This window comes from Staurois parvus, unplaced genomic scaffold, assembly GCF_062004578.1.
Source record: "Staurois parvus isolate SC_StPar_1 unplaced genomic scaffold, SC_StPar_1.0 ptg000154l, whole genome shotgun sequence".
Taxonomy (NCBI): domain Eukaryota; kingdom Metazoa; phylum Chordata; class Amphibia; order Anura; family Ranidae; genus Staurois; species Staurois parvus.
This window is the reverse complement of record NW_028317950.1, coordinates 2,941,565-3,085,743: the sequence shown is the minus strand read 5'-3', so window position 1 is coordinate 3,085,743 and position 144,179 is coordinate 2,941,565. Positions and strand designations below refer to the sequence as shown.

At 43.3% G+C, this 144,179-nt stretch overlaps 1 protein-coding gene across 1 annotated transcript; it reads right to left on the bottom strand.

Moving 5' to 3' along the window:
• Window positions 1-35,270: 35,270 nt before the first annotated feature.
• ECM2 (extracellular matrix protein 2) lies at window positions 35,271-115,984 on the bottom strand. Its single transcript, XM_089674921.1, has 10 exons — window positions 115,339-115,984; window positions 109,462-109,653; window positions 106,103-106,486; window positions 103,686-103,964; window positions 74,836-74,951; window positions 71,958-72,090; window positions 62,480-62,637; window positions 40,531-40,670; window positions 36,825-37,151; window positions 35,271-35,685 (listed from the first exon to the last, which is right to left on the bottom strand). The coding sequence occupies exons 1-10, from the start codon at window positions 115,568-115,570 to the stop codon at window positions 35,505-35,507; spliced, it is 2,142 nt and encodes a 713-aa protein (XP_089531047.1). The 5' UTR covers window positions 115,571-115,984; the 3' UTR covers window positions 35,271-35,504.
• Window positions 115,985-144,179: the final 28,195 nt, after the last annotated feature.

Sequence of the window (144,179 nt, the reverse complement as noted above, 5' to 3'; positions counted from 1 at the left end):
CAGACTCCAGATCAGGGATACTGAGCGCAGAATTCTAACTGGGTTTGCTGAGACCGTTCTCTTTCTGAAACAAACCCTTATAAGAAACCCTGGAAATGCTAGTCAATCTCTATGTTCCTAATAGTAACCAAATAAATTTTTTAGAAACATGCCAAGACAACCTCTAAGCTTTAGCTGAAGGAGCCCTCATAGTAGGTGGAGATTTGAGTGTCATGTTAGTTCTTCTCTGATGTTTCTCATAATGCCTCACATCTTTCATTTGTTCTTTTGCCACTTCAAGAGCTGTTGCATGCAGAACACTTGGCAGATATTTTTCACATTTTTCCCAACAACAAAGACTACATGTACTTATCAGCCACCCATCAATCCTACTGTAGGATTGCTTATTTCTTAGGCAATTAGATCTTAATCACGTTCATTCAGCCACAATTAAAACTTGCTTGCTTTCAGACAACTCCCCGGTCAAGACTGAGATTCTCCTGGAACTCACAAAACTTGGCAATGAAACTTAAATTAATCATTGCTTCAAGACGGACAAAATAAATCATATATAGAGTCTGAACTTACTACTTTTTTCCAATCATACCAATCTAACTGTCAACCCTACATTAAAGATCTGGGAGGTCCATAAATCGTTCATCAGAGGTATACTGATTTCACAGGCTGCCAGAGCTGAAAAACTACTATCTGAACAGATCCTTGAGCTTCTGACTCAGGCTCATGACTCAGAAACATTACTTATAAAGTTGACTCATTCTGTCTTGATCCAGTTACAAATCCTTAGGGAAAGACCAAACGCCTCCTATCACACAAAATGAAAGGGAACAACTTGGTAAAATATTGGCTAGAGCTTTGAGGGAGACTAAATTGAGGTTTTTTATCCTGAGCATAGATTCTGGCAAAGGTAGACTACTACACACATTCAAAAAGAGAGCGCTTTCTGAAATATCACAACTCCACCTTGCTATACAGCCGACTGGATAACAAAAAAAAAAGACAAAATCAACCAATTTCTAGCTGAATGCCACGCCTTGCACCACACCAGAAGAACGCCAAGCACTGGAGGCTTTGATAATAGGAGGGAACTTGATAATGATGTTCAATTCTAAATCACATAAAGCACTGGTTTTGCTGGCTTCGCTCTTTTCTACTACTAGAAGTTCCACCGCCTTCTTTCTTACTCCTTTGCTCGAGATTTCAATTAGATTCTTGTTCCTGAGTGTATTTAGCTACAGATTCACTCAGCGCCATTATTAGTCATTCTGAAGGTAGGGATCCGACTCAATGCTCCAGCATCAGGCAATCTCTCTTTTTCATGTAGACTTAGAACTGTTTACAAATTTACTTGCCGACAAACTGCACTCTCTGATCCAGTGGGTAATTCATAGTGACTAAGTTGGCTTTGTCACCAACAAGTAAGCAAAGGATAGTACAACAAGGATTATAAATTACATACATGTAACATACGTCCCCAAAACCCCTACATCCTTTTTCTTGACCAAAACTGAAAAAATATTTTATTAGGTAGATTGGACATTTATACAGTCTACCTTGCAACACTGAAATTGAGGAAAATCTGGGAAAATATATGTATTCTCATCCCTCTGCCACTGTGAAAATCAATGATCCAACCTCAGACCATTTTGAACTAAGAAATCGTAAACAACAGAGATGCCTCCTATCCCTCACCATCTTTATTTTAATGCTTAAATGCCTCTCTTTCATGCCAGATCTATCTCCAATATTAAGCCTAGTACACACAAAAAAGAAGACGAAAAGTACTGCTTTCGAAGCGATCTTCCGATAATCTAATTATTATACACAGCTTTCGAGAGCTGATTACAACAGTTCATACAAAATTATCCGAAAGGTAAAGCATGAGAATGTTTCTCATTTGATAACAAAACAAACCATTTTCATTTAGTACAGTATTTGTTCATAAAAAATCAAGTGACCAATACAGCGCATGCTCGGAAACAAAAGAGTACATTTTAATACAATACATTACATCACTTCCAAAGTTTTATTCTGTCTTACATGAATTTTCGTAACTTAACCTATTCATTTTCTATATGAAAATAGCATGCAAAAAAAAAAAGGCAACCTTTCAAAATATATTCCCATCTTGTGTACGAGTGTTTAAAGGTATAATGGCTTTTAATGTGACCGGATATTGTCAAGGTCCTACCTTTTCCCTGAGGTTATGTTACTCCATGTGCTGGCGTCCATCTTGGATTCTGCTGTGCATGGTGGGAATCCTTTTATGCCTTCAGGTCTCTGAGGTCCACCCCCCAGAGGGGCGTGGCTGATGACATATAAGCCTGTGGCCCGCACATGCTCTTTGCACTTGTGTCTTGTGTCTTTGTGTTGCTATTACTCTGTTCTGACTCTCGTGACTCTCCTGGTATCTGATTCGGCTTGTGACTTGACTATTCTTTGTATTCTCCTTTGATCTGACCCTCTGTTGCTGAACCCGGCTCGTGACCTGTGATTCTCGTCTGCTGTCCTGTACTGTTTTGTCCTGTTGTTGTTGACCCCGGCCTGTCTGACTACTCTTTTGTCTCTTCCACCAGCTACACGCCATTGGCGGCGGCCATTACCGCAGCTGAGGTGTCTCGGGGGCCGCGACCTGGTTCCTGGCTGCGTCAAGTCCATCCCCACCATCAGGGGCCCTGGTGAAGGGCAGCCTGGGACTTAGACTCCGCGCCCTGAGGGACTTCGGTCTGTGGGTGGTGGTTGTCGTCAGCCAGTGCGTTACATTGTTAGGCCTGCCTGTCCGTTCCTCGGCTCCTGCCCTGACAGATATGCAGATGATTAATTGTTCTATATTACTCAGCCAATCACCTCTCTCCCAAACCTCTTGGCAGAGTTTAAAGAGTACAGTGCCTTGTCCAACTTCAAGATAAAACTCCAAAAAGTTGGGGCCCTCAATATCCTGTTGCCACACACACCCAATGCCATCAAACCCAAATTTGCTTTTTAATAGGCTCAACTTCATTTAAAATATCTAGGCATATTTCTTACTCCATCTGCAGAGAGGATACTTGCAGCTAACTTCCTCTGTTCCTGACCCAAATTGGCAGAGACCTACAAAGGTGAAACTCTGAATCCTCTTCATGATTTGGGAGCAAAAATGTTAAGATGAATGTTCTCAGAAGATTACTATATGTAGTCTAAAACTTACCCATTAGAACCCAAAAGATGTTCCTCAAATAGAATAAAAGTGACGTCGTAGGTCCTAAAAGGTGAGATGTGCATTGGGTTAAGTTCCCCACCTCCGCAAATTATAGTGCTGTAAATTTCCCACAAAAGGGACATGTAATGGATGAATATTTTTCAAGTTGAATATTTTTGCATGTAGACATGTGATGCGGAGTCCCCATAATAGGGGCAGGCCAGGGACAGTCAAACTTAGGGAAAAGGGTTGTATGATGGTGGATGTTTTCCAGCCAGGAAATAAGGTGCTCTATGTGACTTGTTGCAACTTCTAATGGACATTCGGGGTCTAGCAACCTCCTAGATTAGTGTTGGTTGGTAGGTAAATTTAGTTTAGCTCCTCTGTAATCATTGGAGCAGGGATTGATTGTTCTGGCCTGCTCAGTGTTTTACATGCTGCTGCTCTGATTACTTCCCCCTGTATTCTAAAAGATTCTAGAATTATAGTGGGAGGAAGAACAGAATGAGCAGCCTTAATATTTATGGGAGCCCAGCCAATCCCTAGGGATCTGTGCCCAGTAGGTGGCCGGGAAGCCCATAAATGGTCAGAGGCCTAAGCAGAGACCAGAGTTTCTGGTTCCAGTCCTGCAAAAGGAGACCCTTTGCAGGGGCATTGCTCCGGTGCAGGATTATTGGAGGTTCTATCTAGAAGACATTGAGGTCCAAGCTGGAGCTTTAGCTTTGGGGCCTATTTGCAAAGCCTGTTCCTGGAGTTAGTTAAGGTCTGAATAATCACACTGGAGAGTACCAGGAGGAAGAAAGTCCAGCTGTCATATGGTGGTGTAAGTCTGTGGATATCGGAAGGAGGCAACTGGTGATCATTTAGCAATGTGAGTAGATGACCCAAGTGCTGGAAGATAGTGACTGTGTGTACCGCTTGGTCAATTGGAAGAAGTCATAGTCACCTGTCAGCATTAGATGGTCTGTGGGACAATTTGTACAAATCAGCAAGATAGAGAAGAATCCTCAAAGAGTTCAGTTCACCAGCTTTGGGGTATCCCGTGCTTCCTTCACCCCATCCAAGTTCACTGTTACATAAAACCTTAAAAAGACACCCCTAGATTGTTCAAGCCACTGAAAAACTGAAGAAAATGCTGTGTGCCTGGCTGGTTGTGTGTGCATTAATCTGGGGAACAGTGTCCATTTCACTAGCAGCTTCTCTGGGTGTGCTACATAAGATACCATAAAATCAGAGTAAGCAAATTCAGTACATGGGAGGAGACTGTACAGCTGTGCAAGATTAAAGGAAAGGTCAGAGTTTGGCTTTAAAGCTGAAAAAAAAAACTTAGAATAAAACAAGACAAGTGAGGACCGTCTTCGGTATAACATCTATCGGACAGAAAGCAAAGGAGAATCCCGCGACAACAATGAAACCCAGTGCGAAACCAGAAATCCCTTTTTTAGCTCATCAGACTTGAAACTGCTGAACCCCAGGCATTTATTTGGCAAGTACTTATTTACCTAAACGTATTTCTGTTATCTGTTTGCTGTGCTGTTGTGCTCTGTGTGTGTGTGTGTGTGTATATATATATATATATATATGTGTGTATGTGTATATATATGTATATGTATGTGTGTATATATATATATATATATGTATGTGTGTGTATATATATATATATATATATATATATATATATATACACATCTTCTGTCTGTAAATATTTTTACTGCACCCTTTCGACCTTTTGGTAATAAATCTTACTTTCTAAACATGCTGAACTGTTTCTATAGCTCCTGAATGTAACTTACGAGTCCTTGCCGCTGAAGAACACTACTATGAGTATTTAACCCTCTGTATAATCGGTCTGTATAGATAGCGGGATACTGATGGTTAACCAATCATCCTAGTGTATTGCTGAGTTTCCTCTTTCTCTGCATAAAAAGGAGGTGGTGGCAGTGTGAAGGGTTAATTGCGTAATTAACCTGACCCAGTAAGAATCGCATTCAGGCTGCCGGTACGTCGATCGTGGTTCAATTAGCTGGAACATCGGTGTGCAGGGTGCAGCTGGGTATGGCATTGTTACGCACGTGACAGCGCAGTTTTAGATTGGCTAGTCCTTCGGTCACGAGTTTGGTGAGAAGGACTGGGGTCTGACGCCGCGCTCGTCACATATTGACAAACCCAAATCTATGATATACTTTTTCTTTGAACTGTGGCTGGTTTACAAAACCTGAAAAAAACGGGCACTTACTGAATAGAATAAAACCCTCCATCGTTTGTTTGATGAAGACACATGTCATTAGGACTTTAATCATGGAAAGCGGTGGTGTTTACAGAATATACATCATACAGGAAAGGGTGGAGAGGCCTCGGAGCCTGGCCATCTCTTTTCTATGGTTGGGATCCATTTCATAGTCTCCTTTTCCCCACTCTATCTCATTTTAACGCTGCCCTAATTGGCAGAGATATAGACAGCTTTAAAGATTTCCTTCAGGGCCACTTCACCTGCTGTAAATATGACCGGGATATTCCGTAAACAGACACAGATCACACAAAAATGAAAGAAATGTCTTCCAGGCGTTCGCAAAAGAGCTCTGAGTCCGGAGGAGTGATCATAGATAGATCCGGTAGTCCAGAGGATATTTTTGTTATTTTGTTGTTTTTGTTCTTCCTTCCAGTACAAATTACTATGGAAAGAGCTTAAAGCTTAACTCCAGGTTGACGTAATTTTTTTCCATAAAATGTACTGTCCCTTGTACAGCAAAGTTGCCACAATTTAAAAAAAAAAAATGTATGGCATATCCATGAAAATAATTTATTAAATGCAACCTAATGTAAGGACCACACTTAATACATTATTCTTATGTTTGATTATACACCAATAAGTCATAACTTTACGACCACTGACAGGGTAATAAAATAACATTGATTAGCATGTTACAATGGCATCTGAAAGTGACTGCTTTATATTAGGCAGAAAGTGAACCTGTTGTCCCTGATGAGTTAAAACCAGAAAAAAATAGGCATCACAGTTTGTTGTGTGTGGGGCTGCATAACCACAGACTGGTCAGGGTGCCCCTGCTGACCTGTGTCCACATCCAAAAGCGCCTACAAGGCACAAGTGAACATCAGCACTTGACCACAGAGCAATGGAGGAAGGTGGCCCAGTCAGGCGAATCACATTTTCTTTTACATCATGTGGAAAGCTGGGTGCATTTGCTTGTCTGGGGAAGAGATGGCACTAGGATGCACTATGGAAAAAAGGCAAGCTGGAGAAGGACGTGTGATGCTTTGGGCAATGTTCTGTTGGGAAACCTTCATTTGGATGTTACTTTGTCACGTACCACTTACTTAAACATTGTTGCTGACCAAGTACACCCCTTCATGGCGATGGCAATGGCCTCCTTCAGCAAGATAATACACTCTGCCACACTGCAAAAATGGTTCAAAAATGGTTTGAGGAACACAACAATGAGTTTGAGATGTTGACTTGGCCTCCAAGTTCTCAAGATCTTAATCCAATCCAGCATCTGTGGGATGTGCCACAAAAACAAGTCCGATCCTGGACGCCCCACCTCACACCTTACAGAACTTAAAAATCTGCTACTGATAGCTTGGTGCCAGATACCACAGCATACCTTCAGAGTTTATGCCTCAACAAGTCAGGGCTGTATTGTCTTCAAAAGTGGAACCTACTCAATATTAGGTGGGTGATGGTAAAGTTATAGGTGATTGTTGTATATATGGTGGTATCTAGCTGAATAGCAGCTTGAGTGAATAAGATTGATGCACAGTTTTGAGTGGTAAATGTGACACCACTGAGAAGGAAGTATCTGTAGGTTATCATATCTCCGGTGCTCTAGGCACACCTAGCACTACAATTCCTGTTGACTTCTAGGTAATTTCGTCAGAGAAGTGTGTACTGCCAGGGGGATTTTTTGCTCCACTATCTCTGCCCATTTTTCTGGGGGAAAAGTAGTTACTATGCGATCTGCAGTGGCTGGCACAGGCTAGGAATACGGAATGGTATGGGAAGGATCTCCGTGTCCATTCATTACATACACACTGATGTATGGATGTCAGCATGAGCCTGAAAGGACTACAGAGGGGTGTCCAGCCAACCACCTTCCTCTGGATCAAGGGCCTTCAAACTTTGGCCCATGGGTCAAATCCAGCCATCTGCAAGATTTTATTTGGCCCACAGCAGAGTCAGTAGTCTCTCACACAGGGTTCACAAAGATCATTAGGTCAGCCTAATGTTTACTATTCTCGCCAACATTTACAACTCTCCCCTTCTGGTCATGTTACACCAGCTACGTTGTTATTGTACCATCATTGGTTGCTAGGACCGTTTTGTAGGCAGGTTGAAGCATGTTCTATTTAGGTGCTAGCCTGGATGGGAGGGTAAGGGTTAAAGTGGTTGTAAAGGCTCAAAGTTTTTTGCCTTCATGCATTCTATGCATGAAGGTAAAAAACCTTCTGTGTGCAGCAGTGCCCACAGCCCCATCACGATCCATCGATGTACACGACAGCCTCAGCTATCCCGGATCTCTGCCTCCTCATTGGCTGAGATAGAAAGCAGGAGCCATTGGCTCCCACTTTTTTCAATCAGTTAATGAAGTTAAGGCAGTTAATGAAGAGAGAGAAGGGACAGAGGCCAAGCTGCGGCTGTGAATGGACACACGGAGCAACAAGTGCCCCCATAGCAAGCTGCTTGCTGCTGGGGCATCCGACAGGAGGAGAGCCTGTGGGGGACTTGAGAAGAGGAGGATCCAGGCTGCTCTGTGCAAAACCACTGCACACAGTAGGTAAGTATAGCATGTTTGTTATGTAGCCTCCCTAGCGGTCTGATTATGTCAGTATTTCTGTGCTCAAAGCGGTACATTTTTGTTGCATGGAAATATGTATTTTTTTTATTGTAGGCCTGTAGTTTTTAGGAATAACTCACTGAAATCTGTCCGAACAAGAGTCTAGTAAACATCCCGGGTATGTTAAAATTTGAAACACAAAATCATAAATTATAATTTAATAAATAATCATAAAAAATATGAAAATTAATAAATTAAATTATATAATATAATCAAACCAAAAACACTGAAATTTGAAATATAGCACCAAGTTTGCACATCACTGAGCAAAGTCACACAATCGTTTTCAGTGTCTGACGAATTTCCCCACAAATCATTATCACTCAATTCTGCAAGTGGTTCTGATTTACTATCGCTGTTCTCTAGCTGGTCTAAATCGCTTTTGACCTAAAGGGACGCTTTTTGGACACCATGGACATTTCTCAGTTTCCAGGCAGAAACAACAGTAAAAGTGCAGGCAGGGCACAGAACAAAGCACTCGGGACAAAATGTATGTGAAATGATTTGATACAGTAATGTTGTACTGTGTGATTTTAGTGAATTTTGTGAATGTCACTTTTACAACTTTCAAATTTCCCGCCAGTTCCGTCCCCGTACGCCCCAACGTCGCAGGGAATGGAACCCAGAAGACAGATGCCGGCATCGGCCGGAGGACATTGCAGGGGACACTGCAGAAGGGAGGGACATCGCTGGAGCGAAGGACAAGGTAAGTGAAGAAGAGATCCCGGAGCAGCGCCGCATGGTAAGCCCGAGTGTAGCTCGGGGTTACCGCTTGTGGTACTGAAACTTTACCCCGAGCTACACTCGGGAATACCGCCAGGGAGGTTAAAAAAATGTTTTAAAAAATGAACCTTTCACTTCAATGCATTAACCAGTTTTTTAGTTTTGGCGGGTTATCTCTTGGTCTGAACCACTGATCCTGTGATATAAAAGGACAGTGGAGCCCTTGAAGACACCAGCTGCTGGAAAATGCCACTGATGGACCTTTTAGCACATGACCTCTACCTTTTGCAGGTATGCCGGGGCAGCACATAGCCTATGTTAGGAATAGGGGTGCAGGAATAATCCTGTTTTGCATGTTGGTCTCTGAGATGTTCATTTTGCACATTTCTAAGTAAAGGTTTGAAACTTAGTTCCTGCCTGGTCTGAGGTTGCTCAAAGGGGTATAATGCAAGTAACTGGCACCTATGGTTTTCGATTTGGGTCATAGAACACATTGGGGTATGAAGACAGCTCCGCAAGAGTTAACGCAGTATGAAGTTGCAAATGTGGCTGCCATAGGCAACAAAGGTACAGTCAGCAGGCAGCCTGTCAATAGCGTGTACCTGTTATATGTGGAACTGCCTCTAGTCAGACTATTGCCTACTCTGCTCACTTTTAGGTGATCTCTGAAAACCTATCTCTTCAGTGAAGCCTATCCTGCCCTCAGCTAATAATGGAATCTTCTACTCCTCCTACCAGTCCATCCCCCACAGTTATTACCTTTTGTACCACTAGCCCGTCTCTTAGATTGTAAGCTCCAAGGAGCAGGGCCCTCCTAACCCTCTTGTATTGAACTGTATTGTTGCTGTATTGTCTCCCTTTATATTGTAAAGCGCTGAGCAAACTGTTGGCTCTATGTAAATCCTGTATTATAATAATAATAATAATAGTCAGGATGGAGATGTTGTTGGCACTCCCTGTACCACATTCCGTCTCCCATAGCAACTAAGCGGATCTGCACCACAGAGGTCTCCATCCTGTACAGAGGTACAGAAGGTAAAGAGCAGGGTTAAATGCATGTGTGAAGCCCACTCAAGGTGGCAGGGCCCACTCCGTTAATGAGGAATGGTAGTGAAAAATGATGGACAGGTGGTTATGGACAAGGTTCAGCGTGTTTTTACTAATTTCAAGCTACAGCAAGAAGATGTACATTGTACACTTGCACCATTACTGTTCTCCAGTTAACTCCCAGGTCCTCGTGTAATAGTGTATGCTCATCTCTCAGAATAGAGGCCCGCCTTAAGGTTGACTACTCCCCCATGGCAACCTCAGCCTTGTCCCAAGGCATTGGTAAAAACGGCACAGAGTACAGATACCCCATGTGTATTGAAAATGATCCTGCTACAGGCACCTAGCATAGTCCAGAAGAACCAGCCCTGAGGCTAGTCCTTTTATGTGACACAGATTTGGTGTCCAAAGAGTTAATGGAGTATATGGAAGAAGGTCTGCCATCTCCTGCCTACACTATACCCGTGATGCCAACACATCGGAGTCCTAACAGCCAATTATGTGCTTGGCCCTGCATTCACACAGGACAACACTTCCTCCGTCAAGAACTGTTCCACATCTACCTGCTGCTACAACCAAGCTCCTGGGCTCTCCAGGCTCTCAGACACCGAGTGTGCAGTAAGAGTAGAATTTGTCTGGGAACTCTGATATAAGGGAGAGCTCTGATGGGGATTCTAAAGTAAGGGGGACTCTGATAGGGACTCTAATGTAGAGGGTACTCTGATAAGGACCCTGCTGTAGCGGGGACTCTGATGGGGTATTTCATGTAAGGGGGGCTTTGATGGGCTCACATTTATTTGGAATTTGTTTTACTGTAGATCTTTCTCTGTTGCTCTGAATCATTTCATGATGATTGCATAAAAGCTCCAACTTACAACTTATTCATTCATTTATAAAAGTGACTCTTTTTCGGCCCATTATATTAATAAAATATACAATGTGGCCCTGAAATGTTTGGAAACCCCTGCTCTGGATCAACTGAGGGTATAGGATTTTGGATTTGGAGGGTTTCTATTTATTCTATTGGTGGATCTAGATGGACATGAATGTGGAGAGTGCAGCAGTAACTGGTCTTGTGAACGGAAGACCGTTCAATGAAGCCCTGTAATGGACATCAATCAGAGCTCCATAGGCAGTTTGTATTGTTGGGAATAGCTTGTAATACAATGTTCCACCCAAGCCTTGAGATCTTGGCCCTTTTGTTAGGACAGACAGTGTGCAAGCACATCTAACTTACAATTGATAATGAGATCTGCCAGAAGTGTCAGGACAGTTGTGTATCACCCAGGATGAAGATTAACTACCCTGCCTCCTGGTAATGTGTAGGTTTACTGTCCTGTGCTCTCTTGCATGCTCATGCTCCCTGCCCCATGCTTCACTTGTTGCCCACCACCAGTCTAGAGCATGCCCCCCCCCCCCTTCTCCTGCACCCTAGTCCTGTTTGGCTGCACAAAACAGACCAGGTTAATTATGGTAAATATTACTTCCCAACCCCCTCTTTTAACGGTACATAGGGTAAAGCTAAGTAAGATTTTAGACAAGTAAAAAGGTAAGCAGCAGTAACAAATCTAAAGTCAATGTTCTCCCCACTTGGCTTTAAAAAAAAAGTGGAAATACACTTTATAGCGTATCTTTGGTCAAAATTTTATATATTTTTTTTCCACATTGAATTTCAATTACGGTATTTCTAACCTTCTCCTAATAATTTGAAGTTTGAAAACTTACTTTTCTGAGGATCCCCACACATTTACTTCCTTGAATTCTGTGACCCATAGTCACTCTGCCCTGTAAGTAGGCAGTGCTGTGTCACACATTTCACAGAGCATGCCTTCTGAACTACAGAGGTGCTGAGGCAAGGAGTTTCAGTAAGTGGAGTCAATACAAGAATAAAAGCTTTTTTGCAAACACCTAGAGGGCTTCTGTCTAGCCACTCTACCTTTAAAACTCAGATCAGTGGAGGGCTGCTGCGATGTTTTCCTTCTTTGTCCTATCACCACACAGGATCTCTTTAGCTCCGTTAGAGTGACTCAGGTTCTTGGTCACCTCTCTTACTTAAGGCCCTTATCCTCCAGTTGCTCAGTTTGGCCAGGCGACCAACTCTTGGAAGAGTCCTAGTTGTGCTAGACATCTACCATTTGAGAATTATAGAGGCTACTGTGCTCCTGGGTACGTTCAGTGCAGCAGAAATAATTTTTTAGCCTTCCCAAGAACTGTGCTTTGCTATAATCCTGTTTCTGAGCTCTGCAGGCAGTTTTTGATCGCATGGCTTTTGCTTTGATACAGTATGCATTGTCGGAATGTCTTTTATAGAGAGGTGTGTGCCTTTCCAAATCATGTCCAATCAATTTAATTTACCACAGGTGGCCTGAAACATCTGAATTATCAAGAGAAGTGGGAGGCACCCTGAGCTAGTGGTTTTGCAAAGGGTCTGAATACAAACAGTATGCCAATGTGATATCTGTTTTTTCTTTTAATAAACTTAAAGACATTTCTAAAATTCTTTGAAAATATATAGTGCTGGTAAAATGTATAAACATACAAGGTGCTTATCCCAGAATTGCAGAGCCATAAAAAACAAAACAAAAAAACAGAGAGAAGAAAAAGGGACTTTTTAAGCACCAAAACTATAAAAGAAAAAATGTTTTATATAAAAAGTACAAGTTTATTGAACAAAGTACATCAATGAAAAGACATATACACAATACATAAAACATAATTTCTGATACAAATGGCGATGATTGGGCTATATATCACCAAAGAAGAAAACCCCTTTGCATCGGAGATGTGTTGCTTGGCAACTCTGGGACACACACGTGTGCTGGCGCTGGTCACGCTGGACCGGAAGTGACGTTCCGATAAGGCGCACACGCCGTGAGTGATGTCTTGCCAGCCCGGATGTTGGTAGCGGACAGCTTTACTGAGGGGAGACTAGGTCTCCTATCCACTGAGTGTATAACTGATCACCTAATGAGCAGCTGGTGTGCTTTTTCATGTGGCTTCATTGATTTCTAATGGCTATATAAGCTGGGTTTCTTTTCTATTTCTAAAATTCTGTTTTCACTTTGTCATTATGGGGTAATGAGTGTAGATTGTTGAGAAAATTATACAACTGTAGTATTAGGCTGCAACATACCAAGATTGAAAAAAGTGAAGTGGGTCTGAATACTTTCTGAATGCATTGGAAACAGATCAGTGTGTGAGTGCAAATTGTGTGTCCTGATAACTGGCCAATAAATGAGACATGGCTGATAACTTCACAAAAAAAGCATACCCATACCCAATGAATCCATCAGTATTTTGTAGGGATCTCCACTTTACTGTTCCACTATTTTCTGCTGTAACATCTTGGGAAGCTTGCTGTCTCTTCTTGGTTCTTCTAGCTGGCCCCGTGATATGAGCAATGAAGCATCATCAGGGAGCCAGCTGCGAGAACCAAGAAGAGACAGCTGGCCTCCTGATAATGCACTCAATGCATGTGCTATATAGTACCCTGAGGGGCCTCCTGGGATGCGTGAAGTGAGTATCCCAGGAGGCTACAGGGAAATATAATATATATACACACATTAACTTCGGAAGTGTGAGGACGGCTATAAAAAGAGGCGGTCCCAACCTGGGTAAAGTAAATGGGAAATGAAAAAAAAAATGTAGCACAACCCTGACACCCCAGGCAGTATAGCAACTCCAAAGGTAGGGCAGGCTAGCATTTCACCCCAAGGCTCCATGGCTGAAATAGGGGACTGAGAATATTGAGTGCCACTTACTTTTGTCTTTTTCAGAGTTATATTGCAGAACAATTAAGGAGGTGAGGGTTAGGGGTCTCAGATACCATGCAAATCACTTACTCTCCAGATCAATATCCAGCCTCACAGTGTCAGAACATTTACACTGACTTAGGAACACTGTAAACACGTTCCCAAATTTTAGTTTGTCCTCCAAGTGAGTCAGCAGGCCCTTCTGAGAGCCTTCTTCCCATCTTTCTTTAGCAAGGGGCCTCCCCTGGATCTTCTCATTGGCACAGCTTCCTCCATACGAGGCTGTACAGCATCAGGACCACTTCAGCAAGCATCATAGCTTCACCCTACATCAGGCAGTACAGCTAAATTACCATTTCAAGCACAAGTTAGGCTCCACAAAGGCTATTGGGCCTAACAGCAGAGATTCATACAACAGCACCTCCCTAGGCTTCAGCCCAGGGGAAGAGAGCAAGCACATGGCCTATCCCAAAAATGGATACCCTCCCTCAGCATGCACCAGTGGCCTAAACCTCCTACTGGATTGGCTGAGGGAAATATAATAATAATCATTGTTGTTTCTGAAATCTCATATTATGGCCTGTAATACTAGTGACACCTTCAGGCTACAGTGAGAAATCACAACCCCACTGAATTTAGGGAAGACCAAATTAAGAACTACACAATTATTCTGGACTGCCTACCATCCAGCCAACATTTAAATGTATGCTAGTATACCCTGTTTAGGACAAGGGGGCTACAAAAAAATTAAATAGATGTCCATTTGTCAGAAAGGTGGGGGGGAGGCAGTGACAATAATGAAAGGGAGTGGGGAGGGTAAAGGTCCACTTTAAGGTAAAGTGAAGACTTTGCAATGAGGAACTAACAAATCCGCATGGATTTAGATTCAGGGATGACAGAATAGTCTTCCTGTCTATAAATTCTGTTAAAAAAGCATTCTGGTCATCTGTTTTACAGAAGAAGCTGCTGAAATTACGAAACATAAGCAATTTATACTTTCTCTTTTCTTGTAATGGGAGAGTAACATCTAAGCCCACTACATTGGTGTGACATCTTGACTACTCAGAGTAAACAATATACGAGGGGCATTCAAGTCAAACCGGGACTTAGTTTCACAGTTATAAAAAAGGGATGCTAGCCTGGAGGTGGTACATGCAGTATTAAGTGGCAAGTGTGTCCTATTACTGATAGGTGGCGCACATGTTGTGGGACAGTCCAGAGACCGTTAATTAAGATGGCAGATAACAGTTTTAGTGCGTGCATGGAACAGATGAAGTTTCTTGAGAACGAAGGCAAAAAACCCACAGGTATCTACAGAAGACTTCAAGCATAGTACGGTGATCAGACATTCAGCCACAGTAAGACATTTGAATGGTGTAAACGTTTCAAAAATGGCTGTACGTCCATCAGTGACGATCCCGGCTGTAGTGGTCCCCAGCCCACAGCAGTTATTCCTGTGATGTTCAGTGCATGGAATGCCTGATCTTGGATAATCGACTCATAATGCATAACCTGTTATGAAATTACAAAAGAGACGAATTTCAGTAGTGATGATGAAGTGAAGCAGGTTGTCTTAGGTTGGTTCAGGCGTACTGACAAATCTTTCTATGCCAAAGCTTTTGAGTCATTACTTAAACTCTGGGATAAGTGTATAAATGTACAGTAGCAGGGGAGTATGTCAAAACATAAATGCAGTTTCCACTACTTGAAATGTGTTCTTTTATTCTATAAAGTCTCGGTTTGACTTGAACGCCCCTCGTAGTTATAGTCAGGTTAACAAAGACACATGCCCATGAACTTCTACTGAAAGACAAGTAAATAAAAACCTGCATCTTAAGAATCCTAAACCAGCAGTTGAGAAGGCAAAAATGCACTGTCCAATTTGTTCCAATAGGAAAACAAATCCTTTCTGATCCCTTAAGGAAGCCTTTTCAACCTTTTTACCCTAGGAGAACACTTACAATAATTTTCAGAGTTCGGGGGTCCCCTGCTGAAATTTTATGTCTACAGCTTCTGGGACATTAGCAAGATGAGTAAATTATAGATATACAGTAATACCAAATAAAATAATAAAACATGTGGTGTACTTAGAGTATATGACAGCCGGTGTCGATCATTTGATTTTTATCAGCCCCTAATCTACATAATATTGATATGTTTCAGTAGTAATCCCAAGATTAAAATAAAAAATAATCATGATGGCAACAAAAGAAAAACTCCTGTACATTGGTGGTTAGTGGGGAAAAAACATCTTGCATTGGTGTTTAGTGAAGGCTCCTCTAACATCAATGATGAGAGGGAAAGGTGCCTTCCAATTATGGTCCGTGAACAAGATTCTCCCTTATATGTAGGACAAGAATGCCCCTTACATGTGGTTTGATGGTAACCATCATGGTTTGATGGTAAGTCACAAGAATACATTATTTCACTGGTAGACAGTGGGAAGATTGCCCCTTAATTGGTGGTCAGTGGGGAGAATGTTCATTACATTGGTGGTCAGAAGAAAGAATGCTTCTGACACTGGTGATCAGTGAAAAGAATTCTCTTTAGATTGTTAGTCATTGGAAAGACTGCTAAAAAGATTATTAATCTCATATCACTGGTGGTGCCAAGTGATATTGGCTGTGGAAATATGTAGGCACCATCAGGGTGAACATACCTGCTCAAGGAACCCCTATCAACTTTGGAGGACTCCAAGAGTTTCATGGTACCCTGGTTGAGAATGGCTACCCTAAATCAATCAAAATTTCTCTCATTCAAAAATCTATGGATATAGAGTTAGCTAGAACTACCTCATGCAGAAAACTATTCCATATTTTCACAGATTTTACTGTAAAGCAGCAGTTCCATATGCAGAAGTCACCGAGGTATAAAGAAGTTCCCCTTGTCATTTGCAGTGCCTTCAAATGAACACCAAGTTTCCTGTATGGAAAATTTAAAACTTTGGACTATTATGTAATACATTTGAAGGTTCTGCAACTGAGCCTTCAAATTGGAGATCAAAATGCAGGGCAACTACACCTGCTGTTATATGACTAGAATATTCCATAAACAGAAACGCAGTTCACATAAGAACGTAACAAATGTCTGGCAATAGCAGCTGCACAGTGGCTCGAGGGACCTCCTCCATTACAAGAAGTCAAGAAGTAAAATAAATTTAGAAAAGAGTTGGAGTGCTCACTGTGTCTGCTTTGAAATATTTAAAAATAAACCTAAAAAATTACAAGAACTTTGGTGCAGCAACCTTATGAATAAATATAAAAAAAAAAATCTCAGAGATGATGACTGCATATTCTATAGCAGTGTTCTACAAAGTGTGGCCCTGGGGCTGGTTGTGGCCCTTTGCTTGCATTTATCCGACCATATTCCTGCTACTGACACCAACAATGGGGCAAAATTGCTGCCTCTGATGCCAATAATGAGGCATAATTCCTTCCACTGACAAAAATGGGGCACTATTCCTCCCAATGACACCAACGATTTCCCTCCCTAATGCCAAAGATCGGGCATTGTTTACTCCCACTGGGCACAGTCTGGCCCCCCCTAAAGACTGAAGGACAGTAAACTGTCCCTGTCTCAAGAAAGTTTGGAGTCCTCTACTCTATGGCCTAGGTGGGCAGGCACTGCTCCACATCTACAGGTGCACCTATGCCATAATACAGTGATTTGGTGAATGGATAGCCTACGGATCAAACCTGGGTAGGTAATATTTTGGTATTTTTAAAGAGACCCTGTCACCAACTTAAAAAGCCTGCATGCAAGAGCACAAAACAAGTGTGAGTATTTGCTTAAATGCATATTTGCAGTGTTTTCCTTTACACAATTTATTTCTTTATTCATTTGCAATGTCAGCACAGCCACCTCCCTCTAATTGCTGACCATGCAGGCCCAGCTCCTCAGCCGCTTCCCTCACTCCCTTAATAACATTTTATGTAACTCTTACAGTGAGGAGCAAAGGTGAATACTATAGAGCAATGGTCTCCAAACTGCGGCCTGGGATCCATTTGCGGCCCTTTGCTTGCTGTTATTATGCCCTTTATTTGCCCTTAGCATAGTGCCTTGCAGCATTATTCCACAAACTGACACCAATGATGGAGTATCATTCTTCCTACTGATACCATCAATAGGGCAATATTCATCTCATTGATATCAGTAATGGGGCACCACTCATCCCATTAAATGTGTAGTCCCACCCATGTACCGGTAGTGCTGGCACAGAAGTAAGGAATAAAGAAAATACTGCTGTTTATTCATCACCCTTTAGACCAGGGGTCTCCAAACTTTTTAGAAAAAGGACCATTTCATGATCCTTCAGACTTTAGGAGGGCCAAGCTGTGGCCAGTGGGAGAAGAAAATGCCCCAGCATCAGTAGGGGTAAACAGAGCCTCAGGCTTTATGGTCAATGGGTGTAAAACAAATTACACAATGCCTGTGGTCAATAGAAGGAGAAATAGTGTCCCATTGTAAGTGTCCGTGACAGGAATAAAGCGCCATCATTGGAGTCACTGGATGAGACCGTGCCCATCAATTGTGTCAGTGGAAGGAATAGTGCACCATCATTGGTGTCAATGGGAGAAATAGTGCCCCACCGTTGGTGTCAGTAAGAGGAATAGAGCCCCTTCATTGGTGTCAGTAAGACTAATAGTGTCCCTTCATTGGTGTTAATGGAAGAGACAAATGCCCGTCATTAGTGTCAGTGGAAGGAATCGTTCCCCATTGTTGGTGTCAGTGAAATGAATAGTGCACCATCATTGGTGTCAGTGGGAGGAATAGTGCTCTATCTTTGGTATCAGTTGGAGGAATAGTGTTCCATCATTTTATACCAGTGGGAAGAATTATGTCATGTTGGTGTCAGTGGAAGGAATAGTGCACCATCATTGATGTCGATAGGAGGAATAGTGCCCCTTCGTCGGTACCAGTGGGAAGAATTGTGTTCCACAATTATGTCAGTAGGAGGAAATATGCCCCATTGTTGGTGTCAGTAGGAGGAATAGTACCCCAAGGACTGGAAAAATGCAAGCAAAGGGCCGCAGTCTGGAGACCACTGCCGTAGGCCAGGGTTTATTAAATGGTGAGCCATGGTCTGGACCAAGACTGAGCATCAACCCTATCTGGATTGCCATAGCCATGCCCATCAACAGCCTGTTTGTCCTTTCTTGGGTCTCCCCCACTCCCCTGCTGCCACCACCACTGCTACTGTCATCCTCACTGCAGGGCAGAAGGAGTAATAGTATCCCAAGGACTGGAAAAATGCAAGCAAAGGGCCGTAGTTTGGAGACCACTGCCATAGGCCAGGGTTTATTAAATGGTGAGCCGTGGTCTGGACCAAGACTGAGCATCAACCCTATCTGGATTGCCATAGCCATGCCCTTCAACAGCCTGTTTGTCCTTTCTTGGGTCTCCCCCACTCCCCTGCTGCCACCACCACTGCTACTGTCATCCTCACAGCAGGGCAGAAGGAGTAATAGTATCCCAAGGACTGGAAAAATGCAAGCAAAGGGCCGAATTTTGGAGACCACTGCCGTAGGCCAGGGTTTATTACATGTTGGGCCGTGGTCTGGACCAAGACTGAGCAACAACCCTATCTGGGCTGCCATAGCCATGCCCTTCAACAGCCTGTTTGTCCTTACTTGGGTCTCCCCCACTCCCCTGCTGCCACCACCACTGCTACTGTCATCCTCACAGAAGGGCAGAAGGTGGGTGGTGCAGCAGATCTGGATAGCTGCCCAATTTTTCAAGTTAACATGTGGGTGATTGGTATTATGATGCATGACAGTCCTGGAACCAATCACCCACTTGTTAACATGAAATATTGGGCAGTTCCTGCCCTTTGTCCAGGCCTATTGTACCTCCTATGCTCTGCCCTGCTGTTTAAGCTAAAATTGTGCAGGTGGGGCTGGGATGGGAAGGGGGATGTGATGTAAATGGACACTAATGAAAAGAAGGGGTCTGTGATGTGAAGGGGTGGAGTGTGATGTAACGGGAAAGGGGGGTGGGTTGACTGTGATGTGAATGGGGGACTAAGATGCAAGGGGGCTGTGATGAAAAGGGTCAGACTGTGAAGGGGGGACTGAGGACACTGATGTAAAGGGAGAACTGTGATATAAAGGGAGATTGTGATGCAAAGGATGGGGGGCTGGGATGTAAAGGTGGGGCTGTGATATAAAATGGAGGAACTGCAATGTTAAGGGGGCTATGATGTGAAGGTTGGACTGAGGATTCTGATATAGGTGTCCGTTTATGAACCAGCAGTAATAGATCGCTGCTTAGTTCTCCGGCATTCTCGGAGAACACAGTTCTCCTGTGAATGCCGTTTATGAAGCATATGTAGATCAGTTCTCCAAACGAAGGGAGAACGGTCTACAGATGCTGGAAAACGGCTGATTTTACTATAATCTCGTGAGATTACAGTAAAAGATCAGTTTACTAAACAGAGGTAAATTATCTCTGCTTAGTTTGCGGTCCCTCCGATTCTCTAGCTCTGGGCTGGAGAATCTGGAGAGAGAACACAGATCTCCAGTGAAGGGCTGAACATGTTCTCCTGAGTGTCATAAACTGTGAATGACCAGAGAATAGCTGCGATCCTCTGAATCGCAGCTATTCTCTGTGTCATAAACGGACACCATAAAGTGAATAAGGGGGGGGGGTTGATGTGAAGGATCTTGGTAAGTCCTAGCACAGACATGAAATTTGGATTGCTGCTGAAAGAAAATTTTACTGACCTGTGAATTTTAATTTAGTGCCTCTACCCTGGACAAAATGGGCATTTAAATTGTAATCATATAATTTAACAAGAATTTTACAGTGGACATACAGTTCTCAAACTCTTTTCTGAATTACTTTTCCCTTTTAAATTTAGTTGCCACTTTCTGCATTCTTTTTTAATTTCTGCAATCTTTTTTTTTTTTATGAACACTCAACTGCATATTCACCATGAAGTCTTACCAATGGTTTGTATATGGGCAAGATGATCTTGCTCTATCATTACCTCTTTTAGGCTCCATGCACACTAGCAGCTTGAAAACCACTAGAAAAAACGCTGGATAAAAAATGCTAATATTAGCGTTTTTTGCTGGTGTTTTTGCAGTATTTAGGAGCATTTGCAAAAAAGTGTTTTAGGAGCTCTAGCATTTCTTAAAGTGGTTCTAAAGCCTCAAGGTTTTTTACATTCTCTGCTGCAGGATCCCCCCAGCCCCCCATATTCTTACCTGAGCCCTATCTAATCCAGTGATGTGCACATTTTCCGCTGTCTCCCTCCTCATTGGGCAGATTGTCTCCGCTCCTGTCAATCAACTCCAGTGACGAAGGAGCAGGGAGCGGGGCTGAGTCCCGCTGTCTGTGTCGATGAATGCAGCAGCGGGGCTCAGGAACGAGCACACATGAGTGCCCCCATGCTCTGCTGGACACTGATAGAAGTCACAAGACTGCTCTAACTGCTGATGAGAAAAGGTATTTAGCAGTTTATATTTACTAAAATAATTGCATTTCCATATTCTGTGTACTGTGGGAGACCAGATATAATGAATGCAGGGTCCGGGGTTTAGTAACACTTTAAATCTGTAATCTGCCAGGCCTGTACAAGATCTTCCCATGCACATCACAATCTGATTGTACAGTTTACTAGATTTAGGTTGATAAGTAAAAAAAAAATGTATGTATCATACACATACATTGATTTTCATCAATGGAGCTGATAAGTACACAATCTTTGCTATCCCTCTGCTAGGATCACCTCTTTTCCCTGGATTATTTTCTTCTTTTAGGACCCACTAACACAACAACATACTTCTTTATGTTTAGGGTACCAGAAAAAGCAGTTTCTTGATCCCCATCCCCTGTTAGCTGGCACTACCCTAAGTTCTGGCTTGTGTACTGTCTTTTGGTGTCCAACATCCAATCCAAGGCTAAGGGCAATGCATTGTACTTAATAATATCAGAGGACCTGTGACTGCCAGAGTGTAGGGAAGAAGAGACTGCAGATGCCAGTCTTACCGCATGGAGGATTCCTGCGGGAGCAGGAGAATGAAGTAAAAGAGAGATTTTTTTTTTCTTTTTCTGGTACTGCAATGGAAAATTTTTGTTTTTGGAGGAAGGAGCATGTGGTCGGTGACAAGGGTACCCAACACTCCCAAAAAGGGTCAAATGTTGAAGAGACTTCCAGGGGCTGCAGTGCTAGAACTGGGGGGGAGGGAGGTAGGAGTCATAGAAAGCTGGTCATGTAGCCCCTGCTAACTGCTGGTTGTTAAGACAGTTCCCATGCCTATGGTTACATTTTCAGTGGTGGGAAGTCTGAGACTGCAGAAACCAGCCTTCCAGTTCACTATATTATTGTTCAGGTTCCTGGTAAAGTCAGTCCTAGGGGCATGTAGGGAATCACACATTTACAAATTTTTGAGAGGCTACTGTGTCTCATTGGGTTTCAGGGGTCCTGCAGGACTTTTGAAACCCATGAAACATGGGGGCCCAGATTACCAGGTGCATGCATGCAGGGGAACCTTTCTACCACTGCTAAGCAGGCAGACGCTCCTCCATCAGGCTCATCCAAGTCAGTTGTTACTGGAGGGGTGCTGCTGTACTCACAAGATTGTTCTGATTTTATATTGTCATGATTCTCCTCTAATCCCATCTAAAACTGGCCATGCACAATAGATTTTTGCTGGAAATTTTTTTCTTTTCTGACCATCTGCTAGATTTTCTAATGGTTAGTGGGATCAAACTGATGATCAAACTCCACCACAGTAATGGCAAAATGTGAAGGAGCAGGATGGAAAATTCTTCTCATATGAACAAAATTCTATGCACAAAAGAAACCATTTTTTTTTTTTTTAACATCTGGAATTCCATTCAAGCAGCAGATCTGGGAACAAAATTAGTTGATTCAATGATGGCAAGATGAAATGCTCTGACGTACAATTTTTCAGAATTTCCATATGAACTTTCAAACTAAATTCTGCTGGTGTACAGCTAGCTTAAAGGTCCGGAGTAAGTGCACACTCCATGGTCTACATCTTTTTTTTATCCTTGTGAACCTCAGCACCCCAACCAATCTTCTTGGGGGTATATGCATCTTGGAAAAATGGGGATTTCCGATTGCTTTCACATCCTGGCTGAGGACTTTCTATCGAGAACCCTCTGCCACGGTTCGCTATCTTTCTCGACAATCCTCCCCTTTTCCCATTCACAGGGGCACACGCCAGGGATGTCCTCTTTTCCCAATACTCTTTATCTTGGCTTTGGAGCCTCTACTATATCTCATAAGATCTAACCCGGATAGCAAAGGGGGTTTCAGTCGCCCATCAGTCTTTTAAAGTTAGCGCATTCACGGATAACCCGCTCTTGACCTTGACTCAACCGCACACTACAATACCTACCTTTTCTCCATCCTCAACTGCTTTTCCAACATCTCTGGCCTAATAGTAAATGAGGATAAATCATCGGCCCTCAATGTCTCTCTCCCTAAAGCGGATATTGACTCACTGAAACTAAACTGCAACTTTGCTTTTAGAATATGTAGGGATCAACCTTACTAAATCCTTCCACACTCTCTACGAAGCCAATTATATCACAATTTTTTGTTCTTTTAAAACCTTACTTACGTCCTGGTCTTGGCAACCCCTTTCATGAATTGGTAGAATCAACGCAATGAAGATGACTATTCTTCCAAAGCTCTTAAACCTATTCCACACCCTCCCCATTCCAATCCCCTCTTATGCCCTTAATTTCAAAATTACACTCTACATTTTATCTGCGCTCACAAGAGACCTCGGATCACCATACACACTATGTTCATACACCGAAAACAAAGGGGTCTGGGAGTCCCTAACTTTTCCAAATACTATGTGACGGCTCAAATCGCATCTCTGACCTCTTTATATGCAGCACAGCAGGCCCCCGTATGGGTCACTTTGGAAGCACTTTCTTGCTATCCGGTTTCTCCTAGCTCACATTTATGGCTCCCCTTCGAAATCTAGGCCCGCCATAGTCAGCCCTCTATTGGCCCACACATTATGCATATGGGACTCCACTAGTGATATATAATCTAGTGGTCTAATATCTCCTCATTTACCACTTCTCCCCCTCTTCGGCAACCCTCGGCTTCCTCCTGGCCTCTATTCCCCCAGCGCCTTCTATGGGTGGGTTTCCCACAAACTTCAGTGTGTTCATTTGTTCATCACTGGTCGCTCCTTTTACACCTGGCAGGAACACACTGAACTCTTTTGATTTTTACAAATTAGACATTGAGTGACCTCGACTCTCACAGACTAACTTATCCCTATTTGAACACATTTGCCATTGGAGGCCCCTTTCCTCCAAACTTATTTTTTTCCTTTACTCACAATTGACTAATCTTCGGCACCCAAATAATCATACCTACATTTCCAGGTGGGAAAAGGACCTCAAAAGTACCAAAGATATGGGCTGTTGGTCACAGATATGGACAACCCTCCTGCTCTATCATTATCCTTACAATGGAATTAGCCTTTAAATCTGTTACAAGATTGTACTTGGTCCCATCCCGTCTTGCACACCTCCACCCTTCTATCCCTGGTACCTGCTTCCAAGACTGTACTACCCTGGGAGACATCCTACATACATGGTGGACATGCCCTATGCTCTCTTGGTTCTGGTCAAAGGTCCTTTAAAGTCTTACACTCACTACTAACTTTCCCTTTCCCTAGAGATCCTTGGCATGTCCTTCTCCACCTGAAACCCCCAGGCTGTTCAAAACACTAATTCAAGTTGGCTAAATACGTACTATTGGCAGCTAAACAAACTATAGCAAAGGCCTGGAAACAACAATTGATATCTTTTAAGGAAGTCCATCGTCGCCTAGACTTTTTCCTGGTAAATGAAAAACTCTCTAGCCTCCTCTCTGATACACACGAGAGATTTCTTAAAACATGGACTCCATGGATCCAACATGCCCATCCAGCTACTGTACATCAATAGATAATTTTATTTCACTATAACTCTGGTGGACCTATAGCTCAGACTCGGGTGTTCTAGACATTCTCCTCTAGGTCCTTTCTTGTCTCCTTCTCCTCCTCCTCATCTTTTCCTTTTCTTATTATTTTACTGGCTTTTTCACAGGGATGATTCATGATACGTTCCACATTTTTTGGTTCAACTATATACTTTGTGCATTTTAAATGTTATCGCTTTCGCTGTTGTCAGCTGCTCGGCCATGGGTGTATAGTTCTTCTTACGCCCTTATACTGAAGTATACACTTGATATGTTTGATGTTTCTGCTATCTCTCCCTTGACATACAAATTACTGGTCTCTACCTATGGATATATGTTCCAATGTACGATCGAAATTGACTGTTACCGTTTATCGTTACTTCATTTTTATGTACATGATAGCAGTTGCATTTGTACCATTTAAATTAAAAAACTACTCAATAAAACTTTATTGAAAGGAAAATCCAAATTTTGAGTGGTCACTAGAACAAGAAGAGAAGGGAAATCTTCCAATAGGGACACTATTTCTAGTGACTACCAGAGATATCCCTCATTTTATAGGGATTTCCTGTTTATGGGACAGGAAGTGAAGGGAAATCTCCCCAATGGGACACAGATGGCAAAAAAAGCTGCCAGAAGTTGTAACCCTCCCTTTATCCAAAATGGGGGAAAAAAAGTTTTGCCTTTAGTTCTACTTTAAATAATCCAGGGGTGCCAGAAATTCTGATGTAGAGAAGCTCATTTAAGTTTTGTGGCACCAAGGTCACTGTACTATTGCACACTTTTCTTGCCTGCCTTCAGGACCAGGCCATTTAGCTAGGACTAAAGGCATTTTTTATTCTGGCCAAAAAGCTCCTGCATTGTCTAGCACATTGGCACTTTTGAAGCACTTACCTACTTCCGCTTCTCCTTTTTTTTTTTTTTTTTTTCCACTTGCACTTTTTTCCACAGCATGTATACATTTTACTCACTCCCGATTTAGTAGGGTGTAGGTCCTCGGACCTGCCCTGAAAGTCTGGGGGGGGAGGGCATGTGGCCTATTGGTCAGCTTCCCTCCCCCCAATGGGGGATCACCTTCAGGGGAGCCTCACCTAATATTTGGGTAGGCCTTGCTTTGACAGGCCTTTCGAAGGAAGGGGTCTGCCTGGCTTTGGCCAGGTGGACCGTGAGTTTCTCAGTCCCTTTCAAAAGCCTTGCACCCCAGGGAATCCAGGCTAGGGCCCTTTCTCTTCAGAGGAGGACCGTGTGTACACCCTTCGTGTGCTCGCATTTTTATGCACGGTGTGTTAAATTTTGTTATTGAGTTTCACTACATTGAGGAGCAAGGACCCTAGGACAAGGACCATGCCATTAAAACAGGAAGTCCTAACTAAGAGGAGGTCCACCCTGCTACAGACAGGTGAGTATAATACCTCTCCTATGGCAGAAGATGTACTGTTGAAGTTTTTTCTAAAAACAAGTTGCCAAAAAGTGCAATGATCCCAGCAGTCAAGGTTTAAGGAGCCATTTCCATTGAACTACATTGAGACACAGCCAAGGAATTTGCTAGTCAAACTCTACTGAAAGCTTTAATAGTATTTAAATTCATTGTCAAACACTGTGCAGAAAGATCCCCCCCCCCCCCCCACTGTGCCCTTTCCTCCAACAATCTCTTCAATCCTGGAAATGCATTTTTCATAAGTAACGAATGTTTATTTTTGTTCGTGTCATGCAGTTTTAAACACAAAATGTGATGTTTCCTTAATTTGGATTTTCTTCTTTTGTATACCTTTCCTACTGAAAATTGCGTAAAAAAATGACGTGGTAGGAAAGCTATGTAGCCAAAATATTGGACAGACAGGACTGGGGAATGTAACGTTCTGGTGTTCTGGGAGGGGAGGTTACGGCTCCCTGGTGTTTGTGGTGCGGTCAGATTGCATGAGAAAATATTGAACAGACGAGCGCATAGTTCAAACGCTGCGAGAATTGGGAAACATCTAAGCGTTGGGTGTTTTTTTGTCTGTAAATGTCATTGTTCGTTTTTATTGTCTGTTTTAACGAGCGGCCCAATTCTTTGGCAAATCAATCCAATCCAATTTGCTATAATTGCTTTTTGGAGCATAAGGGCCTAAGACAATAAAAAAGGATATATTTTTTAACATTCTAACATTAAAGGCAAACTATAATGGCTCCTGGACAATTTTATTTTTATACTCTTTACAAGTTTATACTTAATCTTTTATATCTTCACTACTTATATGGCATCTGTATTTTTAAAAAATAAACAGTGATCCCCTTGACGCTGGCATGGGCCAGCACTTTAAATGATGCTAATTGATACCATGATGCCAGAGGCCAGTAAGAGGACCTTGTGATTGGCTGCAGAGTGCTTTCATTATCAGGAGCCCACTCTACTGGCTCCGGATAGTATATGATAGCTCAGTCACAGTTCTGGGGGTGCCGATGCAGCACACCCAGGAAATATCAGCTAATGCATATACTGTATGCTGGATGTTAAGGCCCACCTGCCCTACTGTTGCATATATGCATATTGCTGTTGTAAAGGGATTAACTGCCTAATTGATATGGATATTGGAGTGCATTCTGGGCTTGCTAATAAGAAGGCCCAGCACTGCCCCTCAACTTGTTGACTTCTTCACTTTAATAATCCAGGGGTCCATATCTGTAAGCAGGAATAACGGGGAGCACCCTCCTCTTAATTTTTTGGTTATATATGAAGATTTTTAGAGTATCCACAAGTACACCATCTGCTGGCTGCAAGAGTAAAATGAAAGGTAAAGTGAAACTGCAAGCAAACTGCTAAATACCCAGTATAAATGTATATACAATATGTGAACTGGTTTACCTGCCAAAACATTTGTAATTTTGGCTTGCCATGCTTGTGATATACACAGTAATCTGCAAGTTCAGCATTATTTCTTCTTGACTCTGCACTTTGTTCACTGTACTGAGGTATTGATTTACTGTCCAATGGGGAGGCTGGAGATTTAGGATTATTATTATTATTATACAGTATTTATATAGCACCAACAGTTTGCTCAGCGCTGTACATTACAATGGGAGACAATACAGGAGACAGTACAATAACAATACAATGCGATACACGAGGGGTTCGAGGGCCCTGCTCCTTGGAGCTTACAATCTAGGAGGGAGGGGTTAGTGGTACGGGAGGAATCGCTGTGGGGGATGGAGTGGTAGGAAGAGTGTAGGAGATCGGCAATTAGCAGAGGGCAGGGTGTGCTTCCCTGAAGAGGTGGGTTTTCAGGGTGCGCCTAAAGGAGAGGAGAGTAGGTGATAGTCTGATGGATTGGGGTAGAGAGTTCCAGAGGAAGGGGGAAGCCCTGGAGAAGTCCTGGAGACGGGCATGGGAGGAGGAGACCAGGGAACTAGAGAGTAGGAGGTCTTGTGAGGAGCGGAGAGTACGTTTTGGGTGGTATTTGGATACCAGATTGGTGATGTCGTTTGGGGCAGTATTATGAACAGCTTTGTACGTCAGTGTTAGCATTTTGAATTTTATCCGTTGAGCAATCGGAAGCCAGTGGACGGATTGGCAGAGGGGAGTGGCCGCAGTATTCAGGATAGACTGAAGCCGGGATAGCCTGTGGTGAGGTAGGCCGGTGAGGAGGGAGTTACAGTCGTCAAGTCGTTATATGATAAGGGAGTGAATGAATTGCTTAGTAGTTTCCGGGGTTAGGATCGGACATATTTTGGAGATGTTGCAGAGGTGGAGTTTACATGAGTTTGTCAGCAATTGGACCTGGGGCTGGAAGGACAGATTGGAGTCTAGGATGACACCAAGTACTCTGGCTTGTGGGGTGGGACTGATGGTGGCATTGTTGGTCGTGATGGAGAAGTCAGGGGGGGTGCGGGCTAGGGGGAAAACTAGGAGCTCGGTTTTGGAAAGGTTCAGTTTGAGGAAGTGGAGTGACATCCAATCCAATATGTCGTTCAGTAGGCTAGTGATTCGGAGACTGAAGGGGTGAGGCGAGGGGTCGAGACATTATTTGTGTGTCGTCGGCATAGAGATGGTAGTTGAAGCCGTGAGAGTGTATCAGTTGGCCAAGGGAGGAGGTGTAGATAGAGAAGAGAAGGGGCCTGAGGACAGAGCCTTGAGGGACCCCAACAGAGAGGGGGAGTGAGGGGGAGGTGGCAGCGTTATAGGTAACACTGAAGGAGCGCTGTAATAGATAGGAGGAGAGCCAGGAAAGAGCGGAGTCTCTGAGGCCAAGAGAGTGTAGTTTTTTGAGGAGGAGGGGGTGGTCAACTGTGTCGAAAGCCGCGGTGAGGTTGAGGATTAGGAGCACTGAATAATGGCCATTAGCTTTGGCGGTTAGCAGGTCGTTGGTGAGTTTGAGTAGGGCAGTTTCGGTGGAGTGTAGGGGACGGAAGCCAGACTGTAGGGGATCAAGGAGGTTGTTGACGGTGAGGTGGAAACTCAGGTGATTGTAGACTAAGTGCTCAAGGAGTTTGGATGCAAATGGCAGCAGGGAGATGGGTCTAAGGTTGTTCAGGTCGGCGCGATCCAGGGAGGGTTTTTTAAGTATGGGAGTGATGTGTGCATGCTTCAGAGGGGAGGGGAATGCGCCAGTAGAGAGGGAGAGATTAAAGATGTGAGTGAGAGAGCGTAGAATGGAGGAGGAGGGAGATCATAGGAGTTGTGAGGGGACAGGGTCAAGGGGGCAGGTGGTGAGGCGGGCTTCAGAGAAGACCTTAGTGACCTCTTCAGTGGTAGCAAGGTCGAAGGAGTGGAGTGTTGAGGGGGTTTTAGTGTGAGGAATGTTAGGTGGGGTGGAGGTCTGGACAGTGGCAAGGTCGAGGGAGAGGGGTGTTGAGGGGGTTTTTGTGTGAGAGGTGCTAGGTGGGGTGGAAGTCTGAGCAGCGGCGATGTCCCTACGAATTGCGTCGATCTTGTTTTTGAAGTGGTTGGCAATCTCGTGGGTGGTGAGTGAGGTACTAGGTGGGGGTGGAGAGATCACCTAGGAGGCTTGATTTCTGAATCAGAAAATGAGTTGCGTTTTCTCTCTAGCTGTGCATTGTGGACAATGTGTGTAAATCATAAGACTGGCTGTACAGAATTGAAAGTTCTTTGACAGGGCACATATGTAGTATGAATTTCATCTGTGTATTTGGCTGTTTGCCCAGAGTTTTGCTTCTGTGATTGCTTGTCATGAAGGGTTGCCACCTTTTCTTCAAGCTAAACCAAAACATTTTAGCGGTGCATGGCAAATGTTTTATTTTGTAGTACACACGATAGTAGGGATGCACAGCTACCATTTTTTTTTTACAGCAAGTACGAGTACTGATATTTTTTTTTTTTTTGCACTCGCCAATGCCAATTATCGGTGCCTTCAGGCAACTGTTTTGTTTACACTTCAGCTGTCAGCAGGGGAACCCCTGTTATGGACTTGGTGACCGCTCTCCTTAACCACTTGTCCTCCTGAGGATTTACCCCCCTTCCTGACCAGGCCATTTTATGCGTTACTGCACTGCATTACTTTAACTTACAATTGCACGATCATGCAACGCTGCACCCAAATGACATTTACGTCCTTTTTTTTTACCACTAATTGAGATTTCTTTCAGTGGTATTTAAATCACCTGTGTGGTTTTTATTTTTTTCCCCATTACAAAAGGACCAATAATTTTGAGGAAAAAACAATATTTTTGACTTTTTGCTATTAAACCTGTCCAGTAAAAAGAAATTTAAAAAATATATTTTGTCAAAAATTTATACCAAAATGTATTCTGCTGCATGTCTTTGCTAAAAAAAAATCCCAATGCATGTAAATTAATTGGTTTATGTGAAAGTTATAGCGTTTACAATTGGCGGTAAATACACTGGGATTTTTTTTTTTCACTAGTAATGGCGGTGATCAGCGGCTTATAGCGGGACTGTGGCAGACATTCTGACACTGGGGGGGAGGGACTGACTTGATGTCATTGACATCCCCAGTGACACCAATACAGTGATCAGCTCTAGAAAAAAATAAAAAAGCACTGACACTGTACTAGTGGCACTGGGCAGGAAGGCGTTAACATGAAGGGTGATCAAAGGGTTAACTATGTGCTGGGAATGTTTTACTAGGAGCCTGTGTGTGATTCACTGTAAGCACACTGTTGTGGATGGCTGTGCTATGCACAGCCATCCACAGCAGTGTGCCCGAGCTGATAGGGAGGAGGACTGTTAGTAAACAAAACAGTCGTCCTCCCCATCGGAGATCCTCAGAAATCACCAGGCGCCGGCGGGTAATTACCGGCTGGGGCCCGGTGATTGACAGCTTTGAATGGCGGCGCGTGCCCCTTACCCGGAAATGCAAAATCACGTATATATGTACGTGATTTTGTGCACCGCTGCCGCCCTGTAGCAGTGCTACAGGGCGGTTGGCAAGCTGTCAAACCACTTTGGCTCTCACACTTGTTCACCCCTTATGGACCACAGCAATTTTTACATTTCTGCTATGGACCTGTTATATTTGGCGATAACTTTGTCATTACTTTAAGAGGAGTTCCAGTCAGTTTTGTGCTTATTAAAAGTCAGCAGCTACAAAAACTGTAGCTGCTGACTCTTAATAAACACACACTTACCTGTCCCAGGGTCCAGACGTGATCACCCACACTGTCCCTTTTCTGCCTCTTCTCTCTCCTGCGCCGGCATGTCGGCTGTGACAGCAGGCGACTTCACAGCCGGGTGCCCACTGGGCATATGCGAGTCGCACTGCACATTCTGATTGGTCCAGCAGTCTTCTGGGACCTGTGAAAGGTCCCAGGAGACTGCAGGAGAAAGGAGTAGGGCCAAAGTTCGGCTCACTTTGCCACCACGGTGAACTGAGCCGGAAGTGGGAGTGGGTACCTGTCAAAACCAGGTACCTGCTCCCCCCCCAAAAAAAAGTGCCAAATATGGCAGTGGAGGGGGGGAGGAGGCAAACAAGTGGAGCTTCCACTTTTGAGTGGAACTCCGCTTTAAGATAACAACGTAATACATACAGTATATATTTCCACAATCCTTCAATTAAATGTAACAAAACTAAAAAAGCCGTGATAGTTTAAAAATAAATAGTGTTACTGAACACGAAAAGTGAGCATTTTATTCTGTAATTTGTCCTATTTAAAATAACACTAAAATTGTGATTCTGGTACAAAGCAGAGAAAAGTTATTTACAAATAAAATAAATTTTTTTCAGTTTTGCGCTTATTTCAATGTGAAACGTATAGATATATGTTAAAAGTGTAAAAATAATAATTAAAACTTTTGTTTTTGTTTGCTTTGTTCATTATTAATAGTTTATTATTTTCCTGGGTTTTTTTTTGCTCATTTCTAATTTATAAAGTGAAGGAGAATAAGGAGTTAATTGGAGCTGATTAGAGTAAATTAAGGGTTAATACAGGGTTAAACAGAGGAACATTTACTTTTTGTTACTGGACAGGTTGCTGACTTCATCTGCAGATTGAAGTTCATCCCGTTTGATCTGTAGATGAATAAACAGAAAGATACAAAATGAAACCATGTTTCTATTTATCTTTCTGTTAGCCACCTGCCCCAGAGTATTTAACCCCCCCTTCCTGACCAGGCCATTTTTTGCGTTACTTTAACTGACAATTGCGCGGTCATGCAACGCTGCACCCAAATGAAATTTACGTCCTTTTTTTCCCCATGAATTGAGCTTTCTTTTGGTGGTATTTGATCGCCTGTTCATTATATCTTTTTTGCGATATACAAAAAAAAAGGCTGACAATTTTGAGAAAAAAAACAATATTTTTTACTTTTTGCTATTAACCACAGCTGATCACGTGATGTGGTAAAACGCCAATCACAGCGGCCTTTTACCATTTCTCCATTGACACAGCAGATCACCAGGTAAATGCAGTTGCAGGTTGACAGCTGCACTTTCCTCACGCTGTCACAGCATGAGGAAAATACTGCCGATAGTCGGCAATTGTCAGAAAACAGATCAGCACTGATCATCAGGGCACTGCAGTGCCCAGCAGTGCCACCCATGAGTGCCAACCGCCAGTACCGCCCAGCATTGCTGCCAGTCAGTGCTCAGCAGTGCCACCAGTTAGTGCCGTCAGTCAGTGCCGCCTATCAGTGCAGCAGCATCAGTGCTGCCTATCCGTGTCCATCAGTGCTGCCTATCAGTGTAGCCTCATCAATGCACATCAGTGAGTGAGAAAAATTACCTGTTTGCAACATTTTATAATAGAAACAAAGAAACTTTTTCTTTCAAACTTTTTTGCTCTTTTTTTGTTTATAGCTCAAAAAATAAAACACCCAGCAGTGATTAAATACCACCAAAAGAAAGCTCTATTTGTTTGAAAAAAATGATAAAAATTTCATATGGGTACAATATTGCATGAACGCGCAATTGTCTTTCAAAGTGCGACAGTGCTGAAAGATGAAAATTGGCCTGGGCAGGAAGGGGGTATAAAAAAATGTAAAAATCAAATTTCATCATCAATTTAGGCCAAAAAAACCCAGTATGTGTACATTAATTGGTTTACATGAAAGTTATAGCATTTACAAATGGCGGTATAGATACTGGAATTTTTTTTTTAAACTCTCTTTACTAGTAATGGCGGCGATCGGCGACTTATAGCGGGACATTCTGACACTGGAGGGAACTGATTTGGTGTCACTGACATCCCCAGTGACACCAATACAGTGATCAGTGCTAATAAAAAGCCTTGGCACTGTACTAATTGCACTGGGCAGGAAGGGGTTAACATGGGGCAATCAAAGGGTTAACTGTGCTGGGTGTGTTTTACTGTGGGGCGGTGTGTTTGTGCTTCACTGTAATCACACTGCTTTGCATGGCTGTGCCGTGCACAGCCATCCAAAGCAGTGTGCATGAGCTGACGGAGACAGGAGAAACCGTTCTAGCCCCCTTCAGAGATGCTTGGTAATCACCCGGCCCCGGTGAGTAATCACCGGCCGGGACCCAGTGACTGACAGCTTCGGCTGCGAATAGCGACGGGTAGGGCGCATGCACGCCCCATACACGGAAATACAAAATCACATATACGTGATTTTGCGCACCCGTGCCGCCCTGTAGCAGTATATCTGCTATATGGTGGTCCGGAAGTGGTTAGGGACTGAACAGTGCTGCTGACAAACATTGTCATGCTACTACACTTCAGCTGTCAGCAGGGGAACCCCTCTAATTGCTGAATGAGTTATCGGTCATTAAGGATGCTGCGGCCCGCTATTTAAAAACCTGTAATTGCTGGCTTTTTGTTTTGTGGTGTTTTTGCTGGCTTTTGTATTTATTTATACTTTATCTTTTATTTATATTTCACCTGTCAGCGGGGGAATGCCCCCCCGACCGCTAAAAGAACCAAGCCTGAAGGTATCGGTTTCAGGTATCTGAGTACTTGCACAAGTACTGATACCCATGCAAATGTTTAGTATTGGCACTGATATTGGTACCGCTGCAATTCTACACTATAGGATCGTAAACGTCCTGAAACACCTTTGGGTGCCGCAAGGAAGAGGAAGCTAGACAGGAGGGGTGGCATTTACTAGAACCAATCTTCTGTATTTTCCTCTTGCAGCTTTCAGCTGATTCAGGAGGAAAATGCAGCCAATTGGTTCTTGTAAATGTCACCCCTGCCGACCCTCTTGGGGAGCCACAGTTTGTTTTGAATAATGTTTTCGGGTTTCAGGTGGATTGAAACCCAGACGCATGAATCAAAACCCAGACTGTCCAGGTATATCCCGGACAGGTGACAACCCTACTGTCATGTGCACAGCAACTCCACTAAAACACCTAAAACTGCAAGGGAAAAAATATTTGCTTGTTTTCGCTCCCACCCTTTAACACTCAGAGCCTGAGAAACCACACCTGAGCACAGACAAATTATAACGGGGGTGCCTAGTCATATGCAAATATCAACATAAAAATTAACTTTTTCTTTTTGAGGGGGTATCTACAAAGCATCTTGACTGTGGCCAGAGATAAGAAAGGGAAACTATAGTGGTTTTCGGTCTGGAGTTTTCAAAACCTTCTATTCATACACAACCATCTTCACATGCCCAGGGGCGGACTGACCATTTGGAAACTCTGGCACTGCCCCAGGGGCCCGGGGTCAGTAGGGGGCCCCATGAGATGCCCCTGGTACCTTTTTCATAGGCTTTTTTGAGTTTGGGTAAGGACACAGGGGCCCCATGTTCCCCTATGGCCCGGGGGCCCCATGAGTTGTCACTCCACCCCTGCACATGCCATAAGAGACCCACACCAATAACCCTCCATGAGTCCAGCTGCAACACACCAACCCACCACTTACAAAGCCTAGCATTACCTCTCATGTACAGTACAGAGCTGAGCATGACCACCCTAGGTCAGGAAGTGCTAATGATATTTTCAATAAACTGATTCCTGCGTGAAATTGTGTTTTCGTCTGCATGTAGTTCAGCTTTAATTGGCCTCATATTCCTTGGTGTAAGACTGTTTTAATGGGACGTCCTGGGAGTTTGTAAATTTTATAGAAGCATTTAGCTATATTTATTGACATTCTGGTAAGGGGATAGTCATAATTTCTATATACCAGTGCTAATTTTTAGGAGTTTTCAGTTGGTGAACTCTTATCCTCTGAGCTATCCAAGCATAATAGTAGGTCACAGTTAAGAATGGTCTATCCAATGCAAACTCTAGGTCACACTCAGAATGACCTAATTTTGGATCTAGATTCAGAATGGATTGCCACTTCCAGTCATAGTCTATCCTCCATGAACATCCTAAATAATGAAGTGCACACTTAACTTTCTTGAAACACCTTTATTTATCCATATATTCATAGGTAGGTTCTGAAGATGAGTACCAGCACTCATCATATACATACAAGTCTTCAGATTGAAGGACATTTATTTCTGTGGATGCCTGCTCTCGTGTTCAATATACAGTAGCTTTATTTTGTCCTTTCCTAGCCTTATTTTAATACTTTGTAAAACTTTTTAGTAAGGAATTTTCTTTTGTATTCTTGAGATGTTCCACTCTTTAATATTCCTCATATTCATCAATTTGGGGCCTTAGGATGATGCTGTAGTAAGTCTTGATGCAGGAGAATGCGGTGGGTGGTATGTGGCGCCGATTGATGTAGTTGTTTTCCAGATGTACAGACACAAGGTTGGAATCTTCAGATATTCTTGTATCACAGATGGAGTTCAGTGGCACATACCTTGGAGGTAAAAGAAAGAAAATTTGTATTACCAACAGGCTCTGTCAAGGCTGTGCCCACCTATATGACCATCTTTGTGGACACTGATATCACACCTAAGCTTGTTGGAAATTCTATTCGAAAACCATGGCTATTATTATGGACTTGCTCCTCCCCCACCCCCCTTCCCACGGCTATGACAGCTTCCACTCTGCTTCTGCAAAATAAACATTTGTGAGGTCAGATACTGGAATAAGAAAAGAAGATGTTGTGTAATCGGTGTTAAGATTCATCCCAAAGGTATTCAGTAGGGTCAAGGTCAGAGTTCTGTGTAAGCCACCAAAGTTCCTCCACAGCAAACTGGTCAAACTATGTTTTCATGGAACTGACCTTCTGCACAGGGGCACAGTCATGGTAGAACAGAAAAGAGCTTTCACCAAATTGTTGGCACAGGGTTGAACCCGCATGATTGTCTAAACCAGGGGTCTTCAAACTTTGTAAACAAAGGGCAGTATATTGTCCTTCGGGCTTTAGGGGGGCAGGACTGTGGCCAGCAGGAGTGGAAAGTTTCCTGGCATTAGTGGGAGTAAACATTGCCACATTTTTTGGTATTAGGGGGAGGAATAGTGCCCCATCATTGGGAGGAATCATTATTGGCGTCAGTTGGAGAAATGGTGCCCCATTGTTGGTGTCATTGTCAGAATAGTGTCTTGTATCAGTGGGAGGAATAGTGCCCCAAGGGTCGGATAAAGAAAAGGAAAGGGCCTCTTCTGGCCCCAGTGCCATAATTTGGAGACCACTGGTCCAAACTGTCTTGGTATGCTGTAGCATTAACAGTGAGAACAGGGGAATTTCAGGCAGGGATGACAACACCCATCTTCTCCCCCCCCGTGACAATATGCATGTGCCTCAGCATGTCATCAGAGAAATGGCTGCATGTAACCAAGAACACAAAGCCAACCCCCTGATGATGCACCACAGCACATGCACTGTAGAGTACCCCAAGGCCTCCTGGGATTAAACTGTGGTTAACTGGGTACATTATTCTCCCTTAGGTGAGAATCCTGGGAGGATGGAGAGGATGATGGTCCTCTTTAAGGACCAAATCCACAATGCATTTATTCACTGTAGAAAGTCTAGTTTTTTTTAATGTATCTTACCTGATTTTATTGAAGCTAAGACGAAGGACCTGCAAAGATTTCAAGTTTAGAATGCCACGTGGTATACTTTGCATGTAATTATTATCCAGCAAAAGTTCAGTGAGAGATTTGTACAGGCCGAAAAATGACACCGCATGGATGCCATCATCCTTTAGGTGGTTGTGTGAAAGATGAAGGAACTCCAATCCTGGTTTCATGTGAGCAAATACATAGCCTGGAATGAGCTCAATGTGGTTGTGATGCAAGATAAGCTGCTTTAATCCCCGAGGTAAAAAAGATGGAACATGTACCATTCGGTTGTGAGACAAATCAAGGGACTCCACATTCCTGTGGGAACAAAAAGCACATTACACTGGTGTAGCTTCAGAGAAAAAGGGTGGCCACCCAACTGATAAGTAATTTGCAGTGTTTAACAGTGACTATGGAAGCAAGGCATGTCCTAAGGCAGGGGTGCTCAACCTTTTACGTAAAAGCGCGAAGGCCACTTAAATGATTTGGTAACCAGTCATGGGCCACAATGAAATGAAATGGTTCAGAATTAGATTTTTTTTTTTTTTTTCAACTTTGAATAGCATAATGAACATTTTTCTCCTGCAGCTGCTGAATGCCAGTGGGAGTGGGAGGAGGAGATGCCGGCTTTCAGCAGTGGCAGGAGAAAAATGGAAAGGGCTGACTCCTGCATTTGCTGCCCATCCTGTCCAAGTATAAAACAGAATGCGACAAGGAGGCCACACAGGACACGCTATGCCAGTGGTTGGGATGGTGTGGTTATGGACTTGCTCCTCCCCCACCCCCTTCCCATGGCTATGACAGCTTCCACTCTGCTTCTGCAAAATAAACATTCATGAGGTCAGATACTGGAATAAGAAAAGAAGATGTCTTGCAATCGGTGTTCAGATTCATCCCAAAGGTATTCAGTAGGGTCAAGGTCAGAGTTCTGTTTAAGCCACCAAAGTTCCTCCACACCAAACTGGTCAAACTATGTCTTCATGGAACTGGCCTTCTGCACAGGGGCACAGTCATGGTAGAACGGAAAAGGGCTTTCACCAAATTGTTGGCACAGGGTTGGACACGAATAATTGTCTAAACCAGGGGTCTCCAAACTCTGTAAACAAAGGGCAGTTTATTGTCCTTCAGACTTTAGGGGGGCAGGACTGTGGCCAACAGGAGTGGAAAGTTTCCTGGAATTAGTGGGAGTAAACATTGCCACATTTTTTGGTATTAGGGGGAGGAAGTAAAAACACATTTAACCTATAGGAATTTACTGCCCCCAAACCGCAAATGTAAACAAGCCTTACTGTCCTGAGCCCCCTATAAGATTGCAGACGTGCTGCAGTTTAACCATAGCGCAGTGCATCTGCGGCTTTCCTGAAGGTTAGATGCTCTTTGCCATAGACTTCTAATATGTCTTGCAGGTGTAGTGCATCAAGAAGCGCACCAAACAGGATATAATAGTCTATGGTTTAGTGCAGCTAAACTGCAGGAAAGCTGTGGGTGCACTGTGTGAAAGCAGGTTAATGGTTGTTAACCCTTTTACAGGTGCTAATATGCCCCTTGCAAAAGCAAAGAGGTAGAATTAGTGTTTGTGCTCCCTCCATGACCGTCTGTTTCCTCCTCTGTCGCCACCAGCTCATTGCATTCTGATGCTCTGGGATGGCGGATTGGCACATCGCAATCAATGGGTTGCCGACTCAGGCATGCGCTTCCCTGGTTTTAGGTCGAGGGCCATATCAGAGAATTCCAAGAGCCAAGTGTGAATTCCAAGTATGGATATTTTCTACAGAGGTACATTGGTCCAGCTTTGACCCATGTAACTAATATAGCATCCTCCTAGATAGGTGCTAGGATTAAGCAAATTCAGATCTAGTTTACTGTAATCAGTGCAGCTACATGTGATTAGTAGGTCTGTTCAGTGTTTCACCTGCTGCAAGTTTGATTGCACTTTATGCTTCTTAGAGAACTGATCTCTGGAACATAGGTGTGGAAAAAGGCAAATGAGCATCGTGAATACAGCTCTGGCCAATCTTGGGGAGGGTGGCCCTAAAGGCTGCTGGGAGTCAATATAAATGCTTTGAGATATAGAACTACTGGGTCTTGTCCTGGAGGGGAGTGTAGCCTGGAGGGATTGCCATGTGCTTGCTGTTCATGAGGCCTGAGCTGAGCTGGCTGAGGGGCCTGGATGGTGAAGTTACAGAGCTGACTGAGGGGTTGTTGCCTGAAGATCTAGTTTGGTATCACAGGAAAAAAGTGCATGGATGTTGGAAGGAGGCAGCCAACTTTCCAAGGACATTTTGTGAGTACAGACGGCTGAGAGAGATCTTAGAGCCTGGGTTGCTGTCACCTCTCTGGAGATAGTTGGCTGTGTGTTTGTGTAAAGGGACATCGGCCGGTGTTCTGAAAAGCTCAGTCTATCCAATTCCTTGTGAAGGGATTCTGCTCTGATTTCTCAAAGAAGGAAGCTTTTGTGCTTTTAACTACTGCTACAAAGCCAAGTCCACAAATTGCTTTTGCTAGGATTTTGTTGCTTCAGTTCTATAGAAGAATGTGTATTGTCCTCATCTTGTACATAGTTACTTTTGGAGTATCCCACTCAATTCTCCAAGTTGGCCAAAAATAGAAACATAAAAAAAAACACCCCTAGATTTGTCATTGAGCCAGAAAGTGACTGTGATCGTGTGTCTGGCTATGGGGGAATTACTAGGAAGAAGAACCCAGGCAAATTTCTAGGGGCTCCTACAGGGGTAGCGCTACATACATATACCATATCTAAGGGAAACCTCTAGAAGCTGAATAGCACTGTAGTAGACCCTGCTACTCTGCTGATCTCCACTAGCTTCCATGTCCCTGCTGCATTGTTAACATAGGCTGTCAGCCACTAGGCATGGCACTATTCAAAGAATGCTTTTCATTTTCTCATTAAATGCAAAGTATTCTGTAATTGGACAAGGTAGAGAGTGAGATGTCACTGCATGGCCTCAACACCTTTTCCTATTCCAGAACATTTTGAGGGGCAGACTCTCAGCACAGGACCCAGAAGGACCCTAGTGGAGATCACTGGAGAAGTGGTGTCTACTACAGTGATTTCCAGCTTCTAGAGCAGAGTCCACAGGGGTGCCAAGGCAACAACTTGATTTGAACAATCCTATGTTAACTCCTGTGTGCAGAGAAGGCAAAGAGCTCAGCCTGCACCTCCTCCCGGCCTGGGAAATTTGGAGGGGTTTGTGCTAGGAGGAAGAACTGGGGGGAATTCTGCTTTACTGACTACATTTTAGGGATTGTTCACACCAGGTGTATTGTGGTAACCTGCAAAATCACACTTTTACCCATACCACACAAAAATGTGCTGCCTTTTGCAGACATGCACGGGTGCCATTAATTCTTGATGACACCCCACGTATCTAACAAATGTGTGTACAATCACACCTTTTAAAATGTATGGTACTTGTGTACTATGTGTTTTGGTACTGTCAATTTTATATCATGCCGGCACCTTTTTGCACGTTTCACATGCATAGAGAAGCTCAAAAAATGCGACGTGTGGGAAATAATGTGTGACTGACAATTATATGGGAAAAATTTGCTTTTTACCTGCAAGCACATGTCTATTGTGCCTGTTGATATATGCCAGCCTTGCACATAGCAACCAAATGAAAACAGATAAAGCGACACTTTACAGGATGCTTTACAGTATCCAGCCTTTACTCACATAAGGTGGATCCAAGCACGAGGAGCGATGCCATCTTCCATAAGCCTGTTGTTACTCAGAGCAATAATACTCAAATTAAGAGTTTTATTGAGAATTCCTTCATGCACTGCCTCAATCCGATTATTGTCCAAATGTAGCTCCTGCACAAAACAGAAAAAGGAAATCTGAGTAGTGATGTGTGGAAAGACATCTGACTAGTATTAAGAGTGCTGTGTTTCCAATGAACTGTTGCTCGTGTTTAATGGTAACATGTCTTCAAATTAAAGTCAGACAGTGAATGGAGTACAAATGAGGAGCACAACTCCCTTTAGGATCAGTCTAGTGTGGCTAGAACAACCCAGGTTGGTGGGTTTACAGTCTGTGTTTAACTTTGTAATGTTACAATTCCTAGCAAACATTATATTTTTTTTGTTTGATATACTTGGACTTATTCTCAAGCCCCTTATTTAAAATGGCACTGTATGTATGAATGAATGTGTACCTTGATCCTGGAATAATTAGTGACTTTCAAACTATAATATATGGCCAAGATATTGTGAACACCCGACCATCAGATACACTAAATGCAGTGGCGTATTTACCACTAGGCAAAATGCAATTTTCAAGGGGGCCAGGGGATGCTGGTGGTGGTGGGGGAACGCCCACTTTTAGTGTTGCCTAAGGCAGTACAAGAGCTAAATACACTACTAACTAAATGGCCAAAATGTTTGTGGATATCTGACTATCACACCTACTATATGGCCACCTGGCCATCACAGATAAGTGGCAAAATGTTTGTAAACATTATGCTCGCTTACTATACGCTCACATGCGATCACAGATACTATATGGCCAAACATTTGTGGACATCTGACCATCACACCTCCTATATGGTCACCTGGCCATTACAGATACTAAATGGCCAAACGCTTGTGGACATCTGACCACCACACCTACTATATGGTCACTTGATCATCACATATACTATATAGCCAGATGTTTGTGGACATCTGGCCATCACACCTACTATATGGCCACCTGATCATCATATATACTATATGGCTAAAGGAATGTGGAACTCGCTCCAAACTCTTTAGTTCAGGTGTTTCCTCATGAAGAAATACTGGTAATGCTACAGCATACAAAGACATTTTGGGCAACTGTGTGCAACCAACTTTATGGTATCCATATTGGGAAGGCCCTTTTATGTTCCATAAAGTCTGTGCACAAACCAGGTCCCTAAAAGACATGGTTTAACCAGTTTGGTGTAGAGAAACCAGAGTGGCCTGTGCAGTTCTGAGTCCTGACTTCAACTCTACTGAACACCTTTAGGATGAAATGGGATGCTGATGTTGGAAAGAACTGTGAGCCATGTCTTTATTTTCTTACAAGTATTTCACGTGGTGTTCTAGCTGTTTAAGCACAAAATATCTTCAAATCTTCCAATATTTAGTCACAAAAGGACACGGGGGCACAATTCATGCTAAGATTCATGGTTTTGGAACCAGATGGCCAACAGGATTAAATAGGTCAGGTATCCATACGTGTTATAGTGTAAATCAGTGGAGGAGCTTCAGTCTGCTCTCCACAGCAGTTCCTACATTAGGACCAATTATATATAATGGGCACCAGGGATACATAGTTATTAACTTGTTAGAAACACTGCGGGCATTATCTATAATTCTTCTCTCCCTTAAAGAACTCTTAAAGGTTTACATTTTTTAAATACCAAACATGTCATACTTATCTGCTCCGTTCAATATGCAATGGTTTTGCACAGAGCAGCCCTGATCCTCCTCAAAAGAGATTCCCCCCCCCCCCCCCGGTGTTCTCGGCTCCTCCTCCTGCCAAGTGCCCCATAACAAGCCACTTGCTATGGGGGTATTCATGTGGGCCTGATTTTGAGCCATGTTCTGTGTGTCTATTGACACACACAGCGTGGCTCAGGCCCGCCCTCCACTCTTTGCTCATTGGCTGTAATTGACAGCAGCAAGAGCCAATGGCTATCTATCTATCGCAGCCTTTTTCAACTAGGGTGCCTTCTGGGTTTCTCAGGGGTGAGTTGGCAAAATGCCTAAATATTGCCCCAAAATGATCACCAAGCCAGCAGGTGGATCAAGTCTGCCTTTTTTTTTGTCACACAAAGCTAAAGGTTTTTATTGTGTAACATTGCAGCCATGGGTGCTTTGCGAGCCAGCTGCCTGTGCCCTAACAACCAATGATGTCAAAGAATGATAAAGAGGATGTTGTGCGCCTGAGGATGTTCTTGTTTGCCCCTCCCTGTCAGCACTGAGGTCACATTAGCTGATTGAGGGAGAGAAATTGAGGAAGAGAAACACTAGAATACTAATCAGTATCAGTGTGCAAAGGTATATTTACTTTGTAAAAATAGATCACTTCTAATGCTGGATTAAACACTGATCTACAGGTAGGGGGAAGCATTTCCTCAGTCTCCTCTGTCCCGGTAATCAGACTGTATGATTTGTAGCAAATCATACTGTATGCAGCAGAGGCTGATCTGTGTCAGATATTTGCAAACTCAGCCAAGAACTGCACAGGCAACAAAATTGACATGATTTTGTCATTTTTGAGTCATCTCAGTCCAGGAAGTAGATGGTGACCCTAGATGATGGCTGAACAAAGATGATACCATCCTTCTGGGGCAAAAAAAACAGTTACGGGTTTGTCAGGGGAATACTGTGGTCTCTATGAGATGTAATGCATAGCTGGAAATGTTACACTGACATATCATTGAACATACAGCACCTAACATCTTATGCTAGGTCTGCTTTCAATTAATTTCACTTCCTTTGGGGACAGCAAAACTATGGAGCACAAGAGGAATTTTCTCCAGTACTGTCTGGGTGCTACCCTTTGTTAGGTGGGACAGCTAAACTCATTTTCTGGGCCTTTCCATACTCTGTCTGAGTAGCAGCAAATAGAGAGAAGATTGGTGAGGTTCCTGAGACAACATTCTCATTTTGGATAAGTACCCTTTACAGATGTGTAACCCTGCATCTGTAATGATTGTCTGGTGTGGATTAGTAATGGTCAGCCTATTGGTTAACATTTGGTGCTTTTAATGCTGCAGAAAACTGTCAGAGACTATGGTCATTATTATTATTATACAGGATTTATATAGCGCCAAAAGTTTGCACAGTGCTTTACAATATAACAGGAGACAGTACAATTACAAATACAAATACATTTCAGTACAGAAGGTAAGTGAGGGCCCGGCTCATGGAGCTTACAATCTAAAGGAAGGGGGAGATGATACAAAAGGTGATAGCTGCGGGGGATGATCTGGAGTAGGTGATTCAAGTACAGTTCTTAGGTGGAGGTGGGGTAGGCTTCCCTAAAGAAGTGCGTTTTCAAAGATCGCCTAAAGGCAGACAGAGTGGGATCTGACCAGGCATGCTGTGGTAGGGAGTTCCAGAGGATAGGAGAGGCTCTGGAGAAGTCCTGGAGGCGAGCGTGGGAGGAGGGAGCTAGAGAGGAGGATATCATGAGAGGAGCGGAGTGGGCGATTTGGCCGATATCTGTGGATGAGGTCGGTGATGTAGCTAGGGGCAGTGTTGTGGATGGCTTTGTAAGCTGTGGTTAGTAATTTGAATTTTCTACGTTGGGTTAGTGGAAGCCAGTGAAGGGAGGGGCAGCAGTTGTTGATCAGTCGGTAAGGTGTATGAGTCTAGCGGCAGCATTCATAATAGACTGAAGGGGGGATAGCCTGTGGAATGGGCGGATTTTGGAAATGTTACGGAGGTTGAGGCGGTCCACAGACTGCTGGAGATCATTGCCATTAAAATGTCTTTCCAAATCAAAGCTCCCACATTTGTCCTCTCTACAGCACTTTTAAAATGACTAAATTAATATTTTCCTTCACTGACCCAAACCTCCTAGTCAGAAAAAAACACTGACTGCTTGCTGTAGAAGCCCAGGGGTTTCACATTAGGTACCAAAGGGCAACATGGGGCAGTTTGGGCAGCATATGGGCTGCTTTAGTCTACCAACCTTTCATCACTCATGCATAGGAGAAAGACGACAAGGATTTTCTAGCATATTCTGTGCCATACAGTCACTATAAGAGAAATATATATTGTACTTACTGCTGGGGGCTGTAAGTACTATAGTTGTAGTTACTGTCCTGCCTAGGTCTAGTCTGTAGTCCTAGTTTTATGGAGACGTTGACTCTATTATTATCCCTAAGCGCCGTCGTCCTGTTTTTTTCCAAAGAAAACAGAGAGAGCTTCTCATGTGAAATTATAAGGCCATGCTCTGATTTTCTGGACGTGGGATACAATTCTTGTGGTTTATAGACTCCTGCATGCCTGAGTATTTGTATTTGTACATACATTTCAATGTCTATGCATAGCTCCAGGAGAAGACAGGCTGGCTTGGCAGAGGAGGTAATTGCCAACCGGGATTGTGCTTTGATTGTTTTTGGCCATCTCTGAGGACCACGTGTTGACCGCAGAACAGGACTATCGCCCAACTTTATGATGCTGAAAAACTTCATACAAGGTAGAGATGGCAATCTAGACTATGGTTCACAAACCCAAAAGTCTTGCCACATAGTGTTAGAAACAATTGTTGGCTTGAACCAATATTTATGGTGCAACCAGCATACCCAGCCTCATGTGACATGACATCATCATAGATGCAGCAGGATGGCGACATGCAGTATTCATGACACCCTCTATATTTTCAAGTATTGACAAGTTGGTAAATGTAAATAGGGTCACTTATTAGTTTTCAAATACGGGCTGCCACCAGGAGAGTTAGAGGGGCCTTTTACAATAATGCAGATGCCTAATTGTTAAGAAATGGAGCAGGTGGAGTCTTTCTTATCCTCTTGGCTACACAAAAGGTGCTGGGTGGAGATGGTGAGTCTATTTATCCCATTCATGGCCAGATTTTTTATGGAAGCATAGATTCCCATGCCAAGTCTAGCAGTGTCAGCATGCATCAGTGAACATGACAATACCTCCATTACTAGTGTTGCTGTTTGAGAACTAGGGACACGCACACAGTTGAGCATTCCTGGTTCTCTGCTGTAAGGTTAAAGAATATTCTTGGAGCAAGAGGACAGTGTCACTGCAAGCAGGACTAGATTTGTGCATAGCCAATATAGGCCAGGGACCCGGGTGCAGAACTTCTTGGGGGGGAAGGATATACTATCAGAGCTGCTGTTAGAAATCACAGAGCCCCTGAAACCCCCCCCCCCCCAAAAGAAATATCAAAACTATATTTTTGCTAAAAATACACTGAAATTATTAGCTGACACAAACCAAAAATAACGTACAAAATTCCTGTGAAATCTAAACCAATGTCTCACTGTGTTCATTCAGTTGAGGAAAGGAAGGGGCCTGTAAACAAGACCGTAAGCCCTCCACCTTAAGGGCTCATTTTAAGATGCTCTCCATCTTAAAATGATCCCCCTGTGTGTCGCAAGCATCAGGCAAGAAAGAGAGGAGGGGAAGGCAGCAGCACAGGGGACAGGGGCCACAGGGGGGCCCAGGTAGAAGGGAAAATAATATCATGGACAGAAGGGGTTGATCAGTGCAGCAGGGAGGGGCAATTACTGGAACTAATCCTCTGCAGTTCCCTCCTAAAGCAACTGAAAGATGGCTTTATTTCCTCTCCTTCCTGACAGAATTCAGCTGCTGTAGGGAGCTCCACACAGAGGATCAGTTCCAGTAATTGCCCCCCCCCCCCGCCACACTGATCACCCCCTCCTGTCCATGATCCTATTCTCCTTGCTTCCCAGGCCCCCCTGCTGAACTGATGGGACCCAGCTGTACCCCATTACCAGCAGCTCTGTATGCAACTGCCAATACATTAACTAAAACTGCACTGCTTGCAGATGTCTGATCTTGATAGTTTTATTCTATAGTATACTTGAATAGCCCTGTCCACTGCTGGCCACCACAAGCACCCGCCAGGAGCTGGTAGATGGTGGCATTCTCATTGCCAAGCAGTGGCCTCTCAGGCTGCAGTGTCTGCCTTTGGGTGGCATCTTGTACCTAGACATGTTTGCAAAGAGTCCACTCCAACTGGTGAGTGGGGATTGGATCATTAATCACGGATGGCGTGAGCACACTTTGTTTGAAGATTTTATTGAGCACTATTTTTGGGATTGGAGCACATTCTTATATACATTTGGGACTTTTGTTTTTGACTTTACACATTTATATATTTTTTTGCGCCGTGGAGTGTTTATATTTATATTTGATTGTTTTTTTCCTTTCATGAGCAGCATCATTTAGAATTTGATTATATTCATTTTTTTTTTTTTTTCCTTTGGCGCAGGTTTTATTTTATTTTAAACATGCTTGCAGCATACCATCCTCTTTCTCAAGCCTGGTGGAAAAGGGTCTGGCATTGGCATTAATAGCAGTCTGTCTCACAGCTTACATCCAGAGACAGTCCTTGAACACTGGCCGAGGGAAGGGAGGCTTTTACAATTTCTTAGATAACTAGTTCATGCCAGGTTCCTAATGGTTTCTCATTCTTGAATTTAGTGAACATCTGTGCCAACTTGGGGTTGCAGGCTGCATAGTTCCATCAAATAATCCCTGGTACCTGCACCCTGAATTAGAGATCCCTGAGCTCTAAAGTTCCTGCCAGCTGTTGCTATATTATATCCATGTCCATGTGAAAACTGTACCTGACTAGGCCATTGTAAATGCTTTTCTTATTTTAAATAATTGATCTCAGTGTGTCTTTAATGCACAGTCATTTTAACCCTTTCGTTTTTTCATTTATGCAAATATCAAAATGATTTGATGAGTGAATTTTATGCAGACCTTCCTAGGCATAGCTTACGTGTGATGCTGAGCCTCTATAATTGAAAGAACTAAAATTTAGTGAATGAAAGGGACAGGTCAGGGACACTAAGGCAGAAGAGGAAAGGATCAGATGATGGTGGATGTTCTCCAGCCATGAAATGAGGCCGGCTCTATCGGACTTGTCGCAGCTTCTAATGTATACTGTAAGAATCAGAGTAGCTATTTCAGTCCAGGAAAGGACAACTACTATGCAAGACTGAAGGGAAGGCTGGAATTCAGGTTTAATGGGTTATAGTTGGAATATTCCAGCAGTTCTGCTATTAGAAATGAAAGCCCAACATTCAGCAACATTTTATTTATTTTTCTGTTTTGGGCGTATCAGAGGTCAGTTTTTAGTTAATATCTGTGTTTCTATTGGGGACATTTTTCTATACTTCCTGACGGATGAACACATAAGATGTGAGGGTAATCTCTCCAGCAAATGTATAAACAGTAATGATTGACCAATGTAATTAAAAAAAAAAAAAAAGTTATCACTATTGACTGCTTCCCAGTTGGAAAGTTTCCATTTATGATTTATCCTGTGCTAGGTAGTGGGAAGAAATCTCTCAAATGGGAATTTAAGCAACAATGACACCCTAACACATGGTTTCTCAACCAGGGTCCCATGGAACCATAGGGTTCCTCCAGAGGTTAAGGGTTCCCTGTGCAATGAGCAATTTCTGCCTCTCAGATAGGTTCTCACTGAAACCATTAATCTTTATAGCTATCTGTAAGGGGGTGATTCTTTCCAATGACCACAGATGTAAGGAGCATTCTTCCCACTGACTATCACACCAATGTATTGTGAGTTGTAGATATGGTAACTTTTACTAGGGGTTCCCTGATACCTGAAAGTAATTTCAAGGGTTCCTCTGTGTTGAGAAGGTTGAGAATAGCTAACTTAATATATAGCCCTGCCCCACTCTATCCAGATTAGGGAAATAAACTTTTGGACAGAGTTGGGAATTAAATACATGCATAAGGAGAGTGCAAGATTTTATATGGTCATGTAAAACAGAAGAACAGGTCAGGGAATGAATCCTGAGAATTATGGACAGAACACATTGTACTAGGTCAGTACAGACTGATTAAGAATTGGAGTACATGAGTGGTCTGATGTTGTTTTGGCTGGAGATGGAAGCCTTAGATGGATGACAGTTGGCTCTGACTCTCCATGGACATAAGACAACAGTGAAGTGGAGGCCATTGTGTCACACTCTTCAATATAACACGTTTCCACTGCGATTGGTATTTATGATTGTTAGCATGGTAAAGTCTTCTTAAAACAGAAGGTATTCACATATCTCATTCCATCACATATCCCAAAAATAAGATAATTATTCCTCATTTTAGGACTTTGAGCAGAGCCATGCAAATTATTTCTTTACACGCATGGTGCCCAACCTGCGGCCCTTTGGTATATGATATTGGTATATAACACATACATATATATATATATATTGTGAGGTTAGCTCAGGTGGGGGATCTCCTTCCCTGGGACAAAGGTAGACCGCACAGCAGGCTTTCATCAAAATCTGACTGGTTGTCAGCTTTATTTAAAAGGTTCGCAGAAAATAAACAAAACATGAAAATAAACCCTTGCCATCCAGGCACTAACTAAACAAAAGGCGTTTCCTCTCTCAGAGGTGAAGAGCTTCTCCCTGTCACCGAAATAAAACAAAAGCAAACCTTTTCTTGTAGGTATAGTGCACACACAGCTCTCTCAGAACACCTCTCTGCGTCCCAGGCCACGAGCAACTCTTTGCTCCAGCCCTGTCTTATTTATACCACCTGTTGGTGGACATCAGTGGAGCCAAAACTCTGATCCGGAACCACCTCTGCCATTGTGGCCCCAAAAACCCGGAGTGGACTCCACCTTACACCTCACCGTATGATCTCATGCGAGGTGACAAATATCGTCCATCCAACACTTTGCCGTTCATACTGTCACATATCCCCCCCCTCTGCTCAAGCCCCTGCGGCTGAGCAACTGTCCCAACCAGACAATGGACCCGGGAGAGGGCATCTACATTACTTTGCAGTTTCCCCGCTCTGTGTTCCACTGTGAATTTGAACACTTGTAGCGCGAGAAACCACCTTGTCACTCGACTGTTTTTCTCCTTATTATCACACATCCATTTGAGCGGGGCATGATCAGTAACCAACTTGAACGGTCTTCCTAACAGGTAATATTTCAGGGCCTCCAAGGCCCATTTGATGGCCAAACATTCCTTCTCCACAATGGCATAGTTTCTCTCATGTTTGTTGAGTTTTCTACTTAGGTTCACCACAGGGTGCTCCTCCCCATCTCTGATTTGGGACAGTACCGCACCTATTCCCACGTCAGAGGCATCAGTCTGTACCACAAACTCTGTTGTGAAATCTGGAGTCACAAGCACAGGTTGGGCACAGAGAGCTTGTTTCAGCCTTTGAAATGCGGTCTCCGCCTCGGGATTCCACTTAATCATGACCGACCCCCTACCTTTCGTCAGATCTGTCAGTGGGGCTGCAATGGTGGCAAAATTGGGGATAAACCGCCTGTAGTATCCTGTGATCCCAAGAAATGCCCGGACTTGCTTTTTATTTACAGGTTGGGGCCACTTTTGAATCGCCTCAATTTTATTGATCTGAGGCCTAATGAGGCCTCGACCAATGATGTACCCAAGATATTTGGCCTCCTCTAAGCCTATGGCACACTTTCTGGGGTTGGCGGTAAGACCTGCTTCCCTCAGCGAATCTACTACCGCTTGCAGGCAGGATAAATGAGACTCCCAGTCTGGACTGTGGATGACGACATCGTCCAAATAGGCAGCTGCATATTGGCGATGTGGTCTTAGCGTTTTGTCCATCATTCGTTGGAATGATGCTGGAGCACCATGTAAACCAAACGGCATCCGCTTATACTGAAAGGACCCCTCGGGGGTGGAGAATGCAGTCTTTTCTTTTGCAGCTTCCGTTAAAGGAATCTGTCAATAACCTTTGGTTAAATCTAAGGTGGTTATGTACCGAGCCGTTCCCAACCTGTCAATGAGCTCATCCACCCGAGGCATCGGGTACGCATCAAATTTAGACACACTGTTCAGTTTCCTGAAATCATTACAGAAACGAATGGTTCCATCTGGTTTTGGGACCAACACTATGGGACTCGACCACTCACTGTGAGATTCCTCGATCACTCCCAACTCTAACATGTCTTTTATTTCCTTTGCCACTGCTTCCCGTCTGGCCTCGGGTATTCTATAGGGCTTGACATTTCTGCTGACCCCGGGCTGGGTAACTATGTCATGCTGTATGACCGTCGTCAGTCCAGGTAGGTGAGAGAAGAAATCTCCATTTTTCCTCACAAACTCCTTAACATCATTTTGTTGGGCTACTGACAAGGTTTCCGTTATAGGTACCTGAGGGGCCACGGGAACCACGTCCTTTTGGGGGCTTGGTACTGCCAACAAACTTTCCCTGTCTTTCCAAGGTTTTAAGAGATTAACATGATAGATTTGTTCGGGTTTCCTTTTCCCTGGCTGGTAAACTTTATAAGTTACTTCCCCCACTTTCTCCCTAATTTCAAAGGGACCTTGCCACTTTGCGAGGAATTTACTTTCCACGGTGGGGACTAGCACCAGCACTCTATCCCCAGGGTTGAAGGTACGGATCCTGGCACCCCGGTTATAAACCCTTCTCTGGACCTCCTGGGCTTGCTCCATGTGTTCCCGAACAAGTGGCATGACAGCTGCGATTCTATCCTGCATCTGTGAGATATGCTCGATGACACTTCTATAGGGCGTGGACTCTCCCTCCCAGGTTTCTTTTGCAACATCTAGCAATCCCCTGGGATGTCTACCATACAGTAATTCAAAAGGTGAATATCCAGTAGATGCCTGAGGTACTTCTCGTATAGCAAACATGAGATATGGTAGCAAAAAATCCCAATTTCTCCCATCTTTGTCCACCACCTTTTTTAACATATTCTTAAGGGTCTTGTTAAACCTTTCCACAAGCCCATCAGTTTGGGGGTGGTAGACCGAGGTACGGAGATGAGAGATTTTGAACAATTTGCATAACTCTTTCATAACTCTAGACATAAATGGCGTGCCCTGATCTGTTAATAACTCCTTTGGAATACCTACCCGACTAAACACCCAGACAAGCTCTTTGGCGATATTTTTAGCGGAGGTATTACGCAAGGGGATGGCTTCAGGATACCGGGTGGCATAGTCAAGTATCACTAGTATGTGCTGATGGCCCCGGGCAGACTTTACTACTGGACCCACTAGGTCCATGCCCACTCTTTCAAACGGTACTTCAATTATGGGTAGAGGTACTAGCGGACTGCGAAAATGGGGTGAGGGCGCAGAATATTGACATTCCGGGCATGACTCACAATGTGCTTTGACATCTCCATGTAAGCCTGGCCAAAAGAATCTCTGGGTTATTCTCTCCTTTGTTTTCTCTACACCCAGGTGTCCACCCATTATATGCCCATGGGCTAAATCCAGTACCATCCGGCGAAAGGGTTTGGGGACCACTAACTGTTCTACCACCTCCTCCCCTTGCTTTACCACTTGATACAGCAAGTTATTGTTAAGAGCCATGTAGGGAAAAGACACCCCTACATTTGTTTTCAATTGGCTCCCCATCAATCATTTTAATGTTTTCACAGGCTCTCTTAAGTGTGGAATCTTTCAGTTGTTCCGTACAAAAATCCTCTTTTCTGACCTCTAGGTCAGGCACCACATTCTGTCCACTCTCACTAGAGCCAGCGATCATCTCTTGTTCTTTATCCTCAATGTCTGGGGTTGGATCCAACTCCTCCTGCTCCCCAGCCATTACAGAGAAAGGAAAAAGGTCTACACCTTCCTTGGACACACCAACAGTTTCCCCTTCCACCTTGCCGTCAAAGGGGTCAGGAGTGAGTTCAGGAGTTTCCGGCGTTTCCCCAGCAGGGGGAGCTCGGTCCTCCTGACTCCCCTCCTTATCCCATAATTTCCAGAAATGGGGAAAATCTCTCCCCACTATGGCTTCATGAAGCAGAGAGGGCACCACCCCCACAGAATGGGTCACAGGGCCCCAGGGAGTGCCAATCTCCACCAGAGCAGTCTGGTAATTACGTGTATCACCATGAATACAAATAACCCCAATAGTGCTAGGGTGTAACCTTGCAGGGTTTACCAAATCACTTTTAACTAAGGTCACAACACTACCCGAGTCTAGCAGAGCAGTTACTGGCCTTTCATCAATGGCAATCACACACATTTGCTTTTCCATGCGTTTCTGACATGCTGCAGTACATACCACCTGTGCAAAAAGAGACATGCGTTTTCCTAAATAAGCATTTTCACATTGCATAGGTTCATCATTTAAAGGACAGTTTGCAGCAATATGACCTAACGCATGACACCGATAACATTTGATATGTTCAGTACTTAAACCTCTAAACGGCTTTGGGGACCTTCCTGACCTATTTGGCCAGTCTCTAGGTCCTAAGCCTACAGTCTCATTATCTGACACAATAGTCTTATCGTTTTTTTCCTGAGCCTTTGGCCCATGGAACAGTCTTACCGGATCTTCCAGATAGTTTTCCACCCCTAGTGACATTGGGGTACGGCCCAGGTGAATGAAAAAAGTCCTCAGCGGCTGCAAATCTCTCCACCAGGTCCACCAGCTCGTTTGCAGATTTAGGGTCTCCACGGCTGACCCACTTCCTCAAAGTGGCAGGGAGTGCACGCAAATATTGGTCCATGACCACACGCTCCACAATCTGAGGGCCTGACAATACCTCTGGCTGGAGCCACTTTTTGGAGAGATGTATCAAATCGAACATCTGAGATCTGGGTGGTTTGTCAGCCCTGTAATGCCACTGATGCACCCGCTGAGCCCGGACTGCAATGGTGACGCCCAGGCGTGCAAGGACCTCAGCCTTCAGTTTCTCATAGTCCTGGGCATCCCCTGGTTCCAGGTCATAATAGGCTTTTTGGGATTCACCTGTCAAAAACGGTGCAAGCAGTCCCGCCCATTGCTCCTTTTTCCATCCTTCCCGAACAGCAACCCTTTCAAAAGTTGTGAGGTAGGCCTCCACATCATCCGCAGGTGTCATCTTCTGCAAAACATAGCTGGCCCGCGCCATTTTCTGCTCCACTGGCAGCGGATCTGCAGATTCCTTCTTTAATTCTAATAGGTGTTGGGCCACCTGCTTAAGGAGCTCTCGGTCTACTTGTTGGGCTTCATGTTGTGCCTGTTGGGCTTCCGCCAACTGGCGATTCATCTCCCGTTGTGCTGCGTTGGCCTGCAGCAAGGCTCTTATAACTTCCTCCATCTTCCCACTTGCTCAGGAAGTTGCCCGCATCCTCCACCATATGTGGGGTTAGCTCAGGTGGGGGATCTCCTTCCCTGGGACAAAGGTAGACCGCACAGCAGGCTTTCATCAAAATCTGACTGGTTGTCAGCTTTATTTAAAAGGTTCGCAGAAAATAAACAAAACATGAAAATAAACCCTTGCCATCCAGGCACTAACTAAACAAAAGGCGTTTCCTCTCTCAGAGGTGAAGGGCTTCTCCCTGTCACCAAAATAAAACAAAAGCAAACCTTTTCTTGTAGGTATAGTGCACACACAGCTCTCTCAGAATACCTCTCTGAGTCCCAGGCCACAAGCAACTCCTTGCTCCAGCCCTGTCTTATTTATACCACCTGTTGGTGGACATCAGTGGAGCCCAAACTCTGGTCCGGAACCACCTCTGCCATTGTGGCCCCAAAAACCCAGAGTGGACTCCACCTTACACCGCACCGTATGATCTCATGCGAGGTGACAAATATCGTCCATCCAACACTTTGCCGTTCATACTGTCACAATATATATATATATGTGTGAAGGATGTGGGCAGTTTTCATAAGGTTGATTAGTGTGTGATCACTGGAATAGGGTTTTTTTTTAGGTATTTTTGCATATCAGCTCGCAAGACTATACATACAGTATATACATTGTGATCGATTATTTTTCCACATGTGACAATTATTATTATACAGGATTTATATAGCACCAACAGTTTGCTGAGCGCTTTACAATATAACGGGAGACAATACAGCAACAATACAGTTCAATGCAAGAGGGTTAGGAGCTTGGAGCTTACAATCAATTCAGTTTGATCCAATTTAAATCCAGTCTGAACTGATCAGAAGGAAAATTATGGTTATTTTAATTTTTGCTGATGTGATCATGTGCATTGGGCTGTCCTGGTTAGCTTTGCCCAATGTAGTCCCTACACATTGACAAGGCAATCTGCCTCGACACCTATGATTTCAGTTCAGCGAGGGACTGTCATTCATTAAAACCCTTCTAGGAACATGTGGTATGATGCCTCATCCTGGTCTTGCTACAGAGTATTTTATACAAAAATGAAAAAGAATATTTAGAAAGACATTTAGTGATTCAGCTACCTAGATCAAAAATAGCCCATATTATAGGGACAGTCATAGTGGGTATGTATATTACAAGGCTGAGAGTGACATCCCTCACAATTATCCCAACTACATATACTTAGCCTAGACAAGATTTAAAAGCGGTCATAGTATTTAGGATGTAGTGGGTGGCATACAAAATCAGGCATAACTTTTTTAAAAGCTGATTTATTAAAGCATGCAACCATACAAAGGGTTATGTTTGCCTCTAGCTGCAGCCATTGTAATAACCACATACTGACAGGACTTTTATATAGGAAGATTGTTCATCAAGTGGTAATGCCAGCATTATATGTTATAGGATGGCTGGTCACAATGTGATGGGGGAAGAGACAGAACATATCTGTCTGAGGTCACACTTGTCAGAGATAGGTGTTCAATAAAGTAAAGCTGGCCATACACGTTGCCCCATCCACACTTTTCAGCTAACTTGCAGAGCCTATTATTGTACTCTATCAACCGCCAACTGCAGCTGTGCGAATACTCAAACAATAGTATAAATAAAGGTGCAGTGCTTATATAATCAACAGTATGAATCACATAGTCTTATAAAATGGAATCATGTGTAAGGTACACAAAATAAAAGTCCACATAAAAGGTCAGAAGTAAAATATGGTGATGAGGATATCAATTACAGGGGTGAATTCTTCCCAAAGAACTTCTGGTGATAAATAAATTGCGCACTCACCAGATGCACAAAGTTATTGCGCATTTGAGAATACAATATCTCAGTAGGTCAGCTGAAGCTTCTTAAAGGGGCCTCTCCCATCTGATATGGATTCCTCCCCGGATACCTCGTGGGTGATAGCAGCTTCTCTCTCCTATGTCTTCCTGCACACACAGCAATCCCCATCTACAGGAAATCCATCCCTCCACCACAAAGCATCGTGGGAAGTTGAGGAACTACACTTCCCATGATGCTTTGTGGTGGAGGGATGGATTTCCTGTAGATGGGCATTGCTGTGTGTGTGTGTGCAGGAAGACACAAGAGAGAGAAGATGCTATCACCCACGAGGTATCTGGGGAGGAATCCATATCAGATGGGAGAGGCCCCCTAAAAGAAGCTTCAACTGACCTACTGAGATAGTGTATTCTCAAATGCGCAATAACTTTGTGCATCTGGTGAGTGCACAATTTATCACCAGAAGTTCTTTGGGAAGAAATCACCCCTGTAATTGATATCATCCTCATCACCATATTTTACTTCTGACCTTTTATGTAGACTTTTATTTTGTGTACCTTACACGATTCCATTTTATAAGCCTATATGATTCATACTGTTGATTACCGTATATAAGCGCTGCACCTTTATTTATACTTTGGTTTTAGAGAGGTTGTATTGGTACCTTTTTTTGCTGTCCCAGCTGTTCTGACATATAGCGCTCACTTTTCTTTCTTTTTATTAATACTCAAACAATGATTGCATCTGATTGGAATTGCATTGTTCGGCTGAGAATTTGCAGCCTGCCTCCTTCGACAAAAGTCGACTTAGGATGTGCCAAAAGGGCCAACCATGGAATGAATATTTGGCCGATTCAGTAGGAATCGGCTGAAATTTGTTTCATGTTTGGCCAGCTTAAGTACTTTTTTCCTGCGCAAGGCAGTTCTGCACAGACATCCTGGGCCCTGCAGTGTCGCACCCACACTGAGGTTGGCCACCACCAATGGTGCACATCCCACATTTTAGGAAATGCTGACCTAAGCAATATCTTATTTATCTATCAGGTAGACTTAGGAGCAGCACTACTGGAAATGTATGACTCCAGCCATGTACATAGCTCATATAGCCTAACCAAGAAAATTTCAAACACATTTTTACACAGCTATTTGAGTTCTTGGCAGCCATCGATTCAACAGCTGGCTTTCCAACCCAAACCACTCGGAATTACAGCCAACACAGGCTGCTGATGGGATCACGAGGAAAGAAAACACAACACCAATGGAGCAAATATTCACTGTTACCCAACTTTGGCTTTTGCCCTCCTTAAACAAAAAGCAGCCAGGTGGATGGAACCATCACTGTGATCTTAGACTAAGTAATGAGGAGTAAAGTGTCATTTTCCATACTGCATTGCTAGCTCTGTACAAGCAACAGCTCCATGAAAGGGGCCCTGTGCAATGGTATAGGATCATAAGGGAAAGAAGGAAATCCAAATAAAAAGAAACGGATCATAAAAAGAAACCCTGCCCTATATAATTACTGCTGTCCTTTGTATTTAGGACATACGATATATCTAAATGTATATAGTATACAGTATATATGTTGTGATATGGGGTGATTACTCTCAGTGGTACTGCAGTTTTTAACCGCTTGAGTCCCAGAAGATTTTACCACCTTTATGACCATGTAATTTTTTGCTATATGTCGCTGCGCTACTATAACTGGTAATTGCGTGATCATGCAATGCTGTACCCAAATGAAATGTATACATTTTTTTCACAAAAATAGAGCTTTCTTTTGGTGGTATTTATCACCACTGAGTTTTTATTTTTTGTGATATATATGAAAAAAAGACAAAAAATTAAAAAAAAGACAAATTCCTTTCTGATACAAAACATCCAATAAAATAAAAAAAAAACTTCATATGTTTAAGACAAAATGTATTCTTCTACATGTTTTTGGTAAGAAAAAAAATGCTATTGCGTGTACATCAATTGGTTTGTGTGGATGGCATCTACAAGCTATTGGATATACAGTATACTGGAATTTTTTTTATGTTTACCGTATATTAGTAATGGCGGCAATCAGTGACTTATACTGGGATTGTGATAGTGCGGTGGGCAATCTGACATTAACTGACACTGAGAAGAACTGACTGTCACTGACATCACCAGTGACACTAATATAGTGATCAGTGATATTATACACTATCACTGTACTAATGACACTGGCTGGGAAGGGGTAACATCTGTGGGCAGTTAAGGGGTTAATTGTGTGCCTAACACATCTTAACGTGGGTACTGTGTGCTGATTTTTACTACACACAGATTTGTTTTTGTTCCCTGCTTAGCAGAGAAAAGAAACCAAGATCTTTCTCTCTGGTACAGAGTCCTGTGTTGTTTATCAACACAGGGCTCTAGGCTGTGATTCAACACAGCCAATCAGCAGGTACTGGCCATGAATCAGATAATAAACCTTTGCACTTAACTGTCAGAGAAGGCAATTGTCACTTACCTTCCTTGTTCCTGCGCTGTCAAGCTTCCAAGTGTCCTAAAGCACTTCAGGGTTCTTGGCTGGAACACGTCCCTTCACCTCCTTTTCCTGTGAAAACTGTAAAATTTGGGATTTTTCTTTTTCTTTTTGCAGCAGAAACAGTGGTCACCATAATACTTAGAAAGGAAGATTTCCCGCAGCAGGCAATTAAACTGCAATAAAACCCTGAAAGGGATTTTAACACTTTCATACTCTATCCGAAAAAAGGTTAGGGCTTACATACATTTTAAATGGTTTTTGAAGATGTAGCACTACCCCCTTAGGAGTCACTGAGTTATTTTCAGGCTCCCTGTCTCTCTCTTGACCCCGTTGTGAAAGCCCAACCCCTGCTGAAGCCACCGTGCACTTAAGGCCAGAGTAAACTCTGATTATTACCAGAAAACAGACTCACACATAGTTTAAAGCAAATCTTCATAAACCATTTAAAATGTATGTAAACACTAACCTTTTTTTGGATAGAGTATGGAAGTGTTAAAATCCCTTTCTCCTGCCTTTATCGACCTGGGGGTCACAACCCAGCACCAGGATGCAGCAAAACCCATCTCCTCCATCAGGAGCTCTAAGTGAAAACTGGGTGGTACTTATACTCTGTGCCCTGGGAGATCCCACTAATCAGGTATGCTTTAAAGCAGGGGTCCTCAAACTACGGCCCGCGGGCCACATGCGGCCCGCTGAGGCCATTTATCCGGCCCGCCGGCAGGGGCGTATTTTCCACGAGGAAGGGACACTAAGTACAGGGGCAGGCAGGGGCCTGCTGTACCTTACCTGGCTCCGGTCCCAGTCCCACGACAATCCAGTCCAGGAAGCACTGCTTCTTCATTCACTCCGGCCACTCCCTCACTCCTGCCACTCGGCTCCGCCTCCTCACTGGTGATTGGGCACCAGAACTGTAGCTCAGGAAAGGCACACAGGCAGCCAATCACCTGTGAGGAGGCGGAGCCAATCTGTCCCGTGAACATCGAGTGAGGGAAAGGCCGGAGTGAAGGACAGCTGACAGGTAAGTGTGCCATGCTGATGGTGCTGCTGCAACCAGGTATGCTGGCTGTAGCAGCACCATGCTGGAACAGGGGTCAGCAAGTTAAGTGTGATTGGTGTCAGTGGTACTAATGATGGGGCATTATTCCTCCCACTGACACCAATGATGGGGCACTATTCCTCTCCCCACTGACACTAATGATGGGGCACTATTCCTCCCACTGACACCAATGATGGGGCACGATTCTTCCCACTGACACCAATGATGGGGCACTATTCCTCCCACTGACACCAATGATGGGGCACTATTCCTCCCACTGACACCAATGATGGGGCACTATTCCTCCCACTGACACCAGTGATGGGGCACTATTCCTCCCACTGACACCAGTGATGGGGCACTATTCCTCCCACTGACACCAGTGATGGGGCACTATTCCTCCCACTGACACCAGTGATGGGGCACTATTCCTCCCACTGACACCAGTGATGGGGCACTATTCCTCCCACTGACACCAGTGATGGGGCACTATTCCTCCCACTGACACCAGTGATGGGGCACTATTCCTCCCACTGACACCAGTGATGGGGCACTATTCCTCCCACTGACACCAGTGATGGGGCACTATTCCTCCCACTGACACCAGTGATGGGGCACTATTCCTCCCACTGACACCAGTGATGGGGCACTATTCCTCCCACTGACACCAGTGATGGGGCACTATTCCTCCCACTGACACCAGTGATGGGGCACTATTCCTCCCACTGACACCAGTGATGGGGCACTATTCCTCCCACTGACACCAGTGATGGGGCACTATTCCTCCCACTGACACCAATGATGGGGCACTATTCCTCCCACTGACACCAATGAAGGGGCACTATTCCTCCCACTGACACCAATGAAGGGGCACTATTCCTCCCACTGACACCAATGAAGGGGCACTATTCCTCCCACTGACACCAATGATGGGGCACTATTTCGCTCCATAAGACACACTTGGGGGGAAATGTCTGTGCGTCTTATGGAGTGGCCGGCCCAGTATTCCCGCCGCCATTGTATGTCCGCAGTCTCTGGTCATCTCCTGTACTGTGTCTGCATTTGTTCATAGTTTTTTTTGTTTGTTTTTTTTGAAACTATAGTCCGGCCCTCCAACGGTCTGAGGGACAGTGAACTGGCCCCCTGTTTAAAAAGTTTGAGGACCCCTGCTTTAAAGCATATCTTTGTAACACCCTGCTAAGACACAAGGTGGCAGTGTCCTGTAACTCAGTGGCACACACTGGTGAAAAGCTCTATGGATTTTATAGGCTGAACCGCAGGACTGTGTTGGCAGGATGTGAACTAAAAGACTACATTTCCCAGAGGAGCTGGCATGTGGGCGGAGGCACATATGTAGAAGCCTGTGAACCGGGGGCAGGAAGTGAGCTGAGAGAGTTGGAAGGAAGGCGTGAGGAGAAGACTGTGCGGAATGCCAGAGGACCAGACCAGGCTGCGGAGTGGGAGAGTGGAGAAAAAGGGAGGAATAGCTGAATACTGACATTGCCTACGAGTCTGGTGAACTACCTTGTTGGCCAGTGATCCAGGGTGCTGTTGTCAGGAACAAGCTATGCAGGAGGAACCACAAGACTGTTGGGGACCCCCATCTACAGAGAGACTGCCAGTGACCCGAATGATGCCACAGATCAGGTGAGAGAGTCCTGATTTCCAGCTAAGTTGCCACTGACATTCTCTTAAGTCAGTCATTCTCTGTCTAGTTATTGACATTGTTCACAAGTTACACATTTTGAGGCCTAGTTCACCCAGCCTATTAGCAAACACATTTTCAGCATAATCCAGTCATCAGACCCTACTGCAGTGTTTGCCCTCTGCGGGCCAAGCCACACCACTGCTTCTCTGCATTTGGCCCACATTCATCAAAGGACACTTTCCATTGTCACCATTTGCTATGGTGGCGTAGAGTGGGATCAACCTGTACCAACAAGTGCTTCTGCCCACTCCCCAATTTCCTGTTTAAAATCTTCAACTCAGCTTGTGTATTAAAGGGGTACTGCCCAAGTTGAATATTGCTTAAAGGGGTAGTACCTGTTCTTGCATTACTCCTTTAAGGAACTTTCACCTATTACAGCCAAGAAGATCTGAATTCTTGTAGTGCACCAACTTGGGCCCCAACAAGCATGCAGAAGACCCTACACTGAAGTCAAAGGGACATTAATTTACTGTTTTAAAGAGCACTTTCTTTTCTTCAGAATTGAACCTTGCCACCAGCTCCTGAGGGTCCACAGTGAGCTAGCCTTAGTTTTTTTTCTATGCACTGGGAAAGGATAAATCTCAGAGCTGAGGTCTTTTGGATTAAATTCTGAATTGTAGGACATCTAAAACTGATTGAGATTTTTGCTGTGTGTATAGACGTTTGCTTGAATTTGCCAAGAGTGATAACTTAATATTTGCACACCTATTACTTTATGTTGATTTACTGTACCCATGTTCAATTCCAATATAAACAATACAGCAGTTCACTTTAACCACCACCCTATAGAAGAAATACTGCTAAATTGCAGTTCCGAGTAAGGGGTGCGTGTGCACCCTACCCGCACCACCATTCATGGCCTCGGCTGTCACGGTTATTTCTTGCTGGCACTCGGTAATTGCTGAGTATCTCTGACGGGGAGAGAGACCTGTGTATAAACAACACAGGACTCTCTCCTGTCAGCTCCTGCACACTGCTTTGTATGGCTCTACATAGCAGAACCATACAAAGCAGTGTGCTTACAGTGAAACACAGCCTCATATTAAAACAGCACACAGTTAACCCTTTGATTGCCCCACATGTTACCCCTTCCTGCCCAGTGCCATTAGTACAGTGTCAGTGCTTTTTATTAGCATTGATCACTGTATTGGTGTCACTGGAGATGTCAGTGACACCAAGTCAATTTCCCCCCAGTGTCAGAATGTCCCACAGTCCTGCTATAAGTCACTGATCGCCACCATTACTAGTAAAAATAAAAATGATATATACTGCTATTTGACGTAAATCAATTTAATTTACACGTATTGGGATTTTTTTTAGCAAAGACATAAAAACCGCACAGGCAATAAAATACCACCACAAGAAAGATCTATTTGTGGGGAAAAAAGGCTGTAAATTTAATTTAGGTGCAGCGTTGCATGAGTGAGCAGTTGTCAGTTAAAGTAACGCAGCGCGATATCGCAAAAAATGGCCTGGTCAGGAAGGGGGTAAATCCTCTGGAGGGCAAGTGGTTAAAGCATACCTGGTTGGATTCATGATTATATTTAATTATTACCAGAAATCCAACGATGAGTCTGCCAAATAAGTCAGTACAGTGGAAGTAGTCACTCCCACCATCTACAATGCCCCCCTTAAAGTTTGTTGTCAGTAATTGATCTCGGTTTAGGCATCAGTCTGTGTGCTAGAGTTATTGGAATGTGGGATATAAATTGAAACTTTTCTTATCTGGTATAATATGGCTAAAGAAGAAGTACCTGCAGAGTAGATGGAAGTCCCGAAGATATAGCTCGAAACTGATTTCGGTTAAGACGAAGGTAAATTAGCTTCTTTAAGGGCTTGAAAGAAAGGGGGGAAACATTGCCATCATGAAAACCATTACCTTCCATCTCAAGATTGAGCAAATTGCCGAGGCCTACAAGAAATCACATACGAATTAATGAATGATAAATGTTGTGTCAGATTTAACAACAGTATTACACATTTAGGCCTCTTTCACACGGCATTGATGTTTGAGCATTTGCTTTTTTTAAATGTCATTTCAGGCGCTTGTTTTGCACATATGCATGCACGTATTTGCACGCACAATATATTCATAAGAAAAATTCATTAACATTTATGCTCATATGCGTGCATTCATGCGCATTTGCTTGCAGGTGGAGCAGGGGTGGACTGACCATTTGGAAACTCGGGCCCGAGGTCAGTAGGGGGCCTCATGAGATGCCCCTGGTACCTTTTTCATAGGCTTTTTTGAGTTTGGGCAAGGACCTAGGGGCCCCATGATCCCCTATTGCCCGGGGGCCCCATGAGTTGTTAGTCCGCCCCTGAGGTGGAGTAAATTACTGACCAAAAATGCAGATTTTTCTGCATTCCTCCCCTCCCGTACCCCAATGGAGCCAATCCTTAACAGGATTTAACATTGACTTTAACATCCTTGCAAAACTTAACCTTTACCTTGATTCTTAATATCTAACCTCTTCTCCAACCCTACAGATTAACAAATAATTCCTTTAGGGGTTAAGCTAAAGTATGATTTTCTCTGATTTTCACATGCAGGGCGAACCAACAGGTCCTCCCCAGTTCCACTAATTTTTTCCTTCAATACCTTGTTGCCCCATTTATCTGTGGTGAGTAAAAAATACCTATCATTTACTAGTATGGGAAGCATATAACTTCCTCCCCTTCCTTTCAAGTGAGAGCTTGACAATTCACACCCAGCAATTATCACATGGAAGTGGAGATTAACTTGAATCATATTTTGCTCCTTTTCTTCACTCCCCTTAGCTGAATGTAGAGTTGGGGAAGCAAAATGAAGTGTCCATAAAAAGGAAGGCAGAGGACAAAGGACTAGTCACCAGCTTTGCCTCTGATTCGTCTGCAGGTGATTTTTCCCCAATACTGACACACCATGCATTTTGCATTGTGTCTGTGTTGAGCAGGCCATCTTGGTAGAGGCGAGGCTTCACTTCCAGCAAGGAGAACAGTAAGCAGCACAGTAGTGACATCACCAAATCTTACTCCACCACTTCCTCAAACTTTAGCCACTATTCTTCTGTACTGTGCTGACATCATGCCAAAATCATACACCACTGAGTTATCAACACTAATACCAAAGAAATTTCCACTGGAGATCTACCACCCCAACAGTAGGATTTGTGTGCTTACCATGCAGTAGTTATCCAGTACTTCCTTGGAGGGGACACACTCTACTCTTCCTCTTGGGGGTGTATTACTGCCAACAAAAGTTTTTGGACACTATACAAAAGAGAAAAGGAGCCAGCTCTCCCTAGTGGCTATATTCATACACCTCAAACGTTCAGTTGTGGCAAGCAGTTACAAATTGGAGAAAGTTAACAGCTTTCCCAAAGAAACAGATTAATATTAGAAAAAGGCCAACTAAAATCAGCACCTATCAGAGTGGAGGGAGCTGTCCTCCATTGAACTATTGGAAAAAGAATTTTATGGTGAGTGTAAAAATCCTAATTATGTCAGTGTTTATTGAAGGACACATTACTATAGTCTTCAACATGTGGAACATCAGGCAGACAAGAACACCCAACAGAACAATGCAGGATGAGGTTATAGCCACTAGAGGGAACTGAACCCTTTTTTAAATTTGCATAGTGACTAAACTTTCTATAGGTAACAGTATGCCAACACAGTAAAGACTAGACTGCTAGGTAATGGAAAATCTCCTGATGGCTTTTTATACCACTTGGAAGAGGTCCCAGCGTGCAAGATATTGGAACAAGACTTTCCGGTAATGTCCTGTAATAGTTGTGTCATTAAAAAAAAATCATAATCAGAGATGATCATGATTGTTTCATGCTCCATATATTCAACCTGGCCCCTTTTCTGATTTTGATACTGGTATACTGCTACCTACAGGAGGTTTGGACAACACATTGCATACTAGAGGGCTAGGTAGTGGCGTGACTTCTGTTGGCTATTTATGTCTCTTGGAGGCTCCAATGTGCAAGGTTTAGAACCAAAATTTTTCAGTTTCCTCCAATGGTTGTGTCATTACACAGTCATAATTGAACAGAGATGATTGTGGTTTTTTCATGATCCATTAGTTCACCCTAATGGCCTTGGTGGAGGAGGTGGAGGCTTAGACCACTCCAGGGAAATCCCACCATGGATGTCTTAGAGATATGAAACAGAAACTTGTGACTGAAACCACAGTAGCCACCCAAACTGGTATCTTAGTCTTGGGTGGCATGAGTTTGAAGGTGACAATTATGGCACTGGTTTTAGTTTCCACTAGTATGCTGAGGAGCTCCACATGTGCTGATTGCCGAGTCTGCCTCAGATGATGGGCCAGTAGACAAAAAGCATATGTTTCAGCAACTACATTATATGCTGTTGTTTATTATGTTTAGTATTCACATTTCATCATAATAGTTCTGTGCTATGTAAAAGGAACAATAAACTCTAGTCTGGAACATTTTCAGTACAGTCTGGATGTTGTGAAACACATGATGTCACATGAGCACATGATAAATGACTGTGATATCTGACAAATGTCTTCAAGGCTCATAATTGTGTTGCACAATCACGGAAAAGACTTGGCGCTTTAGATAGCCTCCAAGTAAAAGAAGGCTTTCCAAAAGGAGAATGGATCTCTGGGTAAGTGCCATTTTTGTAAGTGTTAAAAGTAAAATCATAAACAACAGCACATCATCAACCCAACAATATGGAACAAAGTCAATTGCTAGTCCGCAAACTGAGAAAAAAAAACAGCGAGCGAGGGTGTAGTCCCTGATTCAGTGTACAAAGAAAACCCGCACTTTTCAAGAGAACAACGTCCATCTGATGAATATTATATTTTATTGTACACATTTAATTGTTGAACAAATCTACACAAGTAAACCTCACTGGTATTATTTGCTAGGAAAACCTGTTTTATTTTCAGTTTAAAAAAATGATAGCAAACACACACTAATGCTCTATGCAAGACACCCTCACATATCTATAAAAGTCCTCCTGCGCATCCTGGGAACCCCCTATACAATTTGTTTGGTTTTAGTTGCCATAAAACTGCCTTATTGACAGTGGTGTATTGATTTCATGTGCTGCCCTAGGCAACACTAAAATCGGGTGACCCGACCAGCACCCCAACACCCCCCCCCCGCCACTGCCGCCACCACAGCCTATCAACATGATACCCCTCCATCCAACCTGCCGCCCCCACACACCACCGCCACCACCAGAGCCCATCATTGCAATCCCCCTGCCGCTTCCCACACCGCCCCACCGCCCATCCCTGCAAACCCCTTGTTGCCCCCACTCTCCGTCACCACCGACCAACACACATCCGTCACCTCCATCCGTGCTGCCTGCTGCAACCACCCATTTTGTGCACTAACCTTAACCTACCCAATGATAGAAGCAGCCCACCATCCCCACACCCTCTAGCAGCTCACAGCCTCCTCCGGGTCTCATGGCAGAGCTGACCAGGTCCCAATCCCTGCCACGTGTGTGCCTTTTTCCGGGAAGCGGCTCTGCCCCCTGAAAATTGCCGCCCTAGGCAAATTCCTTGTTTGCCTCATGGTAAATACGCCGCTGCCCATTGATGAAGATTGAGTAAGCCCTGGTTCACACTGAATGCGGCTTTGAAATTGTGCTACTTCACTTGAAGTAGCACGATTTCAAAATTAATGAGTGGAGATTGAGTAAGCCTTGGTTCACACTGAATGTGGCTTTGAAATCGTGCTATTTCACTTGAAGTAGCGTGATTTCAAAGCTGCTGGTCAGTGTGATTTCATGTGTGGCTTCTCTGACATCTATGCGAATTCATGCACAGATGTCTATGCAAGTCGCACATGAAATCAACAAAAATAGTGCAGGAAACTTTTTTCAAACTAGGTGCCACACAGCAAAGTCAAAGGTGCACCAATTTGAATCTTTCCATAGGCACAAATCGGGTGTGAGTTGTCATGCGATTTTGAACTGTCAAATTGAATTGGTGTGAATGGGGGGGGCGAAAGGTGAAAGGAAATGATCACAATTTACTATGCCTGAAATTAGTAATTGTTTTTCTGTTGTGCTAACTATAAGCCTTATTGATCCAGAGAGCCTAAATCAAATCTTTAAAGTGGAACTTTACCTAAAAAAAAAAAGGGCAGTAGGGGGGGCGAACAAGGAAGAGTTTTTAATAATCTTACTCCAGCTGTTGGTGAATTATCCTCTATGCCTGGCCTATAAAGGCAGATACAATCACTGTGGATAGAGTTCAGATAGCTGGACTCACCAAACACCTGTTTTCTCATCCGCAAGATCTATTATTGAATGCAGCAGGTTAACAGCAAACAACAGATGCGAGAGGGAGTATAGTTTTGGTTTAAATAAACTCCTAAATATTTATTTTTATTTATTTCAGGTACTTCTATAGCGCCGTCAATTTACGCAGCGCTTTTCATGTATATTGTACATTTCAGGGGCGGACTGACAACTCATGGGGCCCCCGGGCAATAGGGGATCATGGGGCCCCTGTGTCCTTGCCCAAACTCAAAAAAGCCTATGAAAAAGGTACCAGGGGCATCTCATGAGGCCCCATACTGACCCCGGGCCCTCGGGCAGTGCCCGAGTTTCCAAATGGTCAGTCCGCCCCTGGTACATTAACATCAGTCCCTAACCCTCAAGGGGTGTACAATCTAAGGTCCCTAACTCACATTCACACATACTAGAGACAATTTAGACAGGAGCCAATTCACCTACCAGCATGTCTTTGGGGTGAGGGAGGAAATGGGAGTACCCGGAGGAAACCCACGCAGGCACAGGGAGATTATGCAAACTCCAGGCAGATGGTGTCATGGTTGGGATTCGAACCAACGACCCTAGTACTGTCAGGCAGAAGTCCTAACTGTTTAGCCACTCTGCTGCCCAAATATGATTAGATTTCACTTAAAGCAGACCAACCAAAAAATACATCCATCATCCTTATTTCCTCCCTATCCTCTTACATAAAGCCTTTTTTTCTGCGAGCGGGTACCTTTTTTGGTCATACTTGCTGCTGCTACTTCCTTATCTCTCATCTTGCTAAGAATGCCCACCCCTTTCCTCAACGCCCACATCCTTCTGGGATACACATTACGCATCCCAGGAGGCTTCAAGACCAGTAACCCCACAGTCCGTATCTCCTACAATCATGGTTGTGAGTAAAAATTCACAGCTGGCTCCCGGATCTAAGATGGTGGCCCAGAAGAAGCTTTTAAATATGGTCTACGTAGAAGACCATGCAGGACTCCATGGGCTGTAAAGTGTAATGTGTTTCCTAAGTTAGCAGGAACAGTACTTTTAGCTGTCAACTTTTATTTTTCCCATAGCCAGGGGAAGTTCCACTTTAAAGAGTTTGTCTTGCCAAACCTTTTTCCTTAGTTTTGGATAGAATGGAGAACCACTTACAGGTTTTTACTGCTATCCAGGAACTCCATTATATAAATTTCCCCTAACTTCCTGTTCTGCTGACAAGTTTTACCAGGCAGGAAGTGAAAGGAACTCCCCAACAACACAGAGAGAAGAAATGAAATTGCTATTCAATAGTAGAGTAGAAGGCTAGACCTCATGTCATATTTCTATTTCTAAAAAAGACATATTTAAAAGGGGCTGTGATTGCAATGCCTATTCAAATGATCAAACACAAAGACTTTTTTTCCCCAAGAAGACTCTAGTAAGGCAGCTCTCAAACAAAACAGGCCTCCCTCGATGGGTACCCAGAAGCAACCCACAATATGTCCAAGAAGCTTTCAATTATTCATAAATGAATCACATAAATACACCCAACACATTTTGAAGACTAGAACACTCCCGCATCATTAGGCCTAAAAAATGAACTAGGACTTAAAAGGATTCAAAAGAAAGCATAACCAAGTGGATCGATACTCGATCAGATATATATATATATATATATATATATATATATTTTTTTTTTTTTTTTACTGTATATGTGCACTGTGATCAGCGGCTGATCGCGGCACATATAAGGATAGTTTTTATATCTGATCTAATATAAATCAATGTAGTTAAAAAAATCTTCATTTCAAGTCCTTGTCTATTTTTAAGCCCTAAACGAGTGCTATAGCCGGAGGGAGATCCCGTGTTCAGCACAGAGCTTTTAATCCTCCATCACCACCACCATTACTGCATAATGAACTGCAATTGAAGTGAGGTGCAGATGCTGCAGGCACCACAGAGGTGCCGAACAATGTGCAGGTGAGTGGCCGTGGGGTGACCTGACTGTATTGGAAGTACACTGTTGTGTGTGTTGGGAAAGTGTGAGTGTGTGTGTGGGGGGGGGTTTACAGAGATTTGCTGGGGGCTGAAGGTGCACATCAAGTGGGTACACAGCAGAGATGTGTTAGGGGTGTGGGGGATGCAAAGATCACTTGCTGCGGTGTACAATCGTGTGCTGGAGAGATACAGAGGATGCTGGGAGGTGCAGAGGTATGTGTGTGTGTGTGTGTGTGTGGGGGGGGGGGGTATGGAGGCATTCCGGAGGGTTTAGAGATGTGCGAAGGGGTATAGCATTAGGTGGTTCTTATAGAACCACGCCCGTTTTAAATGCCCCACCTGTAATTAAGATACGTTCTCTGCCTAAAAGGGCTGGCTGAAAACATAGAAGGAAAAAAGGTGTCAATTAAAATTTTTTGGAAAGGTTGGCAAATATGTAGGGAGGGGTCCCGCTGCAGAACGTGTGAAAGGGTCTATGACAATTGTGCACATAGAGACATGGACACTGACAGCCATCTAGTTAGGTCTCAGCCATGTTCTCTCCTGTCCTCCCTAATCCTTTTTGAATGGAATGTGAGTCTGTAAGTGAACGGAGTTCAAAAGTGCATATCGTAGATATACACAGCTACATGAGCTCCATGGCTGTAAACCACTAACTAGTCTGGTTCCAGAGGATCTTCTTTGAAAAACTACTTTCCTCTGCCCGATCGTAAAACAATAACTCAGTCAGTCATAACCTGTTACGCCATTAGGGCTAAAGCATGCCATAAAACGTACATTCCACATGAGTAATTTTTCATACAATTCATACACGTTAGCAGGAACTGGGCACAATAATATGAAGTATATATTCGGATAGGTTATTTTAATGAGTCACATGACATTTTACATCCCTATGTAGTGCCTACAAGAGGGTAGAAAGCAATTTCTTTTATCCGGAGTGGCAGGATATGCTAAAGTTTGGTATTTGTACATTTGGAATATGATTCTAAATATTAATCTGCCAGTTGCTAGGATGCTACCTGTACCTATTGAAGGTTATTGACCATAGTATGAACTTGTAAGGGATTTGGTCACTGATCTTGGTCACTGCCTAACACCCATCCCCAAATGGGACGATTGGTCATTTGTTCTCAGGAGACACCCCTTTGAGATAATAGAGAAAGACTGACAGCCTGGAGAAAAATTGAGCTCTCCTTTTAACATCGATCAGGATCCATCTCTACATCTTTTTCTGTAAATATTTTAATTGCACCATTTTGACCTTTTTAGTAATAAATCCTATTTTCTGAAAAGTGTTGAACTGTCTCTAAAGGCCCTGAAGATTCTAGTTACAACTTTGACAGGAGATTATAGCAAATCTCACATAGCCCCATATAGTAGTAAACTTTGACAGGTTCTAATCCTTCCCCACACCATGCAAAATTAGAGAAAAGGTTTTGGTTTGACATACTCTTTAACTTTCTCCTAAAGTAAACCTAAGCCTTAAAGTGAGCCCACACTTTGTCCATGCTAGGCAGTATTCAATTGTCCTCTCGAACAAATACACCGTTTTAAATTGGGTTCTTGGCTAACACTGCTAGCTTGTAGCTCAGAGGAGGATATACTGTTCAGACTGTGCAGCTTCACCGGAGCTTTGCGGCCATTTTCTAGCAGACATACTTTAGGTCAGGAAGGTGCTTAGACCCCCTTTCAATTTCATGATGACGTTGCTTGATATTGCTTATTCTAAAACAGTTGAAAGGTGGCAGACCCTCTTTGTAATGTCCTCTTCATGCTACTGGTTTTTATGCCCAAGTGAAATTTGGCAACATGAACCATCTTCATGTGTCCTTGCCTGACCAGCACTGAGACATGTAACAATGCGTCTACTCATGAAAATATTGACTGGCTTGAACAGACTTAAAAACGAAGGGGTATTTACTCTCTGGCCCCAACTGCATATTATGGACCATGCGACAGTATCACAAAGGCTACTTTTGATCTGCAACTAGCTATATACTCTATATTCTGTATATACCTATACATGACCACTGAGACCACTCAGTGAATAGGTGTTTGGGCAGTAGTTGAATGCAGGGCAGAAGTCTAGTTCTTGCACAGGACTTGTTTGCTGACTTTAACTACTGGCAATTGCAATGCAGCGATTCTGGGCCTTAACAACAATACATACACAACATTTTGGTCTGTACAGTGGCTGGCTTGCTTGATTCATCTAAGTCTACCTCATTTTTCAGAAAATGACATATTAATTTGCTCACCCCTACTAGTGACATGTTCTGTCCCACCATCGGTATATGATAACTCAGTGAGCACTACCTAGCCAGTAACACCAGCAGATGACACCACTCAGTGAGTAGGTGTTTGGGCAGTAGTTGAATGGCAGGCCTAAGAATTGTTCCTGCACTGGGCTCCCTTGGTGGCTTTGTCCAGCACTGGCAATAAATCTGCAGCCAAGACTGGATCAAGAGCATCGTGGGCCTGGTGCTAAGGATTTTGCTGTGCCTTTTTATGGAAATAAAATGAAAATGTTAAATTTTTGTTAAAAAAAATATTAAATAGAGTGGGGTTATGTGGGGGGGAGGGGGTTTGAATGAGAGAGGGGAGATAAATGGGTAGAGAGAGGGGGAGGAGAAGGAGGGTGGGAGACAAGGGGTGGAGAGAGGGAGTTAGATGGGGTTGGGTGGAAGAGAGTGGGGGTAGAGAGGGGGGGGGGTCGGGGAGAGAGATGGGGGGGAGAGATGGGGGTAGAGAGAGAGAGGGGGGTTGGGGGGAGAGATGGGGTAGAGAGAGAGGGGGGTTGGTGAGAAAGATGGGGGTAGAGAGAGAGGGGGGTTGAGGAGAGAGATGGGAGTAGAGAGACAGAGAGGGGGTGGGGAGTGAGGATGAGTGAGAAGGGGGGGTGAGAGAGAGAAGGTGTGATGAGGGAATGAGAGAGAGAAGGGGTATCATCATGAGGATGTTTCTTCTTCTTTTTCTTTTTTAGCACATTTGGCTCCTCACCCCGGAAGCTGTGCCTGTTTAGTTCTCGCAGATCGTTATCGTTAACTTTTAGTTCCTGGAGAGATGAGGGGAGCAGGGGAAGAGCAGTCAGGCGGTTACCATCCAGATTAAGCCGCTTTAACTTGGTTAAATTCTGAAAGACAAGAATTGACAGTTTATGATGCAGTCATTGGCTGGAGAAGGTCATCAAAGCATAGAAAACGCCTGCATTTCAACACTATGCAACAAAAGAAGGGATGAATATATATCATATAAAAATAATAAGAAAACTGCATGGTCTAGGCTCTAAGCAATAAATAGCTTTACAACAAGCTACCACTGACCGCTGTTGCTGCAGACATGGTGGAGAAATTCATCCTTAAAGTTCACAGGAGCACTAAAGTCTTTGTCTAAGGCAGCTTGGCTTTCCTGACCCACTTCTAGAGACCCCACTCTGTTTTATTGGAGATTTGAAGACTAGAAACTTGTCAAGTCCCTCTTGGGGTTTGGGGAGCAGAGTGAGTTGAGCTGCTGAGAAAATGAGTTTAGTACTTCTGCTGTGAACGTTGAAGATGCATTACCCCACAGTACATGCAGTTACAGGGTACCGTAAGGGCTTGTTTTAAATCTGTTCATCAAGAAATGAAAGCCCGTGCTCAAGTGTAAGTACACGGAGCACAAATATTGGCACTTCCTTATCACTGACACCATTGATAGGGCACTTTTCCTCCCACTGACACAAACAATGGGGCACTATTCCTCCCACTGGCACCAATGATGGGGCACTATTCCTCCCACTGGCACCAATGATGGGGTACTATTCCTCCCACTGGCACCATTGATGGGGCACTATTCCTTCCACTGGTACCAACAATGGGGCATTATTCCTCCCTGTTCTACTAAAGATGAGACATTGATTCCCATTAATACCAAGAAATGTTCTACTATTTAACACAGCCTGGCCCCCTCCCTAAAGTCTAAAGGACAGTAAACTGGCCCTTTGTTTGGAAAGTTTGGATTTCTCTGGTCTAGCCTTTACACTATGTTAGGAAGGGGGCAGAGGAAAACAGCTGGCCTAGGAGAACAGAAAGTGAAAATCACAGAGACTGCTGCACACAGCTACCATAGATATCCCCCTGATGCCCTGCATGGAAAAAAAGTGATTTCAAATCTGGCCATAAGAAAAAAAACTGTAATGGGCTAGCAGCAGATCGGCTATAAAGTTTAGTAAAGGAACTTTTGAATAGAGAAGGACTGGGATAGAGCTCAGAGTGCATTTTTTCCTAGGGTTAGTATTCATAGAATATGTTGGGTTCGTGACCCTGAGTTAAGATATTTCTCTTTTCAGACATTAATAAAAGAAGGACTCACAGTCAGTGACACACACTGGGCATTTTACAGCTACCTGCAACCCATTTGATCACATCAACTGGCTAAGGTGGGTCCTTCAGATTCAACTTCCTTTGTAGCTCTTAGATGTCATGTGTCCAAATGCGGAGAGCTGCAAAGGAAACTGGAAGATGGGAAAAAAAGGTGTCCCAATGAAGCACATCCTTAAGAAACACCCACCTTTCATCATGCTCTCCAATCATAGCAGAGCCATGGCACTCTTTGTGCACTTTCTTTAGACCATAAAAATGTGTCCCTACCACGAAAAGGCTAGTTGGTTGTGTTTGCCCCACAGACTAAAGAATCCCAGTCCTCCCTTGCCCATGAAGCTTGCATCAAAACACATACTGTATAATCAAAGTAAGCATTGCACAATCCTGTGAATTTATTTATTGTATTTATTTATTTCAGGTACTTATATAGCCCTATCAATTTACACAGCGCTTTACATATATATTGTACATTCACATCAGTCCCTAACCCTCAAGGGGCATACAATCCTAGGTCCCTAACTTATATTCATACATACACATACTAGGGCCAATTTAGACAGGATCCAATTAACCTACCAGCATGTCTTTGGAGTGTATGAGGAAACCGGAGTACCCGGAGGAAACCTACGCAGGCACAGAGAGAACATGCAAACTCCAGGCAGGTGGTGCTGTGGCTGGGATTCGAAGCAACGACCCTAGTACTGCCAGGCGGAAGTGCTAACCATTTAGCCACTGTGCTTAATTAATAATTAGGCTTGCTAATTATTTTCTCAGACTGGTGGTTGAGTGTTGCTCTATATATATATATATATATATATATATATATATATATATATATATATTTGCTCCCCTTAACCAGTTCTCGACTGTGCTATAGCCAAAAGACAGCTACAGCTCATCACAGTGTAAATCGGAAATGCCGGTTATCTGCAGTCTTCTTCTCAAGCTGGCAGCACCCGAGGAGGGGAGAAGCTGCATTCCTCAGAGGGGATATCTACACTGATTGAGTGCCCTGATTATCAGCGTAGCCCCATTAGTGCCCACCAATGCTAGCTAATAGTGCCCATCAGTGCTTTGTATCAGTGCCCGCTACCATTGCTGGCTATCAGTGTCTCAGTGCTGGCTGTCGGTGCCTCCTAAGTGCTGGCTGTCAGTGCCTCATCATCAGTGCCCATCAATGAAGGTGAAAAATCGCCTATTTTCAAAACTTTATAACAGAAAAACTGTCCACATTTTCGGTAATTTTTCATTTGTTTAGCCAAATATAAAAACCTCAGTGATGATTACATACCACTAGAAGAAAGCTCTATTTGTCTCAAAAAAAATTATAAAAATTTTGTTTGGGTACAGTGTTGCATGACTGTGCAATTGCCGTTCATAGTGCAACAGTGTTGAATGCTGAAAAGTGGCCTGGGCAGGAAGAGGGTAAAAGTGCCTGGTAGGCAAGGGGTTAAGTGTTACATTCATATGACATGTCCATGATTAGATCAGCAACCAAGAAGATAAGATATTCTTACTTTGAAAACATCAAAGGCCAAGCCAGAGTCATCAAGTTTGTTTTTGCTCAGATCCAGCCACTCTAAGTTAGGTAAACCAGCAAAGGCTCTAGCCGGAAGTTTGGAAATCTCATTTTCTGTTGGGGATGAAACAAAAATATTAGGGCATTCAGTGTATCACCTATACTCAATGTTCTACATTTCAATAAATATTAAAGACCTATCACTTACATCATGATGTAAAAAATATATGCATAGTAGAGAGGGTATTCTACCATCGTTCTTGCACTTGAAATGCATGAGGTTAGCAGTTTCTGAAATTTTTCTGCTAAATGGTCAGGATAAATGCCTTGAATGGTTATATTAGCAGTCAGGTGACTAAAGTAGGTAGTACATATAAAGATTGCAATCGTACAATATATACAATGCAATGTAGCCACACCCGTGTGCACCACATGTCATCTGCACCATGTCCTTCTTTCTCGAGTTCTAAAGCCCAAGGCTGTGTCCTCGGGCCCCTTCTCTTCTCCATCTACACCACCTCCCTTGGCCAACTGATACACTGCCACGGCTTCAACTACCACCTCTACGCCGATGACACGCAAATCTACCTCTCCACCCCTCGCCTCACCCCTTCAGTCTCCACCCGTATCACCCGCCTACTGAACGACATTTCAGACTGGATGTCGCTCCACTTCTTCAAATGAAACCTTTCCAAAACTGAGCTCCTAATTTTCCCCCTAGCCTGCGCACCCCCACCCTCTCCATCACGACCAACCACGCCACCATCTATCCCACCCCGCAAGCCAAAGTCCTAGGTGTCGCTCTAGACTCAAATCTGTCCTTCCAACCCCATGTCCAATCGCTGGCAAATTCATGCAGGCTCCAACTCCGCAACATCTCCAAAATACATACGTCCCTAACCCCAGACACTACTAAACAACTCATTCACTCCTTTATTATCTCCCGACTCGACTACTGCAACTCCCTCCTCACCGGTCTACCTCATCACAGACTATCCCCGCTTCAGTCTATCCTGAACTCTGCGGCCAGACTCATCCACCTTACCAACCGTTCCGCATCTGCCACCCCCTCTGTCATTCCCTCCACTGGCTTCCGATTGCCCAACGCATTAGATTCAAACTACTAACTTTGACGTACAAAGCCATTCATAACACTGCCCCAAACTACCTCACCGACCTGATACCCAAATACCGCCCAACCCGTACTCTTCGCTCCTCACAAGACCTCCTACTTTCTAGCTCCCTGGTCTCCTCCCACGCCCGACTGCAGGACTTCTCCAGGACTTCCCCCATCCTCTGGAACTCACTACCCCAATCCATCAGACTGTCACCTTCCCTCCTCACCTTTAGGTGCACCCTGAAAACCCATCTCTTCAGGGAAGCCTACCCCACCCTCACCTAACAGCCGATCTCCTCCACTCCTCCTACCACTCCATCCCCCACAGCCATTTCCTCCTGTACCACTATCCCCTCCCTCCTAGATTGTAAGCGCGAAAGAGCAGGGCCCTCGCACCTCTCGTATATTGTTTTGTTACTGTATTGTCTCATGTACTGTCCCCCACTATTTTGTACAGCGCTGAGCAAACTTTTTGGTGCTATATAAATACTGTATAATAATAATAAAGCTGGGTGATATGCGAAAAGGCTGTACTCAGGTTTCCAGTCTACAATTAAACCACTGCAAAGCTGTTTGTAAGCAAATGTTTAAAAATTAAATCCATGCTCAAAACGTGAGAACAAATTGTAATTGTTGTTGGCAGAATGTAAAGGATCTCCTAGATTGTAAGCTCTAACGAGGCGGGCCCTCTGTTTCCTCTTGTACCAAATTGTATTGTAACTGTAATGTCTACCTTCATTTTGTAAAGTGCTGAGCAAACTGTTGGTGCCTGTATAATAATAATAATTAGCATCAGTAGTTTCAAATATCACTCAATCACTTTCCAGAAGCAAAGCCAACTATGTCAGAACGAAGTTTTAATATATGACAAACATCTGTCTCTTTGGTACCTAGACTGGCCATTTAAAGCTTGGCTGCTGCATATTAAAAGGGCATCATTTCCTTTGACCCTGTGGAAGATAATCAGTACATCCTTTTGGACTGACATCAGAGGCAGCTTTGGCCATCTTTAGCTTATAATGTGCTGAGCTGCAGGCTGAGGAAATAACATGAGTAATCTTTGGACAAACAATACTTTCTTACTCGCGCTGACAGGATTTATCTTTAAATCCATTGCACAATCAGAGTGCATGATGCAAAGGTTTATTTTTATTAAGGAACATCATTAAGTGTTGTTCAAATGTAAAATGGCCATGAAAAAAGTTGAATAAATTATGATTTCTAAATGATCCCATCAGGTACAGGTGCACTAATTACAATTTTTGACCTTTTGTATGGCCTTTTATTCTTCGCACTGATCAATAGCTCTCTGTTCAATATTTTTGGTGTTCTGGCTTTTATTAACTAGACCAGCCCTTCTCAACAATTCTGTGGAATAATAGGGTTCCCCTGGAGATTGCTAGACATTCCTTGAGCTGTGATAGGTTAATATTCTGCTTGACTGTGCCTGCATAGTACTGGCACAAATTTAATTTGGCTCTAGCGGTGGTATGGACCCAGTGATCACTAATGTAAGGGAGCAATACCATGACCACCAATGTAAGGAGCATTCCTTCCATTGACCACCAATGTAAGGAGCATTCCTTCCACTGACCACCAATCTAACAGGGAATTCTTTCCACTGACCACTAGTGTAAGGGAGCACCCTACCTGACGACCAGTGTAATGTTTTTTTTCTTCAATGACCACCAGTGAAAGGGGGCTTTTATCCTACTGACCTCCGAAGTAAAAGGGTTCTTCTTCACTGACCACCAATGAAAGAGGGACCCACTTCTATTGACCACCAATTCAAAGAGCTTTTTCTTCACCAACCACCAGTGTACAGGGGGCTCTTTTACTACCGACTTTCACTGAAATTCGGTTCTTCTTCACTGACCACCATTATAAGAGAGGGATCTTTTTCCCCTGATCCCCATCATAAGATGTATCTTTTTCTCCTGATCACCAATGTGAAGGGGTTCTTCTTCACTGACCACCAATGAAAGAGGGACCCACTCCTATTGACCACCAATTCAAAGAGCTTTTTCTTCGCCAACCACCAGTGTACAGGGGGCTCTTTTACTACCGACTTTCAATGAAATTGGGTTCTTCTTCACTGACCACCATCATAGGAGGGATCTTTTTCTCCTGATCACCAATGTGAAGGGGTTCTTCTTCTTTGACCACTGATGTAAGTGGGACCTCCTTCTACTGACCACCAATGTAAGCATTTTTTTTTTCACTGACCACTTGTGTAAGAGGGCTTCTCTCCTACTCGCCATCAATGTAAAAGGGTTCTTTTTAACTTACCACCAATGTAAAGGGGGCCTACTGTTTCTTTCCCCCAATGTAAAGGGGCATTTGGGTATTCATACATCTATAGTACAGACCCCTGCAGTAAAGGACAGCAACTTTTCCCAAGGCCAATGCACTGATTTGCTAGTATCTGTGCCCATTAGCTAAGAACACTACCCAGCATATCAAATCCCACTGTATCAGTACAAGAGCAATGGCAGTATTAATACTTTATCAGTGCAGGTTTTCTATGTCTACTATATCTTAGTGACTACCTAGTGCAAATGTGTGAGTGAGTCTAGCACATATCACCTGTGGTTTATAGGAGATGGCCATATAGTTGAGGCAAAGTCTTTTCTAGGTAGCAGTCATGCAATGATAGTGCAAGAATTTTTTGTGAGTAAGCAATTTATGCTGCAACTCTCCAGATAAGTTTCACAATCTCTTGGGCCACACTGCCCCCTTGGTATGATTGACTCTACATGCTTTCCTTCTCCAAAGACAGGACTTCACTAGGCCTTCAACATATTCTTCTGGGGCTGCTGACATCACATCCAAGATGAGGGTGCCCAACAGCAGTCTCTTTTGAATGTCTACACAAAGGGGTCTTTTACAGGTAAATAATATAAAATATGGTAAAATCACATACATTTTATGGAACTATTTTTGTGGAAATTAATCATCTAGCAATGGGATCTGTATATGAGCATCTCCTTAACCACCTGAGGACCAGGTGCTGTTCTGAAACCATGCTGGAACACTGGCTGTTTGTGCCGGCCAGCTCCACATCAAAATGACACACCAGAAGTTATCATCTGCCCATTGGTCCAGACTGGCATAGACACTTGATCTTCTGACTGTCAGTAACAGTTGGGGTCCAGTGATAAGTCCTGGAGCTAATTTAATCGGCTCTTGGGTCTCAGATCCTGCTATAGACCACTCCTTTAGAAGTGCTTTGTAGCAGGCAATGCAACTCAATGCTTCCACATGAAGTGATGTCACCTGTGAAGTCATGAAATCTTCTGCTCCTGTTGAATCTCCTATGGTTTGAAAGTTCAAGCAATGGTTAGGCAGTACTGTACAGCCTCTCCATCCAGCAACAGATCGCTGCTATCTTGATTCACAGATGCGGGCTGGTTGCAACCAGCAATAATTCACTATTAGTGGTTGTGACGATCGCGGCGTCAGACCCCAGCCCTTCTCACCAAACTAGTGACCGAAGGACTAGCCAATCTAAAACCACGCCGAGCTGCAACCTGACAGAGATTTTCCAGCTAATGGACCACATCCTGTGTGCCGGCAGCCTGGGAGCGATTGTTACTGGGTTAGGTTAATTACACAATTAACCCTTCACACTGCCACCACCTCCTTTTTGTATAGAGATATCAGCAATAACACTATGATGTTTGAATAATCGTCAGTATACCACTGTCACCGCAGGCAGAGATTATACCAAAGTTTAAAACACACAGTAGCGCTCTTCAGAGGCAGGGGTGCTTAGTTTGCATTAAAGAGCTTTAGAAACAGTTCAACACTTTCAGAAAGTAAGATTTATTACTAAAAGTTCAAAAGGGTACAATAAAAATATTTACAGAAAAAGATGTAGCTAATGTATATATATATATATATATAAATATACAGAGTGCAATAACACAGCAAAGAGATAACAGAAAGGAATTTAAGGAGGTAAAGTACTTGCCAAACGTTCTGGTTTAAGCAGATCAGGTTTCATGAGCCAAAAGGATGCCTTATCTCCCAAAGTTAGTTCTGATGTTAAAAGGGAGAATCTTCCACTTTAGCTCAGTTTAGCTTAGCTTTTTCTAGGAACTCCACAGGGTGTCTCCTTGAAGCAGAGAACCAATCGCCTCATTTGGGGAGGGGATTGGTTCCACATAGGCAGGCTATGACCAAAGCCTTCACAAATTATACTATGGCCAATAACTTTTCCTAGGTACATATAACATTCTATCCACGAGATATAATTTCTGCTCTCCTTTGTATGTCAGATAAGGGGTGCAATATACCAGGTGATTTGTATTAAAGTGAGTCATCCGAATATGTGCTTCATGTTTGTGTAATTATTTCCTATTTGGAGATATAAAATTATATGGAAAACTGGGTTTTAAAATGTAAGTCTGTTTTACGACTCCCTGGAATGTCTTGAAGCTCAGTAAGGGCTCGGTTTATGGCTTTATGACCCCTTCTCCAGCAAGAGTCTCTCAGAGGGGCACCAGCTAGTTGTGGGATTTATAACCATGACACCCTCCCAATGAGTTTGCTGCCTGTGATCTGCATCAAACAGACCACATGTCACTCAACAGAGAGGGAGGAGGGATATCGGAGGAATCTGATTTGGGAGAGAGAGATACAAAATGGAGGGGGTTGGAGCAAAATGGATGATCGCGTCCATCTCTGTGTGCATGATTGCTACACCAGTAATCTGTTACTATAGAGCTGCATGAGTTGCATCAGGTCTCTAGTGGTCTTGAAAAAAAATCTCATTCATTAAGGGATTTTAATGTTTTTCTTTTTTTTTTTTTTTATCCCTCCAATTTTTTTTTCGCATCTATAAACCTATAGATTCATAAAAAAAAATACACAATTTTTTGCCATGTTGGTCTAAGTCGGCAAAATGTTTACAGTGTCAAAATGTGGTATGCAAAAATGTAATCTATCAGAATCTACAGTCAGACTGCTTCTTTGAAACATTTAACTACCATAAAAATGTTCTGAGCAACAGATGGGTTCCATATGATATTGTCTAAATGGGTGACCTTAAGAAAAAAATGATCTTCAATGTTCAGCAACTGTTTTCAATCATTACCTTACTCATACAAAGATAATGTAGCAGCACCATGGTTTATAATACTGTCCTTCCCCCAAAATAGCTTGAGAACCTTTACTTTATAGGGTGGGTGGGCTATTGCTATTATGGCACACTTATCTTCTAGTGTGCCCTCCACCACCTACGGGACATCTGTGCTCCCCCTTGTCACTCTGTGTCACTGACATCATCTCCCAGGATTCTTCTAGATCAGGGGTGGGCAAACTTTTTGACTTGAGGGCCGCAATGGGTTCATATATTGGACCATGTGTCATCCATAGTAAGTATAGTAATATTCCCCCATAGTAAGCATAGTAATTAATCCCCCATATAGTAATTAATCCCCCATATAGTAATTCATCCCCCATATAGTAATTCATCCCCCATAGTAATTCATCCCCCATATATTAATTCATCCCCCATAGTAATTCACCCCCCATATAGTAATTCATCCCCCATGGTAATTCATCCCCCATATAGTAATTCATCCCCCATATAGTAATTCATCCCCCATATAGTAATTCATCCCCCCTATAGTAATTCATCCCCCCTATAGTAATTCATCCCCCATAGTAATTCCTCCCCCATATAGTAATTCATCCCCCATATAGTAATTCATCCCCCATAGTAATTCATCCCCCATATAGTAATTTATTCCCCATAGTAATTCATCCCCCATATAGTAATTCATCCCCCATATAGTAATTAATCCCCCATAGTAATTCATCCCCCATATAGTAATTCATCCCCCATATAGTAATTCATCCCCCATAGTAATTCATCCCCCATATAGTAATTCATCCCCCATATAGTAATTCATCCCCCCTATAGTAATTAATCCCCCATATAGTAATTCATCCCCCATATAGTAATTCATCCCCCATATAGTAATTCATTCCCCATATTAATTCATCCCCCATATAGTAATTCATCCCCCATATAGTAATTCATTCCCCATATTAATTCATCCCCCATATAGTAATTCATCCCCCATATAGTAATTCATCCCCCATATAGTAATTCATCCCCCATAGTAATTCATCCCCCCTATAGTAATTCATCCCCCATATAGTAATTCATCCCCCCTATAGTAATTCATCCCCCCTATAGTAATTCATCCCCCATAGTAATTCATCCCCCATATAGTAATTCATCCCCCATATAGTAATTCATCCCCCATATAGTAATTCATTCCCCATATTAATTCATCCCCCATATAGTAATTCATCCCCCATATAGTAATTCATCCCCCATAGTAATTCATCCCCCCTATAGTAATTCATCCCCCCTATAGTAATTCATCCCCCCTATAGTAATTTATTCCCCATAGTAATTCATCCCCCCTATAGTAATTCATCCCCCCTATAGTAATTCATCCCCCATATAGTAATTCATCCCCCCTATAATAATTCATCCCCATATTAAGTCCCCAAGTCCCCCCTGTGTCAATTCACTTACCTTTGCTCCGCGCGTTCCTCTCGCCGTGTCCCGCGACGTTCGGGTGTAGCATGAAAATCTGTCTCCTATGAGGATCTGTCCCCCTCGATGTATCTGCGCATGTGCCAGTTTCAGGCATTAGCAGCCGATCGGCGATCTCCGGCACATGCGCAGATACGTCGAGGGGGACAGATCCTCATAGGAGACAGATTTTCACGCTACACCGGTCTTCAGGGCGGACTGTGAGAGGAGCCTAGCTCCCCTCACGTTCGTCAAGCTGCCCCTCCTACACACATCCTGACAGCCATCCTGACAGTATCACGGCCGGATTAAAAGGTCCGCCGGGCCATATACGGCCCGCGGGCCGTAGTTTGCCCATTGCTGTTCTAGATCTTCCATTCGGCAGACTTTGATGGTGTATCTTCTGCCAATATGTGCTGGAATTACTTCATTTGGGCACCCCTTATTGATGCCACAAAAAAGTGCACAGAGTGTACACTGGGTTGTGCATGTGGCACAGGCAGTGTACTTATAATATCAAATTCATAGGATCAGTAGGAAGGAATTCTTTGGTAAAAGGGACTTTGCATGTTTCTTTCATCATAAACCACTATCTTCTAGCAGTTTGAAATTCTTTAAAGAAGAACTAAAGTCATAAAATTAAACAGTCCAATATTCTGTACCAAATATCTGTCTGAAGTTTCTCATTTATCCAGGTCATGGTACATTTAATACAGTGGTTCTCAACCTGTGGAACCTCAGGACCCACATTTGTCCTTGGTCATTAAGTTGCGACCCAAAAATAATTTCATTTTCTGAAACATAATTTATTTCACAAAACAACTTGTGCAATATTCTACAATGTATATGCACTTTTTAAACAGTAAACAAATGGCTTCTTTCCAAAATGGATAGTGGAGTAACCACAGCACTAGTGAAAATGAAAGTGCTGGTGAGGTAAAAACCCAATAAAATAGACAGTAATTGAAACATATGAAATGAATTAGAAAATCTGGGGATGCTTCTTGCTCTTGGTAAGTGTCTCAAAGTCTGGGGTGATGGTAGGGGCATTAGAGAGGCCTGAGGGGCACATGCCCCGCAGCCCAGTCCGCCCCTGGTTCTGAACCACTTTTGGGTTGCGACCCATAACCCGAGAAACACTGATCTAGCATTAGTTGGTAAAATTCAACTGGACTTGTTTTGTAGTGCTAAAGATGTTTTGTGGCTTTTCAAAAACCACTTTTTCAGTTTTATTAAGCGTAAGGTAAACACCACCACCTTCAACAGCATCTGTCTCCCATATATTCCAATTTAACATCTCTACCCCAGCATTTTGGCAGTAATTCACTCCTTCAACAATGTAAATTGAAGGATTAATACCTATGACGCCTTTCTGATGACAAGAATGGGATTGTGTAACCCAAACAGTGTGATTCCACAACTCACTCTTCACATTCCAATCAAAATCGGAACAGGAACATAAAGGGTCTCTCTGGAACAATCCGCTATGGACGTTCCATTTTGTTGCCTTCCTTGGCTCCGCTTGCCTGACATGTCAGACCTCCGGAGTCACCAGTTATTAGACCCAACCATTCATACCCTCATGACAGCCAACAACTCTGCTAGATTTATTCTGCAATCTTCCCTTCTTTACTCTGTTTCGGGGAACACCAAATTCCCACCTGAAATCTCTGACAGGCATTTTAGACTTCTTTTGAGATCAGGACACTTTTGTTTGAGAGACTCTGTCTCTGATTTGGTCCTTAAGTTTGTTCATGTTCTCCAGATGTTTGATACCCCCCCCCCCTTGGAGTCTCCAATTGCTGCATCATTACCTTTTTTTTTTCAGTCGCCAGAAAGTGCACACTGACTTGGATACTTCCTTTGAATGTCTTGGAATCCTTCACCCTCTGCTCATACAATCTCAGCTGCTTATCGACTACTGGTCCTCCCCGACGAAACCTTTGTCCCCCCTTTTATACTAAAATGGGAAAGGGACTTGGAGACCTCACTTTCTCCTACTCAAAGGAAAGACATTTTAGATTTTGCACAATACTTTTCCATCTCTAACAGGTAACAAGAACTGGGATATAAGCAAAATTTACCCCCAAGCAACAAGCATCTGCTGGAGATGCCGTAAAGCGGCAGGTACACTCCTACACATCTTCTGGATTTGCTATAAAATTCAGCTTTTTTGGGCCTTGGTTGGGGCTTAAATCCACCAGTTAACATACTTTGATCTAGGTAAAGACCTGGCTAAGTATTGATTACATTCCTCTCATCTACTAAGATAGAGGTATAAAAAGACATTGTTGATTCACCTACTGAATGCAGCCAAGGCATGCATTCTGAACCTGTGAAAGTGATAGACTCCCTCTACCCTTTAGGCGGAGTTCCTTTTTTTTTTTAATGTGCCTCTGTTTACATTGTTCCTGTGATGTCCAGCATGATTTGAATAATAATTTTTTTTTTCATATTATAAATACTTTAATATTATGTTTAAAGACTGCACTTCCAGTCCTGGCCGCCTAGGCGATTTGCAAAGTCTCCTGGAATGTCGGGTCCTGTATCCCAGGAGTTTTTTGGGTTCCTAGCGACTGACTATAGCATTACTTTGAAACCAGAAATGCTGCAAATGAGAGGAGTTTGGCACCATTTTACCAGAGTCCTGTGTGGGGAGGAAGTGTAACATCTATGCTACGGACTGTGCTGTTCTATATATACAACCTGTTGTATACAAGTAGTGCCGAGCAGTTTCATTACTGCGCAGGAGCGAGATCGAATGGTGCATGCTTGGATAGCCAGCAGCACCAACTCCAGGAAATAAAGACTTGCGGGCTTAAGAAGCCCACAGCCATCATGGCGCCTGCCTGCTTCCGAGATCAAGGTAAACTTTTAGATATTTAAAACTAATTAGAAGGCTATAACAAATAACTTTATCCAATTGTTAATGTTAAAGAATAAGCAATCCTGGGTCAGCTTTAAAAAAATTTTCTTCTAGGGACTGGAGCTCCGCTTTAAGCTGTGGTTCTCCAAGATTCATGAAATTCAGCAAATGAAAACCCTAACATCAGCACTACATGGCAGAGAAGAATGGTGCAGGCGTACTTGATTCGACTGGACTTCATTCACATGCTCTCAGGAATATGAGTCCCTGTTGGTGACACACAAAGTATGACACACAAAGTATTTCTAACATAGTCTTTGTTACTGTTACTGTCTGGTAGTGGCAGTTAAGGCTTGGGTTCACCAGGATCTCCCTTTTTCCGTCTTCCTTTCCCTCCTTGTCTCCCCTACACCCTTCCTTTTTAAATCTCTTTAGCCCTTTTCCCTATCCTGGGATTGTGGGAGTGTTTTGTTTTTTGATGGCAAGAAGTGGGTTGACAGCATCGCGCTGCATGGTACTGACATTTTTATGGGTGTAGGCCTAATGGTTTTGTCTAAGTTTCTCCTCAATATATGTGTTTGTGTAACTGTAAACTGGTCTGAATTGTTCTGTGTGGATGTGCCTACATTCTAATGCTATGAAAAATTTGAAAATTGTTAAAGAATTTGCAAAAAGAAAAGAAAAATCTGCCTATTCCATGGTGGTTGGATTAAGGTGTCTGTGTGGCTATGAATGCTGGGGTATTTTCTTGATACTCATTAGAGCTGAAGAAGTGATTTGCATAAACTACGAGACATAATCAAATTTACAGAACAAGTCCAGTTGAATTATTATTATTATTATACAGGATTTATATAGAGCCAACAGTTTGCTCAGCACTTTACAATATAACGGGAGACAATACAGCAACAATACAGTTCAATACAAGACGGTTAGGAGGGCCCTGATCCTGGGAGCTTACAATCTAGGAGGGAGGGGCTAGTGGTACAAAAGGTAGTAACTGTGGGGGATGGACTGGTTGGAAAAGTAGAAGATTCCAATATTAGCTGAGGGCAGGATAGGCTTCCCTGAAGAGATAGGTTTTCAGAGATCGCCTAAAAGTGAGCAGAATAGGTGATAGTCTGATAAACTGGGGTAGAGAGTTCCAGAGGATGGGGGAAGCTCTGGAGATGAGCATGGGAGGAAGGAGACAAGGGAGCTAGAGAGTAGGAGGTCTTGCGAGGAGCGGAGAGTACGGTTTGGGTGATATTTAGAGACAAGATCGTTGATGTAATTTTGGGCAGAGCTATAAATGGCTTTATACGTTATTGTTAATGTTTTGAATTTTGTCCGTTGGGCAACGGGAAGCCAGTGGAGGGATTGGCAGAGAGGGGTGGCAGATACAGAACGGTTAGTAAGGTGGATGAGTCTGGCAGCAGCATTCATAATAAACTGAAGAGGGGATAGCCTGCGATGAGGTAGGCCAGTGAGGAGGGAGTTACAATAGTTAAGGTGAGATATAACCAGGGAGTGAATAAGTTGCTTAGTGGTTTCCAAGGTTAGGAACGGGCGTATCTTGGAGATGTTGCGGAGGTGAAGTCTACAAGATTTGGACAGTGATTGGATTTGGGGCTGAAAGGACAGATGGGAGTCCAGGATTAAACCTAGTACCCTGGCATGAGGGGAGGGACTGATGATTGTGTTATTGAATGTAACTAACTCTGCCTTTCTCAACCTTTTTACTCCAGAGGAACCCTTGAAATAATTTTCAGATCTCAGGGAACCACTAAAAAAATCAATAATTCACTGGAGGTTAGTGGGATGAATACTCCTTAAAATGGAGTCAGTGGAAAGAATGCCCCTCTTACAATGGAGGTCAGAATGTCCTCCTTAGAGACAACTAAAGAAATCATTAGTATAATGCCACTGGCTCTGCCAAGTGGTGTTGTCCACATTATACATATACCATCAGAGTGGAGGTCAATGGCCTACAGTTCAAGGAACCCTTAGCAACCTTTGAACATACCCTGTTTGAGAATTGCTGGACTAACTATTAGTAGATGTACCGAATATTGCATTTGTATCTTTGTATAATTGTAATTTATCTTTTTTTTCGGATGCACCATTTTGAAAAACTAGCATAATTTCAAAAAAAAACAAAAAACCTTTCATCTTGTCAAAAGATTCACAACATTTTCAAATAGCAGTCCTTAGAAAAACTTAATTTGTTGTTTGGTTTCTCCCTAGTGTGATAGACTGGTTGCAATACAGCAGTCCCTAAAACAAACAAAAAAAAAAACCTGGGTCCTATAGCAGTGACATTGTGCTGTCTGTATGCATTTTAAGGGTTGCTGTTGATTATTTAATTGGGCAGCACAAATGGTTAGCACTTCCGCCTGGCAGTACTAGGGTCATTGGTTCAAATTCCAGCCACGGCACCACCTGCCTGGGAGTTTGCATGTTCTCCCTGTGCCTGCGTGGGTTTCCTCCGGGTACTCCAGTTTCCTCCCACACTCCAAACACATGCTGGTAGGTTAATTGGCTCCTGTCTAAATTGGCCCTAGTATGTGTATGTATGAATGTGAGTTAGGGAGCTTAGATTGTACACCCCTTGAGGGTTAGGGACTGATGTGAATGTACAATATATATATGTAAAGCGCTGCGTAAATTGATGGTGCTATATAAGTACCTGAAATAAATAAATATCTTTAGCTGAATATATGGTAATCGGCTAGAGATTAAATACTTATTGCTTTGCCTGCAAAAGGTTTTGGTATTATGCATCCATTTCAGAAAATTGCACATCTCTGCCACACAGCACAGCCTGGTGGTTGATACCACTCTTCTAAATCAAACGTGAAACAGCAGACAGATGAGGTTATCCCTCTGCTCACTCTGCTGTCTCCTTTTAACACCATGATCCTTGTCAACACATTTGCAGCTCACCTGACTGGCTCCCAGCCCTACCCCTACCTCTACCTGTCCAAGTACTGCAGTACAGGCAATTGCAAGAGACAGCTCTTTGCTCATTTATCCATCATTCAGTGTATTGTATAAATGCAAGCAGTATAAATACTTATATGTGAACTGGAGCCAATCAGTTCATGTGCTGCCAAGAAGCATGCTGATAGGAGGACAAAGCAGAGTGACAGATAAACCTAACATTGTGCTGCTTCTCCTTTTACTGTTCAGTCACAGTCTGGGTTGAATGATTTTGGCCATCAGACTGATGACACCTAATGGCAGAAAAACTACTGCAGGGGAAATCTCTGGATTGAAGATGAATACTGCAACAAAAGCTGTTTTTTTATTTTATCTTTTAATGGGTTATTCATTTTTATTTTGTCATTCTTTGGCTATAGGTGTGCTTAAAAATGACATTACCATGTTAAGATTGTATGAAATTTGCATCAACATCAAATAAACTCATTTTCTCTCCATTCATCCCTTTTAACTGCTGCTACATCTGATGCCATTTGTTGCTACATGTGCATCCAGTGGAATGCTGCGTCATGTGATGAACGTTTCGTTTATTGCTTCATGGATTAAGCTGTATTTATCTAGGTTGAGAATTTTCTGCTTCTATTCCAGCCCCAACCATTTCTCATACACATGGTCAGATTACTAAATGAGGCCAGATGTGCTGCACAGGCTTCATAAACTACCTTTTGACTTTACAGACGCATAACTGTTACTGGTGCTGTCTTAAAAAGAACAGACTGACATGAGAAATGTAGACAGTGTGGCTCCTTTGTTGCACATATATAAATGTAACAGCTTGGCCTCAATTCCATCTCCGACCAAACTGGATGAAAACGTCCCCCTCAGAGCTGCCATCCTGATGCCAACACCACCAGTGATACTTGGCAGCTTCTGCTAAGCCTGCCAGTTGTGCCCTGTTCCAGTTTCCAAGAAGTCTGAATATTGTAACTCCAAGCACAACAGCATTTCAAAAAGCCATGAAGAGTCAGGTAACTTCAAAGATATGTCAATCCAAGAGCAAATATTTTATTTAACTTAACAGTCTAGGTTTAAATACATTTATTTTCACCTGATGATCCTGCCAGTAACACATTTCCTGTCCTAGGGCGGCAGTGCTTACTTGTAGGCAGGTGCACATTTTCCTCCATCCTGTAGGTGGCACCGTGCCATTATACAGAGGGAGTGGAGTCTGTTGGGGACTGTTGGACTCTGTGATCTCTGGAGATTTTTGGCCACCATCGTGGTGTGGGACTCTATATAATAGGGCTATCCAGGGGCGGACTGACCATTTGGAAACTTGGGCACTGTCCGAGGGCCCGGGGTCAGTAGGGGGCCCCATGAGATGCCCCTGGTACCTTTTTCAGAGGCTTTTTTGAGTTTGGGGAAGGACACAGGGGCCCCATGAGCCCCTATTGCCCAGGGGCCCCATGAGTTGTCAGTCCACCCCTGGGGCTACCCACTTCATTTGGACGCACCTGGAGCGATTGGTAGGTCAGGGACAGAAACTCCCACTAGCTAGGGAAAGTGCATAGCACAGGGAGACGTTCAGATCAGGGACAATGCCTGCATTAAATCCATAGTAGTAACATAGGGCTCTCTCCATCAGCAATACAGTACTGTCCTTGTACACCACCAACCACCACCCTTCCAGCCAGGGCTGTTGTTAGAAACCACGCGGCCCCACACAGCTAATCTGACAAGGTCCCCCCCCCCCCAAAGAAAACAAAGTTTACTATGCTTCAGTTATGAATGAACACAGTAAGTGATCGGTACTGATAACCTATTGTGTTCATTCAGGAAAGGAAGGGGCTGGTAAATACGAGAAGGGAAGCCAGAAGCACTGTGGGGGGGTGGGGGGGGTTGCACACAGGGGGGCCTGGGCACCAGGGGGAAATACATGGTGCACAGGGAGGGTGATGGATGAGGTGGCAGGGCAATTACTGGAAACGATCCCCTGTATGGCTCTCTGTAGCAGCTGAAAGCCAGCAGGAGGGAGAGGAGAAAATGCCAGCTCTCATCTGCTGCAGAGAGTGAGCAATACAGGGGATCGGTTCAAGTAATTACCACCCCCCCCTCCCAACACCATGCTGATCACCCTCCCTGCCTACATCTATTTCACCCAGCTGCTTGGGCCTCGTACAGGAGGACTGGTGTTACCCCCTTATCCATGGCCCTGCTTCCAGCTGTCCTCTAGTAATACAGGTCCAACGCTGGTAACACTGTGTAAACACCAATTGCTATATTTCCTTATACCAATGTCTACAAAACTGTTTATAGCCTTTACTGCTAACCAATATAGCTAATTACAACATCAAGGACTGTGTGTGGTCTCTCTCTGATTGGGTACCCTGGGCCTAGGACCAGGGGTGGACTGACCATTTGGAAACTCGGGCACTGCCCGAGGGCCCGGGGTCAGTAGGGGGCCCCATGAGATGTCCTTGGTACCTTTTTTCATAGGCTTTTTTGAGTTTGGGCAAGGACACAGGGGCCCTGTGATATCCTATTGCCCGGGGGCCCCATGAGTTGTCAGTCCGCCCCTGCCTAGGACCCACCTACATAGTCCAATGTACTGTATCTATATAGTTCAAAGAATGAAAACCGAACAAAAATGTGCAAAATTTAAGCCAAAAAAAGCCATCCAACCACAAAAGCGGATATCCTCTCTATTAAATGACTGTAAATAATAAGTGTTGCGCTATAGAATTTGCAAGGATGCAAACAAATTGATAGGAAATAAATACAAAACAATATATCAAAAATTATTGTCTTGTGTGAGTGAAAAGAGGACCAATATAGTAAATAGAGTTACTATAAGGACTCAAGTGAAAAACTGACTAAAGATAAAGAAATAGTCCAAGGTGATGTTAGTGTGACAGTGCCCCTTAAGAGGAACACGTCATTATCTTCTCCCTTTCCCCTGCAGGCATGGTGTCACCCAACACCACAGTGAAGGCAAAAAGCCAAATGTACCGACCCCCTAATATAGAATGGTCAGTAAACACTCAAATTGCTCAACCACTGTGGCCACTCTCCATTCCAATCCAAACACCACTCTTTTTAACAAAGACATGTAGCAGAATGCATTTTGGACTAAATTTATGAAGAAATTTTATTCTTGTAATTTTTTTTATTGGATATGTTTTCTAGCAAAAAAGCCAAAAATATATATTTTTTTCAAAATTTAAGGTCTTTTTCTGTTTATAGCTCAAAAAATAAAAAATGCAAAGATGATCAAATACCACCCAAAGAAAGCTCTATTGGTGGGAAAAAAATTGCCTACATTTCATTTATGTACAGCGTTGCATGACAATGCAATTGTCAGTTAAAGTATCGCAAAAAATGGCCAGCTCAAGAAGGGAGGGTATATCATCTGAAGGGTTAAAGTGGTTAAAGGGAATATGAGATATTACTGGTATCGCACAAATATATATATTAAAAATTCATATTTTAATATACAAAGTATAAAAATGTAACACCATATCCATATGTTGCAACAGAAAATTCACATACAGTGGAGCAAAAAAGTATTTAGTCAGCCACCAATTGTGCAAGTTCTCCCACTTAAAAAGATGAGAGAGGCCTGTAATTGGCATCATAGGTAGACCTCAACTATGAGAGGCAAAATGAGAAAACAAATCCAGACAATCACATTGACTGATTTGGAAAGAATTTATTTGCAAATTATGGTGGAAAATAAGTATTTGGTCACCTACAAACAAGCAAGATTTCTGGCTCTCACAGACCTGTACCTTCTTCTTTAAGAGGCTCCTCTGTCCTGCACTCATTACCTGTATCAATGGCCCCTGTTTGAGGTTGTGGACAGGTGTCTTTTATACTGATAACAATTTCAAACATTCACACTCCAAACTCCACTATGGTAAAGACCAAAGAGCTGTCTAAGGACACCAGAAACAAAATTGTAGACCTGCACCAGGCTGGGAAGACTGAATCTGCAATAGGCAAGCAGCTTGGTGTGAACAAATCAACTGTGGGAGCAATAATTAGAAAATGGAAGACATACAAGACCACTGATAATCCCCCTCGATCTGGGGCTCCATGCAAGATCTCACCCCGTGGGGTCAAAATGATCACAAGAACGGTGAGCAAAAATCCCAGGACCACACGGGGGGACCTAGTGAATGACCTGCAGAGAGCTGGGACCACGTAACAAAGGCTACCATCAGTAACACACTACGCCCCCAGGGACTCAGATCCTGCAGTGCCAGACGTGTCCCCCTGCTTAAGCCAGTACATGTCCGGGCCTGTCTGAAGTTTACTAGAGAGCATTTGGATGATCCACAAGAGGATTTGGAGAATGACATATGGTCAGATGAAACCAAAATAGAACTGTTTGGTAGAAACACAACTCGTCGTGTTTGGAGGAGAGAGAATGCTGAGTTGCATCCAAAGAACACCATACCTACTGTGAAGCATGGGGGTGGCAACACCATGCTTTGGGGCTGTTTCTCCGCAAATAACGACTGATCCATGTACAGGACAGAATGAATGGGGCCATGTATCATGAGATTTTGAGTGCAAACCTCCTTCCATCAGCAAGGGCATTGAAGATGAAACGTGGCTGGGTCTTCCAACATGACAATGATCCCAAACATAGGTGGTGGCTTCGTAAGAAGCATTTCAAGGTCCTGGAGTGGCCTAGCCAGTCTCCAGATCTCAACCCCATAGAAAACCTTTGGAGGGAGTTGAAAGTCCGTGTTGCCCAGCGACAGCCCCAAAACATCACTGCTCTAGAGGAGATCTGCATGGAGGAATGGGCCAACATACCAGCAACAGTGTGCCAACCTTGTAAAGACTTACAGGAAACGTTTGGCCTCTGTCATTGCCAACAAAGGATATATAACAAAGTATTGAGATGAACTTTTGATATTGACCAAATACTTATTTTCCACCATAATTTGCAAATAAATTCTTTCCAAATCAGCCAATGTGATTGTCTGGATTTGTTTTCTCATTTTGTCTCTCATAGTTGAGGTCTACCTATGATGCCAATTACAGGCCTCTCTCATCTTTTTAAGTGGGAGAACTTGCACAATTGGTGGCTGACTAAATACTTTTTTACCCCACTGTATATTCTACACATGAGTTTATATCAGTTAGAATACTCCGTATGCCAGCTCAATGTGTTTCAAACATTTGTATGTCTTCTTCAGAATATGCGATTGATTTCCATATGGTTGAATATAGTTTTTAGCCACTTACCTACTGGACACTTATACCCCCTTCCTGCCCAGGCCAATTTTCAGCTTTCAGTGCTGTCGCACTTTGAATTACAATTGCACGGTCATGCAACGTTGTACCCATATGACAATTTTATCATTTTTTTCACACAAATAGAGCTTTCTTTTGGTGGTATTTACTTGCCGCTGGGTGTTTTATTTTTTGTGCTATAAACAAAAAAGCACAAAATTTGAAAAAAAAAGTTTTTCTTTGCAAAATGTTATAATAGAAACAAACAGGCAATTTGCATTGATGAGTTTGCACTGATAGGCAGCACTGATGGGCACTGATAGGCGGCACAAATAGGCGGCACTGATAGTCGGCACTGATGACACTGACTGACAGCAATGACTGGTGGCGCTGCTGGGCTGCACTGATGGGTGGCACTGCTGGGCTGCTCTGATGGGCACAGGTGGGTGGCACTGCTGGCCACTTGTGGATGGCACTGCTGGGTGGCACTGCTGGGCACCGATCATCAGGGCACTAATCATCAGTGCCCTGATGATCGGTGCTGATCCCTCTGACAACTGCCGGTTCTTGGCAGTACTTTCCTCATGCTGTGACAGCCGATAACCGGCAATTGCATTTCCTGGTGATCAGTGTGTCATTGGACATGGCTGATCACGTAGTAAAAGGCCGCTGTGATTGGCCTTTTACCACATCACGTGATCAGCTGTGTCAGTAGGACACAGCAATCACGGAGATCACCAGGTGCATGCCCCCGGAAGCGCACAGGAGAGCGGGTTCTGGGAGGACATCATATGATGCCCTCCCAGAACTGGCCGGCCACAGTGAAGCATGTGGTCGGCAAGTGGTTAAAGTGAGTCTATATATATATATATATATATATATATATATTTTTTTTTTTTTTTTTTTTTAAATAACAAACGGGTCTATACGTAACTGCTCTGTGCAGTGGTTTTTGCACAGAGAAACCCAGATCCTCCTTCTCAGGTCTCCCCCATTCTCTCCTGACCCCTCCCTGCCGTTGGGTGCCCCCACAGCAAGCAGCTTGCTATATGGGCACCCGCTGCTACGTGTGTCCATTCACACATGGAGCCATGGCTCAGCCCCACCCCTCTCTCTTCTCATTGACACACTGGCTGTGATTGACAGCAAAGGGAGCCAATGCTGCAGAAAGTTGTCAACATAAGCCATTATTTACATAGGGACAGCAGGGAACGACCTAAGACTTGAGACACCAAATCCAAATACAATGGATGCCAACAAAGCCACCAAGCCTGTTTCCATAAATAAAGAGCAGCACACAGTCTCCTCAAATCACTTTATAAACATGTATTGTTAAGGCTGTAGACTGGACCATTATAGTCTGATGCGTAATGAGGCGTAATGTCTATGCACGTGTTTGACATTGACAGCATTTTGTAGTAGACACATACATACTTGGTTTTAAAGACTATGTTCGACCACATGGATATCATTCACATGTGGTCCTGAAGAAGACATATGAATGCTTGAAAAGTGTTGAGCTGGTATGTGGAATGTTTTCGTTGATATTAACTCATGTGTAGAACATAATGAGAATTTTCTGTTGCAATATATAGATATGGTGTTACATTTTTATCATTTGTATAATAAAATACAAATTTTTAATACATGTATTTGTGCGATACCAGTGATATCTCATATGCCCTGTAAAGTCCTCTAGGTACAAAAATTGTGTTCTGTCTGATATATAGGATGTGAACATAGAACCTCTGTCTTTTGTCTTTGGAATTGTATCTATGGAGTGATAAGCTTGGGCTTGGGCTTGCATTCAGTCAGAACCTGAAGGTTAGTTCTCATTCCTGGGCCAATGGACTGTGGGCAGGAGATTCTTCACCCCGCAGGTGACATACCAAGAGGGGCAAGGCATGTTTGCAACATCATTAATCTAATATGGGCACATGGTCATATTAGGTCAGTAGCATTGATCTAATTTGTCCATGTTGTCCATGGGTATAAAATAGGTCAATGTCCTCACAAGCATCCCCGCCCCATTGTGTACACACACTCCTTTGTCCAGCAATGACCGCTAACTTCTGAGTTTGAGTCAAACTCATGTTCATTCCTAGTTGTCACCCAAGGTTCTTCTGCACTAGAAACACCTCCGGATAACATTTTTTTTGAGATTTCAGTGCAGGGCACAGGAAGTTACAGGGACAGTGGATTCATATTGACCAGTTCTTGATCATACTATAGCCAAAAGATGGCTATAGCACGGTCAGCTAGTTCTGGGAGGGCATCCATGGACGTCCTCCCAGAACCACACCACCCATGCCCCCCTGGGGCACGCACCGTATGCAAGCTGTGATTGCTGTGCCCTTTGGACACAGCTGAGTACGTGTCCAGTTAAAGGGCAATCAGAGATGCCTTTTACCATGTGATCAGCTATGTCCATTCACAGCTGATGTCAGGAATGGACTCGCCAATAGTGGTGGGACTCACCTGCCTTGTGGGTTGCAGTACCAGGACTGGCCAGCGGGTGCTCTCAGCAACCAGAGGCTCACTCCTGCAGTCAGCCAAAACACCTGAGGCTGATTGCAGAAGGTGCATATAAGGAATGGCCAGACTTGCAATCAGGGCCTTGGTGTATGTTTCCCAAGAGCCCCTGTACCTGCATCCTGTCAGCTTCCTGTCTGATCCTGCTTGATCCCTGACTCTGATTGAATCCGCCTGTCCTGACCTCTGCTATTCCTGACCACTCTCCAGTCTGCTCCTTTGTACCTTGTCTGCCTGATTATTCCTGACCCGGCCCGTCTGACTACGCTCTGCCTGTTCCTTTGTACCTTGCCTGCCCGTTTGCTACCGACCCGGCCTGCCCGACTACGCTTAGTATTCTTTTGTTATCTGTTGTGGGGTTTGGTTTGTTTGCACTGTGTTTATGTTTAGTCTTACACTGTGTTTATGTATTGTTTAGTCTTAAATAAATTATATTGTTTATACTATATCTGAAGCCTGCGTTTCCCTGTGTCAGTCCACACACCTCTGGTCATACCCGGAGCCCTGACAGCTGATGACAGTGTAAACAGGACATGTTGGCTATCTGCACTCCTCTCCTCAAGCTGACAGCACGTGAAGAGAGCCAGTAAGCAGCATTTTTCAGAGTGGCCATCTACACTGATCATCAGATATTATGATTGGGGGTCCCCCTGCGCTGCTATGCAAATCTATACGGGAGCAGCTACCATCCAAACATCCCCTCAAGATGGATATAAACAATATTGACACTATGGTGCAGCACTAAATATACAGCTGGCTGGTGGATATACCCACCCTATGTAATGGATAATGGTAAGTAACATAAAAACCATGCGATACAATATTCTACATATGGTGTTAGATCTAATCGGATCTGATTCAGTGATACACAAGTGATCAGTGCAAAGTAAGAGGTTCTATAGAACCTATGTAGGTGGTATAAATTTACTTCCCGTCTAGGGATTGATTAAAGCAGAAATGAACGTGATTAAAACCACAGTGAATCCCTATACAGGGATAAATACTACCACATAAGTGATATGTGCAATGACCCGTATTAAAACAAACCACAATAACACATAAAAGTCCATATGAAACTTTCAAAATGCTGCATGGTCACTCCAGCCGTGCGTTTTCATGCGCGCTCCTGTGTTTGGTGAGAAAGTGAAGTGAGAATCCTACACAGCAGGCATGCACGCTCACCTTCCCGCTGTGACCCGCTAGGGCCACAACGCCTTTTGGATCACCCTGGATCCTGCTTGCAATCTCCGGGTGGGACAGGCTCCACAGTCCCTACTGGTCTCTCCTTCACTCCCTCTTACACCTCCATCCACAGGCGTGTACCAGGGTGCATCCAGTACACCCATGTTAGTTGTGTAAAAAGCTTGTTGATTTCTACAGAAATGTGAGTGGGCATTTTGGCGATTTTTATCCTATTTTAGCAATAAATAACAGTATTACACTATGGAGTCTTTTATGGTCCCATATGATGTGCTTTAATGAGCTTACATACTGAATACAAACTGTAATCACGTTCATTTCTGCTTTAATCAATCCCTAGACGGGAAGTAAATTTATACCACCTACATAGGTTCTATAGAACCTCTTACTTTGCACTGATTATCACTTGTGTATCACTGAATCAGATCCGATTAGATCTAACACCATATGTAGAATATTGTATCGCATGGTTTTTGTTACTTTCCATTATCCATTACATAGGGTGGGTATATCCACCAGCCAGCTATATATTTAGCGCTGCATCATAGTGTCAATATTGTTTATATACACTGATCATCAGGGTCCTGATGATCAGTGTAGCCCCATCAGTGCTGGTCATCAGTACCCATCATTGTTGGCTGTTAGTGCCTATCAGTGTGGCCTATCAGTGCCCATCGGTGGTGCATATCGGAGTAGCCTCACCAGTGCCTATCAGTGCACATCAGTGAAAGAGAAAAAACACTAATTTACAAAACTTTAGAACAGAAACTAAAAACAAGCTTTTCTTTAAATGTTTTGTCTATTTTGTTTGTTTAGCAATACCACCAAAAGAAAGCTTTATTTGTCTCACAAAATGATAAGAATTTAGTTTGGGCACTATGTTGCATGACCGCGCAATTGTCATTCAAAGTGCAACAGTACTGAAAGCTGAAAATTGGCCTGGGCAGGAAGGGTCAACAGGTATTTTCTGTACTTACAGAAAATGTATTTAGCCTAAAGAAAGTGATGCAGCCACCACATCTAAGGAATGGTAAGCTGCAATATATTACATTTTTGTTCTTGGGTTTAGATATACACTATATTGCAAAAATTATTGGGACACCCCTCTGAATCATGTGATTCAGGTGTTCCAATCCCCTCAATGGCCACAGGTGTATAAAATCAAGCAACTAGGCATGCAGACTGTTTCTACAAACATACAGGTGAAACTCGAAAAATTATAATATTGTGCAAAAGTTCATTTATTTCAGTAATGCAACTTAAAAGGTGAAACTGATATATGAGATAGACTCAATACATGCAAAGCAAGGTAGTTCAAGCCGTGATTTGTCATAATTGTGATGATTATGGTTTACAGCTCATGAAAACCCAAAATCCACAATCTCAGAAAATTAGAATATTACATGCAATCAATAAAACAAGGATTGTACATAGAACAATATCGGACCTCTGAAAAGTATAAGCATGTAAATGTACTCAGTACTTGGTTTGGGCCCCTTTTGCAGCAATTATTGCCTCAATGTGGCATGGAAGCTATCAGCCTGTGGCACTGCTGAGTTGTTTTGGAAGACCAGGATGCTTCAATAGCGGCCTTCAGCTCTTCTGCATTGTTCAGTCTCATGTCTCTCATCTTTCTCTTGGCAATGCCCCATAGATTCTCTATGGGGTTCAGGTCAGACGAGTTTGCTGGCCAATCAAGCACAGTAATCCCACGGTCATTTAACCAGGTTTTGGTGCTTTTGGCAGTGTGGGCAGGTGCCAAGTCCTGCTGGAAAATGAAGTCAGCATCCCCATAAAGCTAGTCTGCGGAAGGAAACATGAAGTGCTCCAAAATCTCCTGGTAGACGGCTGCATTGACCTTGGACTTAATGAAGCACAGTGGACCAACACCAGCAGATGACATTGCTCCCCAAATCAACACAGACTGTGGAAACTTCACACTGGACTTCAAGAATCTTGCAGTGTGTGCTTCTCCATTCTTCCTCCATACTCTGGGTCCTTGGTTTCCAAATGAGATGCAAAAGTTGCTCTCATCAGAAAAGAGGACTTTGGACCACTGAGCAACAGACCAGGTCTGTTTTTCTTTAGCCCAGGTAAGATGCTTCTGATGTTGTTTGTTGTTCAGGAGCTGCTTGACAAGAGGAATACGACATTTGAAGCCCATGTCCAGGATCCGTCTGTGTGTGGTGGCTCTTGATGCACTGACTCCAGCCTCAGTCCACTCCTTGTGAAAGTCCCCAACACTTTTGAATGGCCTTTTCCTGACAATCCTCTACAGGCTGCGGTCATCCCTGCTGCTTGTGCGCCTTTTTCTTGCACACTTTTCCCTTCCACATAACTTTCTATTAATGTGCCCTGATACAGCACTTTGGGAACATCCAACTTCTTTTTCAATTACCTTTTGAGGCTTTCCCTCCTTATGGAGGGTGTCAATGATGGTGTCAGGTCAGCAGTCTTTCCCATGATTGTGATTCCTACTGAACCAGATTGAGAGACCATTTAAAGGCTCAGGAACCCTTTGCAGGTGTAATGGCTTAATTAGCTGATTAGAGTGGGACACTTTGAGCCGAGAATATTGCACCTTTTTCACAATATTCTCATTTTCTGAGATTGTGGATTTGGGGTTTTCATGAGCTATAAACCATAATCATCACAATTATGACAAATCACGGCTTGAACTATCTTGCTTTGCATGTAATGAGTCTATCTCATATATTAGTTTCACCTTTTAAGTTGCATTACTGAAATAAATGAACTTTTGCAAGATATTCTAATTTTTTGAGTTTCACCTGTATGTGAAAGAATGGGTTGCTCTCAGGAGCTCAGTGAATTCAAGCGTGGTACCGTAATAGATTGGCACCTGTGCAATAAGTCCATCCATGAAATTTCCTTGCTATTAAATATGCCACGGTCAACTGTTAGTGGTATTATAACAAAGTGGAGCAACTGGGAACAACAGCAACTCAGCCACGAAGTAGTAGGCCACATAAAATGACAGAGCAGGGTCAGCGCATGCTGAAGCGCACAGTGCGCAGAAGTCACCAACTGTCACCGAGTCAATAGCTAAAGACCTCCAAACTTTGTGTGGTCTTCAGATTAGCACAACATGGGATGCTTCATGGAATGGGTTTCAAGGTTTTTTAATTGAGCAAGGTAACTTGGGTAACTCACTAGATAACAGCAGAGAAAGGCATAGGTCTCAGGATGGACGTCATCCTTAAGAGGTCCCGGAGGCTGATGGAGAGGGTGGATTATCATCGGGGAGCCAGGTCTCCAGATTCCACGCTGTTAGCATCCAGTGGCTGTAATGGAAACCAAGCTGGAACGCAGATGGCTGCCAGGCAGACGTGACGTCACCACATGAACGTAATGCCGCAAAAAGGAGGCGGTAACGCATTTCGAAGCAACGGCTTCTTCTTCAGACCTCTGATGAAGAGGTTGATGCTTCGAAACGTGTTACCACCCCCTTTTTGTGGCATTACGCTCACGTGGTGACGTCACATCCGCTCGGCAGCCATCTGCGTTCTAGCTTGGTTTCCATCACAGCCGCTGGAAGGTAAGTGTGGAATCAGGAGACCTGGCTTCCCCAGCAGCCTTGGGAGCTTTAGGAGCCTTTGCTCCTAGATGATAATCCACCCTCTCCATCAGCCTCCAGGACCTCTTAAGGATGATGTCCATCCTGAAACACATGCCTTTCTCTGCTGTTATCTAGTGAGTTACCCAAGTTACCTTGCTCAGTTAAACAACCTTCTAATACTGCACTTAGTCTGGCGTCCCTCTCTCCTCTCCTTTTCTTCTCCATGCACAGAGTCCAGCTTTACTCTAAGGGTGCTGCCTCCTGATGTTGCTGATTACATTATACCAAAAAACTGTATAATACGGTCTACTATCTTATATTTTTGGACTTCCTTTTCTCTCCAGCGCCAATTTCTCTAATTTTTTATGGAATGGGTTTCCATGGCCAAGCAGCTGCATCCAAGCCTTACATCACCAAGCGCAATGCAAAGCATCAGATGCAGTGATGTAAAGCACACCGCCACTGGACTCCAGAGCAGTGGAGACGTGTTCTCTGGAGTGACCAAGTGTAAAGTTTGGTGGAGGGGAGATTATGGTGTGTGTTTGTTTTTTCAGGGGTTGGGCTTGGCCCCTTAGTTCCAGTGAAGAGAATTCTTAAGGCGTCAACATACCAAGACATTTTGGACAATTTCATGGTCCCAACTTTGTGGAAACAGTTTGGGGATGGCCCCTTCCTGTTCCAACGTGACTGTACACCAGTGCACAAAGCAAGGTCCATAAAGATATGAATGAGCGAGTTTGGGGTGGAGGAACTTGACTGGCCTACACAGAATCCTGACCTCAACCCGATAGAACACCTTTGGGATGAATTAGAGTGGAGACTGGGAGCCAGGCCTTCTCGTTCGACATCAATGCCTGACCTCACAAGTGCGCTTCTGGAAGAATGGTTAAACATTCCTATAGACACAGTTCTAAGCCTTGTGGACACCCTTCCCAAAAAAGTAGAAGCTGTTATAGCTGCAAAGGGTGGGCCAACTCAGTGTTGAACCCTACGGACTAAGACTGGGATGCCATTACAGTTCGTGTATATGTAAAGGCAGGCGTCCCAATATTATTGACAATATAGTGTACTTTCAGACTGATGACAGATGGACAGACACTTTCAAAGTTATATATGACATTGTAAAAAAAAAAAAACCTTTAGAAATCATGGGAGTGGATCTTGATAGAATTGTTCCTTTTTTCCATGGAAACAAAAGAGAATAATTCATGATTAGTCAGAAGGGTTCCCAAACATCTTGTGAAAATTTTCCATGTAGTAAAAAGCAGGTCCCAGCTTCTCAAGTGCTAAACACTGTTTGAACGATAATCCCTATAGTTCTGCTGAATTTAGCCTCAAATGTCCAGACCCAACCATAGTAGGGAAACAAAATAAGGAACAAATGATTTCAGGCTGCAACATTTGAGGCTTGTTGATGTCTTGCAACCTTGCTGCCCTAGGCACTGATACAAGAAACCAAGAACTGCACAGGATGTGTCATCTCAGAGCCAGCATCTCCGTCCAGGAAGTAGATAGTACCCCTAGATCAGTTTTTCTCAACCATGGTTCTATGGAACCATAGGGATCCTCCAGAGATTGTTAGGAGTTCATTGAGCAGGGAAAAATTGATTACCCAATTACAATGACTACTAATGCAATGAGTCTGTTCCCACTGACATGTAATGTAAGGCGACACTTCTGCATTGCCTTCCAGTGCAAGAGGACTTTTCCCCAGTGATCACCAGCATGAAGGGACATTTCTCCACTGACCACCAATATAAGGAGACATTTCTCCACTGACCACCAATGTAAAGCAATTATTCTCCAGTGACCACTTATGTAAGTGGACACTTTATTCACTGACAAGAGGACATAAAAGGACCTTTTTTGCAACCTGTTTCTTTTCTGGACATTATTACTAATTTATTATAATGCTTAATATTCATGTATAGAGCAAGGAAGTGTTGTAAAATAATCAGCTCTAGGTGTTAAATATTCTATGTATACCAAATTCCTTATTTTTTATGTAAAACCTTCAACAGATTACCTGTTCATGCTTTTTTACCATAAAATGTAGGTAGAGTAATTTTAGCAGGGGTTGCCTGAGACCTGAGAATTTTTTCAAGTGTTTCCGCCGGATAAAAAGTTTGAGAAAGGCTGCCCTAGATAGTGCCTGAATTAAGATTTTGTCATCCTTCTAGGCAGCAATGCAAATAAAGGCATTGATGAGGGGAAAGGGAGTACTGTGTCACAATTACATCATGATTAGCTTACAAAGAATTATCTGATGCTGGGTCCACCTTTAAGGAACTGCCATTGCTGACTTATGCTTGTTTCTATCACATCAGTATCTCAGAAAGCATTGAAGCCAGAGAGAGAGGGCAACTAGGATTTTCACAAGGAGCTCCAAAATAGTTCACATATTTCTGTATTATGCAAAAGATGGTTCTCCAAGCAACCTGGTGCTTAGAAAATATATGGCTTCAGCCAATGCTGCTCCAGCCACGCCCCTTGAAATGATGTGATCTCTGTGACCAAGCCCTGATGGATGATATGAAACAAGGCAGAGGGCATGGGCAGAGCAGCGCTGGCTGAGGCCAAACATTCTCTAAACACCAGGTTGGTTCAAGCTGCATCTTTTAAATAATACTCTTACACTCCTGGATGGGTGATCTTAACGCCTGAATATCGGGGGGCGCTGCAAGCCTTACCACTATTTCATATTTATGTAGGTACAGGTCACCTTTAAGTTATAAACCCAATTAAAATTCTCCTAATACACATTTTCAAGACCTACTACTATAAATTCTCCATTACTTTAGCTTTGTATAAACCCAGTGTGCTGTTCTTACCGGCTAAGTAGAGTGTCTTCAGTCCTAGATCAGTGATGAGTGGAAGGAAGGTCATCTTTGTGTTACCACAAGCAATGGTTGATTCAGATAGGAGGCAGCCACTAGGCAGAGAAGGGATGTGATGCGGAGTTGGTGGAATTAAACTTAAAACAGTTGGTAAGGATGGCAATGAGTTGGCATCTATAGGCTTCTTAGTTTTATCCTCTTGGAGAATCTTTGGCTTCTGTGTGCCTGCATGTTGTGGTGTTCCAGTTCTTACCGGTTTGTGCTTTTTCTTCTCTGAAGAGATACAGAACATTAGCTATTCCTTGTTATCTTAAAAATATAACACCAACATAAGTCATGCATGAAGGAACTAATAGAAGAATGGTGTACATAAGTGTACCCTAAAGTTTTGTTTTAAGTGAGATGTAAGTTAGTTGAGTCACTCATCAACTTCTTTTATCAATCTGGATTTCTGGCTGCAAGAGAGTTGCTCCTAAAACCCATTCCTGAGCATCACAGGAAATCCTTGCTTATGTCTCACCCACTCATATTTAACAAAAACCTTTTCTAAGCTTCTTTTAATTTTCCACATTCCACTCTTGCGTGACCCTCAGCAATACCTCTTCCTGGAGTGAAGACTGGTTATTTTTGCTCAAGTCTGGGCCTGCTTTCAACAAGTCTTGTTAACCCCCCTTCTTGTGACATTACCACACTTCTGCTGGGGGACTTTTGGACCCTATACGTACCCCGCCCATGGACCACTTGGAAGTGACCATCTCACCAAGCAAGGATGTGGATACTTGAAGAGCACTCACACTGTACAGTGAAGAGGCAAGAAGATTTAAGATCCAAAACACCACATTTGGGGAATTTAGCTTAGTTTTCTTTATATATATTTAGCTAAAGGGGATGTTGGGGTATTGTTTGGTGGGGGGAGTGGGGCAGTGTTTCAATGCCAGAACCTGTACTTTGACCATTATGGTGGGTGGAGATCTCCCTGTCTGCACCCCTTCAGATAGCCAGTGGGTGAATTATCCCATCATCCCCAACCACTAACTAAAATATCAGCTATGGGTGGACCTAGATTTTAGTTTGCAATGTTATCCTGTTTTAATTCTTGCTCCTGTGAAAAATGGTGCTACCATATTTTTGACCATGACAGACTTGTGCAAACACTAAAAGCTACTGCGTGTCAAGTCAAGTCAACTGTATATGTAGAAAACTGACCACCTCTCTCACTTCCTGGATCATTTGGGGTTACCAAATGGTATTATATGGATAATGATCACATAGAGATCTAATTATCAACCAATACTTTGTGTTGGAGTTATTTATGCATATAGAAATTTTCATACAAAATCAAGGTAACTGTCAGAGAAAAGATAGGAGACCTATAAAATGGCCATGAGAACATCAGCACAGAAATGTATAATGGCATACCAACTTCATCTCTACTTAGGAACTAACTTAACATTCAATACACATCAAAACATCCCACTATATAGAGTATATCAGGACTTGTACTGTATGTTGAATTGTATCTTGTAATTGTAAAGAAGCAAAAAAGTGCTCCACCACCACCAAGTCCTCCTCTGCTCTGGATGCCAACTTTTGAAAGCTCGTCCCACTCAGCATATATAGTATAATCAAGAAACAGACGCATTTCATAAAGGTCACACTGTGAAGTTTAATCAATGTAGTTGGCTTCCGATACAGTCCCTGCTCTAAGCTGTGTTGCTCTGATGCATTTCACCTCGATTGGGCCTATTCATAGAAGTTCTCTTTGTTTCTTGATTTGCATATTATGCACATTAAAGAATAGGCAAAATATTTTCTTTTTAGTTTTTGATAAAGCAGTGAAGGCTTAAAGCCTGTGGCCATTCATTAGATGCTGTATGTGTCAATTAGGGAGATTTTCCTTTTACATCCTGTCCAATAGTTGCAACAGGAAATGTGAGGAACTCTCTACATAGTGAGGGATATTCTCTTTTTTTAACAGATGTCACCAGGACATGTGTTCTTACTGGAATATTTACCCTCATCCCCGGTGAGAGCTGTAAAGTTTTGATCTCTCATTACTTTCTATTGGTGACCATGGTCACCAGGACAAATAGTAAAGCTTAATTTACCTGGAAGGGACACAGACAGCAACAAAATACTTGTTAGACAGGGGATCTAACACTACTCTATCCAAACCAAAAAAAAGAAATAACATATAAAGAAAACCAAAAAACTGCACTAAAGTACGCGATGAATTAATAAATAATATTCTATTGCTGCCACTTCTAATAAATCAGTATAAACAAAATTTTCTTTACTGAATCACTTAGAGGAAATGGCTATATATACACTTTACGTTAACATCATATTATAATAGGAAACGACTATTAAAATTTTTTGGACAGCCATTGCAAGGTTGATATTGACCATACCTTCTTTTGGTTGTTCTCGTTCTGTGTTCTTCAGTGACTCAGTGTCTAACTCTTTCTCTCCATTAGGCTTTTTCTTTGGCTTTGGTATGGTCTCCCCTGTCTTTTGGAGGCTGGTCTCTTGTTTCTCATTATTCACTTCCTTCTTCTTCGTGACAGGTTTGGACTGAATGACGTCTTCTAAATCCTTTGGTACAGCTGTTTTCTTGAATTTTTGTGGCTTTACAGTGGTAGAGCTGTTGCGTCTTGTTGTATTAGGTCCTACAGCTGGTCTGATAGCTCTTGTGGTAGCATCTTTGGCCTTTGCAAGCTTTGTATCCTTTGTTTGTTCTGTTGTTTTTTCTGGGAAAGCCTTTGTGGTGGACATCATTGGGGCCTGCGTGGTTGCTGAAAAACATACAGTCTGTGTAATGTCTACATAGATTACAGTGGTCTTCAATTTCCTGGGATGGTTATATAATATTGATACATTATTATGTCATATTTAAATCCCAACTTTGGGCAAATAAATAATTATCCCTTGCAGTCAGGTCATTCCCACACTGCAAGGGTTAATTGCTCGTTTATACATAGGGGAAAAACAAAAAGAGACTTAATTACCAATCCTACCTGCAGCTAGACTGGTTCCCACAGCTTCTGCACCCCCAGGTTTCACCAGTCTAGGGTCCTGACCTTATCAAGCCCAGAGCAGGGTCCAAAGCCACCATAGAACAGTCCAGCGAGGGATCATGGGGGAGCCCCACCCTCTGGGGAGCAGGGGTTCAGGTAAATTGTTTCTCAGCTCCCCTAGACAAAATTGGCACAACCCCACTGCAAGGGCTAATTTCCTGTTTTTCCTGGAGTTGGGCTTTAATGCCTAACTGAAATTCCTTAAACTGCCTAGTGAAGATGGAATGGAAAGACTGAGAAAGAAAAAAACACTGTGTGCCTAGCTGTTGTGCACCAATAGGGAATGGAACATGAGACAAACAGTGAGGCCAACTTGGGGTCTGTGCTACAAACAAGTGACTAGTTTCCATGGTTTTTGGTTCTGGCCAACTCCCTCCTCCTATTTTGGCATACATTCTTTACCCTCATGGCCTCGCTAGCCAATATGAAGTTGGAAGGAGCAAAAGAAGGTCAGAGCCAGCAGCTACATGAAGTGGGTGGCCAATGCATTATAGGGAAACCTTGGGGCTTTGAAGATACATAAACACTACTGGGGAACAAGGCAAAATGTTTCTAGTTTATAGAAACTATGTAAGAACATAAGTAGGCCTATTGTAAATCAGGATGAGTAATTTTGACTGAATCGGCCACAGGACTTCAGCAAGAAGGTTTCCCTACTGGAATTCTTGGCCTGCTGCCAAAGGGTTCTGCTCCTTCTGCTGCAGCAACCATGATCAAACCAGACACAGAACATGAGGCCGTCCTGTAATAAACATGGCAGGCAGGAAAATCTGGGAATTCTTGCTTCCAGAGTCTCCAGGAAACATAAGCTCATGGATGAGATCATAAAAGTGATATTGTCAATATGATAAATTAATATGCATGCTCTGGTCCATATTGAATATATCATTATAACTGCATATCTGCATAAATTATCATTGGATGTATAATCACGCTATCAGTAAAGAGTAATGCTATTCGTTTTATGTTTTTTACATATATCAACACTGGGGGAAAAAAATGAGAAAGAAAAATGCTGGACAGTAGACCTCATTAGGTAACACAAGGCACCCCTCTGGTTGCAAAAAATCCTGACATCACTAGAGCTCCCAAATTATTCTGACTAAAATATTATTGGAAGAGTAGATACAGCCCTTTCCCCATCCTTCATACAATAATTTACTACTCATTGTCAAAGCAACACCTGTGGCAAGCACTGTGGTGTGAAGGCTGGAGGGGACAAGCCTAAGCAATTTAATGATTTTTAAATAAATACATATATTATTCATTGATGTTCAATGTGCTAAGTGTAATCTGAGACCTGAGTGGAGGGAATGGACACACACACCCCTCTATACAGTCTCAAAAGAAAGCAAGCACAGTTGAGGCTGTCAATCACTTGCTATGAGCTGGAGGGAGCAGGGGCGTATTATGCAGTGACTCATGTAGATAGCAGAGGAATGAGAAAGTAGACAGAAAAATCACACTAGTTGCTTTGGACTGAGACAAATACACCCTATAGAAGGATATGTTTTGTTCATTTTTCATTTTAGAGGTTTACAACCACTATAAATAGAAAGAAAAGTTTAACTATTCTTATATATAAACCATATATCCCCTATGGCAGGGCTTAAAATTTCGAGTCTAGACCTACTAGTCAGGCACAAACCTTACTCTCCTCCAGTTGCCCCACCCAACCTTGCCCAGGTCTGCCTCCAACCCTACCCCTGGACCGTCCCCCAGCCCTGCCCCCAACCACGCCCCCTTAAAGCTTATGAAATTACATTTTTCTTTAGAATAAAGAGTCCAAAATATAAAAAACTGCAATTATAACATAGCTTTATTCTGTCAATTTAAACATAACAGCAATAGCTTAATAGCAATAGGGTGCAATCAAAATATCACATTTTACAGCTTTAAACCTGTAGTGAACATTTTGTATTTTTTATTGTTTATCCCCAAGCCTTATGCCAGCTCACCAGCAGTTGAGTGTTATAGTGCACATTACGCACACAAGCTGGTGTGCGCTATGCATAGGCGTTGTGATGCTTTGTGAAAAATGCATCACAGTATTTGCTTTTTTCATGTAATTATATATGTGGCAGCATGTTGAAATTCATTATAGTGCATCAGAACATGCTCTGCAAAAATGCAACATGTCCTATTTTTTTCAGTGCAAACCAACATGCTGTGCTGGTGTGAACTGGAGCAATAGGAAACAATGCAATTCTCTTGCCTATGTCTTGAGACTGTGTTGGGCAATGCGCAACACAACCCAATGAGGTTGGTGTGAAAGAGCCATAAGGTTGATTGTATCAATAAATATATCATGTCTCTAAGTATGATGTATCTAAAATAGTGTACAGTACATCCACTAAAATATATTATGTTTTTTGTAACAGCAATTATCTATGTCCATGGTGCCCAGTCTGCAGCTTAGGGGCCCTTTGGCGCCTTTTGTGATGCTCTTGGGGCCTTGTGTCCCCCAAGGTGGTGGAAAGCGGGCCTCGTGTCCCCCAAGGCAGTGTAGAGCAGGCCTCTCCTCGTGTCCCCTGCGGAGGGGGAGATCGGACCTCTCCTCGAGTCGGGGCCATATACAGTAATTAGATCAGAATAATTGTAAAATTATGACTTTTAAAGGTTAAAAATTTTAAGTAAGGGGGCCATATACACTTTTTTTTAGTTCATATAAAACATAAAAATAAATTCTATACCTGGCTTAATGCAGACAGGGCAACATCCCCCCGGGGGTACCTGCAACTTTCCAGAGGGGCAGGTTACTTCCTCGCAGTCAAGTGGTTCGCACAGCTGCTTCCCTTGTGCACAGATGCATATGGTACATTGGCGAGGAGACCAGGCCGCACCGTCATACATGATCATCCCATTCACCAGGCATTGTCCTCGTCCTGGAAGATAATTACATTTTAACAAACGGACACAAAACTCCAGTACACACTTTAGAAACAGTTACAGCAAACCGTTTTGTTTTGTTTTTTTTTCCCCTTATGGGATAAAGGTTTTACATAAATAAAATCTGACCGTTGTAAGCACCCCTGTCTGTGGTAAATTGTTTTTTTACCCCTCTAACTGCTACATCTGCAGGACAGTTTGTTCTGTTGAAAAACATACTGGCATGATCACCAAGTGAATATAAAGGAAAGAAATCCTAAAAAAAAAAGCCACCCCACTGAAGAATTGGTAAGCTGCAATATAATAATTGGGTCTAGAAATGCAGTCACGCTGTCGCTTCCTGTGATCAATGTGCATTAAAGTGTACACAGCGAGGAACTCCAGGAAACTCAAAATGTCTTCCTTGCAGTGGGACTGCTCCTGTGCTGCAAGTGTTTTCCCTGTAGGTCTAGGGGGGCATGGAAAAATAGATTTACTTACCTGAACCTCCGCTCCCGCAATCTCCACCGTACTACTAGAGCAGTCTCCCCTATGCTTGACGTCATTGGATGTGGGAATGCCAAGGGAGAGTCCACTGCCAAAGCATGGGGGGGCGCCATCTGCAGGGGAGGACAAGGGATTGGGTAAGTAAAACTGCTTTTGCCATCCCCTAGATCAGACTCAAACTTTTTACCCCAGAGGAATCCCTAAAATAATTTTGAGGTCTCAGGGAACCCCTGCTAAAATTACTTGCAGTCCAATTGGAAAAATTTTCCTTACATTGATGGTCAGTAGGAAGATTGTAGCCCTTACGTTTGTGGTCAGGATGCACCCTTACCCTTTGTCATGCTGCTGTCTTTGCCAAATGGTGTTGACCTTGGAGCTATGCAGGCACCATCAAATGGGAGATCAATCAGCTACAACCCTAAGAACCCCTGGTAACCTCTGGAGGAACCCTACAGTTACATGGTATCCTGGTTGAGAATGGCTTCCCCAGACTAAACAAGCAGTGAACCCTTGCAGTGTGGTGAAGCCCCAACTGCAGATTTCCCAGAGTTCGACATTAAAGAACACTCTTGAACATATAGCATTAGCATCTCCAGCTCCACTATTGAATGAAACAGTGAAAGAAAATTGATGCAACTCTGAAAGCATCTGAAAACAATAATATGAGGAAGAGAGGAACTGAGCAATTATCACTTGCTTCTGATATGCGGGGACTTGCTGTTTGACAGGGCCTGGTTTTTACCACCATGCTCTTATAGATTATATGTGCTCCTGAATACTTCAAAGATTCTGTTTACTAGAAAATCTCAGTTGAAAGCTCAACTGCAGTCAAATGCTTTGTGCATTTAAGCACCTCCTATTGTACTCTCCATAATATAATATTCGATAGAGGAGCCACTCATAATGGGCACAGCAGATGCCCAGAATAAGGAACCCAAGAGCAAACATCACACCAGTAGAGGCCCCTAGGGATGGTTTTACTATCTAGTACTTTCCAAAAACCAAAGGATTTGTTGTGGGTGGACAAACTAATACAATCCCCTAGTGATGGTTTTATTCTGTGGGCTACCCTTTACTATGTTGCGTTTGCAATTCGAAGATCTGGGGAAGCCTTTATGCTCCCATGTTAAATATTCCTAGAGCAAATTGGTTAGATATTTACCCTATGGCTATAGGTATGTGGAAACCTGACCATCACATGTATGTGAACTAGTTGGACATCTCATTCCAAAACCATGGGTTTTAATATAGAGTTGAGCCCATTTTGTGACTATAACTGGCTCCACCCTCCTGTGAGGTCTTTTCACAGTTTTGGAGGGTGTCTTTGGAAATTTGTACCATTCTGGGTGTTCAGGTACCATTATTGGATGAGAAGTCCTGGCTCACAATCATTGTCCGAAATAGTCCCAAAGATGCTCAGTAGGGTTGAGATCACTTGAGTTCCTCCATACCAAACTGGTCAAACCATGTCTTTATGTAGCTGGTTTTGTACACAGGGGTATTGTCATGCTGGAACAGAAAAGGGTCTTCACCAAACTATTACTACAAGGCTGGAAGAGCACAATTGTCAAAAATGTATACTGAAGTCTTAACATTACCCTTCACTAGGAACACCGAAACTCTACTTGATTTTGGAATGAGGTTATTCAGGGGTCCACAAGCTGTGTGCAGCACAGTGGCTTAGTGGTTAACACTCCTGCCTTGCAGCACTGGAGTCCTCCGGGTTGAGTCCTGGCCAGGACACTACCTGCATGGGATTTGCATATTCTCCCTGTGCTTGCATAGTTTTCCTCCCACACCCCAAAGACATACGCTGGTAGTTTAATTGGCTCCCATATATATTGGCCCTAGTAGGTATGTGTTCATGTGAGAGAGGGACCTTAGATTGTAAGCTCCTTTGAGGGCAGGGACTGATTTGAATAGAATAGTATGTAAAAGCACTGTGTAAATTGATGGCGCTATATACAAGGGCTGTACTGAAATAATGCAAAAGTGGGCAAAACTATTTTTTATAAACTTACTTAGTTTGTTCAATTTCCCATGATAGTAGAGTAACTCCCTCTCTATAGTAACTTTTTCTTTTTTCATTGCAGGTAAATAATTAATTCCAAGCAGAACAATGTGCCATCATAGAGTTCTTGATGAAGGTGCGGTGCAGGCTACAGAATGTTTATGGAGGTGACACCATTGACGAGTCAGCAATGACAAGACATTACTCTTGTCAATGGTGTAATCTCCATAAACATTCTGTAGCCTTCTGTGGATGTTGGTCAGTCTGCATCTCTCCATCAAGAACTCAATGACAGCACATTGCTTCTGCTTGGAATCCATAATTTACTTGCTAAATGCATGTAATAATAATGTATAGTATTTTTTTTTCATTGAATAAGCCCAATATATAATGTTACTATTGTATTGATACTTAGAAGATTGCTCAACTTACTGCCCTTCTTTACATTAACATGGCAGCTATAAACAAATTATTTATCTGAAATGCTTCTTCTGCAAATACTACCTCATATTAGGGGTGGGTGGACTAGGGCAAACAAGGCCCCATGTTTAGTATTAAGGGAGAATTAGTGCTCCATTGTTGGTGTCAGTGGGAGGAATAGGGCCCCACTGTTGGTGTCATTGGCAGGAATAGTGCCCAATTGTTGGTGCCAGTGGGAGGAATAGTGCCCCATTGTTTGTGTCAGTGGGAGGAATAGTGCCCCATATTTTGTATTGGGGGAAGAATAGTGCTCCATTGTGGTATCAGTGGGAGAAACCGTGCCCCACCATTCGTGTCAGTGGGAGGAATAGTGCCCCACCATTGGTGTCATTGGGAGGAATAGTGCCCCATCATTCGTGTCAGTGGGAGGAATAGTGTCCCACCATTGGTGTCATTGGCAAGAATAGTGCCCCACTGTTGGTGCCAGTGGGAGGAATATTGCCCCATCTGTGTCAGTGGGAGGAATAGTGCCCCACCGTTGGTGTCATTGAGAGGAATAGTGCCCCACTGTTGGTGTCAGTGGGAGGAATATTGCCCCAATGTTTGTGTCATTGGGAGGAATAGTGCCCCATATTTTGTATTATGGGAAGAATAGTGCCCCATTGTGGTGTCAGTGGGAGAGGGTTAACTGTGTGCTGTGTGCAGCGTGTGTGCTTTACACTGTAAGCACATTGCTTTGTGTGCAGGAGCTGACAGGTCTCTCCCCCGTCAGAGATATTCTGCGATCACCGGGTGCCGGCGAGTAATCATCTTCCGGGACTCGGTGATTGACAGCCGAGGCTGCAAATGACGGCCTATCCGGAACGGCAAAATCGCATAGAAATACTGCTACAGGGAGGCACGGAACCGGTTAAGGGGAACTGCACTGCACCTGAGTACCACAAACCAAAAATGCTATATAATTTATTTTTAATATTCAAACCAAACTCCATCCATGTCTCCAGCTTTATTTTGCTGAGAAATTATTTCGAAACACACCTCCTGACATTTCTGGCAGTAGCCATCTTGAGTAAGGGCAGATGATCCATGTAGCAATTGGTTCCTGGAATCCATCTGTGTTTAACTCAGGCATTGGCTGAGCTGAGAACCCTCCCTCCCCTATCAAAGACTCCTGGGATGTATGACATATTTTGCCCAGGCATGGAAACCAGGAAGTAAATGAAGAAATGCCAAAAAAGGTTAAACAAGTAAATACGATATACTTTCCTATCTATTTACTCATGCTAGCAGCAGAAGGATTAGAAATAGTCTATGTTGATTGAGGGAGTTTAGTTCCACTTGAAGCTGTATGCATTAAAAAACTAAAGCAAAAAATAACAAGACCAATAACCAGTGATTCCCCCGCAGCTCTTTTTTATGTTACTAGATGTCCTCAGTCTTATTTACGAGCATCATTAAAGCCACTTCCTCTGAGCCCAGGTTGGCTGGAGCCACCACCAGCCTGTGACTGGACTGTGAAAGGAGAAGCAGCACAGTGATAAGCTCATCATTGTCACTCTTCTTTCTCTTCCTAGCAGCATACTGCTTGTCAGCACATGAACTGTTTGGCTCCTTTTATTACTTTCTCCTGTCACACTCCAGCCCTGCTGTACAAGGTCTGCTAGAAGCTGATACCAGGTCAGATTCAGTTCTGCTATAGAGCACAGTCTTTCTCTGCTGCCTCATCTTTCTCTGCTGCAGTTTCACCTTCACTTACAAGTCTCATCTCCACCCCCCACCCTGTAAGTAGGGAGTGAAAGAAGAATCTGCAGACGGATGAGCTTACTCTGTTGTGTCCTCCTATCAGCATGCTCCATGCGCTACAAGCCCAAACAGCTCTGCTGTACAAGAACTGCAAAAGGCTAATATCAGGTCAAATTCTGGTACATTACATTGCTAGCATTCAAAAGAAAAACACATCTAATAGTGTATAAATTATTACCGCATTAATTTGTATCTGGTTTATCTGCGTAAAGTTCAGCTCTAGCCCAACTCCAGTATAAGTAAAAACCCTCCCTTGCAGTGAGGCTGTGCATGCGCTGTAAGGGTTACATGCTCACCCAGGAGGTGCTGCTGCCCTATGCTTCATCAGTGGACTGTTTGTAGGCATCCTCATGTCCAATTCAGGGCTATAGGCCTTGCATTGGTCCTAATGACACGGCATCAAACTGGCAGCATGCAGGGAAGACGAGGCTCCGCTTCCAAAAGCAGTCTAACAGTGTGGAGGAACCTACAGGAGCAGAGGACTGGGTAAGTAAAATGGCTCTTCTACACCCCTACGACATGAACAAGCATTTAACCCAGGTGTGAGCAAACATCATCTCTCCGGCTGTTGTGGAACTACAAGTCCCATGACAGATTGCAAGACAGAAGCCATAAATACAACTCCCAGAGGCATGATGGAACTTGTAGTTCTGCAACACCTGGATGGCCAAAATTGCCCACCCATGATTTAACCCTTGCAGTTAAGTATAGCCCCACTTCGGGGGGGGGGGGGCTATTTTTCTGGAGTTCAGCTTTACTCATGCCATGTTACCAAACTACCTGCAGGTGATGCTGTAGAGAAGTATGCAATTGCTGCTCCCAGTTTCAGAAAAACCCAGTGAACCATAAAAGTAGGAATCCCTCTATTATTACCCCCAAACAAACCAGTGCTTTACTTCAAAACCCCTTTGACACATATTTTCAGTTTATCCTTATAATTGCATATAAAAGAAATCCTTACCTGGGACCAAAGGACTCCCATTGCCTGGGACAATAGCTTTCCTCTGCATGTTAGAAGTTTCCTTCAGGACCTTCTGAGCTGGAGAAGAGCGTCTGGCCTCCACATGTTTGGAACTGCTCACATTTTGGCTGGTTTGCTGCGGTCCTCCAATACTAAGGCTCCCTTGAGGTTTTTGGGCCTGTCCGTTATACCCCAAAAGGATCACCATCCACGCAACGAAGAGCAGCTTCATTTTGAGGAACTTGTCCCGATTCCAGGCTCGGCTCTTGTTATGTTGCTTCTCTGACCTGCAAAGCAACTGTGCAAACTTCTCAAAGCTCTACCCAAACTTTTCCAAGATGAAACCTCCCAAGAGAATTCAACTCCGTTCCCGTTCAGCGAATGTATTTTCTGTCCAAACAAACACTTGCATCAGTTGCCATTCCCCTTCAACGTTGGGTAGAAGAAAGCCTGGTATTTTTTCTCTACACCTTACAAGCATTGGTTGAGCCAGCACTTTTTTCTTCTTTTTTTTTTTTTGATCAAGCCGAGGTTTATGAGAGATTGGAATAACAGCAGAGGCAGTCAGTACTTTGGATATAAGGTTTCACAGCAGCATCTCCAAGCTAAGGTTTGCGGCCTAGTCTCCATGAATGGGGCTTCTGTTTGCTCATAAGCAACACGTCGAAGAAGGGGGAGACCGAGGAATTAGGCTTGAGCTAATACACAGCAAGCCTTTTCTGCTATTTCCTGTGTAGAGCTGCAGTGTAGACAGAGTTTTGGAAGTATAAAGAAATATAACACATTGCGAGTTTACCAGCCCAGCTTATAAGGCACAAAGTTTTATGGACGCCTATATCCCCACCTGGGCATCTGCTTCAATTACTTAAGACAACTTAAAGATTCTGTAAGCCTTGGGTAAACAACATTGGGGATTTAGAAGAACCTTCATATGTATTTATTTAGGTATCCCTTGCCTTATAAATAGAATTTTGTGTCTTTCAATTTGACTTATACGACTTGCCAACAAAGTGTAAACCTTCAGTGCAGTGCTTCCCAACCTCATTCCTTTAAGTACCCCCATCAGGCCATGTTATGGGAATTTCTCTTAGCTGCCTTAAATATCAAGTCATGGACATTGATTTAAAGCATCTGTACAAGGTGAATAAGTCCGGGAAACATGACCTGTTGGAGGTACTAGAGGTTTTGAGGGAGCATAATATGACGATACTTGAACACAAATGAGCTGCATGGCCTAGTTGCCAGAAAGAAGCCTTTACTGTGCCAATGCAACAAAAAGTCCAGTTACATTATGGCCAACAACACCTTGACATGCCTCACTAGACTTTTTTGTGGCATTGGCACAGTAAAGACTTCTTTCTGGCACTTGACCACTCAACTCGTCATATTGTGCTCCTTCAAAACAATCACAATGTATTTTTCCAGAGCAGCCTGTATTTCTCCTGGGGTTACCTGTGGGTTTTTCTTTGTATCCAGAACAATTATTCTGGCAGTTGTGGCTTCAATCTTACTTGCTCTACCTGACCTTGGGTTGGTATCGAGAGATCCCCGATTTTCCACTTCTTAATAGGTGATTAAACCATACTGACTGGCATATTCAAAGCTTTGGATATCTTTTTATATCCTTATTCACCTTTATAAAGTTGTGTTACCTTGTTACACAGGTCTTTTGACAGTTCTTTTCTGCTCCTCATAGCTCAGTATCTAGCCTGCTCAGTGCATCCACGTGAGAGCTAACAAACTCATTGACTATTTATATACAGACACTAATTGCAATTTACAAGACTACAGATGTGGGAAACTTACTTTTAACTTCCATTTTAACCTGTGTGTGTCTGTACCAAGGCCAAACATTCCAGGGGATGGAAACTTTTGATCAGGACCATCTGGGTGATTTCTGTGATCATTATGATCCTAAATAAAAGACAGTTTTTTTTTTTGGCATGATCAGTCATATTTTCAATATCAATGCCAAAATTTTAGGATTTCTTCCATGCTGTGCAAACTTTTGAGCACAACTGTAAATAGGCAAATACATGCATTTGACTATTTACCTTTGTGAGTAGTTTGTCATTCTTTTTTATCTCTTCATTAGAGTCTTACGCACCAGGCTGGTTACGCACTACATAATGCACTAGGCTGGTGCGCTTCCTTCCTATGTTTGTCTTGTAGCAGAGTCTATTTAAGACCAGAGGCGGACTGACAACTCATGGGGCCCCCGGGCAATAGGGAATCATGGGGCCCCTATGTCTCGCCCACACTCAAAAAAAGCCTATAAAAGGTACCAGGGGCATTTCATGGGGCCCCCTACTGACCCCGGGCCCTTGGGCAGTGCCCGAATGGTCAGTCCGCCCCTGTTTAAGACCCTGACTCCCAGGCTTGGTGAGCATTTCACGTGTGGGTAGTGTAGGGACAGGTCACCCATCTGTCAGGGACAGTAATTAGTGGCAGGGAGAGGTTCTAGATGGGTAGGGAAAGAGCAGGGACATGCCATCCTTCATGGTAGCCTCCCAGTTTGGGTACTGACTGGCCAGGCCACATTCTACCCCTAAAGATGGACACTGCTGGTGCACCTGAAATCTACTGTTATACTCTTCGCTGAATGGTTTTTTGAGTGCACCTGGTCGGGTTGTCTCCCAGCCATATAGTTGTGCTTGGTTGAACTTTATTTTCAATACGGTTCTGTTACCGCAACTGGACTATTTTTTTTTTTTTTTGTTCAGATCATCTTTATTAAACTTTTCTCTTTTCTTTTCCATTTTCACAAGAAAACATACAAAAAAAAATTACACTTCACAATAATCAAGCTTTTAGCTCCAGTTATCTTAATATTTAAATATTTCATAGTCTACAATATATACATATATATTTTCCAACAGACTCTTAAAAATCCTATCCTTTCAAGTGTCTTGAACTAAATTATATACAACAAATAAATATTAACTGATTTTCCTATAAGTTAAATACACCCTTTATTTAAGACTCTAAAAAGCTGAGAGATTCTCCCAAAATTTCCATTTACTTAATAATTATTCAACTTTCCAAGTGTACTATATCCTTACACTCCTATTGACATCTGTGACCAACCCCTGTTTTCCATCCACTAATTTCCACTTGCTTTAACCAGTTCTGCACCACCCTATAGCAGAAATACTGCTACAGGGCGGCACGGGTACGCAAAATCACGTATATATACATGATTTTGCAGTTCCGGGTAGGGGGCGCATGCGCGCCCTGCCTACGCCGCGATTCACAGCCTCGGCTGTCAATCACCGGGTCCCGGCTGGTGATCGCCGAGTATCTCCAATGGGTGAGAGACCTGTATGTAAACAATACAGATATCTCCCCTGTAGGCTCCTGCACACTTCTTTGTATGACTTTGCATAGCAGAGCCATACAAAGCAGTGTGCTTACAGTGAAACACACACACAGCCCCTGTAATGAAACGGAACACAGTTAACCCTTTAATCACCCCAGATGTTAACACCTTCATGCCCAGTGCCATTAGTACAGTGTCAGTACTTTTTATTAGTACTGATCACTGTATTGGTGTCACTGGGGATGTCAGTGACACCGAGTCAGTTCCCCCCAGTATTAGGATGCCCACTGCAGTCCCGCTATAAGTCCCTGATCGCCGCCAGTACTAGTAAAAGAAAAAATAAGAAAAAAAATTTCACCTTCATGCCCAGTGCCAGTAGTACAGTGTCAGTACTTTTTATTAGTACTAATCACTGTATTGGTGTCACTGGGGATATCAGTGACACCAAGTCAGTTCCTCCCAGTGTTAGAATGCCCACTGCAGTCCCACTATAAGTCCCTGATCGCCGCCAGTACTAGTAAAAGAAAAAATAAAGGAAAAAAATTTCAGTATACCGCCATTTGTAAACGCTATAATTTTCACGTAAACCAATTAATTTACACGTATTGGGATTTTTTTTTTTAGCAGACACGTAGCAGAATAAATTTTGGCCTAAATTTATGATGAAATTTGATTTTTAAATTTTTTTTACTGGACATGTTTAATAGCAAAAAGTCAAAAATATAGTTTTTTTTTTTCTCAGAATTGTTGGTCTTTTTTTATTTATAGCGCAAAAAAATTAAAACCGCACAGGCGCTCAAATACCACCGAAAGAAAGCTCTATTTGTAGGAAAAAGGATGTAAATTTAATTTGGAAGCAGCGTTGCATGATCGCGCAATAGTCAAATAACACAGCGCCGTAACACAAAAAATAACCTGGTTAGGAAGGGGGGGGGGGGGAATCCTCTGGAGGGCAAGTGGTTAATCCCTCAACTACTAGTGCACTGCCCTCAATATTATTTAAAAAAAAAAAGAAAGCCCTTATGTGCTTCGCCCTAAGAACATGTCCCTAACTAATTGTACAGGATTTATTCCAGGTATGTCCAGACAGTTACAAACAGAATATCTGGTTTATCAACATAGGGGATGTCCAGATAAATTTACTAAACTGTGGTGTAAGACTTCATTTACTGTTTTTACCCATAGAGAGTGAGTTGGGGGAGCTGTGGAGATCCATTTCTGCGCTATCAATTTTCAATTTAGCAAGTGAAGGATCACCATAAAAGTCTGGGGGGTATATGCTTCTGTATCCAGCCACCCCAATACACATATCTTGGGTTCCATTGGAATGTTAACTCTAAACACCTAATTAATAATGTCCAATACACAAGCCCAGTATCTAACCAACTTAGGACATCTCCACATCATATGTACCAACGGCCCGATATCCCTTTCGGAGTATTTACTGTGGCTGTAGTTCCCCACACACCTTTACCAAAAAATTGCCTATGCAGGTAAGGGGCGCATGTAAATAAAGCCAACTGTGCAGCACGGTGGCTAAATGGTTAGCACTTCCACCTGGCAGTACTAGGGTCTTTGGTTCGAATCCCACCCACGGCACCTCCTGGCTGGAGTTTGCATGTTCTCCCTGTGTCTGCGTGAGTTTCCTCCCACACTCCAAAAACATGCTAATTAATTGGATCCTGTCTAAATTGGCCCTAGTATGTGTATGTATGAATGTGAGTTAGGGACTTTAGATTGTACACCCCTTGAGGGTTAGGGACTGATGTGAATGCACAATATATATGTAAAGCACTGCATAAATTGATGGCGCAATATAAGTACCTGAAATAAATAAATAAACTGTGTAGCTTTGACCAGAGGTGAATAATGCCCTTGCTACAGGTGTAGGCCATCTTCATACCTTCCAAAGTCTGGCTGAAAAACTCAGAGATGGCATCTCTTGTCCTGCCTTGTTGCTAGGATGTTGCTAAGACACTCCCAGCTGTTGCTGTCACCTCCATCATCACAGAACATGAGCTTTGTGTGTTTCTTCCAGATCTATGCAGTAATACAGTGTAAAATGTTTCCTCCGTGTACAAGTTTCCTGTAATAAAGACCGGTCACTGCTTCTCTGTCTCCTTGTGCAGGGTGACTGGTCTTCTCTCCACTCCCTCCTGTAGTTCTTTGCAGGCAACCTCTATTGAGTGGAGGCTGCTGGGTTCCTCGCACACCTCTGCTCTCTGCCCAGGCTATGTGCTGCACAGGAATGATGCCACTGCTACTTTTACAAGATAATATATGGGTTTCACGATGCATTTGGTGCACACAAAGTGCTTTGATAGAAGAAATACCTTAACATCAGAAGTCCCCCCAACCCATCACATTAGTTTCCCGCTTTCACATCAGAAGCACCCCTTTACATCATAGCCCCCCCCCTCCTTTCAGAGTCGCTCTATTCACATCAGAAGTCCCCCCCATCACATCAGTGTCCCTCTATTCACATCAGAAGCCTCCCTCCTTTCAGAGTCCCTCTATTCACATCAGAAATCCCCCCAACCAATCACATCAGTGTCCCTCTTTCACATCAGAAGCACCCCTTTACATCATAGCCCCCCCCCCCTCCTTTCAGAGTCGCTCTATTCACATCAGAAGTCCCCCCCATCACATCAGTGTCCCTCTATTCACATCAGAAGCCTCCCTCCTTTCAGAGTCCCTCTATTCACATCAGAAGTCCCCCCACTCCCCATCACATCAGTGTCCCTCTATTCACATCAGAAGCCCCCTCACTCCCCATCACATCAGTGTCCCTCTATTCACATCAGAAGCCCCCCTCCTTTCAGAGTCCCTCTATTCACATCAGATGTCCCCCCACTCCCCATCACATCAGTGTCCCTCTATTCACATCAGAAGCCCCCCTCCTTTCAGAGTCCCTCTATTCGCATCAGAAGTCCCCCCACTCCCCATCACATCAGTGTCCCTCTTTCACATCAGGAGCTCCCTCCCTTTCCATCATAGCCCCCTTTATCAGAGGCCTCCTATCACATCAGAGTTGCTGTGAACCAGATAAAATCCTTTGGGGGGCAGTGGGTGTGGCCCATGACCTGTAGTCTGGGGATCCCTGTCATAGAGTACATGCTGGTAGGTTAATTGGATCCTGTCTAAATTGTCCCTAGTATGCAGGGGCGGACTGACAACTCAAGGGACCCCTGGGCAATAGGAAATCATGAGGCCCCTGTGTCCTTGCCCATACTCAAGCACCCATAAAAGCCTATGAAAGGTACCAGGGGCATCTCATGGGGCCCCCTACTGACCCCAGGCCCTCGGGCAGTACCCGAGTGGCTAAATGGTCAGTCCGCCCCTGCTAGTATTTGTATGTATGAATGTAAATTAGGGACCTTAGATAGTAAGCCCCTTGAGGGTTAGGGACTGATGTGAATGTACAATATATATATATGTAAAGTGCTGCGTAAATTGATGGCGCTGTATAAGTACCTGAAATAAATAGAGTGTTACACTGTTCAACAAATTTTTATTTTTTGCCAGTTTTGGAAACAAAAGGATCCATTTCTTAATGAATTTCACATTCTGAGTTCAAATATAACAATGAAATTTGTCAATTGGCTCTAGTTTTTCTGTAAACGGAAAGTTTTCTACTATAGGCGTAATGACTACATAATGCACAATAATTATATAGATAGATGTCTTTCCACAAATATAAAGCAAGTGATATTGACTATATAACAAAGCCTAAATGGCATAACATATTGCATAGGATTACCAAGAAAAATTATAGCCATAAGCTAAGTTGAATCATTTTAATACTTAGGATTCTCACTAGTTTTGTCTTCAGTTTGTGTCGGTTTTGCTTCTCTTGGCTTTTCTCTTGTATTCGAGGAAAGGGCTATCTCTTACAACTGCACGTGACTACATGCTTCAGGTTCTTCCTCACTTGACTCAACCACGAAGGATTCTGGTGCTTTAGGAATTGGTAGCCCCTCTCCATGAGGAACCGGACGTATTTCCGATGGAATATTTTGATAGTGCACAGATAACTTTTTCTTCTTATTTAGCCCTTTTACAATTGGAGGCACCATACAAAAGTAACAATTACTAACACGATCTGTTGGCTCTCTCCAAATCATTGGCACAGCGAAAGGCATAGATGCCTTTTTTCCATTCAACCATTGCTCCAGTGCCGTCCCACAAGAATTGCAGCATATATGTGGTGCCCAGCTCTTGTCCTGGTCTCCTATCTTGCAGCCAAAATACAAGTTGTAGGCTTTCTTAATCATTCCTGTTATCCTCCTTTTTTGTGAGATAAAAGTTATTTCACCGCAGATATAGCAGAAATTATCTGCTTTATTCACACAAGTTCGAGGCATTACTGAGTAGCCTATATAAGCATAAAACGAAATGTAAAGACGCTGTCGAACTACAATCAGCTACAGATACTGCAGCTTTTATGCAGTGAAGTGATGCAATTAAAGGCTAATATTGCATCATCTCAGTATACATGCAATTTTCTATTGGTCACCAGTATCAATTGCGCAATATGCAGCTGAAGTTGCATCATAATTTTGAATGGCTTACGTCATTAGATGGGTGAATATATCATGGAAACTAGAGCCAATCAACATTTTTTAAGGTCATTTTCATTTTCAGCACCCCAAAATTATGTAAGATTAGCTAATTTTATGCCCAAAACTTTTTACCTGTTGAACAGTGTTATTGGCAGAATCACCAGATAGAAATAAGTCCTAAATATAACACTAATGCAGCCACCACATCTAAGGACTGGTAGGCTGCATATATATTAATTTTTTGTAGTTGGGACAAGATTCCCTTCAATTCCCATAGTGCAACGCTGGAAAATTATAAAGAGAGTTTGGTTGGCTAATAAGGGCAATGCAATCTGCCTAAGACATCTTTTCCAGTGTTTAAAGTGTTTTGTTTCCTCAGATGTGCTTCATTGAACATGTCATGAAATTACAATTTACGAGAACATCTGCCATGACAGTGGGAATAGCAAAAAATGATTCTTTTCAAACAAAACAAGAGTCTCTGTTTATAGCAACCAATAACAGCATCTTTGGGATGTCACCATTTATTGTTGTCTGTAAATATTGGAAGAGACGAGTTCTGTTCCAGCGGAGTCATACCACAGTGTTTAAGAATCTGTAGATATTTGGAGATTTTTTTCATATAAATATATTGTCTATATACACAAGCACGGTATATTTAAAAATTATCTTGGAGTGTATACAGTGGAGCCTATGTAATGGGAACATCCGCTTCTTGAAATTTATATATATATATATATATATATATATATATATATATATATATACACACATACACAGTGCATCCAGAAAGTATTCCCAGCGCTCAACTTTTGACACATTTTGTTATGTTACAGCCTTATTCCAAAATGGATTAAATTCATTTTTTTACTCAACATTCTACAAACAATACCCCATAATGACAATGTGAAAGGAGTTTGTTTTGAAATCTTTGCAATTTATTAAACATAAAACACAAAAAAAACTACATGTACATAAGTATTCCCAGCCTTTGTTCAATACTTTGTTGAAGCATCTTTAGCACCAATTACAGCCTCGAGTCATTTTAAGTATGATGCTACAAGCTTGGCACACCTATTTTTGGGCAATTTCTCCCATTCTTCTTTGCAGTGCTTCTCAAGCTCCATCAGGTTGGATGGGGAGCGTCGGTGCACAGCCATTTTCAGATTTCTCCAGAGATGTTCAATCAGGTTCAAGTCTGGGCTCTGGCTGGGCCACTCCAGGACATTCACAGAGTTGGCCCGTAGCCATTCCTTTGTTATGTGGGCTGTGTGCTTAGGGTCGTTGTCCAGTTGAAAGATGAACCGTCGCCCCAGTCTAAGGTCCAGAGCGCTCTGGAACAGGTTGTCATCAAGGATGTCTCTGTAATTGCTGCATTCATCTTTCCTTCGATCCTGACTAGTCTCCCAGTTCCTGCCACTAAAAAAACATCCCCACAGCATAATGCTGCCACCACCATGCTTCACTGTAGGGATGGTATTGGCCAGGTGGTGAGCGGTGCCTGGTTTCCTCCAGACATGACGCTTGGCATTCAGGCTTTGTTTTATCAGACCAGAGAGTTTTGTTTCTCATAGTCTAAGAGTCCCTCAGGATGCACCAGAGCTCAATTTTGAGTGTCATGGTGTCAGTGTAGGAGCTGTGGAATGGACAGGCAGGCCTAATGGCAGGGTCACGCACCGACTGACAACAACCACCACCCACAGACCGGAGTCCCTCAGGGCGCGGAGTCTAAGCCCCAGGCTGCCCTTCACCAGGGCCCCTGATGGTGGGGACTTAATGCAGCCAGGAACCAGGTCGCGGACCCCGAGAAACCCCAGCTGCGGTAATGGCCGCCGCCAATGGCGTATAGCGAGTAGGAACCAGATGAGAATGATAGCGTAGTCGGACAGGCCGGGTCGATAACAGCGGGACAGACAGTACAGAACGGTAGACAAGAATACACGTGTCACAAGCCAGGTTCAGCAACGGGAGGTCAGATAAAGGGATAAGGCTGAGAATAGTCTTAGACAAAGCCGAGTCAGTTTCCAGGAGAGCCACGAGAGTAGAGTAAGAGCTTGCAACAACACTAACAAACAGGACACAAATGCAAAGAACAAGTGCAGACAACAGGCTTAAATGTGCTCAACCACACCCCTCTGGGGGATGGACCGCAGAGTCCTGAAAGCATAAAAGGCTCCCACCATGCTTTGCAGAAACCCAAGATGGATGCCAGCACATGGAGCAGCATAACCTCAGGGAAAAGGTAGGACCTTGACACATGGCAAAGGTTGGGAATACTTATGTACATTTTTCATTTTTTATTTTTAATAAATTGCAAAGATTTCAAAACAAACTTCTTTCATGTTGTCATTATGGGATATTGTTTGTAGAATGTTGAAGAAAAAATGAATTTAATCCATTTTAGAATAAGGCTGTAACATAACAAAATGCAGCAAAAGTTAAGCGCAGTGAATACTTTCTGGATGCACTGTGTGTGTATATGTGTGTGTATATATGTGCGCGCACACACAGTGCCTTGAAAAAGTATTCATACCCCCTGACATTTTCCACATTTTGTCATGTTACAACCAAAAGCATACATAGACCAACACAAAGTGGCACATAATTGTGAAGTGGAAGGAAAACAATAAATGGTTTTCAAAATTTTTTACAAATAAGTATATGAAAAGTGTGGCGTGCATTTGTATTCAGCCCCATTTACTCTGATACCCCTAACTAAAATCTAGTTGAAATAATTGCCTTCAGAAGTCACCTAATTAGTAAATAGAGTCCCCCTGTGTGGAATTTAATCTCAGTATAAATACAGCTGTTCTGTGAAGCCCTCAGAGGTTTGTTAGAGAACATTAGTGAACAAACAGCATCATGAAGGCCAAGGAATACACCAGACAGGTCAGGGATAAAGGTGTGGAGAAGTTTAAAGCAGGGTTAGGTTATATAAAAAATATCCCAAGCTTTGAACATCTCACGGAGCACTGTTCAATCCATCATTCGAAAATGGAGTATGGCACAACTGCAAACCTACCAAGACATTGCCATCCACGTAAAGTGACAGGCCGGGCAAGGAGAGCATTAATCAGAGAAGCAGTCAAGAGGCCCATGGTAACTCTGGAGGAGCTGCAGAGATCAACAGCTCAGGTGGGAGAATCTGTTCACAGGACAACTATTAGTTGCGTACTCCACAAATTTGGTCTTTATGGAAGAGTGGCAAGAAGAAAGCCCTAAGAAGTCCCATTTGCAGTTTGTGAGAAGCCATGTGGAGGACACCGCAAACATATGGAAGAAGGTACTCTGGTCAGATGAGACCAAAATTTAACTTTTTGGCCTAAAAGCAAAACGCTATATGTGGAGGAAAACTAACACTGCACATTATCGTGAAACATGGTGGTGGCAGCATCATGTTGCGGGGATCCTTTTTGTTCAGCAGAGACAGGGAAGCTGGTCAGAGTTGATGGGAAGATGGATGGAGCCAAATACAGGGCAATCTTAGAAGAAAACCTGTTAGAGACTGCAAAAAGACTTGTCCTGCTGGAAGGTGAACCTCCGCCCCAGTCTCAACAACCCTAAACATGCAGCCAGAGCTACAATGGAATGGTTTAGATTAAAGCATATTCATGTGTTAGAATGGTCCAAAGTTCAGACCTAATTCCAATGGAGAATCTTTGGCAAGAAATCACTGCAGTAGACACTGCTATTACAGTGGTTGCTGCTGGCTTTCCTGTCCCATGCAGAGCGGATGCCCTGCTGTATTGTGAACACAGAAGGTCATTTGTTCCACACAGGTGCCATTCAGAGAACACTATTCACTTTCTCAATGGTAGTTATGGCAAAACCTATAAAATAAACCTTTTTGGGGGTTTTTTTGGTAAGGATATTGCCCTAAGTAGGAGGTGTTCCTATTCTTAATGTCATGTTACTGGGCTATAGTTGCACAAACCTGAGTTGATAGATCTGCTTTCTGTAGACTTTAAGGTCATTGCGGGTGGGGTCTACTGCGCCCGGGCATTTAGGGCATCACTTGTGTGGTGAAAACTTATCAATGCCCAGGACCAGGCAGAGAATGCGGCCATGTGAAAAATCTCACATTAAGGCAGTTCCCCAATTTAGAGATGAGCCTCATTGTTTGTGGTAGTAAAGCGCAGAGTTCTGAGAAACAACTTGTCCCATGTCACCAGATGTGCTGAGCCTGCGTCCACTCCACCTGTCCGGCATACCTCTGTTACCTCACTCCCAGTAACAGATTGGGGTACTGCCGAGCACATAGCGTGGACCTCATTCATGCTCTCATTTAACGCTGTCCTTCCCGTAGACCAGGTCATAGATCTCCTTAACGCTAGTGTGCTCCTCGTTGCCATGGGAGACAGACTGCTAGGGAGGGAGTCATATCATCGCCCCCCTCGTTACCGAAGGACCTGTGACCTTACTAGGTACCACACTTAACGAATGGTTGCTTGTAGCTTCCTTGTCTTGCTGAGTTAACCTTTTGCAGTAGTGTTACTTCATACCCTGTAGTGCTTTTACACACCCACTTTCTTCAGAATACGCCAGAACCCAGCATGCACCCCTCTGAATAACTTCAGGCCAGGCTTAGAACGGTTAACAGAACTTTATGGAAGAAAGGCATCATGGCAATACAACATAAATGTCACATTCCTAAGTCTAACTAAAAGAGCATAGTGGCCCAGTCATACCTTCATGAGGTGAGATTCCATATAGGCATTGTCCATGACTTGGATACTGTCCTTGACTCCCAGTATCTTCAGCACTGTCAGCTCATGGGTGGGTCTCCATACCCTCGGCTCAACATACTCCACTCAACTTCTGGCTTTGGCTATGGAACCCCGCCGGTATTGGCGGTCCCCCTCTTTATATAACAGGTGGGCCCACCAAAACCAAAAGCCTAGGAAGTGAGCTGAACATAATTAACCCCTTCCTCAGCCTAGGCCAGCTGCTGGACCAATGACACACATTTGAACCTACTTTTGGGGACAATATGAATATTTATATATCACCCTGGTCATCCACTAGGGGGTCTGTTGTCAGTTGTGCATGCTGGGGAGGATATAAATACTCGAGCGCACCTTCCTTAAGTTCTTTTGCTTCTAAGGGTTTGCTTGCAACGTATGTGTGTACAGCTGTTCTTTAACCTCCCAGACCTGCGGCCTGGGGGTACACATGCTTGAAGAAGAAAAGTCTGAGTTTAGGGCACTGCCTTACCAGATTGTTTGACCAGGAATCTTGGATAGGAGCACCAGGGAGAAACTATTGTCTGCTGAAAGAGTGTCCACAGAAGCTAGGTATGAAATTGGACATGGCAGGAAGTTTGGTGGCCCGTCCAGAAGGTTTGTGTACTGCAACTGCTCTCCAGTCTGGCTTAAAGCTCATTTTCTGTATTGACTGTAAGGATTCTATATCTGCTTATGGTTCTTGTTCGGCATCATGTGCCCTAATCCCTCTCTCTCAGGATTTTCAGATCAACTAAACTCTATTTCAAATGTGACTGGCTCCCAATTCTTCAGACCCCACAAACTGTCAAGAATCCAGCAATGCGAATCTTCAGCCCACAAGACCACTAGGGGTCCCTAAAAGCCTCTAAGGGGTAAGGGTGGGCAGAAGACAACACACATCTTTGTGTTGTCCTACACTGAATACATGTGCATTGTATTGCACTGGCAAGTTGTGCTGGGGTGCTCTTCCAAACAAATTGTGTTACCACAAATCGCAATCAGTTTTGTGCACTACTGCGTATTTTGCCATGCACTCCTAGCCTTAATGAGAAGAATAATTTTGACATGCATTGATAAAATGATCTACAGCTACATTTCCTTGAAAATAATTTTATCTTTTTGGAAATGATGTGTCACGTTGTTGCAGAAGTTAAAGGAGACCTGTCATAACAAAAAACATGAAGACAGCCTCTGGCGATTTCTCCTTCTAAAAATGCCAGTAATCCCCCTGTTATTTTGGCTCTCTATCTTCAATATTTTGAGCCTCTGATCCAGGACAACTTTGCGGATAAAGAGTTCTGACTTTATTTTGACTTTGCAGCATATTGGTTCTCGGTCACTGTCTTGGAAAGTTTTGAATCCAGGGGTCAACATCACAGCCAAGTAACTAGAACTTTCAAAAGGTCAGCAACTGCTGTGCCTGTATTTTTCATGATGGTTTACTTTAAAGTGACCCTGTCAGTTTCTAGGATAATACATCTAAAAGTCCTTTATTATAGAAGAGGTATCATACTCACTTCTCTGGTCACTTGTGACTGTATCCTTGCCCCCATTATACTCTTTAGCATTCAACACTTCCTGAAGTTGTAGACCCCTGTTACCCTCGTGGCATGCTGTGGTTCCATCCTCCAACATCCGTACAGAGTCCTGTAATGATGTAGAGGTTGGAGGATGGAAGCACAGAACATGGTGGGGGAGACAGGCATTCAACACTCCCAAAAGTATCAACAGCTGAAGGGTTTTATGGGAAGGTAGTAGATATTGACTGCAGAACTCAGCAGTAATGTAGGGGTCACAGAGAGTGGAATTACAGTGGGACATAGGCAGGGCCATCTTTAATATTTAATATAAGAGTATTGACTGTGCTTGGATAACCCTCTAAAAGCAGCCAGCATAAATTTGAATGACCACAAATAAAACATAGTATATATACATATGCAGCGCTCAACAACTAAAAGTCCATATAGTATGAAAATCTTCATTCAAGATAAAGAATAAGTCCCAACACCAGCCTAAGCGTAGAGATGTTCAAATACTGCACCACAGTGATAGAGCCAAGCATCTTACCAGGAGTTAATACCCTCAAATTACAGAGTGGTCATAATTGCCCTCTCCATCCTCCACCCTCTCCATCACGACCAACAAAGCTACCATCAGTCCCACCACGCAAGCCAAGGTCCTAGGTGTCATCCTAGACTCTAACCTGTCCTTCCAACCCCATGGCCAGTCGCTGACTACCGCATGCAGGTTCCACCTCCGCAACATCTCCAAAATACGATCGTTCCTAACCCCAGACACTACTAATCAACTCGTTCACTCCCTTATTATCTCACACCTGGACTACTGCAACTCCCTTCTCACCAGCCTACCCAAAAACAAGCTATCCCCACTCCAGTCTATCCTTAACTCAGCGGCCAGACTCATCCACCTTACCAACCGATCCACTTCTGCCACCCCCCTCTGCAAATCCCTTCACTGGCTCCCGATTGCCCAACACATCAAATTCAAACTGCTAACACTGACATACAAAGCCATTCATAACGCTGCCCCAAACTACCTCACCGACCTGATACCCAAATACCACCCAACCCGTACTCTTCGCTCCTCACAAGACCTCCTACTCTCTAGCTCCCTGGTCTCCACGCCCGACTGCAGGTCTTCTCCAGAGCTTCCCCCATCCTCTGGAACTCACTTCCCCAATCCATCAGATTGTCCCCTACCCTCCTCACATTTAGGAGCACCGTGAAAACCCATCTTTTCAGGGAAGCCTACCCCACCCCCACCTAACAGCCGATCCCCTCCACTCCTCACTCCATTCCATCCCCCACAGCCATCTCCTCCTGTATCACCATCCCCTCCCTCCTAGACTGTAAGCTCGAAAGGGCAGGGCCCTCTAACCCTCATGTATCGTGTATTGTTTTGCTACTGTATTGTCTCATGTCTTGTCCCCCATTCTAATGTACAGCGCTGAGCAAACCCTTTGGCGCTATATAAATACTCTATAATAATAATAATAATAATAATTGCTTGATGTATTAGTGAACACTTTGGCTCCATATTGGCTTTACCTGTCTCAGTCTGAAAAACCTTCAAAGATGGATCATCAGACTCCATACAATGTGGCCCAGAAATATCACTCCAGAATAGTAAGAAGAGTGAACATCATATAGATAAAAATGGATCTGTGATGTATTATGGCAGCACGCTGGACACCATGGCCATCTTAATGGTTTGTTTACACGCACTTTTCTACTGAAAACCATGTGAGTGCAATAATTTTAATAACGGTTATATTTTGGAACGTACTTCACTACGGGATATCTTTTCCATTTATATTATCCATATGAGGTACACTCTTCTTGCTATTTTGGAGTGATATTTCTGGGCCACATTGTATGGAGTCTGGTGATCAATCTTTGGAGGTTTCTTGACTGACTGAGACAGATAAAACCATATGGTGCCAAGGTGTTCACTAACACATCTTTAATATTGCAGAAACAATTAAACAAGAGCAGTGGCCTAGCGCATTATCCCAGATACCAGTTTATTGAATTGTAATTAAAATATACTCACAAGCAAGAGGTGACAAATCGCATAACATATGACAGTCACTAGATGCATTCTCCATATAGCACCAAGGGCTCTGATGTAAAAGAAGTGTCATCCAAGGGCCAAAGAAAGGCTGACACGTTTTGAGGGAACCCATGTATTATATTGTTTTTCAAGATTTGTAACATGCCCGGCAGGGAATCTCACTGGCCAGGGCACTTAAAACAGTTCAGATTAGAGAGTCAGCTGTGTGTAGGCTTAAGCTGAAGACAATGTCTGACAAGGAGAGCGATGTGCGGCCTGGCCAGGTCATCCCAATGGGGAACTTTCTGAAGATACAGACCTCCCTCTGCTTACCCTACTGCTCCAGAACCTCTCCCTATCACTAGAGTTGTCCCTGACAGATGAGGTTCCTGTCCCTACACTAGCCACTCGTAAAATGCGTGCCAAAACCCGAGGGCAGGGACCTAAAAAGACTCTGTGTGACCCAAGATGGCCGTCCAGCTCACCTGGATCCAGCATACCCAACTGGATCGCTGCTCCAGGGGACCGAGGAAACTATAGAGAAACCCAGTTTCTCTCGACTTCCTTCCCCAGCTGCATTGACATTACGGACGAGCACCACCTGCAGTGGAGACTGTAGACTGCACCTGCCTACAGGTTGCAACACTGAAACAAAGGGTAAGATAGGAGATACAGTTCACCAGAATGATGAGCATTCTAACTCTTCTAAATCGAGAATTTTCCAGCTGCTATTTTGTACAACCTGAGTCTGACCATAGAAAAACTCAAGAGCTCAGTGCAACTAAGAAGAGTTCATTTCTAGTGTTGCATTTGTGATGTTGATACCACCTGTTCCTGTGGCGCAATCAGTATTCCCATTATCCAAACGTGGTTTGGTCAAACTGCACACAATCCTGGTCTTAGGTTTGCCCTGTAGTTGATGTCTTCTTTTCTGCCTCTGAGCAGCAGTATGTTTACTATGTTGCATCCGCCCTTAATGTTTTCCAAAGAAATACTGTATTTTATCTTGGCTTTTCTTTCAAGTAAATATATTTACTTTCTTTTATAGAAGAATTCCAGCTGTAGTATAATCCATAGGAACACTATCTCTGCTCAATAGACTAAGCAGAGCAACTCAGGAAATGAGTCAATGCTCTCTTAATGTGACTCCTTGCTCACGGAGTGTATATTTCTTACTGTAACCCCTCTGCAGGTTCCTAATGTCCTCTGGACCCCACAGCCTTTTATTTCCTGTGACCTTTTAGCATGTTCTGAATAGCACCAGGATTCCACAGAAGGTTCTTGATGGCCTCTGAATCATGCAATTTGTTATTTCCTGTGACCTCTCAGCAGGTTCCTAAATTCTTCTAGACCCCACAGTTTATCTGAGTCCTCTCTGCAGGTTCTTAAAGATGAATTCCAGGAGTTTTGTTTTCCTATGCAGTGGGACTATGCCCACACTGCATGGGTTAACTGCTCATCTTTTGTGTAGGGGATTGCAGAACAAAGATAAACTTACCTAATCAGCCAATCCTCTGAGCACAAGACTGATTCCTGCTGCTTCTGCCCCCCCTGAACGCTAGCGGTCTTGTAAATAGACTGTTCTTGACATCATCATGCCCATAGACAGACTCTGGATGTGAGGATGGCAGGAACAGTCCACCTCTGGACATGAGGAGCGCTGTTTTTCAAAGGGAGGATCAAATGATTGGGTAAGTATAGCCTTTTGGTGAGCCCTTGGACAAAACTAGCATTGAACCCATGCAGTGCGGGCACAGCCCACTGCATGGGGGAAAATGTTCATGCAGTTCAGGTTTACTGTCATCTGTTGCCCACAGATTTTGGTTTTCCCTGACCAGTTAGCAGGTTCCTAATGTCCCCAGAACACCAAAGCTTTTGTTTTGTCCTGTGACCCCTCAGCAGGTTCCCAAAGTCCTCAGGACACCATAGATTTTGTTACTTCCTGTGACTCTTCAGTAGGTTCTTGATGTTTCCTGAACCCCGCAGCTTATTTCCTGTGACCCCTCAGTAGGTTCCTAATGTCTTCTGGACCCCTCAGGAGGTTTTTGATGTCCCCTAAGTCACATGGCTTGGTATTTCCTGTGACTTCTCAGCAGGTTTTAGATGTCCCCAGGACCCCACAGCTTTGCAAGTATCTCCTCATAATATAAAGTCATGGGCAAAAATATTGGCACCCCTGCATTTTTGTCAGATATGCACCACTTCGCCCAGAAAATTGTTGCAATTACAATGTTTAGGCATTCTCATATTTGTATCTTCTATTGTTTGTATATTGCTTTGAAAAACTATTCATACCCCTTGAAATTTTCCACATTTTGCCATGTTATAGCCAAAAATGTAAACGTATTTTATTGGGATTTTATGTGATAGACCAACACAAAGTGGCACATCATTGTGAAGTGGAAGGAAAATGATTAATGGTCTTCAAAATTTTTTTACAAAAAAATACCTGAAAAGTGTGGCATGCATTTGTATTCAGCCCCCTTTACTCTGATACCACTACCATGGGGATACCACTTGGCCATCCCCAAACTCTTCCTACAGAGTTGGGAGAATTAAATTGTCCAAAATGTCTTGGTATGCTGACGCCTTAAGAGTTCCCTTCACTGGAACTAAGGGGCCAAGCCCAACCCCTGAAAAACAGCCCCACACCATAATCCCCCCTCCTCTTCCAGTTCGTCACATCTGCTCCACTGTATCCACTCCACTCCAAGGTACCCTCAATGGCTTGAAAGTCTAGTAACATCTGAACTTCATGCAGATAAAAAAGACAAAAGAATGCAGTTCTGTAGTGATTAATACATCAGCAAATGTATTTTATTAAATGCAAACAGTGAAAGTACCAGAATTTGGCCTAGTATTTGCCTATAGCAGTCCTGAGTCTAGAAAGAAGGAGGAAAAAGCAGCAAAAGGCACCAATCAGGTTTTTTGCAGTGCCAATAGCATACTGATAGAAGAAGAGAGAAGAGTAATAGATTACATAGCTCCCCACTGTCCCTGATTTGAAGAACCTGTCCCTCTTTTTTTAACCAAATTATACTCTCTTTCCTCCTCATTAGTAAACCATACATCCAACCAATAAATTCATTAGTTTGAAAAGCTAGTATAAAGAAAAGTAATAGTGAAAAAAAAAATATTGGGTGGTGCATCACATTGTCCTTTGCCTATGTACTTTTCACTACAAGGCTTCCCTCTTTCCCATCTCAGAAAGCTAAGAGGAATGAGGTTAGCTCATCAGTATGGTGCTTCTTCTTTCATTGTCCAATCACAGGGTGGAGGTAGAGAGGAAACCTAAAAGTGAAAGTGAAACTGCAATAGAGAAAGATGAGACATCTAACTTTGCCAGGCAGGGCTGTGCTGTATGAAAGAGCTGTGTAAATCTCAAGAAAGGATGCGCAAAACTACAAATCCTTTGACCGTTAAACAGTGTATTTAGCTTTTTGTCTGTAGTTCAACTTTATGCATACTTACATAGTTACATAACCACAACCATAACATAGGGGAGATGTGTACTGTAGTGTAAAGAGAAGAATTGGGCAGGGCTGATAACAGCCATGTCCATAACATAGGTGAGAGGAGTTCTATAGTCCATAGAGAAGAACTGGGCAGGGCTGATAACAATTGTATCCATAACATAGGGGAGAGGCGTTCTGTAGTCCATAGAGAAAAAACAGACAAGGTTCATAACAGCCATATCTATAAATTAATGGAGAGGAGTTCTGTAGTCTATAGAGAAGAATCCGGGTGGACTGATAACAGCCATATCCATAACTTAATGGAGAGGAGTTCTGTAGTCCACAGAGAAGAACCTGACAGTGATGCTAACAACCATATCCTTGAGGTTTGTAGTCCACAGAGAATAATTGGGCAGGACTGATGATATTCAAAACACGGGAGAGGAGTTCTGTAGTCCACAAATAAAAACTGGACAGGGCTAATACAAGCCATAACATAGGGGAGATGAGTTTTGTAGTCCACAGAGAAGTAGGGCAGGGCTGATAACAACTATACCCATAGCATATGAGAAAAGAGTTCTATAGTCCACCAAGAAGAACCTGGTGAGGCTCATAACAGCCATATCCATAACACATGGGAGAGGAGTTCTATAGTCCACAGAGAACAACCAGGTGAGGCTTATAACAGCCATATCCATAACACATGGGAGAGGAGTTCTGTAGTCCACTCAGAAGAACCAGGTGAGGCTCATAACATCCATATACATAACATATGGGAGAGGAGTTCTATAGTCCACCGAAAAGAACCAGGTGAGGCTTATAACGGCCATATTTGTAACATACTGGAGAGGAGTTCTGTAGTTCACCGAGAAGAACCAAGCAAGGCTCATAACAGCCATATCCATAACACATGGGAGAGGAGTTCTATAGTCCACTGAGAAGAACTAGGCGAAGCTCATAACAGCAATATCCATAACATATGGGAGATGAGTTCTGTAGTCCACCGAGAATAAAGAGCTGAGGCTCATAACAGCCATATGCATGACTTAGCCTGGGTTCACACTGATGTGGTGTGGAATTTGTAGCGTTTTCTGTGCGAATTCCACACCGCATCAGAATCGCACCCCGTTCATGCGAACCTCTGCTGGTGTGGATGTTAAGTTAACACCCCAAAATCGGTCCGCAAAATGCAGTGTGATGTGCAGAATCGGATAGCATAGGTGTGAATACCCATACAATCTGATTCTAGTGCGGACAAAAAAAAGGGTACTGCACCTTTTTGGTGTGGGCTTCAATCGCACCGCACACAAATCACATGTAGTCCATAGAGAAAAGCTTGGCAGAACTAATAGCAGTGTTTGAGATGAGACTGCAGAGTGCACAGAACATCCCCGGACGTTTGGCAGGATCAAGGGGTATTTTCCTGCACCTATTGAACAGATACATATATGGCAAGACCAGGGGCGGACTGACTATTTGAAAACTTGGGCACTGCCCGGGGTCGGTCAGTAGGGGGCCCCATGAGATGCTCCTGGTAACTTTTTCATAGGCTTTTTTGAGTTTGGGGAAGGACACAGGGGCCACATGATCCCCTATTGCCCGGGGGTCAGTCCGCCCCTGAGCAAGACATGCCTCTATTTTAACACAATGCTACATTATGACCAACGGTGCAATGTACAGCGCTCTAAATCTGTATATAAAGTGATGAAACAAACAAAGTGCAAACAATAAATCCACAAATCAGTGTAACATGCCTTTTTTTAACTTGTGCAATCATTAAAACATGAAGTAACCAATGCAACAAAGCAATATACAGTATCCTATCAGTCCAATCCAGCTTTGTCTAGCATCTATAACTCACTTAGACAATTCTTATAGTCCAGCTTCTGTGTCCAGACAGTGCACAGTGCTCCTCCTTCTCCCGCTGTGTGCTGCCATTAAATCATTCTGTGGATAATTCACCCAATATGACGAGCATTCATCAGACCATAAGTCCCCTTAATTTAATAAGTGGGTCTGTTGTGCTTATTGCTACTCCAGGAGTCGAAACCACTGTTCATATGATTGCCATTATATAAATCAGAAACAGAAGTACACAGAAGATTCCATAGCGTAAAACCATTTATTTGACCTCAATCAATACACAAAAAATATATCATAGCAGTCACATGGTTGGTACCCAATCCCAGCACTAAAGCCATATAATCCTACTGTGTAATCCTGTATTAGGTACTGGCTCCACCAGCCCTCCCTGCCTGGTGCGAGTGTGTACTCCATGCGGGGTAACGTCAGTGTGCCTAGACTCAGCCAACGCATTTCGTCAGTAGGACGTCAAGAGCGGTGAAGGCACTGTCCACCCGCACTCAGTTTATTACAATCAACCCATTCATGACTTGAACAGCAAGTGTAACCATTTAAATTAGGGGTCTCCAAACTATGGCCCTCCAGCTGTTGAAGTACTACAAGTCCCATCATACCTCTGCCTCTGGGAGTCTTGCCTGTGGCTGTCAGAGTATTGCAAGGCCTCATGGTGGGACTTGCAGTTCCTCAACACCTGGAGGGTCATAGTTTGGAGACCCCCTGATTTAAATGACCAGCAATATTACTGATGACCCTACCTGAACGAGAAATCCTATTCAACAAACTAGGAAACTACTTTAATATTGTAATACATTGTACAAAAAACACCTCGTTGTACTATAACCCGCAGCTAGTAAGAAAGCTACGTGTGATAGGTAGGTGTATACCTCTACTGTTGCATGCGTCTAATCCAGCCACTTCTGTGAAAATTGATCCATGTTTTGATCAATTTTCAGAGGTGATTGACAGGTGTTGAGAAAGCGATGTGATGCCTCCTCACCACCTGTGTTACCCCATTTTTGTCAAGGAAACACATCATGTACATTGCACGCTATTGCAGGATGTTTGCTGTGCTTCCCTGTTCACATGAATGGTCATGTTTGTGGGGCTTGCCCCCAGTCGATCACAATGTGTTGGACAGCTTTTTCCTCAGCCACAAAGCAAAGCATCATGACCTTGGCATGTAAACCTGTTCGCTGCCTGAGGGGGGGGGTTAGTGGGTGCCAAAAACAGAGCTTGACTGTGAATTTTCAACACCCACCAACCGTAGTATAAACTTAAGTTGGCCATAAAGAGATCGAAATTCGGCCAGTTCAACAGGGATCGGCTGAATACTGATCCATCTATGGTCATTCCCGCTCCAGTGAAGTTGATCTGATGATCGACTTTTGACAATTAGGAATGTTGGAAATTTTTTCTTGATCAGTGGGCTATGGCCAATCGGCTGCAGTGCTGATCAGTGTATTCCAACAGCAGAATACAATAAAACCACAGGGAGGATTCCTCTATCCACCTTGATTTTGTGGATGGGGGAATCCATTTGGATCATTTTGATCAGCCATTTGCCTCGTGAAAAGAAACCATCGATGTATGCTGATCCTTAGCTTTTAAAGAGAACTTTACAGCTATGTACAGTGATAGAACAAATAGCCATACCTAAAGAGTAACTCTTACTCTTATGCATAAATATAAAAACTGCCATATACATTAATTAAAAAAACACCACCATATAATGAAAGGGATCATGTGAGATAGGTAAGTATAGGCATCTACTTTTAAAGAGGATTCTGCTATTGAATAGGTAAGTATACTGTATAAAAGAACTTAACCAACTAAATCCCTCCATAAAGAGCATCAGGGCTTTTTTCAGGGGGAACGCAGTTCCGGCACCTCCAGCACTGAATGTATGTAATGGCAAGGGGTGCTATTCTGGAGGGTCTATTTATGCTGAGTGCTGGGGTATCTATTATCATTGGTGGGATCTATCTTTGCATGGGGGTCTATTGTTGCCGTGGAGGTCCACTGTTGCTGGGGGGGGGGGTCAATTGTTGCTGGGAGGGATCTACTGTTGAGGGAGGGGTGTATTGTTGCTTGCTGCTGGAGCATCTATTGATGCTGGATGTCTATTGTTGCGGGGGTGGTATTTTGTTGAGGAGAGACCATTGTTGCTGATGGAGGGTCTATTATTGTGTGGGATCTATTTTTGCTGGGAGGTCTATTGTTACTGTGGGGATCTTTTGTTGCCCAGTGAGCTATTATTCCTGGGGGGGGGTCTACTGTTGCTGGGAAATTTATTGTTGCTTGGGGGGATCTTTTGTTGCCCAGTGATCTATTCCGGGGGGGTCTATTGTTGCTGGGGAATTTATTGTTACTGTGGGGGTCTTTTGTTACCCAGTGATCTATTATTCCTGGGGGGGGTCTATTGTTGCTGGGGAATTTATTGTCACTGTGGGGATCTTTTGTTGCCCAGTGAGCTATTATTCCTGGGGGGTCTATTGTTGCTGGGGAATTTATTGTTATTGTGAGGGTCTTTTGTTGCCCAGTGATCTATTGTTTCTGGGTGGGTCTATTGTTGATGGGGAATTTTTTGTTGCTGGGGGGGTCTTTTGTTGCTGACTGCAGAGGATCTACTTTACTGCTTTTCTTGCTATCATGAGCAAATTACTTAGCACCACAAAATGATACTGGGTTCTATATTCTCTAAAAGGGGTCAGAGTGGGAGGTGGGTATAGGGTGGAACCAAGGGAGGGTGTTCGGAGGTGGGTAGGGGGCAGAGACAAGGGGTGAGTACAGGGGCGGACTGACCTTTTGGAAACTCGGGCACTGCCCGAGGGCCCGAGGTCAGTAGGGGGCCCCATGAGATGCCCCTGGTACCTTTTTTTTTCATAGGCTTTTTTGAGTTTGGGCAAGGACACAGGGGCCTCATGATCCCCTATTGCCCGGGGGCCCCATGAGTTGTCAGTCCGCCCCTGGGTGAGTAAGAAGGGGGAAGTTCCTGCACCTATTATCTGAGAAAAAAAAGCCTTGAAGAGGATATATTCATTTTTATCAGTATGGCTATACCTTTTATATTGCACTAGATCCACATGGTACATTACCATAGTGCAAAAATATTGTTATGCACAAAGTTTTCAAAGCTAGCAAAGTAACAATTAAGATCAATGTCTATGTTTGAACATAAGGTAAGGTGTCTTTAGATTATAAACAAATAGCAGAAGATAGCTGGTGTGATTGGAGGCTACTTGGGTGGCAACAACCATGAAATAGTCTATCCTACAAATTGTATCTTGGGCATATAGGGCTTTCCTGGCACCAAATATGATTCAAAAACAGAAAATATATATTAACCCCTCGCCTACTGGGAACTTTAACCCTCTTCCTGCCCAGGTCAATTTTCAGCTTTCAGCACTGTCACACTTTGAAAGACAATTGACCGGTCATGCAACACTGTACCCATATGAAATTATCATTTTGTTCACACAAATAGAGCTTTCTTTGGGTGGTATTTATTCACCATTGGGGGTTTTATTTTTTGCACTGAAAATGAATGAAAAAAGAAATTTAAAAAAAAAGTTTTCTTTGTTTCTATTATAAAATTTTGCAAACAGGTAATTTTTCTCCTTCACTGATGTGCATTAATGAGGCTGCACTGATAGGTAGCACTGATGATGCACTGATATGCAGCAATGATGGGCACTGATAGGCACCACTGACAGCACCAACTGGAGGTACTGACAGATGGCACTAACTAGCTGCACTGTTGGGCACTGATGGGTGGCACTGTTAATCAGGGCACTGATAGTCAGTGCCTTGATTATTAGTGCAGATCTCCCTTGTCACATTTGCCAGTTATCGTCAGTACTTTCCTCATGCTGTGACAGTGTGAGGAAAGTGCAACTGATAACCGGAAACTGTATTTACATTGTGATCTGCTGTGTCATTGGACACAGCTGATCATGTGGTAAAAGGCTGCTGTGATTGGCCTTTTACCACATCACGTGATCAGCTGTGTTTGTAGGACACAGTGATCAATGACAGCGCCAGGGGCGCACGTCTGGGGGGCATGTTCTGGGAGGACTTCCATGGATGCCCTCCCAGAACTGGACAACTGCGCTGTAGCCGTCTTTCGGCTATAGCGCAGTTGGGAAGCTGGTAAAAACAGTTTTACATCTTTATTACAAAACATAAACCATATCTCAAAACATACACTGTAGGCTTAGACCATAGGGGATCAGGACCCCATGTACAACTCTCATAGGTTCAAGTGTAACAATCTTGATGTAGAAGCTTCCTGATGCATTTTGAGTATCTCTTTTCACCAGGCGCATGAATAAACCTGGAAATCTCAGGGAAGTTAGCGGTTGTTTGCCTACAGATGAGAATTAAAAACAATAAGCCTAGTGATTTGACCCGATGGTGATAAGGTGCCAAGGGTCCCAAAAGGGAAAAGAGAAAACTGTAAATACAGAGATCCAGAGGGCAGCTAATAGATCTTAACCACAGCCCAAAGGGCATGGCCGGCCACAGCACTCCAACACCAGGAAAGATGCAGACAATGTTACATTACAACCAAGTCCACATATTTTTTGTCTTTATGCATGCAAATTCAAATATTGACATGCCCGCAGTCTGTCGGATTCTTCCTTCCGTGTTCTTATATATGCTAGAAATCTACATTTCAATTCTTGCTTATGGTAACAAGACAAACAATGACAATACATTGTGGTCATGTGACGGGATGGTGTAAAAGGAAACCACAGATTGATCTGAAGGAGGGTCTCTTGTGTTTCCAATGTCCCATCATGCAGCCTCCAGATGTCCGTTCACCGATTTCTCTAACTTCCCCCCATGACTGGCCTGAATCACTGTCAGCTGGTGCTTGGAACTTCGCCATCTAAGTTTTGCAATTCAGTCGTCTTTTCATCTAAATCTGTGCTATACTTTATACAGTGCTACTAAGTTTTATACTTTGAATTTTGTGAACCTGGAGACTTTGTGACCTCTTTATCCACTTTTTTAGCATTGTACGTTTTTGAACTGCAGAGTGATGAACCATTAATTCCCCAGTGCCATTTATAAATGGCATGAAAGAAAATGCACAAAGCTGTTGCATGCGTTAGTGGCTGTAAACCGAGCCATCATTAGGTGGCTCATTGCCACACTGTGCTGAGGCGATCTGAGCGGCTCTGTACCTTGTAATCACTGTTATAGCCAATGATAGCGATCACAAATGTAAACAAATCTGTTGTTTACATTGGAAATCCCTCCCTCTCACAATGGAGGAAATCTGATCACCTCCCTTATGCTGCACACCTGCTCATTAGCCACTTCATCGCTATCTTTCCTCTACATGTGACCCGTACATTAAAGCTGAATTCCAGATATGGATTTTTTTCTGCATAGTTACATCGGTCCAGCTTGGACCAATGTAAGTATGTATGTGCCATACCTGGCCAAACCCCAAGGAAGTTAGAAATCACTGCAGTAGACACTGCTATTACAGTGATTGCTGCTGGCTTTCCTGTCCCATGCAGAGCTGCTGCCCTGCTGTATTGTGAACAGAGAAGGTCATTTGTTCTGCACATATCATGGACCTCATGCATGCTCTCATTTAACGCTGTCCTTCCCGTAGACCAGGTCATAGATCTCCATAACGCTAGTGTGCTCCTCGCTGCCATGGGAGACAGACTGCTAGGGAGGGAGCCAGATCATCGCCCCCCTCATTACCGATGGACCTGTGACCTTACTAGGTACCACACTTAACGAATGGTTGCTTGTAGCTTCCTTGTCTTGCTGAGTTAACCTTTTGCAGTAGTGTTACTTCATACCCTGTAGTGCTTTTACACACCCACTTTCTTCAGAATACGCCAGAACCCAACATGCACCCCTCTGAATAACTACAGGCCAGGCTTAGAACGGTTAACATAACTTTATTGAAGAAAGGCATCATGGCAATACAACATAAATGTTCCGTACCTAAGCCTAACTAAAAGAGCATAGTGGCCCAGTCATACCTTCATGAGATGAGTCCATATAGACATTGTCCATGACTTGGATACTGACCTTGACTCCAGGTATCTTCAGCACTGTTGGCTCACGGGTGGGTCTCCATACCCTCAGCTCAACATACTCCACTCAACTTCTGGCTTTGGCTATGGAGCCCCGCTGGTCTTGGCGGTCCCTCTCTTTATATAACAGGTGGGTCCGCCAAAACCAAAAGCCTGGGAAGTGAGCTGAACATAATTAACCCCTTCCTCAGCCTAGGCCAGCTGCTGGACCAATGACACATTTGAACCTGCCTACGTACCTGCTTTTGCGGAGAATATGAATATTTATATATCACACTGGTCATCCACTAGGGGGTCTATTGTCAGTTGTGCATGCTGGGGAGGATATAAATACTCGAGCGAACCTTCCTTAAGTTCTTTTGCTTCTCAGGGTTTGCTTGCTAGGGATGTGTGTACAGCTGTTCTTTAACCTCCCAGGCCTACTGCCTGGGGGTACACATGCTTGAAGAAGAAAAGTCTGAGTTTAGGGCACTGCCTTGCCAGACTGCTTGACCAGGAAGAGTGAAGCTAGAACTTGGATAGGAGTACCAGGGAGAAACGTTTGTCTGCTGAAAGAGTGTCCACAGAAGCTGGGTATGAAATTGGACATGGCAGGAAGTTTGGTGGCCGGTCCAGAAGATTTGTGTACTGCAACTGCTCTCCAGTCTGGCTTAAAGCTCATTTTCTGTATTGACTGTAAGGATTCTATATCTGTTTATGGTTCTTGTTCGGCATCTTGTGCCCTAATCCCTCTCTCTCAGGCTTTTCAGATCAACTAAACTCTAATTATTTCAAATGTGACTGGCTCCCAATTCTTCAGACCCCACAAATTGTCAAGAATCCAGCAATGCAAAACTTCAGCCCACAAGACCACTAGGGGTCCCTAACAGCCTCTAAGGGGTAAGGGTGAGCAGAAGGCAACACACAGATGGTCCACATCTTCCTGTTGTTCTACACTGAATACATGTGCATTGTATTGCACTGGCAAGTTGTGCTGGGGTGCCCTTCCAAACAAATTGTGTTACCACAAATCTCAATCAGTTTTGTGGATTACTGCGTATTTTGCCATGCATTCCTAGCCTTAATGTGAAGAAGAATTTTGAAATGCATTGATAAAATGATCTACAGCTACATTTCCTTGAAAATAATTTTATCTTTTTGGAAATGATGTGTCACGTTGTTGCAGAAGTTAAAGGAGACCTGTCATAACAAAAAACATGAAGACAGCCTCTGGCGATTTCTCCTTCTAAAAATGCCAGTAATCCCCATTATTTTGGCTCTCTATCTTCAATATTTTGAGC

Excerpts from the sequence above, each read along its gene's own strand:
- ECM2 (XM_089674921.1), bottom strand. The coding sequence starts at position 115,570 with ATGAAGCTGCTCTTCGTTGCGTGGATGGTGATCCTTTTGGGGTATAAC. Across the intron at positions 72,091-74,835 it reads TGGCCTTTGATGTTTTCAAA|AATTTAACCAAGTTAAAGCG; the intron begins GTAAGAATATCT and ends CTTGTCTTTCAG. Across the intron at positions 62,638-71,957 it reads AAACAGGCACAGCTTCCGGG|GCCTCGGCAATTTGCTCAAT; the intron begins GTGAGGAGCCAA and ends GATTTCTTGTAG.